Source organism: Cryptomeria japonica, chromosome 3 (genome assembly GCF_030272615.1).
Source record: "Cryptomeria japonica chromosome 3, Sugi_1.0, whole genome shotgun sequence".
Classification (NCBI taxonomy): Eukaryota; Viridiplantae; Streptophyta; class Pinopsida; order Cupressales; family Cupressaceae; genus Cryptomeria; species Cryptomeria japonica.
In genome coordinates, this window is record NC_081407.1 from 574,254,498 (window position 1) to 574,398,676 (window position 144,179).

Genomic DNA, 144,179 nt, shown 5'->3' on the forward strand with positions numbered 1-144,179 from the left:
GTTCCTACGGAGTTGTAGTTAAACTTGGCGAAGCAAAGCTTAGTTTATTTGGAATTTGTCCACCAAAGCATTAACTATTGATATCACTGCCCTTAGGAGCAGATTTAGATCCTTCGAAACCCTTTTCCCCTTTATTTTCAGTTCAATTTGGTCTGTTCGAAGCAACAGCATCACAGAATTGCCATATCCGATGATAGAGTTCTAGCCACAACAAAGTGAAAGAATGATGCAAACGTAAGTCCCCATGGATTACCAGCAATCACATCAACCAACTGAGTCACATCCATAGCATAAAGGAACCTTGGAGTCGATTGTTTGAACTTCTTGTAATCTTAGCATGCAATCGCACTTTGATCAAGAGAGAGTGAAGTGACCGTTGGCCACCTTTATTTTGTGTTTGACGTAGTCATAAAAAACACGTCAATAGGTCTATTAGAGAACCTACTTTTGAGAATTAATATTTTGGAGCCAAGTAATTGTCAAGAGAAATGGATTTGTTCTTATAATTCTCCAAATGTTCATGCACTCCCTTGCTTAGTTGCAGAACCCCAGCATTCAGTTTGATATTTTTTCAAAGCCAAAAGCATGTAGAGTTTAGTGGCGTTTGATGTCTCCATTTTCTTCACAGTTTCAAGGAGGTCATCTTTGACCTTCAATATCTTGTGGAGGGCGTGGAGTTATACAAAAACCTTTTGCACACATGTTCATTGGACCTAAAAAAATGCACCCACCCAGTGACGGCTCCCCAGAATGAAGTTTGATATTTTTTCAAACCATGGAGTTGGCAAGGTTAGATGATTTCTGACAACTGCAAGCTGCTGAAACACCCAAGTGGCCATCTTTGGTTATTAAAATTTTTTCACATCAATCATTTTCATGCAAATTCCCTAGGTGGAATGTCTTCTGTGACATAAGCAATAGAAAGCAACTCACTAATTCTATTTCCGAAGGCCCGATAACCTTTGGTGAATCAGTGGGATGACTGAGTGTTACCCATGTCAGATTGTGGAGGGCCCCGCTAGGTAAAGGTGGTGTCCCTTCATACTGGCTACCAAGAGAAGTATCGTGACTTTCCACCACGATTGTTGGGGAGGTTAAATACCCCCCTCCCTGAGCAAATCGAAGGGGGAAAAAAAGAAGAAAAGAAACACGGGAAAAGAAAAAAAAACACACGGGACATAAGAAAGTAGAAACTGGCTGGAAGGTTAAAGAGATATTCAGCGATACATCAAGAAATTCTTAAGGCTGCCAGCAGGGACAAAAGGGAGCAGCAGTGACAGGTATGCACAGACTGATTTCTGACGTAATATTAAAATGTAACCATCAGCAATTTATAAATATGTTAGAATCTATTTATATTGTGTGTAATCTGAATCAAACGAAAGACATCAATATGAAACTAATTAATTAACTGCATTAACAATCTAATACTTTCAGTCATAATATATAAATATATATATTGGCACAGGAGTTTTAAAAAATAACAGTACAACTCAGTTTTCACAAATTTTGTTAATGCTGTAAGTTTATATAATATTACTAATATAAGGAATAACAAACTGATGCTAATGGAAAATTTACAACAACTGATTTACACTGATCTAAAGTAATCAGTAACAGGAAATGCAATGATAATTCCACTCAAGGCACTATGTTAGTTAATGTAATATGATATAACTGACTGTCGTAATAAGATGAATTGAATAAATATAACTTCATGGAAATATCACAAATGGCTCATTATAAGGACTCTCTCTTAAGTATGCCACTCCACAGTGGATGCCTAACACCTGCCACATGGAGCCAGGAGGGGTGAAGCATCTGCTCTTGGGCTTGAGAGAGAAAGTGGTTGTGATGAGGGGGAACAGCGATAGAACACCTCACTGGGTACGCCACTCCATAATGGATGCCTAACACCTGCCATATGGAGCCAAGGGGGATATGGTATTCTTCCCTCGGGCCTACCCTAGTGTAATGAGGAATTGGATAGCTAAGAAAAGTAACCAGCCTATAATCTGATTTTATCTAACAAATCTGATCGTATCTGACAGATATAACAGTCTGAATTTATTTAATAAATCTCATACTAATGGTAATTAATGTGTTAAGATATGCGCATTCAATATACTTTTTAGTGTGTGTTTCAGTTGTATAAGCATCATTACATATATGTTCTCTGGTTTTTATATGCAGGAAAACAGTAAACAGAGGTACTCCCATAAACTTTATTTATTTATTTTAGACTTGGGTAAATTGGGGTTAACTTTAAAGGTATAGCTAACTAGGGGACATTACAGTGGTATCAGGGCCAACATCCTGCCAGCCTAGGGATCAATAGTTAATGCAACCAAGTCAAAGAACCTTAAGGGCCCTTGAAAGAGAAAGAAAGAGGATTATGGAGCAGGGATTAAGAAAATTTATGGAGAAAAATGAACAGACAAATCAAGCCATGCTCCTAGCCTTGCAAAACATAAATAATACCATGCATGACTTAAGACCAAACGAGGGAAACAATAGGGATGAAAATTTCAGCCAATCAGTAAGTGACAGTGGGACCACTCCCACAACCACACTGCCACCCTTCATGCCTGGGGAAAGATCCTCAAGAGGATATGAAGAGTTTAATAACCCAAATGTAGAAGCACATGCCATGGAATATGCTAGGCTTGAACCAGAATCCAAAAGGAGCATCCCCTTCCCATCCTATTGTGAGGCAAAAATGAAGACATCCAAAAGGGATAGGGACCACTGCCCAAACCGCAGTATCCAAAACAAGATAGGGACATTGAGCATTCCAAATTTTGATGGGACGGGAAAAACTACAGCACATGCATGGACCCAAAAATTGGAAACCTATTTAACCCTTAGTCCCATGACAGAAAACGATGCCATAACATTTGCCATATTGCACTTCGATGGGATTGCCCATAATTGGTGGCATCATGGGTTGGTCACACAAGATCATAAGAACATAAAAACCTACGAGTCCTTCAAAAAACGACTTATTTAGAGGTTTGATCAAACGCACCCCCAAAAATACTTTAGGGAGTTGGCCAAAATAAGGCAACAAGAGGGTCCCTTGAAGAATATATCTCCGAATTTCAAAAACTAGCAGTCATGGTTTCGGGAATATCTGAAGAGAGGCTTGCCTACCTTTTCATAGAAGGGCTGTCCGATAGCATTCGTGGCTTAGTTAGTGCCTTTGATCCTTCTACCCTACAAGAGGCAATCCAAAAAGCCACTCGCCTAGATGCTGCCCAAGCAAAGGGAAAATCTTACTCAAGTAAAACATCAGCAAAAAACAAACACTTCCATGAGAAGGACAAACACAAAAAGCAGTACCTTCCCATAAAAGATCGAGAGGAACTACGAAGGAAAGGACTATGTTTTGACTGCAGAGAAAAGTGGGAACCAGGTCATTTGTGTAAGCAGAAGGAAGGACGGGAAAGGGAGAAATGTTTCAAATGTAAAGAACCATTGGGCCCAAGACATGTCTGTAACCAAAAGGATTTTAGGAAGAAAAACCTATGCTTCAGATGCAAGGAAAAATGGGAACCAAGACACAGGTGTGGGAAAAGAAGTCAAGTTCACAATATTGAGGCCATGCTCCAAGAAATGGGAGGAGGAGTGAATCCATGCAAAAGGACAAGGGGGGATGATGATGATGAAAAGGAAGCTTGCATTTCAAAAGCATCGAAACATTATCCTTTTCGAATCCGAGGAACGATTAAAGGACAAAAGGAACGGCCTTAGTTGATAGTGGGGCAACTCATAATTTTATTGATCAAAACTTAGTTGCAAAAGGCTCTTGGAACTGAAGTTTTCAAGGGATTCAATGTGACATTGGCTGATGGATCCACCATTTCTAGCAGGAAGAAGATTCCCCAACTCAAGATTACTCTAGGAAGGCACCCAGTTGAAGACAAATTTTACATTGTCGATATGGGTGACACAAATGTAATACTAGGAACTCCATGGATACATTTCTTGGGGCATTTCATTTTTGATCACCCAAAATTAGAAATATGCTTTGTACATAAAGGAAAGAAGGTTACTTTACATGGAATATCTGACGGATCACCTAGAGTAATTTCATCAAAAAAAAATGGAGAAAGCCTTTAGACATGATCAAGTTGAATGGGTAGCTCAGTGTCTAATTTTAGATAGAACAACTCCCAAGGGGAAAGCAGCTCACATTGACATACAACCAATATTAAGAAAACACAAAAAGGTCTTTAGTGATATCCCACTTGGACTCCCTCCAAAAAGGGGCTTTGAGCATTCCATTGAACTAGAAGAAGGAACAAAGCCAATTGTTACCACTCCTTATCGTCATCCCCATGGATAAAAGGAAGAAATTGAGAAAACCATAAAAGAGTTGTTAAGAATGGGGCACATTCAACCCAGTTCCAACCCCTTTGCATCATCAGTTGTACTCTCAAAAATGAAGGATGGCACTATGATGATGTGTATTGATTACAGGGCATTAAATAAATAAACAATTAAAAACAAATATCCCATTCCTCGAGTGGATGAACTTATTGATGAACTCCATGGGGCAGTCTACTTCTCCAAAATTGATCTAAGATCAGGTTACCATCAGATCAGGCTAAGAGAAGAGGACATGCCAAAAACAGCTTTCCAGTGCCACTATGGACATTTTGAGTTCCTTGTCTTACCTTTCGAGCTAACTAATGCCCCAGCTACTTTCTAATCCTGTATGAATCACATTTTTAGAGGGCAGCTGAGAAAATTCTTGTTGGTATTTTTTGATGATATACTGATATACAGCAGAACATGGGAAGAACACTTGAAGCATATAGATGAGGTACTAAACATACTAGAGCAGCATTCCTTATTTGCTAAGCAATCTAAGTGCGAATTTGGCATGGAAAAAATTTTGTACTTAGGCCATAAAATCAGTGCTCAAGGGGTAAAAGTTGATGAGGAGAAGATTGAGGCTATCCGAAGCTAGCCAAAACCCAAAACCCTCACTCAACTCAGAGGATTCTTGGGACTATGCAGCTATTGTAAATGTTTATCAATTTTCAATTCAAGGTGCAAGTTATATTCAAGGTTATTTTTCTTATCTAGTATATGTTAATTCACATTATGATAAATCTGATTATTATCTGGTATGTTGCAGATGGAGAAGGAGCATTAATAAATTTCGATGTTCTTCTCACAATCACCGATCGATATATATATATATATGCCAATAAGGAGGATCAAGCAATACCTTGACCAGTCATGTCTATTAGACATGACCGATCAAGATATTACTTGATCGCACCTCTTCAACGATAATCGCGTTTAACCGATACCAATCGGTGTGCATATAATTAACAAGTTTAACCGATACCAATCGGTATTCTGGGCTTTACGATTTGCAACTGATATTAATCAGTAGCTAGGCATTGGTTAAGAACCCGAGTTTGATCGGAATTTGCATGCAAGGATATATATATATATATATATATATATATATATATCGAAGAATAATCATCAAATAAGGAATGATAACTGAAGCCTTATCATAGTCTATCGATGAGATAGATGATTGAATGAGAGACTTCATTTATCTCTCATTCAATCATTTATCTTACCGAGGCTATCATGAATCAACACTCCCTCTTAGCTAGGGAAGATAAATGAAAGACAACATATCTAGGATCACATTTCTCATGATGGTCAGTATTCCTTACGTAATCTTACTCTCTAGGGGATCATATCACCTAGACATGTGACATAGAGTATCATTAATCATCTGATACAAGAAATCACATCACCTAAGCACGTGACATGAAGTATCACCTAAACGCGTGATACAAACGTTCATCACATTAACTTGTGATGACAAGATATCACCTAAGCACGTGATATCAGTATTGCCTAAACACGCAATACTTTAAGAATAAGCACATGAGAATAGTTAAATTCTCAACTTATCCAAGTTGTGGTATGTGCACTAACATTTTATCCAAATGTTTTACCACAACACAATCATGGCGCATCCATGGCATACCAGAGATCCAACATGATAACTGGTTTGAACATCATAAGATCGTCACCTTATAATGTCTACATACAAGTGTTCATTATCTGAGAGATCGTCACCTCTTAGACATGAACACGAGGGGTTAAACCCATAAAAGTCCTAACATGACAAAGAAGTTTACACATAAAACATCTTAATAAGTGTAGGAGTACAAAGCAAGTTAAATTTCAATCATACCAAGACCTTTTCTAAAGTGATCAACTTTCACCCTTGAAAGTGGTTTGGTAAGAATATCTGATGTCTGATCTCATGTACAAATGTATTCCAACTGGATCACATTCCTATCTACCATGTCTCGTACATAATGATATGGAATCTCAATTTGTTTGGATCTGTCATGAAACACTGGATTCACTGAAAGTTTTATACAACTTTGGTTGTCGCAATGAATAATTGTAGGCTTCATTGGTTCACTGAATAACCCCACAAGCAGCTTCCTAAGCCATACTGCCTCTCGAGCAGCCATGGAAGCTGTAATGTATTTGGCCTCAGTGGAACTCTGTGCTATTGATGACTGTTTTCTGCTAATCCAGGATATCATGGCTGAACCTAAACTGAAACAGCATCCTGAGGTGCTTTTCCTATCAGTTACACTTCCAGCCCAATCTGAATCTGTGAATCCGTGTAAATCTAGTTCAACTCTCTCATATTTGAGACCAAGTTTTAGAGTACCTTGTAGATATCTCATGATATGTTTTACTGCTACCAGGTGTATCTCCTTTTGTTCACACATAAACTGACTCAAGGCATTAACTGCATAACAGATATCTGGTCTCGTATTTACAAGATACATCAGGGACCCAATCATTTGCTTGTATAGAGTAGAATCTGAGGGTTGTGATTCTGTTGTTGCTTCCTTAAGTTTATGAAGGTGTGTTTCCATTGGAGAGGTCATGGGTCTGCAGTTTAGCATTCCAAATCTCTTCAAAATGTCCAAGGTATATTTACCCTGGTTTAGTATAATGCCATCAGAATTCTGCCATACTTCCAAACCTAGGAAGTAATGAAGGAGTCCCAAGTCCTTCATGTCAAATTCTTTAGCAAGGTCTTTCTTACACTGATCTATGAGTTGATCTTTCCCTATAATTAACAAGTCATCAACATATAAAATCAATATCAGCATATCACCTTTGTCTTGTTTATAGTAGAGATTTGGATCTGCATCATTCTTTGAGAAGCCTAGCCCTGAGAGATAAGTGTCAATTCTTTCATACCAGGCCCTGGGAGCCTATTTAAGCCCATAAAGAGCTTTCTTGAGTTTACATACATGAAATTCTACATCATGAATCTCAAACCCTTTAGGTTGATCTAGGTATACTTCTTGTGCAATCTCTCCATTAAGAAATGTTGTCTTTACATCCATCTGATGTACTTGCCATCCTTTTGCTGCTGCAATGGCTAAGACTGTTCTTACTGAAGTATATCTGGCTACAGGTGCAAAGGTTTCTTCATAGTCAATTCCTTCCTTTTGTGAGAATCCTCTGGCTACAAATCTAGCCTTGTGTTTCTCAATGCTGCCATCTACAGCATGTTTGATTTTGAAGAGCCATTTGGAGGTGACAACAGATTTTCCAGTTGGCCTAGGAACAATCTCCCAAACATAATTTTCCATAATGGACTGGTATTCCTCAGACATGGCATTCTTCCATACTTGATATTTAAGTGCATCTGATACATTAGTAGGTTCAGCTTTTGAAAGATCATTCATGAGAGCAAGGTAGTTGGTAAATTTGTTAGGCCTTTTGCTTTCTCTGAAGGTTCCTAAAGAGGCAGCATACTTCTGAGCTTCTTCTATAGTTTTGGTGGTCCATAGTGGTCTTTACTTGAAATTTTCTCTAGGTGGGTTTTGCGTTTCAACTTCATTTTTTTCAAGATTCTCCCTCTGAAGCTCAGGAGCAGGGTCTTCTTCTATGCTAGGGGTAGGGACATAGACTTCTGGTTCTATTGAGCTTTGGACTCTTTTGAAGGCTAAGTCTTCTTCAAAGATTACATCCCTACTCAGTTCAATATTCCTCTGACCAGGTATATAGATTATGTAGGCCTTGGAGGTTTCACTATATCCTACAAGTATTCCCCTTTTTCCAGAAGGTTCTAATTTTAATCTTTTCTCCTTAAGTACATGAATATAGACAGGACACCCAAATATTCTAAGGTGGCTGATATCTGGCTTTGTTTTAGTAAAGACTTCCTTAGGGGTTTTATCTTCAAGATGGGAGCGAGGACATCTATTTTGTATATATACAGCAGTGCTGGTTGCTTTTGCCCAAAGATTGGTATTTAGATTCTGATCAAGAATCATGGCTTTGGCAGCTTCTACAATTGTCCTATTTTTCCTCTCAGCTACCCCCATTTTGTTGAGGATTATAAGGTATAGTAAGCTCCCTCTTAATCCCAGCATTTTTACAAAAATCTTTAAACAAATCTGAGGTGTATTGCCCCCCATTGTCAGTTCTTAAGGTTTTAATTTTATTTCCTGAGTAGTTTTCTGTTAGTGATTTAAATTCCTTACACCTATTAAGGATCTCTTCTGATTCTTTACATTTCAAAAAGTAGATCCAAATTTTCCTAGAATAGTCATCAACAAATATTACATAATACAAAAACACCCCTAAAGAAGGTACGGACATAGGTCCACGTACATCAGAATGAACTAACTCTAAAACTTTGTTTGTTTTCCTAGTACTATTTTGAAAAACACCCTTAGCATTTTTACCTAGGGCACATCCCTTGCATGCCCCTGAATGATATTGCTTTAACTTAGGTAGGCCTATGACAAGGTTTCCCATTGATGATAAAGCTCTAAAATTCAGGTGACCTAGTCTTCTATGCCAAACTTCATTAGCATCTGTAGTTTCATGGATTACGGCTATGTTGGGCTCTGTGCACAACTCATACAAGTAGCCTTGTCTTTGACCAATGGTTTTAGCTTTCTTAATAGATGAATTCTTTGGCCAAGCCAACACTCTGTTGTCCATGAAGGTCACTCTATACCCATTATCCTCTAGTGCTGATATGGAGACTAGATTTCTCTTGATGCCTGGGACATATAGTACTCCTTTAAGTTGCAATGATACGCCTGACTTTAGTTTGATGGTGCAGGTTCCAACTCCTCTGATTGGATGTGTGGAGTCATCTCCGATAGTCACTTCCTCATCATTCTCCTCTATCATGGAGTCTACCACTTCTCTAAACCTTGTAATGTATTTGGATGAGCCATTGTCGATCACCCATGAGTTACCCTTGATTGATGCTTGGTTTGTAAGTGTCGAGTAGAGTACATACTTCTCGGAGTCATCTTCCCCTTTAGATTTTCCTACTTTGGCAAATGTGGCTTGTTGTTTGGCTCTTTCCGGACATTTGGCAACCTAGTGTCCGAATTTGTCACATCTGTAACATTGAATCTATGAAAGATCCTTCTTGAAGGTGTTCTTGCCATGGCAACCTTTCCTCTTCCTAAATTGTTTCTGCTTGCTTTTCTTATTGGAGTTTGTATTTAGAACTTGAAGACCTTCATCTATTTTTTATTTTTTTTATCGCTTTCTTATTTAACCTTGATTCTTCTTAGAGACAGTCTGCCTTTAGCCTTTCAAACTTTGGAAATTTATCCCTTGCACTAATGCCTTGGACGAATGTTTCCCATATACTAGGCAACCCATCTAGAGCAATGAGTGTTAATTCTTTGCTTTGGATCTCATATCCAAGGGTTGCTAGCTCATCCCTTAGGGCTGATATCCGCATGAAGTAGGCATTGACTGACTCCCCTTTGATCATAGCTATATGATTTATTTCTCTCTTTAAAGCCAAGGTTCTACTTGCATTGGATATCTCAAATGCATCTTCAAGTGCTTTGAACATGTTGTAGGCCATTTCATGTTTCTTTATGATGGGCATAATATTATTCCTCACCCCATCAACTATGATTTTGATGGCCTTTTCATTTCCCTCTATCCAAGTTTCTTTGTCAGATTCAATCTCAGGTTCTGTAGTATCAGTTTTGACAAATGATTCAAATTTATTTTCTCTTAGAATCATCTTAATTCTAAACTTCCATGCTGAGAAGTCATCGCCTCCTCCGAGTCTATCTTCGAATCTGATAGTGCTAGCCATTTGAAAAATGTGACGTTGAATATATGCTTGTCTTGAATTTTCCACAAAATTGAATAGCCTCAAGTTCGAATTAACTTGGCTCTGATACCTTGTAAATGTTTATCAATTTTCAATTCAAGGTGCAAGTTATATTCAAGGTTATTTTTCTTATCATGTATATGTTAACTCACAATATGATAAATCTGATTATTATATGGTATGTTGCAGATGGAGAAGGAGCATTTATAAATTTCGATGTTCTTCTCACAATCACCGATCGATATATATATATATATATATATATATATAAGGAGGATCAAGCAATACCTTGACCGGTCATGTTAGACATGACCGATCAAGATATTACTAGATCGCACCTCTTCAACCATAATCGCGTTTAACTAATACCAATTAACAAGTTTAACCCATACCAATCGGTATTTTGGGCTTTACGATTTGCAACCGATATTAATCGGTAGTTAGGCATTGGTTAAGAACCCGAGTTTGAACGGAATTTGCATACCTTGACCGGTCATGTCTATTAGACATGACCGATCAAGATATTACTAGATCGCACCTCTTCAACCATAATCGCGTTTAACCGATACCAATCGGTGTGGTGCATATAATTAACAAGTTTAACCCATACCAATCGGTATTCTGGGCTTTACGATTTGCAACCGATATTAATCGGTAGTTAGGCATTGGTTAAGAACCCGAGTTTGAACAGAATTTGCATGCAAGGTTATATATATATATATATCTCGAAGAATAATCATCAAATAAGGAATGATAACTGAAGTTTTATCATAGTCTATCGATTAGATAGATGATTGAATGAGAGACTTCATTTATCTCTCATTCAATCATTTATCTTACCGAGCCTATCATGTATCAACAGCTATTATAGGAGGTTTGTGAAGGGATTCTCAAAACTGACCTCACCACTCACTGATCTAACCAAAAAGGGATCTTTCTCTTGCAATGAAAAGGCACAAGCATCCTTCGAAAGGTTGAAGGAAGTGATGAGCTCGTGCCCTGTATTAGCAATTCCAGATTTTAACTCACCCTTTGAGCTATATTGTGATGCCTCAAGAGAAGGTATCGAAGCAATATTGATGAAAAATAGACATCCCATAGCCTTCGAAAGCAAGAAACTCAAGGATGTAGAAAGGACATATTCAATCTATGACAAGGAAATGTTAGCTATAATGCATGCTTTGGAAAAATTTAGGCAATATCTAATCTGTGGGAGGTTCATTGTAAAGGCAGATCACAACAACCTTATATTTTTCTTAAGTCAAAAGGATTTGAATGACAGACAGCAAAAGTGGGTGAGCAAGTTGCAGGCGTATGATTTTGACATTGAATACATGAAGGGTAAGAACAATGTAGTAGTTGATGCATTATCACGAAGACCACATCTTGGTTCCATGTCAGCAATATCCATAGAATGGAAAACATCTCTGATCACTGAATATGCCAAGGATCAGTTCTCAAGTGATTTGATAGAAGGGAAAATTCAGGATGATAAATACCAAATTGTTGAAGGCCTCATCCTCTACAAGGGAAGAATTTACATCACCCCAAGGTCTCGATTAAAGCACGAAATTTTGAAAACCTACCATGACAATCCATTATCTGGGCATCAGGGGTACTTTAAAACTTACAAGCAAATCAGGGAAAGATTCACATGGAAAGGACTTAAGGGAGATGTGCTAAAGCACACTAATGAGTGTCTTGTGTGTCAGAAGAACAAAGAAGAGCACACTTTCCCAGCAGGTCTACTCCAACCTTTGCCCAGACCAAATCAAAAATGGGAGAGCATCTCTATGGATTTTATCACCGGATTGCCCAAGGTGCAAGGTAAGGATTGCATTTACGTAGTGGTAGACCATCTCACTAAGTATGCACACTTTATGGCCATATCAACAAATTTTAGAGCTCCTCAGGTGGCTGAGATATTCTTCAAGGAGGTGTTAAGGCTACATGGTCTACCTCGAAATATTGTTAGTGATCAGGACAGCCACTTAGCAATTTTGGCAAGAATTGTTCAAATTAGCAGGGGCAGAATTAACCCCAAGTACCAGTTATCATCCCCAAACAGACGGGCAGACTGAGATTGTGAACAAATGGTTGGAGGGGTATTTGAGGAATTATGTCACAGGGCAGCAGAACGGTTGGCTTAAATGGTTGCACTTGGGAGAATATTGCTATAATTCTACCCACCACATGTCTATAGGGATGAGCCCCTTCCGAGCCTTATATGGATATGAGGCCACATCCTTTGGAGATTTGGTTCAGTTAGAGAGTCGTACCCCAGGAGCCAAGGACTTCATACAGCAGAATGTGGACATCATGAACTCACTCAAGGACAACCTTCACGCCCAAAATCAGCAGAAGGTATACACTGATAGGAAAAGGACTGAGTGCACATTTGAGATAGGGGATATGGTCTTTTTGAGATTACAGCCATACAAGCAATCATCCATCAAGGTTAGTGGGGCTGAAAAACTTAAACCCCGATTTTATGGACCATACAAGGTATTGAGAAAGATAGGAGAAGTAGCTTATGAATTGGAACTCCCTACCAATAGCAGAATTCACAATATATTTCATGTATCCCGCCTCAAAAAGGTGTTGGGGCAGCACACCATCCCATGCTCCGAATTGCCACCCTTGGATGATGAAGGGAAGTTGATCTTGGAACCAGAAACTATTCTCAATGTGCGAGAAAAGATGTTAAGAAACAAAACTATTGAAGAATACCTAGTCAAATGGAAAGGTCTACTGATGGAGGATGCGACTTGGGAAGGACCTGAGATATTTGATCATCCAAAATTGAAATTGCTTGAGGACAAGCAATCTCGGGAAGGGAGGACTGTCATGTCCCCACATTTGTAGAAAATATAATTGATATATTTTTACCATAACATATGTAAAATCATAATGAAATTATTATATTGCATTTTTTATATCATATTATTAACTTACACTTTATATTGATCAATGATTATTTTAATTAGCAATGTTCAAAAATACATTAATATATATATATAAGCAATAGAAAGCAACTCACTAATTCTATTTCCTAAGGCCCGATTACCTTTGGTGAATAAGTGGGATGACTGAGTGTTACCCACGTCAGATTGTGGAGGGCCACGCTACGTAAAGGTGGTGTCCCTTCATACTGTCTACCAAGAGAAGTATCATGACTTTCCACCACAATTGTTGGGGAGTTTAAATACCCCCCTCCCTAAGCAAATCGAACGGGCAAAAAAAGAAGAAAAGAAACACGGGAAAATAAAAAAGAACACGCGGGACATAAGAAAGTAGAAACGGGCTGGAAGGTTAAAGAGATATTCAGCGATACATCAAGAAATTCTTAAGGCTGCCAGCAGGGACAAAAGGGAGCAGCAGTGACAGGTATGCACAGACTGATTTCTGACGTAATATTAAAATGTAACCATCAGCAATTTATAAATATGTTAGAATCTATTTATATTGTGTGTAATCTGAATCAAACGAAAGACATCAATATGAAATTAATTAATTAACAGCATTAACAATCTAATACTTTCAGTCATAATACATAAATATATATATATATCTGCACAGGAGTTTAAAAAAATAACAGTACAACTCAGTTTTCACAAAATATGTTAATGCTGTAAGTTTATATAATATTAATAATATAAGGAATAACAAACTGATGATAATGGAAAATTTGCAACAACTGATTTACACTGATCTAAAGTAATCACTAACAAGAAATGCAATGATAATTCCACTCAAGGCACCATGTTATTTTATGTAATATGATATAACTGACTGTCATAATAAGATGAATTGAATAAAAATAACTTCATGGAAATATCACAAATGGCTCATTATATGAAGGACTCTCTCTTAAGTAAGCCACTCCATAGTGGATGCCTAACACCTGCCACACGGAGCCAGGAGGGGTGAAGCATCTGCTCTTGGGCTTAAGAGAGAAGGCGGTTGTGATGAGGGGGAACGGCGATAGAACACCTCGCTGGGTATGCCACTCCATAATGGATGCCTAACACCTGCCATATGGAGCCAAAGGGGATATGGTATTTTTCCCTTGGGCCTAGGAGGGATGGTTTCTTGGACACCCTATCCAACTAGCCTACCCTAGTGCAATGAGGAATTGGATAGCTAAGAAAAGCAATGTTCCACGGGCGTTGGGGACGGGGGGACGGGGGGGACGTGTTTCCGAGACAGGGGGACCAAGGGCCTAAATTTGGGGACGGCGGGGGGACGGCGGCGAGGGGGTGGCAGGGTGGTGGTGCTCATATACTTATACATATACATATAGTACTTGAAAAACTAGTTTTGAAAAGATGCATGACAGTATTACAGTGTAAGAATTTCATTTCAAATGAGACTAAAAAAAATTTGAAATACTAAATCTAAATACCAAGATTTCTAAGTTGTGTTGTTATATGGAGCCTAATCAAACTCGAAGGTTAGATTTTCCCTACTTCTATCGGCGCGGTTTCCCCCTATATTTTTCAATGGGGGTTTGGGGGCAGCGCCCCCAAGTTGGGGTCAAGGGGCATTGCCCCTTGCGGGGTCAAGGGGTAGCGCCCCTTGCGCGTTCCCAGGTGTTATTTTTCTATTGGCCCACGTCCAATTAGAGTTACCCCTTAACCCTCAAAAAACTTTAAAACTCACTTTTTTTTTAAATTTTAATTTTAAACATTGCATATAAGTGGGGGCGACAAGAGACGTCTGGGCGTCTCCCCGTCCTTGGAGAGACGTCTGCACGTCTCTTGAAGGACGGGGAGACACCCAAACGTCTCCCAAGGAGACGTGGAGGCGTCTCCATGTCTCTCTGGGAGACGCCCAGACGTCTCCACGTCTCCCTGGGAGACATGGAGACGCCTCCACGTCTCCTTGGGAGACGTTTGGGTGTCTCCCCGTCCTTCAAGAGACGTGCAGACGTCTCTCCAAGGACGGGGAGACGCTGACACCTCCGCGTCCCGGCGGCGCTTGGGTGGCGGTGGCGGGATGGCGGGGGACGTCGCGTCCCCGTCCCCCCGTCCCCGAGACGTTTCTGACGGGGGGACGTGCCCAAAAGGGGGGGGGACGCGTCCCCGTGGAACACTGAAGAAAAGTAACTAGCCTATAATCTGATTTTATCTAACAAATATGACTGTATCTGACAGATATAACAATCTGAATTTATTTAATAAATCTCATACTAATGATAATTAATGCGTTAAGACATACATCATTCAATATACTTTTTAGTGTGTGTTTCAGTTGTATAAGCATCATTACATATATGTTCTCTGGTTTTTATATGCAGGAAAACAGTAAACAAAGGTATTCCCATAAACTTTATTTATTTATTTTAGACTTGGGTAAATTGGGGTTCACTTTAAAGGTATAGCTAACTAGGGAACATTACAGCGACCCATAAGCCTTGAGGGTATAGACCATGTTGAGCATTGAATTTAAATAAATAGAATTCCGTGGTTTCAATTGAAGCTACAGAAGTTTTCTTGAGAAAAAAATGAAATCAAGCATGCCCTTAAGAATTTCGATAGAACCCTTGGCACTTCCATTGACATCAGAATCCTAAAGATTATCGCTCAAACCAAGGCCATTAGATATACATGCTACTCCTTCACCGAAACGCCCAGTCTGACCGAAATGACACTATCGAAGAAGCCTACCATTATCCTATCGATAAAGTGACTTATCGAACAAATCTTGGCCGCGATGGACTTCCAAAAGGATTCACCGAAAACATTAGTTCCATCGACATAAAGTACATCGAGTAAATCAAGAGTGGTTCCCACCGATGAAATAAAGAGTTTTGATGAAACTACAGTATCGATGAGACATGTGAACAGCTCGCCGAGGGAAGAAGTTTGACCGAAAGAGTGATATCAAAGGAACCAATGGATATTTTATCGACGAAGCTATTTCGAGGAAAAGAGCGTATCGAAGAGACACAAAGGATGTTGACCGAAAATAGCTTTCTCATCGAAGGATAAAAGATCGACGAAACATGAGAAATTTCCATCGATGACTTGTTATCAGCCGAAAATAAAGAGTCTAAGGAGAGTATTCCTCTTTTACCGAAAGAGGAAATTTCATCGACGCTAGTACAAAGGCCGGATAATGAAGGACTGTTTTGATGGAATTCTAACATCGATAAAACGGTGGAGGGACTTAGCGATAAAAGCATTTTCATCGAAAAGGAAGATTTCAATGAATTGATAAAACATTATACCGACATAAACACTTATAGTGAGGCTTCGATGAAATAAAGATATCGATGAGACCAAGAGAAGTGTCGGCGATGATGTCAATTCCACCGAAATAAAGAATGATGTCGATGGAATATGGTGTTTCGGGGAGACATAAGATAAAGCCATTGAGACATATGATTTCATCGAAGTATAGCACAGGTGTAAGGTTGAATAAATGTCGGTGAAAAATTCAAAGCACTGCTAGACAAATGATTACCCGGTGCCGCAAAGAACAAAACAAATCTCAGTGAAGTCACATTATCATAAATTCAAACGAATATATGTGTGACCATTGCTTAACTGGAATTATTAACTGATGCTCAATGAATTAATGATGAAGGGACATGACTTCTCATAGAATAGGTGTTGCTCGTTTATTTATATGAGCATAGTTTGTAAAATGAAGTAATCATTAGAATATTAGAGACGAGACAGATACTATAGCCTTGGGGCATACTATTGTACCATTTTGAAGCTTTAATAGAATCAATCGTTTTCTTCTGCATATGTGTTGTGGATTATCTCATTTTCAGTAGGCAGTTGTTTGTGATATTATCTAAGGGAGATAAGATTATTCGTATTCTTACAGTGAAGTTTATGTTTCTATGTTATAAATTTCGATTAAAAAGATCTACTCGTGGATTGCAATTGTCCCTTGTAGTTCTTCCTTGAATGGTCCCTTAAGGTTAGGGTTAAATTCATTCAGGCGGTTTATAATATAAACATTTAGCAGATCTCATAAGAAACAGTAACTGACAGATTTACCAAAGGGGGTAGGTTTAAAAACTACCTCACAAATCATACATTAAGTCCTAGAGAAATATAAGACTCTGTAGCCCAAACAACAAAGGCGGCACTGGTCATCCATAAACCATAATTATCATTATATGAATGCACCTTTACATTAAAGCAATGGGGATTAGTTGAGTAAGAAGTATAGAGTTAGTTAGTAATAGTGTACATATATAGGAATTTCAAGCACAAAGATCGAATAGCTTCCATAAAAACAATCTTAAACTCATCTAAAAGAGATCTATTCCAAGAACCTTTGCCATCCTGAGATAGGGGTCAGTTAGATCAAAATAATCAATCTGCTATAAAAAGCATTAGTTATCAAAAGCCACTAGTGAATAGGTATACCCGCCTAGATCTTGCAGAGCCTAAAGTGAGAGAGTTAGTAACCAAATAGGTTCACTCTAAAAGTTGGCCAAGTCAAATTGGAGGGTTTGATCATAGGAGTTGGCATTAACTTAGAACCTATCAAATCTGTTGATTTGAGATCCAACACACCCAAGATAGGTAAGGGCTTGGATCTGTAAACTTTGAGGGAACCTATTGTATTTGGTCTCTAAGCACTTTGGTAAGATACATAGATAGACCCTTCTCCCTTAAAACTGAAGTAGTAGCAAGGTCTGATAACTATATTAAGAACTATGAATAATGAAATTAATCATCTAATGAGGAAAATAAATAAGAACTTGTTAATAACTAAAAAGTTGAAGAATATCAATGTTTGGCTTCATGATTAGTCTCTCAATCAATTTTAGTATATTGAAATAGATTAATTATGTTAATCAGGTAGGGGACATTACAAATGGTATCAGAACTTTGATCCTGCCATCCTGCAGGGTAAAGATGAATCAATGAATCATTCTAGTCAATAAGAAGAAATCTAAAAGTATGTGTATTCACGTGTATGCTATGTGTTTGCATATATCCATGTGTATGTTTTGTGTCTTTCATCTACATGCTCTGTGTTTGATTAATATTGATAGATGACTCAGTTTGAGAAAATTAAAATCAACAGTGCTTGAGGACAAGGAAATTTGGGAAGGGCGGACTATAATGTCCCCCCTTTGAAATATAATTTAATAATAAATGATAATAATAAAATTAAAATACAAAAGAATAAGAATAAAAATAAAAATAAAATGAAATATAAAAGAATATAATTAAATAAAATTAGGATTTGATTAAAGTTAATGAATGGTCAAAAGGCATGAAATGGTAAGTTGTGACTCCCCCAAGTATGAAGTATAAAAGGGAGGAGAGAATTAATGAGAAGTGCAGATCTGATTGTGAAAGGTTGTGTCCCTTTCAAAAGACAGAACTAATGAAGAGTTGCACTCTTTCAAAGGGTGCTAATGGTGAAAGGGTGTGTCTCTTGCCAAAGGTCATACATGATGAAGAGGTGTGACCTTTCCCTCACATTGAGAGATATAAATGAAAGGAATTAAAAGGATCCAGTGAGATCACCATCGATTAGATCAGATCAAATCAGATCAGAACTGTTATTAAGTTACATGCAGTAACATCCTTGCTCTTGGTGGTATGCATGAGGATGTGCTTAATATGTATGCTTAATATATGATGCCTGATAATGTTCTTATGCAGAATTTAATAGTAATATTAATATAGACTGCAATGTGTATGACAGTCATACTTAATTTTATATATATTCATAATACATGAGACGCTAGTATACTTATAGTCTAAATCATATTATTATGTCAGTATTTAACAAGATGGGAATGAGATGTTCCAAAGAGCAGCAGTCTCAATCCAAGCAATAGGTTAAGTCCCAATATAGGGTGGGGATCAGTGACCCATAAGCCTTGAGGGTATAGACCCAAGATAGGTAAGGGCTTGGATCTGTAAACTTTGAGGGAACCTATTGTATTTGGTCTCTAAGCGCTTTGGTAACATACATAGATAGACCCTTCTCCTTTAAAACTGAAGTAGTAGCAAGGTCTGATAACTATATTAAGAACTATGAAAAATGAAATTAATCATCTAATGAGGAAAATAAATAAGCACTTGTTAATAATAATAACTAATAAATTGAAGAATATCAATGTCTGGCTTCATGATTAGTCTCTCAATCAATTTTAGTATATTGAAATAGATTAATTATGTTAATCAGGTAGGGGACATTACAGTGAAAATATAAGGCTGCTATTATAAAGTTTGAGCATGGGAACTAAACCCGGGAAACCTTGTAATATTTCAGCTCCATGTTAAACACAGGCAAAACATTTTCACATGAAATAATGCATCAGTAGATCAATGGGATCTTAAAAGAGCTCAAGCGGTGGATAAAGGCTCCATCAATATGTAAAAAGGGAATGAGGCATACCATTGGATCCGTAGGAAGAACAAAAGGCTCCAACGACCCATAGTATATCCACTGATTCATTCAAACTTCAGCAATGTGAAACGATTATGCCCTACTTTGTTAAGTGCTTACCTACACATCAAAGTGTATCTGTATTTGTTGATGGCTAAGAATAAATAATGGCGCCTGTAGCTTGCTATGTCCATGTTTCTATGGCTTTTTTATGAAAATTGCAGATACACAACTCATGATTTTGACTCTCTAATTGAAATTTGAGGCAACGCTGTGATCAATGTGAAGGTATCCAACGCATTCGGGCTCTATAAACTGTAGTTTATTTGCATTTTGATCAATCCACTACTCTATGGGCAGGCTAGAATCTCTTTATTGTTGTCAGCTACCACAGGGGATCGTTTTGTTGTGCTAAAATCCAATGAAATGCAGAGACCAATATGGTGTGGGGCATATGATTTGTTGGCATTGAAGGTTCAATGAAATTCCTCTCAAAGTTTCCAGTTATTCTATGATTGCAGCGTCCAAATTTCCTTTACCAGTTTAACAGGGCAACATGTATCTCTTGTTCAAATCGAGGGTATTCTGTACACTGTTGCATTTGTGTTGCATTATTTAGATGCTGGCTTGCACAGGTGGAGGAAAGTAATATGACAAAGAATTTTTTTATGATTGCATAAAAGAAAATACACACCAAGCAATGTGGGCTAGGTCTTGAGGATCTTTGCAACCGGTAACAATATTGTGACATCTCTAGCATTCTTGACGCTCTCCACAAATATAGGGATCACAAATGATTTACAATGAAAGTCTTGTCTCAAATGTTTTTGGGGACTGGTTATACATTTGCCTGAAAAGCCTGGTGGCTTTAAATAAAATTTTGAAGGAGTTTTCAAATAAGGATGTAGTAATGTAGATTTTCATAACAATTTAAAGAAGCTGCTCTTCATCAACAGGGGCTTAATAAAATTGCAGAATATTTGTGTTTTCATCAGGGAGAAAACATTTCGATGAGAATATAAGTAAATGGAATTGACAATTAAAGGTGATTGAGTGATGTATTCACACTCAAAGGGGGCTTACTTTACCCCAAGAGGTAAAATGTAGCATAAAAGGTATTTTCACTTAGAGGTGAAACATCTTCACAACAGAGATTAAACAAGAAGTAAAATGGTAAAGACTTAATTGTAAGTGAAAGACAAATGGGGCAGATATTTTTACAACTGAGCTAATAATGCTGCAGCGATATTTTTTCACTCAGAATTGAAATATTTGCACAGAAGATGCTGAGCAGATGTAAAAGGGTAAAGGAAAAATAATTACAAATAAAGGTCACTTGGGTAATTATTTTTACCAGTGGTAGGAGTTATTTTTATTGGCAAAGAGACTGAGTGCAGCATTGAATTTTTCTATCCAGTGTAAATATATCTCACAAGTTGCGCATGTGAAAAGGTGAAGAAGGTAAAGGTTGAATTTCTTTATCAAGTGAGAATAGAGTGTTGAAATTAAATATTTTCACTTAGTGAGACTCTGATTCTCAAGAATAGATCCAACCATTTAACTCTCAATTCTATATTTCAACCATAGTTGAAAAACTCGGACTCACCACGAACTCGGCAAACCAAAAATTTGGACTCGGACTCGGACTCGTGAAAGACTCATGAAAGACTCGGCAAGGACTCGGCAAAAAAAAAACCGTAGTTTTACAAAAAAATATAAAGAAATTAATGCATTTAGAGAACATAAGAGCCATAATTGAAACATTACACATGTCATATGATCAACAAACGCGCAATATTTGAAATTTCATCATTCATACTCATAGTTTCAAACTTTCAACTCTAAAATGTATAATACCAAGATTTCTTCAATGCTAATTATGTTGTTATATGGAGCCTAATCAGACTCGGAGGTTAAATTTTCCCTACTTCCACCAGTGCAGTTTCCCCCTATATTTTTTGACAGGGGTTTGGGGGCAGCGCCCCCAAGTTGGGGTCAAGGGGTGAGGCCAAAAATACTTTTATTATTTTATAAAGGCGTCGGGTGTTATTTTTCTATTGGCCCACGTCCAATTAGGGTTATCCCTTAACCCCCAAAAAAGTCAAAAAGGGGGGGAGTTACGCCAAATGAAGGCCAAAAAAATGAAAAAAAAACTCATTTTTAAAGCTTGCCTGATGGTTTTTCTGGGTCGTGCGAGTCCATCTGAAAGACTCGCGAGTCCATGCAAAAGACTCGCGAGTCTTTCAAATGGACTCGCTAGGACTCGCCTCGCGAGTCCTTGGCGAGTCGACTCGTGGCTCCCACGGACTCGCGAGTCCGTGGTGAGTCCGTGGCGAGTCCACGAGTTTTAAAACTATGATTTCAACAGTATTCCCAATGTATTATAAATTTCGAAGTATAGTTGTCTGTATCCTCGATGCTTTAAATGCAGAACAGACTCTAATTTTAATATTCCTCTATTTCTGCTCTAAAAATGCAAAATTGCTCAAGGCAAAATGAGTCATCAAATCTAAAATATTCTTAGCTTTGTTGCTGTGATCCTCTGATAAGAATTGCAGAAAACTCCATATTTCATTTAAAGAGCAATCATTAAAAGTCCTCACTGTTTTATCTTAAAAAATTGTCATATATGAACCAAGGGTATGGCAAATCTTTCACCACCTAAAAAACAAAAATCATCTGTTTATTTATCTAGATTTGTATTGACAGGTGAAAAATGATGAACTAATCTAGGAAAGGGAACATCCTGCCTATCCCCAAAAGGATGTCAAACAATTCTAACTGCATAAAGAAGTGTAAAGCAAGAGTTGTAACCATAACTAGAAATTTAATGAGCAATTTAAAGATCCTTAAAACAATAACTTTGTGAGCAATTGAACAAGACATTAAGCTCTAGATAAATCAAATTGCATAGACACAAGACACCCCTTACGTTTTGCACAGGTCCATGAAATTCACAAACACAGTCTTTTTTGTACCCTCGCGGAGAACCTGAGGTGGCCTCATGACAGTTCTACGCCTATCTCCAGCAAGTTCTGGATTGTTCTCTCGCAAGATATTAAATACTCTTCCAAGAAGCTGTATCAGGAAGACAAAAATCAGTAAATTACTATATTAAGAACTGCTCAAGCAAATCATAGAGTCCCACAATGTTGAGAGAAATAACATCAATTGTTATATCGATAAGTACCAACAGAAAAAACAGAGAGTCATGCAGACATTTAAAGGACATGTAAATGAAAATCTCTTTAGCCATATATGCCTGGATGGGTAGAAACTAGAAAGTGGAAACAATAGATTCAGAGATTGCAAAAATTAGTATGCCACCTAAAAGAATGAAATAGAGCACAATGTAGAAAGAGTAGATGACATCATTCTCAATAGAAATATTTCATCAAAAATGAACTTATGTAAATTGTCATATATTTTTTTAATTTTTAATGTGCAAGTGCAACATATGCTAATATGATGTCCCAGAGGACCTAACAGACACGGCAACAGAAATAGTAGATGGCATCACTCTTGGTGCAAAGTTTTCCCCAAAATGAAATTATGTAAATTTTAATATATCTTTCAATGTGCTCGGACATATAATTAAAAGTATATTATAGAAAAAGTCTGAAAACCATAACTGAGCAGCAAAGACGGACTGTTATGCAAAGCTTTCCTCCAAAGAAACAATGTAAATTCCAGTATATTTTTATACGTCCGTGTAAACTTGTTATGCAGAGTTTCCATCATAAGAAACTATGCAAATTCCAGTGTATCTGTAAATATCCATGTGTATGTGAAATATATGCTTATATAATACCCCTGGGGAGCTAACAGATACATCATTGATCATACAACAATAGAAATATTAGATGACATCACTCTTAGAGAAAAGTATTCGTAAAAAAAAACTAGGTGAATTCAAATGTATCTTTAAAGGTGCTTGGACATTATTACACTCTCAAAAATGTCTGAAGGCTCAAACTGAGTAATAGAGATGTATTCTTCTACAAAGTTTTTCTTCAAAAGAAACCATGTAAATTCCAGTATAGCTTTAAATATGCTTGCATATATAGTAAGACCATACTCCAGCAAATCTCTAGAGGCCAGAGTAAGTAATAAAGGCACACTGTCACCACTATGAAGACTCGAATTCAAATCTCACTCTAGGAAGCACTGGGCTGATCCTGGTAAAATGTGCAAGCATATAAAAAGGTGCATACAGTAGTAGCACACCCAGGTAATGTAGCCCTGTTTCTATCCCATGGTTGAAGGATCATATAACCCTCATTAACCAACCCAAAAAAACACTACAAAATAGAGAACAGGTTAAAATATTGATTAAAAGACCTCTATAGTCTATATACATTAAAAGTCAGTACCTATGCTTAACTAGTAAAGATAAGTCTATAATGAATTGACTATAAAAGCTACAAGTTCAAAATAGGTCTCGACTCTTACACATGACACCTAATAAAATCTCTTTAAAACTGCTAAAAATTTCAAACACGCACATACAAACCATTATTTTTAATAGGCAGAAGTTCTTTAGTCACTTTCTATAAATGTATTTGCTCAATGTTGGATACAAACTACGAAGCTAACCAAATCCACTTACTTTCATCCTCAAACAGATGGAGAAACACAAATGGTAAATCTAATCAATGGGCAAATGGAAACCGGATGAATGTTTGTCTTTCATAAAATACAGCTACAACAAAGCTCTACACATCTCTATAGGTCATAGCCTAACTAGCTAGTTTCCCTGCTGTCACTGTACTGAACTGGTCCTGATCGGGAACAGGCACCAATCTGCAGATGGGGCTGTTGATTTTAAGGTAGTGCTCATTCACCACAGGCAAACATCAGATCTGTTGCCTTCCCAACCATAGACGATAAGCTCTTATCGTCACCCCCTAGCATGCTACATAAATTTCTCACCATCAATTGATCTGCTTGTACATGAATTTGATCTGCCTGATTATGATCGAACTTGCTGTCTGATCTCAGTTCCATAGAGGGAAGACCACATCCATATATATCCGTCAAAAGGAGATATCCAAGAGATCGTCTCTCATCAAGGAGGCACGACCTTATGAAGCATCGCATGCCTTCAAATGAGGGGTGGCGGACTTTAACCAAAAGTCAGCCCCTTTGAAACAAATCCGATAAGTCAAACTCGATAATGTATGTTTAATCATTAAACCTAATAATGTATATGTGACTTAATAAAGATATTAAATGATTAATATAAGTTGATAGATTCATCAAATGTGTAAGGCCAATAGGCCATTCACACAATTGATCTTGCTGAGTCGGCCTGTAGGATTCCTACCAACGCTATATCATCAACACTCCCTCTTAGCTAGGGAGGAATCCTTCTTAATCTCTACAAGTCACATCACCTCATCGATGACTAACATAATGACTACACTCATGTGAATGAAAGAATCTTATCACCTCATCGTGATGTTTGACCATAGTGGCTACTCCCAGAGGGTGAATACACACAAATGCTAAGTCATGGAGTCTCTCACATGACATCCTACACACCTACTCGCAGAGGGTGGAACAAGGGCTGGAACCTCAAACTTCTCTCACAGAGAAGAATGCACAACAAGGGCTGATACCTCAAACTTCTCTCACAAAGAAGAATGCATAACAAGGGCTGATACCTCAAACTTCTCTCACAAAGAAGAATGCATAACAAGGGCTGAAACCTCCAACTTGTCTCACAGAGAAGAATGCATCTCCACTATGCCTACTCGCAGAGGGTGGATCCACCATACCTACTTGCAAAGGGTGGAACAAGGGCTGGGACCTCAAATTCTCTCACAGAGAAGAATGCACAACAAGCGCTGATACCTCAAACTTCTCTCACAAAGAAGAATGCATAACAAGGGTTGATACCTCAAACTTCTCTCACAGAGAAGAATGCATAACAAGGGCTGAAACCTCAAACTTCTCTCACAAAGAAGAATGCATCTCCACCATGCCTACTCGCAGAGGGTGGATCCACCATACCTACTTGCAGAGGGTGGAACAAGGGCCTTCATCTCAAACTTCTCCCAAAGAAGAACGCATTAACAAGGGATTGCACCTCAAACTTCTCACAGGAAAAGAACTCATTAACAAAGGATTGCACCTCGAACTTCTCTCTCACAGAGAAGAACTCATTAACGAGGGATTGCACCTCAAACTTCTCTCAAAGAAGAAGAACTCATTAACAAGGGCTTTCACCTCAAATTTCTCCATCACAGAGAAAAATGCATTAAATAAATCTTCATGATGACGTGGCTCCCTCTGGAGCTGAAATGTTAGGCTCCCTCTAAAGCTGAAATGATAGGCTCCCTTTGAAGCTGAAAAAAAAGCTCCCTTTGAAGCAAACATCAACCTTCTCATCTCTTCGTCCAAGGTTACTTCTGATGATATGTCAGACTCCCTCTGAATGTTGATTCTTTCTCTGCGAAGAAATGAAAGCAATCTTCCTACCTTGAATAGAGATTCGTCAGTGCCTGAACCTTGGGTAGAGGGACCGCCAATGAAAAGCATAATTTTGGCAGCAGTGCCAGGCACACAAGCCCCAACCAACCTCGCGCCCACACTGAAAGCAATGCCAGTGCAACATGCAACTCTTGCATCCGTCTGCGCCACCCACGGATCCTTCTACAACTCTTCCAAAACCCAATTCAAAGTGAATTCACACAGGAAAGTTGGCAACAAGAATTGAGCGATGCTCTGAGCAGAGAGGTCGTCCTTGACGTTGATTACATCGTCAGCAAACTTGCCGATAGCGTCAAGCGTTCTATCAATCTGCTGCTACAAATTAGGATTGGGAGCAATACTAGACTTACTAACCCAATAATGCCCAACCATGAGGCCCTCGTCCAGATTGGCAATCGAACTAGCCTCAAGCTTTTCCAAGGCCTTAAAAGCCCTTTGAAACTTGGGTTCCATCGCCTCCACGATTTCATCTGTAAACCCGATTCGGCTGACATCAATATACAATCCGAGCTCCTTGTGCTGATAAAGCCAATCCAAGTACCGATTCCACAGGGTTGCGGACTCCGTCTCTAGCCCTTTCTTCTTCTTCAAAGAATTTGTATCGAGCACAGAAACCTCTCCAGCCACAACAGCCCGAGTTCGAGTCACAAGCCAGAATCTTTCAACGCTGACAATGTCGAGCTTTGAAATCTTGGGTAAAATCCTGTGACTGGACAACAGGCAACTTTTTGCAAAAGTTGTTGTCTGCGTTCCCTCACGGAACTTCAAACGAAAAGGATTTTGGGCCATCATACTTGTTCTAAAGGCCTGGGGAGACTCGATCCCCTGATTGCCACCTGATTTGTTTAGACACCTGACTGACGCCACTGTGAAGGGTGGAGGTCAGCGAGTGTAATCGTTGCATTATCCTCTGTAGTCACCTTTCGATCTGGAAGAGATCATAAATCTACAATTGTTTCTGATTGAATTTCCCTTGAAAGCAAAGGATCTACCTTCAAGCGGTTAGGCTCTATAGAAGGAACCTAGCTCTGATACCATGTTGATTTTAAGGTAGTGCTCGTTAACCACAAGAAAACATCAAATCTGTTGCCTTCCCAACCATAGACGATAAGCTCTTATCGTCACCCCCGAGCATGCTACATAAATTTCACACCATCAATTGATTTGCTTGTACATGAATTTGATCTGCCTGATTATGATCGAACTTGTTGTCTGATCTCAATTCCATAGAGGGAAGACCACATCCATATATATCCGTCGAAAGGAGATATCCAAGAGTCGTCTCTCATCAAGGAGGCACGACCTTCATGAAGCATCGCATGCCTTCAAATGAGGGGTGGCGGACTTTAACCAAAGTCAGCCCCTTTGAAACAAATCCGATAAGTCAAACTCGATAATGTATGTTTAATCATTAAACCTGATAATGCATATGTGACTTAATAAAGATATTAAAGGATTAATAAAAGTTGATAGATTCATCAAATGTGTAAGGCCAATAGGCCATTCACACATTTGATCTTGTTGAGTCGGCCTGTAGGATTTCTACCGACGCTATATCATCAACAGGGGCAATAGGGTGCAGCCATACCACCACAGATACCATGTGGGTACATCCCCACAAGGTAACCAAGGCAGCAAGGTCACGCTCATGGAGCTCATAAGCCAAAAGCCCCATTGAAAATAAGATGTCCAATCCACCATTTTTAAACTATACAATATGCATTTTCAACCCTTAAACATGAGCGAAAACCTAAAAGCAATACCTCAAAACAACTGTAAATGATTCATTTCACAAACAGAAGCCCACAAAAACATCCAATAGCATTGAAATCTGCCATGCTAATTTTTAGCTTGCACGAGGGACCTATCAATGAAAGGTAAGTATTTGAAAAATGAAAAGCTGACTTTTTTTAAACATTTGAATTTTTTTGTGCTTGTTTTTAATTTTTATTACATGTATACATATTGTAGGGTTGTATTTAATAAACTAAAAATACATACTCTAGGATTATATTGTCAATCTTTTTCTTCTTACAGAAATCTATTTAGAAAGGTTATTTGTTCATGTTTAGTGACCCCTAAGGTCAATAGACAATTCAAATATGATCAAGCATCTCCTCTCTAGAAATATGTTATGATGATTGAACAGCTTCTGAAAGGTGGCACTTTTCTTTCATCAATGTGGGATCCAATATAAAGGCTCGTATAATCATGTGAAAGCTAACTTATGTGCCATGACCAACCATAGAATTAGAGTTTGTCAGTTGCCAAACAAAAAGACGTTGCAAAAGGAACAAAGCATGGCATACATTAAATTACAAGAAACTAATGCAATAAGTGAGAGACAAAAAATAAAACCCTGCCCTTCACCAAAAAAACAGGATTGGGGAAGCCACTTACAAGGTCTCCTTCAATAGTACTAACCTACATCCTTTCTTGTAGACACCATCTATCAAAGATGAATATCCCACTCTTTCTTCCCACAAAAGGCCCATTGGATAAGGCATTTTAGAATGAAACATTAAACAATGCAGATGAATACATTGCATATTGCATTTACGCCAATGGTTTTCCTTTCAATCCAACAAGATCACCTTATTAGCAGATGATAGCAATTAGTCAAATGCCCTCCGGTTACTCATGTCCTAGGCATGAGAATGAGCAAACCACGCTATTGACAAAAGAAAAAAAAATTGTATACATCACTAAAACCAATCAAAGATTCATGCATTGAAGCAAGTGGCCTCAAAAGAAAGGTCAAGGGAATGATGAGGATACTTTAAAGAATCTGAAAAATACCACATCACTATTGTGGTCAACTTGTTCATATGAATAAGCAATACAAAAAGAGATTGGTTGAATGGAAATCCACAAAAGGCACGTCGCAGAGCATTTTGAGCACGAGTCGACCTTCTATGCTTTCATGGCCAAACGAGCAGCAGATCAAGCAATGATCTTCAATGTTGGTGAGTACACAATTGTTGGCAAAGGAAAAGTGCAAATCAATTCTAGAGGGAAAATCTCATTTTTCTCAATGTGTAACGTGTCAGGAATGCAACTCAATTTGTTCTCACTGAATCAGATTATGTGCCATTGTCCCAATTCGGATGTCATATTTAGCAAACACAAATGCTATATAGTTGACAAGGAATCCCAAGAAAACCATTGTTGTTGGTATCAAAGATAATGGTTTGTATTGGCTTGTTGATATTGAACAAGTTCAGAAGTGTGCATTGGCAGCCCAGAGTGCATCAAATATCAATACATTATGGCATCAACATTATGGACATCTCAATCTAACCTACCTCTCTCAATTGGCACAAGAAAATTTGGTAGAAGATTTGCCAGGCATACAAACTTCAGATACAAGGTATTTGCAGAGCTTGCTAAGCAGGGAAGCAGAACAAAACTCCCTTTTTTAAATGGGCAAGCTTGAAAAACCTTGAGAGTCCTACAACTGGTTCATGCAAACATTTGTATATGACATAAGTCACTAGTGCCAAGTACTTTCTTTTGTTTCTTGATAATTTTGGTAGGGGAAATGTGGGTGTTTTTCTTGAAATCAAAATCAGATGTGTTAATAGATTTTCAAAAGTTCAAACCATTAGTAAAAAAAGAGTAAAGATGTGACATCATAACTCCTAGATCTGATAATGTTGGTAAATTATGTTCAAATGAATTCACTAACTTTTGTGATAAACACTATCTAATATCAATAAACAACACCCTATACTCCACAACAAAATGGAGTAGTTAAGGGAAGGAAACGTACAATTATGAAGACGGCTCGATGTATGTTGGAAAACAAGTTTTCCCAAGAAATTTTGGGTTAGGGCACTTTACACTGCAATTCATCTTCTCAAAGAGAGTCTCTGATACAAGCAATGAAGGAGAATACCCCAAAGGAAGCTTGATCTTGGAGGAAATTGAAGGTGAGTCATCTTAAGGTTTTTGATTCTACTACATGTGTCTCGATTTCAAATGCAAAGAGAACCAAGTAGGGCCGAAGAGTCTGAAGTTGATGCTTACAGGGTACAATGACAATCGTAAAGCCTACAGCTAATTGATGTTGACACTAACCACTTAACTTTCAACAAGGATATTGTGTTCAATGAAGAAGTTGGGCCTTTTCGACTTTCTTCAAAGATCAAGCTTATTGAAGATCAACCTTTTAAAAATAAAGATTTAGGTGTCTAGCTTCCATTAGCTCTACCTAAAAGGGAGAACTTTGATGATCTTAAAAACTAGGAACCTCATTCGGAGCATGTGGAATCTCCCAGGCAGGTACAAGATCTAGAAGATTTTCTTGAGAACCTAGATCAGCATGCAAATGACACAAAAACATGCTGGCCAAGTCATGATGGCAACGCTAATTTGGATGAAGATGCTCCTAAAAAGAGACCAAAATAAGGGGAAAATGTCATTGGTGATGTCTAGGATGATACAATAATTAAGGGTCTATCATCCAAAGGCAAGAGTATGAACATGTTTAACTTCACTCTTATGGCCAATCTTCAGGGAGTTTATGAGCCCCAAGAACTTGCAGAGGCAAAATGAAAAACATAAATGGAAATAGGCCATGGAAACCAAACATCAAAGTCTTATGAACAAGGAAGAAACACATTGGCTACAAATGTGTAATGAACCTTTGCTGTACCTGCCTCGCCTTTCTGATAATTAGAGCCTGATCTATCCACCGAAGGTTGGATTTAGGGCCACAAAAGGAAATTACAGTTTCCTGCAACATTTAGATATTTTATTTTATATGTCAGCAGTAATATTAGATCAGTGGCATAATTATTGCAGCACAAAATACATACACGACCCATTCTAGATTTTGAGGATTTTCCAGGTTGGCTGGGCTACCCATCCAAACCCATCCCGTCTCTTCGGGCTAATAGGGCCACCTGAGGATGGGCCCAGCATACCCCTGGCTTGCACTCATTATCTTGAATGTACTAACAAACAGAGGATATCTGGAAGATTAAAAAAGAATACAGAAAACATAGATTCATGACTGTATTACTTGGTTAACATTTATCCATTATATATAAATTTGTAGGGATTAATTCATTATATTTGTGCCTAGTTGCAGAAACCTGACTATCATTAATTAGCATTCATTTTCTTTACTTATTAGTTGTGTCTGAGAATGAATGAATTATTTTAATTCTTCTATCTGTCACTAGAGTGTATTTTAATGCAGCATACTAAACCTGATATTGCAGGTTACCTATCTGGCATGAAGATTAAGTTCATTTTACCCTTTTGTACATTACAAATGTGCTTAGTTCATTTGGCAAGACATTTTTTAGGCATGGAACCGATTTAGCAATTAATCTAGGCCACTAGTTAAATTATATTCATTACTGTTATATGAGGAATGAAAGCAGATTTAATACAACTTGCACAAAGACATACTTCATCATTTCGACATTTAAGCGGATTGGCCTGGGGACATACCAGCCTGCTGGCGATGGGGAGGGATGCTTACTAGACGTTGGTCCTTCATCGCTGGGAAGAACCAGCACCTAGCCTTTTCACATCATCTGCTGACTGATGCATTCCCAAGGCAGTCCTCATGGTTATCTAGGCATCATAAATTATGAAAACTGAAATAAATATTATTACTAAGTAATGAAGTTACCTGCTGGATGCTTCTCCTTGCCCTTCTCTCCTTGTCACCTCCTCTTCCATGTTTCCTTGGGGTATGGGTTTATACCTCTTTGAAACCACGCGATTCCCCTTGAAACATGGCGTATATTCCGGAGGTGGCTTGGGAATGGACGCATCCTTTCATTACTCCCACTAGTTAAAATAAAACGTATTTTAAACGGTAAAAATAATTTATGTATTGAAAATATATATATTTATGTACATGTATTGTTTAATGTTTCTAATCATTGCCTGTTGTCTACACGGGAATATGACAAAATGGGTGTACAAAGTCCAGTACAAAGTTGATGGTACACTTGACAAATGCAAAGAACAATTGGTCACAAAAGTATTCTCACAAAGAGAAAGTAGCTATGAGTAGACTTTTGCTCTTATAGCCAAGTTGAGCACCATTCGTTTAGTTCTAGCCATCACAATTAGTTTGGTTGGAAAGTCCATCAAATGAATGTACAAAGTGCCTTCCTCAATGTTGATTTGGAAAAGTGTACATGATTTAGCCTCAAGGTTTTCAGGTTGAGAAAAAGGAGCATCGAGTATGCAAACTGATGAAAGCTATGTATGGCCTAAAACAAACACTTAGGCCATGGTCTATTAAAATTGACATGCATTTCAATGAACATGGATTTTAGAGAGGTCATTCAGGTTGCGAAAAAGGAGCATCAAGTATGCAAACTGACAAAAGCTATATATGGCCTAAAGCAAACACCTAGGGCATGGTACGTTAAAATTGGCATGTATTTCAATGAACAGGGATTTTAGAGAGGTCCTCAAGTCCAAATTTATACATTAAAAGCATTGGCAATGAGATCATTCTACTACTCATTTATGTAGATGATATCATCATTACAAGTAGTGAGGCACATTTAAATGGACAAACCAAATGTAATTTGGTCAAGGCTTTTAACGTGACCCACTTAGGCCTCCTACATTATTGCCTAGGTATAGAAGTTTGGTAGACAAGTGGTAGCATGTTTATTTTTCAATCTAAATATGCCAAAAGTTTGCTCGACAAGTTCAAAATGACAATTACAAAATCTCATCTACATCTATGGAGAAGGGCTGAAGCTTTCAGCCAAAATAGACTCAAAGGTAATAAATGAGACAAAATTTAGGCGACTAGTGGGAATCCCTCATCTATCTTACAGCCACTAAACCTGATTTGAGCTATGTTGTGAATCACATTTCCAAATTCCTGACAACATCAAAGGCAGAACATTGGGTTGCAGCAAAGCAAGTATTGAAATATGTGAAAAGGACACTCAACTTTGATATTCTAGACAACAAAAGCAAAGATCCTAGGCTGGTTGGGTTCACCGATTCAAATTGGGCAAGTTCTCTTGATGACAAAAAATCCACTTTTGGATATGTTTTCACCCTCGGCACAGGTGCAGTCACATGGACCAGCAAGAAGCAGCAACCAAAGGCAAAAAAATTGGATTGGAGGGAAGCGAACGTTGAGATATGTGAAAAGGACACTCAACTTTGGCATTCTATACAACAAAAGCAAAGATCCTAGGCTGATAGGGTTTTTAGATTGCACAAATTCTCTTGATGACAGAAAATCCACTTTTGGATATGTTTTTGCTCTTGGCACAGGTGCAGGCACATGGACCAGCAAGAAGCAGCAAGTAGTAGCTCTATCCTCTACAAAAGAAAAGTATTGGAAAAAGGTAGAGCAGCATGTGAGGCAGAATCACTCAGAAGGATGCCCTAGACATAAAACTGCCTCAAGCAAGGCCTTCACCCTTGTTTTGTGACAATCAAGGGCTGCTAAAGCTTGCCAAGAATCTAGTCTTCCAAATTAGTAGATTAACTTAAGGGATAGTATTAAAGTAATATTGTAATATTTAGTTTATAATAGTCATTTAAATCTTTAAGATAGACTTTAGAAATATTCTTTTATTCTTTTAGTAAAGTTCTTATCATGTCGCTTTATTAGTTGTCAATTTAATCCTTTACGGATAGATCCTTTGTAATTCTTATTTAAGGAAACTTTTGCTCTTTAGTTTATATCGATTACCTTGGTAATCATTCTTTGTGTTCAACTTTTGGTAATAGAATTGTCAGACAATAATTGACCAATCACTAGGCAACACGGGGCCTAAGGCCATAGCAGACCATGTAGTTTTGAATGTGCCTGCCAGCTAAGCATACAGGGAGTTCTGTCCACTCTTTTATAAGAGACAGAGTCCTAGAGTTGGTAGGTGCAAGGTCCATCCTAGTTCATAAATACCTTGGGCTTACCAAGACAAAGTCAGACATTTGAACCAGGATCCTTGTCATGCGGTGCTTTGTTGGACTTGTGAATCAGCAATATTAACATGGCACATAACTGCATATCCATAGGAACACATTATATATGACATCCTATAGTTGGGGTTTATACAGATGTGAAACAAATAATGAGTGCAACATTTTAGAATACTGCCGGTAGTATTGGTAGCCATACAAAGGTGGTGCAGTGACATTCCACAGACTTGACAAACAATTTCTCATATGGGTGGAGGTTGCCAACACATGTCTAGGTGTAGCTAAGCCATTTACTTGCTTATTTAAACTTAGTTCAGATATCACTTTCCAGTAAATGACCAGAAAAAAGTGGCAATGCCAAGAAAGAGTAGTAAATACGTGCATAGACAACAAAACAGGGGACACCTTTTTTCGATTATGAGTTAAAACGGAGGTTTCAAAAGGGCCAACCCTTTAACATCATGGGACCAAAAGATTACACAAAATGACTGAAGTGATCAAACAAGAAATAGACTAAACACATCGGAAAAAAGAACAAACAAAAGATGTCTTGTAGAACACAAAATGACCAAAATGATCAAACAGGAAATATACTAACCACAACAAAACAAAGAACAAACAAAAGACTGCCAAAGGGAAACAAAATTTCCACCAAAAGCCTAGAGCAATATATTTAAATCCTAGGCTCTGCCAAATTATTTTTAGAAATCACGGCTTCCCATTCCTCTTTCATATGCTGCAAGTGATCATTCAGAGCGTTCACTTCAAGGATTTCCACATCAATGGCCAAAATGTGGTTCCTAGTTCTTTTGCTTAGTCCTCCTTGAGTTAACCCAACAAACCCTTCTTCCATTTTATAAAGGATGTCTTTAAGCCTACCATTGCAATGCTAAGCTAAGTTTGATTGTCTTGGCAACATTGGCTTTCAAAGAGGCCATTTCATTTTCCATCTTCTGTAATCTTTCCCTTTAGCCTAAGTTGCAGGGTTCACTGGTCTGAGGGCCTGGTACTGGTCCGGTTTGGTTCGGGTATGAGTCCTGGTCCGATTTGCCTGTGGGTCCGGCCAGGATTCGTGCCCAAGTGAGCCAGTTTGTTTGGGGCAAACCCAGAGCGAACCAAGGCACCTGGGTGCCCAAAAAAAAAAATTTGCAATCTGCCACTTGAAATCTACTGGTACCACAAAATCTTAGATATATGTCTCTGACTTGACTGATAGCATTAAATTTGTGTTGAGGATTGGATTTTGAAGGATACATGCATAATCATGTTCAAGTGCAAAGTACCCATTTTCAAGTTACAAAACACACCCAATTTGATCAGGGTGTTGGGTACCACCAACATGCAACCTTAAATAAAAACAACCTTATTGCTCCTTACCATAGGGTTTACAGTTAATCTTGTATACACTCATTCCTCCAAAAGCAAATAACAGGTTGTTTTTTTTGCCTTACCATATATCAAAAAGTGACAGAGGCAACTCCAAAATGTTAAAAGAGTACTGCCAAGGGCTTCAGAATATCCTCAAGATCTCAAACTGGAGCATTATTAATCAATGTGAATGGGCATCAAATAAACTAGTAATATGATTAGAGAATAACATTGGGGTGAAGAACATTCAAATCAGAATGGTAGTGACAAATGACCATAGAAAAGGCTGTAACACAAGGCATAGAAGGTGTCAACACAAGTTAATTCTATACTTGAACTCAATATTATTATTTTGATATTGAACTTGATGTATATGATGCTATGACTACAAGTTTATGGTGGTTTGGTTGTTTATATGATGCTATGTGACATTCTAATCTAAATTCATGCTTCTAGGCTGCATATATATATATAACATTCTAATCTAAATTCATGCTTCTAGGCTGCATATATATATATAACATTCTAATCTAAATTCATGCTTCTAGGCTGCATATATATATATATATAACATTCTAAATATATATATATATATATATATGCAGCCTAGAAGCATGAATTTAGATTAGAATGTCACATAGCATCATATAAACAACCAAACCACCATAAACCGGGTTCTCAAACCCGAACCTGAACCCGTATCCGAACTGGCAATTTAGCCTTTAGCCAATGGATTCCTTTTCCAAACACTTAACACAATCAAGTAATTTGAATTCTCCCACCAAAGTTGACTTTGAATTTCAGATTTGAGTTTTTGATTGTTTATTGTTTAGTGGGCTTTTAGCATGCTTCAGGATCCCATCTTCATCAAGGCATGATTTTGTACAGCAAACTCCATTTGATGCCATTTTCAAAACATTGCAAAGGTCTGTTGAGGTCTTCAAAGTAGTTTGCTTGGTTATAACATTTGGAGAATTCGGATCAAAGCTTGTCTATGCTCGACATAGATAAACTTACTGAAGTTTTAATTATTACAAGGCAAAACTAACCAAATTGGGCTTCGATTGTACAAGAAATTTTTATGAGCACGTGCTTGGATTATTAAGACCGAAGCTTATACTCCCACAAAATGTGAGAAGTTGATTGAGGCCATGCAATCTATGGACTCAATTGGTAATATTGGCATTTATCTTCACCATCACATCTCTGATTTAAAGAGCCTTAAAGATGTAAGGGGGAGTCTCAAGTCCTTGTCAAAAATAGTGTATTTTCTTCCAATAAGGCTGATGATGTATTTGATGGTATGATGAAAGAATAAGTATCCGGTAGAATACTGAGAAGGGAGGGTGAATCAGTATATTGAAAAACTGATACAAAGTTCCCAAACTCAAACTCAGTCAAACAAAGTAAACATATCTCAGTCAAGATCATAAGAATACTTGATATCAACCGGTTTAACTGTTATGACAACTTTAACAGTAAACAACTTCAATCTTGTGAATATCAACAATGCTTAATCATAACTCAACATATTCATCTCTCAATGCTTCTACTTAACATGCCTTATCAAAAATTAACCAAATCAACAAATAAGATCACATCCACAAAAGCATTCACCACTTGACACAAATGTTTATACGTGGAAAACCCAAATAGGTAAAAACCACGGTGAGATGAGACTCACAAGGATAGTTATCTGAACTCTTTCGAAGTTCGCCCTGTTAGGAGCCAAGCCTGTTAAAGCTTTACAATAAGTCCCGTTAAGAACTAATTTTGGTTAGGAATCACCAGGTTAAGGGATTCACAAATATGCCTTGATTAAAAGCACAATACCCTGTTAGGAGTAACCTCGCTGGAGGATTTAAGAATCCAAGCTAATGGACCACCTTATTAGAGGATTTAATGAATAACCAAGCTTGTTAGAGCTTACCCGATTAAGAGATTTTACTTCTGCTGTAAATGTTAGAAAACCACAACCTCGCTGGAGAATTTAAGAATCCAAGCTAATGGACCACCTTATTAGAGGATTTAATGAGTAACCAAGCTTGTTAGAGCTTACCCGATTAAGAGATTTTACTTCTGCTGTAATTGTTAGAAAACAACAGGTTTTCTTGATCTGTCTAAGTAGCACTACATTTGCTTGATCAGATCCTTTTATGCTTCAATCTGCCTTCACTCAAAGTGCAAATCCATTCACTGGTTGGGCAACTACACACTCAACAGGTTTTCTACCAATCTTGCCAACAACCTTTACAACAACTTCATTGACCTTAAATAGAAATCAATTAGGTCGATAAAACAGCAAAAACCTAATTCTCATCATCGAGATTACAAACAAGTCGGTACAATCTTGACCATTAGAAATCATGACAATCTCTTCACATTCTTCAAGAAAATTCCGACTGCTCCATGATCACCGCTTCATAGGACTTTGTAACTCATCACACTCTGTACATTAAATGCAATCCACTTTGCTCCTTCCCTAGACAAGAACAAACGCACCAAAACAATTTGAACATCATCCTCATTCAATGATCACACGTGTCTCCATCATTACCGCTCATCAGATAATAAATCATCAAACTTGATCGGTTAGGGTTTAACAACTGATAGGTTTTTACCGGTTACAATACATAGAAAGGTTTAACCCTTTACACCGGTTCACCGGTTTATCTCACAAACTTAACATACAGGTTTACAACGCCTTCCACAAAGCTCTTCTTACCGGTTACTAGCCAATATCAAAAACAACAATATCAGCAATAACATAAATACCATTACTGGTTCAATTGACATCAATGACAACATATCATTAATGCAATCTCTATGCAAAATACCAACAAACTCAAAATACCAACAGTATTATCCATCATCAAGGATGAGGAGTTGATTGAAGCCATGCAAGCTTATAGAATTATGATTGGTCACATTGACATTCATTTCCACAATCACATTTCTATTTTCAAGAACCCTTAAGAAATGTAGGAGAAACTTCAAGTACTTTCCGAGAATAGAGTTTTGGTTTCCAATAAGAATGATGGTGTCAGGTTCATCAGAGGGATTTAATACTTGAAATCCCTTAATCGAAGGCTTTTGGATTAAATTGTTGAATTGAAAAGGAATAAAGGTAAGAACGCAAACGAAAGCCATGATGTTGATACTTCTACTTCTATTAGTGATAATTCTAATGTTGTTGATAATTCTAAAGAGTTTGATATTGATAATGATACTCATGATGTTGTCAGAAGTGTTTCTCATATTGATGTTACTTCTCATGTTATTGATGATGCAGCCAATGAGGGTAATCATATTATTGATTAATACCTCTAGTGATATTAATCATATACCTCATGGTAATACCTTCGCTATCTCTACTACTATTGGAGTATTTGAGAAACATACTTGAGGCATTGGTTCCAAGTTGCTTTGACAAATGGGTTATACAAGTTGTAGACTTGTCAATAATGCATTTGGCTCTCATGTTGACAATTTTCTATTACATTTAATGGGCAAGTGGACTTACCAACATGATTCAATCCATGAAGCCAAAATTTACCATATGGATTCATTTGTGCTTCCTCTTTAAGGAAGGATATCAGGAGGTCCTGTCTGTTGCAAGGCCAAGGACCCATTAGAAGGGTGTTTGCGACAAATTCAATGGCATTTTAATGTTTGGCTCAAAGAAACGGGACTCGGACTCGGCTCAGACTTGGCAAGGCCGACTCGGACTCAGACTCGGGACTTGGCGTCAGACTCGGCTCCAGACTCGGCTGGACTCGGGAAAGTGAAAAACTCAAGAAAATTAGAGATTTTTAAAGATTTAAAACTTGTTTCAGGCACCCTTTATTGAATACACCTTAAAGACACAATAACATCATCAAATTCAACTCATTTGATTACATACACAAGTATACATCAATCACATGAGCATAAACGCAAATTGTAGCTGAAGGAAATAACAAACATAGATATATAAATATTGTCAAATGTATACAATATTACAAAACTCATGGAATAAAAAATCCATGTCATCATATGATCATCATCAAATGTTTCATACAAATACCAAAGGTAAATACAACTACAAGCCTATGGCTCAGAGGAGCCTGCACCCTCCGGCCCCGGCCCCCTACGAAGGCGTCTAAGGTAGGTCCTGGATGATTCGACAACCATAGCCGCTCCCCGTGACACCATGCCATGCTCACCAACATCAAGAACATCCGTGTCACTATCTGCCTCTGAATCTCTTGTCTGTGCTCGTGCTCTCCGCTCCTCCTCTGCCATGGCTACAGTCTCAGCCTCTATATCTACCTAGTCAATCCAATCAGTGTCAGACTCGGAGCTTAAATTTTCCCTACTTCTATCGACGCAATTTCCCCCTGTATATGGTGAAAATGGATAACAATAATAACAATATTGAAAGACTAAATGGATTCAACCACAAAACCCTAGCCTAAAAATCAACAAAGATCCACCATAACATATGAAGATTACCTAAGACAATGCAAATCAAATGAAATCACAAAGATTATACCATCACATGTCCAATAGGGTTTTGATCTCCATTCTTCCTATCTCCATTGATCTTGCTTGATATATTTGCTCTCAGATTTTATATGCACAAGAGCTCAACAAAGAACGGAATGTGGTTGCAAGTAGGATCGTAGTGTAGTCAAGTCCTCCAAATTGTCGATTAGGGTTTGATAATGAAGAAGGCATCTCCTTAAATAGAAGATACAATATGAAATGGAGGGATAAGATTGAGAGGTGTAAAAGGAGGTCGGCTAGGATTAGAGGGTAGGTATAAGAAATAGTAAAATAATGAAAGAGATAGGTAGTGTATGAGTTAAGAGATGAATGACATGTGTCATGTGTAGAAAAGGTTAATGAATTAATTAAATAAATAAAGATTTATTTAATTAATAGAAGAAGTGGGATCAATTAAATAAATAAAATATTTATTTAATTTAGAAAAAGGATAATTTAAATAAATAAATGTATTTATTTAAATGAGAAATAAGGCTAGAAGAGGATAAATGAATTAATTAAATAAATAAAGATTTATTTAATTAATAGAAGAATTAGGCTTGGATAATTAAATAAATAAAATATTTATTTAATTAGACTGGACAATTTTAGGTGTCTACACCCCCCATATTTTTTGACGGGGGTTTGGGGGCAGCGCCCCCAAGGTGGGGTCAAGGGGCATCATAAAGGTGTCGGGTGTTATTTTTCTATTGGCTGACATGTTGTAACCCTAATTATTCTCATTCTCAAGCGAAGGTTGTAGTGAACAAAGACGATACCATTCATTTAAAAATAACTTTTTAAAATGTTTTTTTTTGTCATTTTACCAACCCAGCCAGTAGCCGAGTTTGGGGCTCGGGACTCACCGAGTTTGGCAAGTTTGAGCCAAACTCGCCAGACTCGGACGAGTCTGAGTCCGAGTCCCAGAGACTCGGCGAGCATGACTCGGAGGCGAGTCCGGGCGAGCCCCGTTTCTATGGTTTGGCTTCAATTTTTGAGCTTATTCGTAACAGATTTGGTTTTACTATCACAACTGGACTCTGTATTTTAATTATCAGTGCCATATTCTTGGTGCTATAGTTCCAAAAATGGGCCAATATGTCTATATTGTTAGGTTTGGGAGCTTATGCACATAGCTAGGGATATTCCATAAATGACTATTGGGCCGAACATACAAGGATTCAGAATGTTTGAAAGCGTCTGGCAATTGTCTACTGATCAAAACAGAATCATAGCAAGACTGTTGATTTCAACATGGCTAGGAACATTTGGTGATTAACTATTGTTGGACTCGTTTTTGGCTTCAGAATGCCTGAGAGCATTTGGTGATAATTCATTCATTGGACTGTACTTATTTTCAACATGCTTGGGAAGGTTTGATGATTTACCATTGGTCAAACCATGGTTGGCCTCAAGAAAACTAGGAAATTTTGGCTATTGACAATAAATAGGATCATAGTTTTTCGGTATCTTTTGCCATCACTCATTTGGAGATCTATTTGAACAGTTCCTTAATAGAGTATAATGCTGCAAACTGGTTCTTCATGTAGTTCAAGCATTTCCTAGCATTGAGCATCTGACCAACATGTTAAGGTCATCTTTGGCTTCTGCATTTCAACCCCCATGCTCTTGGAAGCTTGCTTTGATAAGCAATTCAAGGATTGTGACGTTGATGACCCATTGTTGGAGTTGTTTGACTTCAGTTCACTCTTGACATCAACACTTTCACTCATCACTCTCTCAGAAACTGCCTTGAGTGCACAGTTCATAAATTGTAACATTGACAAGTAATTGTTGGAGTAATTCAAGAATTTCCTGTTGTGGAAAACCTAACCAACATCCATTCAGGTCATGGTTATATTGAGCACTTAACTCCTCATTCTCTTGGACACTTGCTTGGATGGGAAGTACACATGCCTGAATGGGAAGTTTGACGATTGAAAGGTCGTTTATCCATTATTAGAATGGTGCAAGGATGTGTGGTGTCTAATCAACATGTGTTCAGAATTATGTTTGACTCAATCATTTTTTTGCTAGTCATAATTTGAATTAAGTTGTCATTTAGGAAGAATATGTTGATCTTACACCACTTTTCTGTTATGGCAAACTCTTAATATAATGCCTCCTTTTGGGATAAGTATTAACTAATGTGAATGCTATCTTCCTAATCCCCCTCTGATATAGGGAGCATTTGCCTATCCATTTTTCGTAACATTCATATTCTGTTATTTTCCACCCCAATGTTTTTTCACTTTGTGTATGATAATGTAATGTCCCCATTTGGGATTTGCCTTAATTTTAGTCCTGAGACAACCATTCAGACATAAAGTGAGAACTAGAATATAAAATTTACCCAAACTGATCACATTTTATTATTAATTTAAATTTTAAGAATAATTCGAAGGATAGAACTTATCTTGATAAGTTTCTCTGATCTGTATACTTGAGATATATATATCTCAATTGTTATAGTGCTGCTTAACTGAAACTTCAGATGAGTGTCATAATAAGATAGATTCTCCACCTTCCAGGCCCCTTTTCATATACCTTCTATTTCTTAGAGACATGCTCTTTAGAGAAACATCCTCCTATTAATCGTTTCTTGTGCCCTCTTCCTAACTGAAGATTACTCAAACTACTCTTCCTTTTCTGATTGCTGCATCTGATATATGAAAACCTTTTCTATTGCTACCTTTTAGTTATACATTCCTTAATGTCTCCCAATATCGATATGAAGGGCTGCTGTCTCCAATATGCCTTTATAAATATTCAGATGTGTACACTGATATCACTTACAGTGATACATGGCTGTCCTTGATCTGAAGTTATGTTCTTGCAACAATAGGTGATGGTGCTGTTTTCTGATATGTCTGTAGGAGCCTGCCACAGTGTGGTGCTCTCTCTGATTTAGATCTTATTCGATACGCAACTGCTTATTGATATTTGGTCAATTCCTCAGCTAGAGCGATCCAAAAGGATAAGAATAATAAAATGAGACTGATTTCCCCCTTATTGCTGGCAACACTACTTGTTGTATCTGATATATCTGATGGTGATATGTTACTGGCTCTGACCCGATAGAGCAGATCTGAGTGAATACAAGACTGATAATGTACCAATCTGATTCTAGACTGGAAGTCGCTTGATTAGTCTAAGTAATCCCACGTGATATACCTAAAGAGATTAATACACACCATGATGCCCAATGGAATGATATCAAGTGCCTCTTTATGCCTTACCATAGGATGCATTGTCTCCAAGAAACGTGTCCACTGTCTACCTAGTTCCAATTTGTTATGCCAAACAGTCACCTTGTTAACACAGTTATGAATTCCATCTATAGAATATTTCTCATGCCTTTCCACAAATTATACAATAGTATTATAGTTGGTGCCATAATAATATCAACTCACAAATTAGTTTATCATCGATACTCTTTCTTCTATATGATGGCTGACGTAACACATTATATTGTCCCTTGCAAATTTAAGGGAACCAAATCTGACACTTCTCTGACATCCTCTGTGGGTTGTCTGCTGAAGATTTGGTCTTCTAATCGTATCACCTAAGGAGAAATGGAATTAGTTTTAAGATTTTCATTAAATATTTCATTGGTGAACAATTTCTTACAAGCTGAAGCAACCTGGTGGGTCCCAGATGCTGTCTCAGAAAAAATACAGAATTTTATTACCGATTTTCTATTTAAAAAAAAAAGAACCTTCTAATCAAACAGGTAAGGCCCCCGACCTGCAGTTTGACGGGGCATGACAATTCTGCATAAGAACATTATTAGGCTTAATATATTAAGCATACATATTGAGCACATTCCCCAATTGTTCTTTGTTATCTTTCTGGGTCAAAGATGGGGACATGACAAGATTATCTGCTATGTGACAAGGTTCGAGTTCAAATTCACATTCGGCAACAATGAAATTCGGATGAAATTAGGCCAAGTAAAAAAATCGTAAATTCATCTTATATAAATTTAAAAATATTAAAATATAAATAAGTTAAATTTTTTAATTTAAATATTATAAATATTATATATATTCAATTTGATATATTGATAATTAATCATCTAAATTAAATATTTTAAATATTAAATTATAGTGATGATTAATACAATAATCAAATATAATAAAGACTGTTAATTTCAAGTAGTCATAAAATATTACATTATATTACAATTTAACAATGTTCCACAGGCATTGGGGATGTGGGGGCACGGGGACGTGGGGATGGGCTTTGGGGACAGGGGGCAAAGGGCTTAATCTTCAGGGATCGGTTTTGGGTACAGGGGGGCGTGGGCCTGAGGGGTGGGGGGGACATGTCCCCGTGGAACACTACAATTTAATGATAGTCATACAATCATCAAAAGATTATTATTAATAATCACAATTTATTCAAACACTAAATATGTTCAATTTAGTATATTGATAATTAATAATTTAAATTAAATATTCCAAGATATTAAATGTTCATATACTATTAAATATTTTAAGATATTAAACTTTAACATACTAAAAAATTTAACAATATTGATCATTTTAATTAAAAAATAAAAAATAAAACAAATAGTTACAAACAAATGAAAAATAAAAAGAAACCAAGTCATGCATCCCCTGCCGTCCCACAATAGGCAGATATTGAGTTCTTTAACCTGTTGGGAATAGAAAACCTGAAAAACCCATCAGCAAACAGGAAGACCCATAGAAAAGAGTTGATTAGCGTTTTTCTGCAGGAAAGCTTCGCAGAAATGAAGCTCGTGTTTTTTACTGGGAATAATCTCGTTAATAATGTGTTTTCAAAATATATTTTTTATTAAAAAAATGCTAATACATATTACCATATGAATTTTATGTCGAACAAAAACAATTTTTTTGGATCTTTTAAAAGTTCGACAGATTTCAAATTTCATGGATCAAATTTGCCAAATCTTTTGACATAGATTATCTGCAAGTTTATGGATGATTCACTTTGTTCATTAAGAAATGTTGCATTTAAACAATTATAAATCCAACCAAGCAAATGTTTAGCTGAAATGTGTCAGAATAATGAGATGAACATAATCATTCACACCCATACAAGTAAATAACCCTAAGTCAAGCAAAATAGTGAACTAATAAATTTTCCAAAGCACCTCTTCATATTTGTAATCACGATCACTTCCCTCCCACGGATATCGAATTTGAAAACAAGTTTCTTCCCCTCCTTCATCCTCATCCTCATGGTTACCTGTGTAAACATAAGAAGCACAAAGATGGCAGTCAAAAAAAATACAACTCAAAAGTCAGATGTCCTGATTTTATATTCTAATAAAGAAACCAAATGAAAAAACTAAAATGATCATCCAATTAGAGTTTCATTGAAAGTCCAAGTTAGTATTCATTCCTTTCCAAAGAGACAACTAGATAATCTTAGCACTTCTCACCATTAGCATCCTCTATGGGCTCTATATTCTCCTCTTCTTGAAAACTGCCTTCCACCTGGAGAAACGTCAACACACATAATACAAGTTTTAGATGTAATGCCGAAAAGTTCCATAAATCACTTAAAATCATAGCAAATCCAAAATACCGCAGAGAAGAGAATATGTTACATACAGGTTTCTTTTTCTTTTTCTTCAGTCCCGTCAATGTATCAGAAACTGTAGATGCATATGAGAACTTGAACTGTTAATGTCCCTTAGACACATTATGTATTATGTTGCAGATTACATTCTTTTCACATTGAAATGTAGGATGGATTTCAAACAAAAACTATATTATCATACTAATTTTCTTTAATAGTTGTATATTCATCGTACCTGAAAGACTTTCCATTTTCTCAGTCGCCTTCTCTGCTCCTTCATCTGTTGCATCTTGTAGCACAACCTTCTTCTTCTTTTTCTTCTTGGTAGGATCAAATGGAGCAAGCTGCAAGCATAACATACCATAAAATATATAAGCAATATGAAGAAACGGCAATCCAACTTGGTTTAAATAAAATAATATTGTATCGCAAAATCATGAGGCAAGTGGCAACCATCTTGTAGATACATATAATGCATCTCTATGAGTCTAGACTATATTATTTTCATTATACTTCTTTAATCCTAGTGGGACCTATGTTTTTTACTAAACTAGGTTCGATTAAAACACTTTTATACTTCGAGGGATGTAGACGCATGCCAAATCCAACTTAGACATATTTGTACATTTATTTGGATCCCAATTTAATTATTTATCGCATTTATCAGATGAAAATGGCTTGACCATTTGAAGATGTAGTATACATCAAATTACTTGAGTTATCATGTGAGCAATTAAGATTTACTGTATTGAATCATAGTCTTGTTGGTATGTGGAGACTTATCATGCTGCTGGGGTTAAATTTTGGCAACTTTGTCAGCCATGTTTTCCCCTCAAATCAATTAACAAGGGAATGCAGGGGGGGATATTCTTTTAAAATGTAAACTGACCTTTGTAAACCGCCAAAAAGGCTTGATAAATAAGTGGCTGTGTAATGTGAAAGATCATCAAATTGTAACTTGCTCTTCGCTGGATAATAATAGAAAGAGGGCAGCTGTTTCTCCGTGGATGTAGCCCACATCAAGTGAACCACATTAAATTTGTGTTACTGTGAATTGTTATTTTTGCTACTTTTATTCTGGCATTATATTTAGTATTGTTTATTTCTCCAGTCTGCCTAAACACTAACAAGTCTGAGTAAAACGGTGCCATCCAGTTTGTGTGCAGTTGACATGATCTATAGCAAGACTAGAGAATTAGAGGGGGTGCCAGTTCCAAAAGGGCATAATTGAATCCACCCAATAGTGAGATAGCTCCAGAGACAAAGACAAAGGTGCTTTGGGACATAAACAACTTCAGAAACATATTCTTTACAGAAAATGCTCTCTTGACTAGACACTCACTAGATTCAGGGACACTGAGTTTTGGTCATTGTTGGTTGTCCAGTTAACTTGGCATCACGATATAGCACCATTGGAGACTTGACATGGCAAGTAAATTGCAATAGTAGTATGGATTATCAGAAGAGATTAGGCCATATTTAAATATTTAAAAGATGGTCATGAAGCCATAATACCAAAGGAAGATTTATTAAAGAATGAAAAGCTTGGAGAAAAAGATGTGAATGCAATTGTTGGCGAAAGCTTTCAAATAATGGTCAGGCTTCCAGCAACAAGTACAGACTTCTGCATATAAAGTCAATAAAAGCTGTAAAATCATATTAGATGGCCATAACTACCAGATAAGGGCATACAAGGCTTTAATTATGCTCAACTACTTTCAAAAAAAAATAGCCCATCCTCAAATTTGTGACAAAGAACTGGGTACCCTGCACAGATTAAAGAATAAGAAATACTATAAGAAGTCCAAAGAAATATGAGTTGGGTTTGCCAATATTATTTGCTTTTCTGTTGGTATTGAAGAGCACTTGTATGATGAGCTAGAAACAGGAAGGAAAATTTCAGTGCAGAGAGAGTAGCATTAGGTGTTTAATCTTGCTTAAGGGTTGAAGGACCATTGTCACTAGCTTAAACTTGTTTAATTGAAGCATTTCTAGAGCACATGTAGTTATGAACATGTTATCTCCTTTTATGGATGTATTATATATAGAAATCGGTCATAGAGCTGCAGTACCATCATAATTATCATTTGTTGCCTATTATGTGGTTCAATTGTGCATTGTACTTGGGAGCAACAAGGTGTTGACTGAAAGGAGTGATAGATACTGCAATGAAACATCAATGCTGATTACAGATCAAAGTCATTGTAAGTTGACTAAAGCATGGTTTGCCAACTCACCAAGTACTCGCTAGTTTTTTGCACCCACTAATTTTTGCCCCAATCTTTTTTCTGATCAAAAGTGAAAAGTGCAGCATATCCTTTGATGATTGATCAACTCATTACAGCTTCTGAGCACTGAGCAGGATCATTTGAAAATCATATCAAGTACTTACAATTGTCATATGGATTATTCGATCAATTGAATGTTACTGCAAATTCAGCAAATTGTATATACATTTTGAACTTTCAACTTCTTTTACTTTAAGCTATTAATATTTTTATTTATTTGGTTGTATTTAAAAATTTAAAATACGCATTTTCTATTATTTTCATAGCCATCCCCAAAATCCAGAAACAGCTTTTGTCATCCACTAAAGGCTAAAACCCATCCCAAGTCCACCAACCCCATCCTAGAACTAGAAAAAACACTGATGGTATATCCAGAAACAATTTTGCCATGCCCTAAAACTCATCCCACATGCACCACCCCCCATCCATAAAACTCAATAAACTGCTGATGGTATTACAGCAGTTCATCCAGATAGTATATGTCCTATTGAATGAGAGAAAATATTCTAAAGTTTAGTGTCTGCCCAAGAGACCACTCAAATTGTTCTTCCGAGCAAGTTCAGATGTCAAACAATGTATAGTCACATGACGTAGTCTGCAACTTGATCAATAATGTGAATAAGGATGCACTTTATGAGCCAAAAAAAACTTGTTCAATCGATTTACTGTACTGAGCGGATGATTATATCAATTCAATCTCCTACATCAAGTGAATTGTTTTGGAGGGTGGATTTATGCTAGTTTCAGGTGAATTTAGATGTCCTTCCATTTGATGGTAATATTAATGACAATGCAGTAGATAACTAGCTAGATCAATTAAAATTATATTTCTCCATGAAAATAAATTTCTTATGTAAATAACTTAACCCATTAAAAAATGATAAGTTTCCTCCAGTCTTTATGGTAACGAAAGAGAAGAAGAGCCTTAAGTGACTTGGCAGCAGTGTATGGATGCTTTCAATGATGAAAAGTATCATAAATGTGTCCATGACAACCAACATATCCAATGGCAACCAATGGACTAAGAACATGACCAATCAGTCCAGTATTATACTGATATCTTTCATAAATTGCACGTGAAGCTGAGATCATAAATTTCTCTAGTAATGCAGATGATTAAAACCAACCAACATTTGATTAGTGCAGAAGAGTCAAAGATGAAGGCAAAGAAAAAAACACATTTCATACCTAAATAAATTGCACAAAAAAGCATAATACAAATAGTCCCTCATATGACAATTGACACACTAAAAATGTAATACTGACACAGACAAAAGCTTTAACAATACTCCAATGTCAAGCTCTCTACAAAAACCATCAATGTGGAGCTGCAAACTGCATTTGCCTCTAGACATGCTACATCATTGGCACACAAACCTAACAAAGATACAAAATATATTTTTCTATTGTAAATCTGGATGCAAGGACTGCCTTTGAACTTTTTGATATATGGCCATAAAGACTAGGATAGTTAAGCTCTTAAAATAGAAAAAGGCATACACGTCATCCACTAATGTCATATATATCATGTGTCCTACAACATTTTAAAAGATGAGAGAATTGTGCCACCATAAGATGTTCATAATGTTATTTTTGACCACTCATGCTGCGTAATAGTCACAAAGTGCAAATATATCCAATCCTCAAAAATATCAGTTAATGCTCAATAATTGATATGAGTTACCAGAAGTGATCCAGCTCTCAGATCAAAGCACAGCAACTCAAGAAAGCTTATTCCATACAGCTACAAATTCTCTTCATTTAAAATTCCTCTTCTACATCAAAACAACCTTAGGCCATAAAATCAAACATGATTCAAGGAAAATGGCACACCCAAAATCAGACTGTCACCATATGGGTTTGCCAAACCTAGACAACTTGCTCACCAAGGGAAAAAGTACATCAAGGCTCACCTGTAAGACAAGCTCCTCTGCTTTGCTTCCTAGATTAAACACAGCGGCGACTATGGCTTTCTGATGAGCAGCAAATGATATGGACTTGCCAAACCTAGAAAACTTCCTCTCAAAAGGAAACAGTCCATCAAGGCTCATCTGTAAGACAAACTCCTCTGCTTTACTTCCTAGATTAAACACTGAGAGGCAAATGATCCAAGTGGCATCTCCAAAACTATCATTCATGATATTCTCAAACTGATTCGGGAGTATCCTTGGGGTCAAGTAATCTTGCATCACCCAAAAAGAGTATTCTTTCTTATGTGTTTGCGAAGTGTGCATAAGTGTTCTGGTTTGCAGTTTTATGTACATGTGTCTGAAAGCCCAAAGAAATAACACAAAGGCAAACTCTTGGCCTTCTGATGAAAAAATATGAACCTTCAACCACATAGAGGAGTGGGCGTCACCTAGGTGACACATGTTGTCATGTAAGCTTGGTGAAGCCATGTCGTATCCAGAACATATCTTGAAGCATGGATATACAATGAAACCACTTGGAGAGCAACAAATGGATAACCTTCTTGTCAGTTATGTCAGACTATGTAGATTACAAAGGCATTCCAAAAACAGCCAGGGCATCAGCAAACACACAGTGGAAGATGAAGCATAATGGGATCTTGGAGCTTTAGTTACAAACAAGAGGTGACAAGAGAAACTTCAATTTCTGCAGTTGTGTAAGATTAAAAATCTGTGTCAGCATCAAAGGGTATGAAAGCCTTTTGTAAAGGTTGTTGAAGTCTTGGTTCAAGTTTGTGTTGAATCGTTCCAACTTCCAAGTATGTCAATGGGTTGTGTTGATGTGTTGCTTAGGCACATGCGAACACAGAATAAAATACAATAAGTATCTTATCCTCTCTTGAACAAAATCTCTTGGATGCTGAAGATTTAGCTTAAAGATCACCCCAAAAGACTCCAAGGTTCATATATGTAGGATCACTACGTGTGGATAAGCTTAGTTGGTCATTGTGATTGCTGTTTCATCGAGGGCCATTTATGGTTCGAAAAGATCTCATGAAGTGATTGGCAAGATGGTATGCAATGGGATTTTCTTCCTAAATCTACTAAATGATTATCAAAGAAATGGCAAAAGATGAGGGTTTAGAGGAATTCTAAGCTATTCTAAAATGAATGAATGAAGAAATGACACAAGTGAAACCCAACTAGTTATAGCTTTGCCATACACAAACAACTGCACTAGAACTAGTGCAATCTTCTAAGGATGTTTGAAGATTTTCAAATCACTACTAACCATAGACACCATCAATTGAATGCATATCAATGATTGAGCAATAAACGAACTTAAAAACTTTCAAATGTTCCAGTTGACCACACAAGGCTTGCTTACAATCAGCAAGAAAGCTAGAAGTATGGATAACGAGCTTCACAATATATCAAATGCAACATTCCATCATTTAATCTAAACGCTAAAACTAACATAAAAGATTGACTTGAGATGACAAAAGAACCATGCAATAAGCTTTCTCTTGAACAAAATCTCTTGGATGCTGAAGATTTAGCTTAAAGATCACCCCAAAAGACTCCAAGGTTCATATATGTAGGATCACTACGTGTGGATAAGCTTAGTTGGTCATTGTGATTGCTGTTTCATCAAGGGGCATTTATGGTTCGAAAAGATCTCATGAAGTGACTGGCAAGATGGTATGCAATGGGATTTTCTTCCTCAAACTACTAAATGATTATCAAAGAAATGGCAAAAGATGAGGGTTTAGAGGAATTCTAAGCTCTTCTAAAATGAATGAATGAAGAAATGACACAAGTGAAACCCAACTAGTTGTAGCTTTGCCATACACAAACAACTGCACTAGAACTAGTGCAATCTTCTAAGGATGTTTGAAGATTTTCAAATCACTACTAACCATAGACGCCATCAATTGAATGAATATCAATGATTGAGCAATAATCGAACTTAAACACTTTCAAATGTTCCAGTTGACCACACAAGGCTTGCTTACAATCAGCAAGAAAGCTAGTAGTATGGATAACGAGCTTCACAATATATCAAATGCAAAATTCCATCATTTAATCTAAACGCTAAAACTAAAATAAAAGATTGACTTGAGATGACAAAAGAACCATGCAATAAGCTTCAAGGATTAAGCAAAAACACCATAACTTCAATGTTTCATTGATCCAAAAGCCAAATAACAACAATTCTTTGAGTCTTTCTCTTGCCAATATTCTAGCACTATTACTCTCTCTTCTACTCTATTGCTATTACTAACATCATCAACATTGATATTAACCTTTTCAAATGAAATGAGTGGGAGCTTATATAGGACTCCCAAATACAATGAAGGGCCAAGATCGAATGAAGATCAAGGGCCACGATCTTTCCACCTAAACCCTAATCAAGGTTTAATACAAATGATAACCCTATCAAGATAATCATCATCATGAATCAACCAATAAGAAGACAATATGTGCTGACACGAAATCGAGGAAGCATCCTCAAATAGGGAAATGAAATGCCAAGTGATCTCATAACAAACTTTCTTCTAGAATTTTGTTTCCTTTCTCCTTCTCCCTTCTAGCATATTCAATGAATCTGGACGTCATGCTTTCAATTTCAGAAATTGGAATCTCAAGTAGATTCTTCATACGTTCTTCTAGGTGGATTAATTCATCAAAGGTTGTAAGAAGTGTGAACTCCCATCCATGCTCAAGTTCTTTTGTCTTAACAATAAGAAACATAGTGGCATGCACAAGATCTAACTGTTTTTCTGCGATCGGTCCACCTTCTCCCTGAAAGATAACTTTTATCTTGACCTCCAATTCATGAATGTCCACATTTGTTTCAATTTCCGCCCTCTTGTCAAGAACGATGCACATCACTTCAATTATTTTGTCGTAAATAGGATCAATGGTATCTTCGACTTTACTACATCTGTTACTCACATCTTCAAAAAGGAGTTTCTTCATTTGAAGCAAGGTCGACCACTGTAACAGATTAGGAATTGATTCTTTTCTAATTACCCCTTCTTGTGTCAGTATTTGTCTAGGTGCTTTCCTTATTGTTTGCAGTACTGGAATGGTGACGTCCTTAGCATGAGTGAAGGCATCAACTGTCACCATGAGGTTATGACCTATCTCAAGAACTCGAATGGCTCTACCAAGTATTTTCATCATATTTCTTACAAACTCATTGGCCATTGTGAAGGATTTGTTGATCCATGCCTCTAGAAGTTGTGTTGAATTCCTCATTTTCTCCATGTGATCAGTTGACTCTGCGGGAAGTAAGGGAGGTGGTGTGGCTGCTGGACTTTGATGTGTCAATGGTTGCTCAAATTGTTGAACATAGTTCCAAGGAAAACTTTAAGAAACCCACCCCCTTTGACAAGGTGTAAAAACCTGGCGAAAGCTGTATAATTCCCGAGGAAAATTTTAATTTTACTGATGAATTTTTGCGGTTTACAGAGAAAAATTAATAATCTCCATTGGCGAATTAGCCATGATCGCTCAAAGTTTGTGAAAAATCCTGGCGAATTGTAATGTTTTTAAAACCAAAAAAATATTTGCATGGGCGAATTGTAATGTTTTTAAAACCAGAAAAATATTTGCATTGGCGATTTTAACCTATTTTCAAACCATTAAAAAAAAATATTGGCGATTTCAACCTATTTTCAAACCATAAAAATAAAATATTGGCGATTTCAAGCTATTTTCAAACCATAAAAAAAAATATTGGTGATTTCAAGATATTAAGTCTTTAAAACACGTGGCACACAGTTGTCAACTCTCTGCCTGAAAGACTGCCCATTAGAAAGTCTCGCGACCTAGTGACAAGCCCTTACAACTATATCCAACTCGCAAGCTGAAAATGCTAAGCCTTCATAATCTCGAGATCTAGTGACTGAGGGAAACTGAACTGCCACTCACCAATTCTCGACCACAAAATGTTAAGTCCTCGTCACCGCAGCGACTTGGAGATAGTGGTAACTTTAACCCTTGTCGCGTACTCGCCAACATAAAATTGTTTATCTCTTAACCGCTAGCACTTCACTCGCAAGCTCGCGGCTTGATCAGGTCTTCAGACATTTAACTTTGCGAGCTGGCGATAACCATAAAACTTAACCACAAATTATCTAGTCGCTAGCTCACGACCTAAAAATGCTAACATTAAACAAACATGAGAGCTAGCGACAACTGTATGAAATGAGTTACTCGCTAACTCTCGAGACCTCGCGACCAAAGCAATTTCATTAACAATCTCCAGCTCGGTAACATAAAACGCTAACACCCAAAAAGCTAGAGACCTCGCGATGTAAACCCAAACCAACTTGTCGCCAGCTCACGGCTTGATCACGTCTTCAGACATTTTACCTCGCGAGCTAGCAATAACCATAAAACTTAACCACAAACTATCTGGTCGCTAGCTCGCAACCTAAAAATGCTAACATCAAACAAACATGAGAGCTAGCGACAACTATGGTAGCAAGCTAATATGTACGAGGAATTTTTAAGGCTTGGATGCCAACTCATTCCTGAGCGACTAGTTTGAAGGTTTCTCCTGAGTCGAGGTTGATTAGACAAGCGAGGACGACAGTTTCAAAGGCATAAAAGGATTGGATAGCTTCTAAGTTAGAGATGGGAGATCACGGATTTCTGTGAGAAATCAGAGCTCAGGTTGCTTGTTGTCAAGGATTCTGAAGCAGAATTTGTCCAATCAAGGAGGAATAAAATCAGAACAAAATCGTTCACAATAGATGAGCCTTAGCAGGATGCAGTGGATTTGATAGGCATGACTTCTAGAGTCTACAGTCATGTTGAAAAACACCAAAATAATGATTTTTCACGTGAATGAGCATCACCAAATGAAGTGTTAAAAAGTTATAAATACAATGGAGTGGTGACTTAATTGGTAGAAGAGAAAAGAAACCTTTTTCATTTTCTGAGAGTGGTTTTTTCCTCAAAAAGGAAGATGATGTTTGAGCAGGATCGTGCATGGAGTTGTTGTGTACTCTATGATACCGGATGGGTGTTTTTTTGTTTTCTCCTGTGTGAGTTTGTTTATTGTCAGAGGGGTTGTGAAAGTGAGAAAGATTGCCAGAGGGGGTGTAAAAGCCTTTTCTTATCAAGAGAGGCCAAGCATGGCACATCCTTTGCTTCTACTCTGCCACAGGATGGCAAGGGGTTTGAAGGAGCCCGCAGAGGAATGAAAGAAGGATTTGTTTGGGTGGGGAGTGGCAGCCAGTCATCTTTGTGCCGACATGGAAGTTGCAACCCCTCCCCAACATATTACATTTACCCTAAAGCTCCTCTTTCCACTTTCCCTGATCGTGGGCATGAAGGATCGACCTCCTCTTTCCATTTTCTCTGTTCCTGGGCATGAAGGCTTCCTCCTCTATTTTAATTTTTAGTGGTGACTTTACTAAGTTACTTCTTGCTAGGTCCCAGTATCCCTTCCGAGAAGGGAAACGATCTGTTGGACAGAACGTAACATCTCATATTCCATCTGAAGGCATCAGAGTGATAATGGCATGGCTCGAGCAGTTTTGCAGGTTGTATAGTCATTGGGGTTCCTTTTCTGGTTCCAGTAGTGATTCTAGACTCTAGGTGAAGGGAGCAAATTGTATAGTCATTTACAAAGCAAATGACAAGCATTTAGTGTCAAGCTTTGCGCAGGTTCTTGAAGGAGTTATATATAAATTTATTTTGTGACGGTCGACGGAAGTAGTAATTTTATTCAACAGAGATTAAATTTTGATCTATTTCTCTCCGATGTATAATTCTATCTCTTTCAAATTATCAGAATCATGAGTTCTAACTTTTTTCATTTGTTGCATTGTTATGGTGTATGTAATTTTTCATTTAATGCTTCTTATTATGCCCAGGAATACAAAATTTATGTTAGTCTGGAATCATATTAAGGATTCACCTCATTGTAATTGGTGGGCGGATTATAGGTATGAGTAAATGCCAACTTTATGGAGGAGGGAAAACATGTACATGATAGTCATAGAACACCTCCGTATATATTACATAAACATCTATAGCATATAAAATCATAAGAGTATTAAGAATGAAAGTATCAAACACCACAATAGATAGGAATACAACATAATTAGTAAAACATGCATGCAACTCAATTAAAGGGAATATCTTTTTAGGATCCAATTCCATGATAGATGTTATAGACAAATCACAATTTCATAATCAAAGGCAAACAAGACAACATATTCACCCACAATGAATCAACTATTATAATTAGAAGGTCACTTCACCAAGTCAACATCAAGACAACAGACCAGTGCCTTGTCTTAGGGCATAGAGTCACTTACAATTCAAAGACAACCTGATAATAAACTTCAATAAGATTCATTTGCAGATAAATAGGAATGAATATGCCATTACATACACAACCCAAATTCATACGTAAACTGAAAAACCCTTGACCCTTCAATTCACAATGAAAACATAAATTCAACACAAAGACAATTATGTGAAGATCTCAAACTACAAATGATATTGATATTATATTCATAATGATATCAAAAACTAAATTCAAAATGTGATTCAACTATGCACTTATCAAATTCTTGAACAGTTGAAGTATTATAACTATATCAAAGTTTTCAACATCAATAAAAGTGGCCAACTGGCCATCCCTCTCTATCGATCAAAAAAAAAAAGTGGCCATCCCTCTCAAATTAATCTTGGAATCCTTTTATAAGATGAGGATTCAACAAGCTTAGAATTACTGTGAGGAATCTTGGGTAGCAACCTGACATTTCTTCTTTTTCTTTAGCATGGCTAGCCACCCGTCCACCTCTTTGTCTGTTGGCCAACTGAATGCCTTTACCTCTTCCAACTTTGCAACTGAATCTGTCCATCTGGCATTTGTAACTGCCCTGGCCTCAACAATAAACTTTGCATGGTCAACCTCAACCTTGAACAGTGAATCAAGCATACCGTTAGGAAATCAGCATCAATTTGTTCATCTATATGCTTGATTATTTCTTCTTCCTCCAGAATCAAATCAAATTCACTGGTCTAATCAGAAACTGATTTCAAACCTCCATTACTACCATAAATTGAAGGCACCAATTTACTATAACCTTCCCCAAATGTCTGCAATTTTTCATTTATAAGCACATCCTTCCCTGTGAAAAATGCATAAGCTGCATTCATTACCTCCACCATTTCTTTAGTGTCACTTGTCTTGGGAGGGAACTCGTCACTATACATCATTGCAGTATCTAGCTTATCCATTAATCTACTTCTTCCTGACCAAACATTGAACAAAGGTCCAAGAAAAGCGACAGCCTCAGAGGATGTTTTACTGGCCTCTTTCAAAGAAATGTGCAAATCATGCACTACCATCAATTTTCCTTTCAATACATTAATCCTATGTTTCAGAATTCCTGACACAACAGAGATAGCCTTGACATTTTGTTCCTTTTCAAGCTTTTCAATTTTCTCTATGTATTCCTCCATTTTTGCTGTCACATCAGCTGGTATTTCTTGTACTTATTCTGTAATCTGTATTGGAGGGGGCTCATTTGCAATTTTTTCTTTCAACTCCACCAACTCTTCTTCCAAAGCACCCTTCTTCATCAGTGTCTCTTCATATTTTTTAGATAATGCAATCAATTGGCTATATGTTTTTGTGTATCTTCTTGACAAATCCTCTGTTTTTGATAAATTCATGAAAGAAACTTGAGTCAAAAATGAGGCAATCTCCATGTCAGTTGTGTTCTGCAAATTCCATATCATTCTATCAGCTTTCATTTCTACTTGGATATTTAGAAGGTGGGGCTTTTGAGTGGAAGGGGCCAAAGACCAAGCAGCAAGTGTCTTTGACTTAGGATTAAATCCTGAACCTCTTGTTACATCTCCAATTTCAAATTCAATTTTAAACATTGGGTCCTCTTGCTTCCTAATCTGATCAATAATAAAAATAGACTGGGTATCCCAGTCAAGCATCATAATCATACCAATACTCTTAATCAATTGTCTTGCCTGTTCCACAAATATTTGCTCCTTGTCAGGATCATATTCCTGCAGTGCCTTGATGATCTCCTCTTTCTTTTCTACATTTCCTTCCTCTATGATCAGATTTTGTCTTAATTGATTTTGTTTCAACCTTGTCAAAAAACTTTTAAATTCATCCGACTTAATAAAGTCATCATCTTTCATGAACTCATTTGACAACATCACACACTCATCAAAGCCTTGAGCAAGGGCTTCGTTTGTTTCTCCCTGTTCTTCATTCTGCCCTGCTTCTCTAAGATGTGTCCTTATTTGATGAAAGTAGTGTCCTTTTTCTGTAACAATTGCTCTAGCAGGGTCTCTCCTCACAATTGTACCAACCTCTTTGGTTTTTTGTTTCTTTGCAGGTGGTACTCGAGTAGATTGAACTTCATCCCCACTCCCTACATCTTCAGCAGACACACTAAGTGGCCTCTTGCCATGTGAAGAATGTCCATCTTGGGGGTCTTGTTGCTGAGCAGCCACTTCTGGAATTTGAGGCATTTGTTCCATCAGAGTTTCATATAAACTCAGCATTCTGTTAATCCTCTCCAGGTACAGGTTATCAGGGCAAAAATCTGAGAAACTAGGATCAACAACCTTCAATTCTGCTTCAACTCTCATCAAATTTTTCCATTTTTTTCTCCTTTCTTGTACTTCCTCTTTTCTAAGCAAATTTCTAACCACATCTTCATCATCCAATGGTTCATGGTCCTTATTGTAGCCCAAGGTGTCATTTTTGGCAATGCATGTTTAATAAATTGTTCAGGATCACAAAATCTAGACACAGCATTTACCAACCTATACTGTTTAAGGAAATTGTTTACTTCATCAAAGGAACTCCTACCAATGGTAAAATCAGACACAACCCAAAGCCTAGGAAGAAGAGAACCCTTCCTGTGTTGGTCAAGGTATTCTTTTTCAACTAGGGTCAATTGCCAAATAAACTCCATAAAAGCAATCCTAATTGGAACAAATTTTGGTAAAATATGGGGAGGTTGAGGACACCCATTGACTCTGATCACAGTAAAGTTATCAAAAAAGAAAAAGTCCCCCCAGTTATGTGATATAGACTAGTTTGGAACATACTGGTAAGGTCTCAAAACTCTCCTAACATTAATTGACAATCGTTCCCTATTTATTCCTAGCATTTCCATAATTGGCAAAACAATCCAATTTTCGAAGAAAAGGAAAGAAGAATGGGGAGAACTATTGTCCCAAACCTGGGTCCATCTTTGTATTGGCATTAAGACACCCAATTCTTCTTTGAAAAGCTCCAATTCTTTATCCATGAACTCAACATTATAGAACAATATTAAATGCATCAGCAATGAATAATGCTTGAATGTAGGGCTAGGTGCACCACTCTGAATTTCAACTAGAGCATTATGAATGTGTTCAACCACATAGCCCACATAATCCTAATCTTTGTTAACATCTGGGTGTTGAATGTCCATAGCCATCACCAGTAATTCAGCTGACGTTGTTGAATCTCCATCAAAACCCAACACTCTGCATAATCCATAGATTGTACAATGCATATAATGGTGGAAAGGTGTGATGTCAAATGGTGGTTCAATGCTATCTGGAATTATAATCGGGTTCCTATTCACCCTAGGAATGTATCTGGGCATTGCATGCTTCTTGATAACACCTTTGTATTTGTCATAATCCTCTGCAATCCGCTCCAAATCTATATTTGTACATGCAACACCAATAATCTGAAAAGCTTCAACAAAGCTAGCTCTGTTAATTGAAACTAGGGCAGATTGGTTCTTTCTTCTGATTACCCTAGATACTGGGCAATAGCGTTTGGCCAACTCTTTGATCAAATCCACATCAACATACACATCTGGCACAATTAACTTTGCCATATTTAAATCCCAAGGGTTTGACATCGGGACACCCTTGACCCTATTATTCCATAAATAAAGAAACAGAGCAAAACCAGTCATATGAAGCGTGGTCGGGTTTCTGCATTGGCTCGATAAATCTTTTCACGACAAATCATTTGTATTCAAAGCAACGGAAGTCCCTGGCAGCAAATCTACAAATTCTTCTTTGTATTTCTTATCCTTCTTTTCCTCAGTGGCCTTGGGCTTGGAACCTCCAGGTCCTCCACTTGTCGTGGCCTTGGGCTTGGAACCTCCAATTCCACTCGTCGCCTTGCTCATTTTAGCTGCAGGAGAAAACCTTAACCAATTTTCTGAAATTTTCCCACACCAACACTCTGAATTCTCCAACGTTGTTGCAGAGCTCAATTCACTAGATTACCTCGAAGATAGAATGCATTAATGCAATTATACAAAATCTCGACTCGATCATGCAATTTATGGTAATTGGGCGCCGTCACTTCTCTCAAGTCTCATTAATTGCCACACTTGCATGAACTAGCTACTGTGGCATTAATTCAAAGCTGAAGTACTCGAGCGAAATTTGAATTCATGCCCTTCTATTTGATTGACGATTGCCATTCAAAACTTTTACAGAACCCGACAAACAAGTCCACATGTCAATCCCCATCTTTAATCGCACACTCGCAACCGGTTATAACAATTTGGAAAGTAACCGGCGAGTTAGCGACAATGCTACCAAATCCTCTTAATCACAAGCTTGCAACCCCTTTTACGAATCCTCAAAGAATCTCGCGAGTGAGCGATAGCCATTGATCTTCATCAAGCCCTTCAGTCGCAGCCTCGCAACAACATTTGTAATATTCTTTCTTTACTTGCGAGCTGGCGACCACTGCAAATCTAACAAAACAACTTATTTCATCGCAAGCTTGCAACTCGAAACTTGACTTGAACCCTTGCGATCCCGTGACAACAAGACACTTAAACACCATCGCATGCTCGCAACACTTTTTGACTTAAGACTTACAAACCCACGAGCATGTGATGACCACAAAATCAGACCAAAACTTACCTGTCGCCAGATCACAACATAAAATGCTAAACAACTTCAAAACCTGCGAGCAAGCGACGAAACCAACTAAGCTGCGATACCAACCACATTGCATGATCGCAAATTAAAATGACTTAACCGCGAACACCTCACGACCTTGTGATAACATAAAATCACACTCAATCGCAACCTCACAACATAAAATGGTCAAGTGCAAAACATCTTGCGAGGTAGCGACAACTAAAATCTCCCAATACTCGCAAGCTCATGACTTAAACTGACTTGATGATAAAGGACCTATGAGCTAGCGATAACCATAAAATCTCAAAACTATTTATCTCTTGACCGCAGCGACCCAGTGAGTACCAACAAAAATCAATGTTTTATGTTAATTACCTTCATAAACAGGCGCGAGCAGTGGCACACAAACCATTAATCACTTACTCACTAACTCTCGCGGCTATAATGCATGGCATCAAACCAATTTGAGACCTCGCGACCAAAGCAATTTCATTAACATACTCCAGCTCACTAACATAAAATGCTAACACCCAAAAAACTAGAGACCTCGCGATTTAAACCCAAACCAACACTCACTAACTCGCCACTTAAATTGTTAAACATGAAATTTATCTGCGAGTTAGAGATGAAACATTAAACATGTCTCATTGTCTGACCAACCGTTTGACCACGCTTGACGTTGACATGGACAAATAAAGAGAGGACAACTTAGGTTTTCAACGCACAACAACTTCGGTTTACTAGCCAACTAAGACAAAAAACAAACACAAAACCCTAATCGCCATGAACATCATGTTAAGCATTTAATGTAGAACAGTAGAAAGGTTCTAACAGTTATGCAATATGAATAATTTTATGGATCTTGTGACACAAATTGTTGCATTTCATGTTCAACATAATGTGGAACCAATTTACTAATAATTCAATTTTTACTAATAATTCAGAAAATAAATTCTAATTGTTTACTAATAATTCAAATTCACAATTAAAAATATGAAATAAGTATCCGTTCTGATTGATAAATTCAAGGAATACAATATCAAAAATCATCAATGACAACTATAGTATTGCAAATTGAAATTGTAAAATGACTCAAGAACTATAGTATAATTATAAATACCTATAAACTGACTGCTAATTCACTTCAGTGACTCAGTCTGAGGCTTCTATATCCCAAATGGACTCAAGATCCGGAAACTGACTAGTACTAACACGTTCATCTTCATTCTTAGTCGGGTATTCAAAAATTTCTTCATCTTCATGCTGACTCTGAGTCTGCGATCCATCATTTGTCTCAGCACTAGCACTAGCAGTAGCACCACCAACTTTTAAAGTGTTGCACAGTCCTCGTCTTTCACACATGGAATTCCAGATTGTCAGTGCCCTATCATATGGAAAATCTCTAACATTATACTAAGTTACAAACAACCTCAAGCAAGTTTCCAAATTTTTGTCTAATTTGTTTCTGATCTTTGATTTCAAAAGCCCTAATGCACTGAAAACTCTCTCATCTTCCACCAACCCCAATATCATTGTTTGACATAAATCAGCAAGTTTCAAATATTCTTGTATTGCAATACACAATACTTCACTTTGATCTATCCTTTTCCAAAGCCTTGTGATTGATCCAGGTTCAAATGGATTCTCCAAGTCAACCAACTACTGTGTCATAGTCAATGCAAAGCGTTTACACTGTTTTTTAAGATGATCTGAATTGAAAATTCCTTGTAGTGGTTGTCCATTGCAATATGCATCTTTTGTAAATGTCAATATCAATTCCTCTAGTTTTTTATGAAACACCTTTGCGTCATTTGGATTATCTCCAATTGAATGCCAGAATTGAGGATACACACAACCCATGGCTTCAAGTATTTCTTCTCGAGGGAATCTTTCACGAATCTCAGTTGAAAGTTCATATGCATTAGACTTCAAATTATCACTAACAAATTTAACAATCATGTCAAAATCTTCCTTTTTAACTGGTAGTGCTCTGCCTCGCTTGCTCGTCTTATAGATTGGTGCATTGGTATCTGAAATCCTTTTACAAAGACACAACTCATTTTTTGTATTAATGTAAAAAATTCTCTGCATGATTCAAATCTGTAATTATCTGCCACCTAAAAAAAATTGGGATTCGCCCTGTTAGATGTGAATATAGACCATCCAGGCCCAAGCATGTCATTTTACGTAGAGTGCTATACTCATTGATATACATAGTTTTGTCTTGGGCTTTCTTAACATGTTTGTTCATTAAATCCAGCATGGGGAGAAGACTAGCTAAAGTTAACAGAGTCTCTATATCACTTTACTTATGTAAGAGATCAAGAGCTTTGTCTACTGTGAGGCGTTGCTCATACATTAGTCCGATCAAGGATTGATATTTTGTTAGAACTCGTTCCACTGGTCTATGCAAGGAGATCCATCTGGTCTCAACATCCCTGAGAAGCTTGTTTCCTGTTGTTACTCCCTCATTAAAAATCTGAAATTCTGCAAAATGTTTAGGACTTCGGCAGAAGTATGAGTGGAGCTCGTGGACCAGATCTTCAACTTTTGACACTGTAAGGAAATTGCTTACAACTCTATATGCTAAATTCATTCAATGGGCCATGCAGTGAATGCCAACCATGTATGGTGCAATACTAGTTTGTAATCTTGCGCAAAGACCGGTCCTTTGACCTTGCATTACTGCAGCTCCATCAGCTCCAACACACACCAACTTCTTGGCAATTGTCAAGTCATCCATACTAGCAATTTCATTCAAAGCTTTCTTAACTTCCAAATATAAAATTTTTGTTGTTGAATTGCCCCTCATTTTACAAACACAGAGTAGATGAGCTCAACGAACGTGTTCTTTTACAATATACACATGCATACAAACCCAAGCAGTGTTATCTACCGTAGTAACTTCATCTATGGATAATGAAATGAAATTTGACTCTTTTACACTCTTGTAAATTTTGCTTTTCCACCTTAGCAAGATAGTTTGCCATTTCCCATCCAGCATTTATTGACCAATGTGACATAGGATACTGAGGAACATTCAAAAAGATAATAAATTACTATATTCTGGGAAATATTTCATAGGACGCCCTCTCGACAAAATATGAAAAATAACACTCATCGGAACAGTCTTTGCTAGGTTTGCATCTTTCGTTACATGTTCAAGCCCAGCCCTCATTGTATTTTCAAATCCACTATTACCAATCAGTGTCATTTTGTGCTTATGCTCTTCGTATTCCGCGGCATGCTTAACATGAAGACATTCTTCCTTTGATTTCCATCTTACTACTGGTGTTTCCTTTCCGTCTATGATCTGTTTTTCATAAACCTTACCAATATGCTTTTCTATGGTGTCAAGCTTTAGCTGCATCTTCTTCTCTCTTTTAGTTTTCCAGCTACAAATTTTACACCTACATTCTGTTGGTTGTTCATCATTGTTTGGGACTGGTTCAATGAATGGGTACTTTGCTACCCAATCAATCTTAAAACTCCTTGTCATCTCCCACCCTCGCCCCAATTTTACTTTCCTTTTTCTTTTCTTCCTACCAACATCATCTTCAGTACTAGCATTTGCATCCGAGTGAATTATCTCGTTGTGTGTATCCCTTAGAACATCTTCTGTCGTGTCGGTATTGTCATCCTCATTTGATGCATTTAACTCAAATGACAATCCCAACTTGTGGTGGTGGTGAGCTACTATGAATGGCTTCTGCAACTGCAAAAGTTGATGGACCAGAAACTTTGCCAATTCCAAAGTAAGACTTTATGGTAGTATCTTTAAGTTTAAGTTTTGGGCGTTTTGATAGCCTCCCAATCCCTTCAATTTCACCGCCCTCAGGAGTCTTACCCTTGTCTGACATCCCAATCCCTTCACCACCCTGAGGAGTCTCAATCTCACCCTTGTCTGAGACCTGAATCCCTTCACCACCCTGAGGAGTATCACCCATGCCTGACTGTGACATCTTGAGTCTTGACCTCTCACTACGAATTAAAAGATAAAACTAATACTATCAAGTATGAAGAAATGATTACTCACCTTTATGCCTTCTCAATTCTTTGAATCAAGAATCAGGAATGCCTGGGCCTGTGTTGCAGGATTGTAACTTTGGCCCTCCACCCTACAATGAACTTCGACGTTCCAACTCAAATTGCGGAATGCGAATCGAGAGCTCCCAAATTTACTAATCAGACACGAACAAATTGTAAGAAAGCGTGTATTTATATCAATCCATGATTGCATTTTTGGCGAATTGCGCGGGCGTTTCAAAATGCATCTTGATTTAAGCGGGGCGAAATGGGTCCTCGAATGCTCATAATGTTTTAATTGATATTGGCGAATTTGGCCGACACGTGCAATGAACATTTAATTTTCCGTTGGCGAATTAGGTCCTGGGTATGTGGCCATTTTACTATTTTTGGCAAATAATGGAGGTGATCTAATACCCACGTCCAAGTGATTCCAGGCGAATATTATGGGCATGCACGTGAAACGGTGTGTGGTCAATGGAGAAGCCAAAATACAGTGTACTGTTAATCCCGAAATTCCAAGCGATTTGACCACTATGTTGCCCCAGACTATTCGCCATTTCCTCAAAAAAAAAATCGCAGAATTCGCCAATCGGTGAAGATTTGCCACTAAAAAACACTCTGCATATTTCCTCCCTGCATTCACCTCCTTTTCTAACCTTTTGTTCATCTCTATTTCAGCCTTTAGTTTCTCATTGACCGCCTTCACTGAGTCGGTTGCTTGCACCATGGCTTGCTCAGAAGTGAGGGGACCCAAGTCAAATGTCTCCAAATCATATTCTTTTGTCATAATCTCATCTTCATATTTATCTACCGTTGGAGTGGCAATCTGTATCTTTTTGGAGCCTACATCATCTCTTATTATTTTAGACATCTTTGGAGCTTTCTTTCTCTCAATGACTTCTTGAGGTCCGTTTGAAGACTTTCTAAATCAAATGCTTGTTCTTCTTCATCCTCTATTACTTCTCTGGTAAGCCTCTCTTTGAGCCATTCGGTGTTGTGAAATATGGATCGAAGAATAATGACAACGATTCTGGAAGACTGATTGCCGTGAGTTATTGATCGTCTCCATCATTGAATCAGGTTTAAATACAAGAGGAAAGGTTGCCTACGTAGGGACAGAGGCAACCGTTCATAACAATTAGTTTGTTTATGTTTAATTTCCAAACTGTATGCTCTGTTAATATATCACTCTCCAGATAATAACCGATTTACCATTAGTTAGATTCATGAGGGCTATATCTTAACACTCCCTCTTAGCAGGAGTGGATCTAAGTAATTTTCTTGGGAGCATATTCTGTCATGACTTCTGACACAATTCGGGACAACATTTAATATAGTCTTGTCATGACAATAAACTCAATATCATGATATCCGGCTCAGTCCGGGACAATCACTTAAGAAGTCAATCATGAGATGATCACATACTTTAGGATCAAGATATCCGGCATAGTCCGGGACAACAACTTAATGTAGTCAATCTTGACACTTGGTCAACTATTGTCAAGATCATCACCTTGAAATAGTAACCTTAAACATAAGAAGATCGTCATCTTCTTGAACACAGTTAGAATATTGCAATATACATTTTATTTATTTATTCATGAACAAATTAAACATGGTAGGAATTTCATCCTAATAATCTCAATTATAATCTAGTCATACCAAGTTTACTTCTGAAGTATTCTATCTTCAATCTTGCAAGTGTCTTGGTGAAGATATCAGTATTTTGTTCTTCAGTACTGATGTACACTAGTTTTATGACGTTTCGATCTACCATATCTCTTATGTAGTGATAAGGGATCTCAATATGTTTGGATCGATTGTGAAAAACTAGATTTACTGAGAGCTTGATACAGCTCTGATTATCACAGTGAATTATTGTTGAATTCAGAGTTTTTCCAAATAATCCAAATAATAACTTTCTTAGCCATACCGCTTCACAAGCTCCCATGGAGGCTGCCATATATTCTGCTTCGGTGGAGCTTTGTGCAACTACTGACTATTTTCTGCTGAACCAAGATATCATAGCAGAACCAAGACTGAAGCAACACCCTGTAGTACTTTTACGGTCAATGGTACTTCTGGCCCAATCAGAATCAGAATATCCTTCAAGTTGAATCTCAACATTTTCATACTTTAAGCCAAGTCCGATTGTGCCTCGTAAATATCTTAGAATGTGTTTAGCAGCCATTAGATGTATCTTCTTAGGTTCACACATGAAGTGACTTAATACATTTGTAGCATAGCAGATATCAGGACAAGTATTTACCAAATACATGAGTGAACCGACGATTTGTCTGTAGAGTGTGGGATCTGTAGGTTCTGAATCTTCAGCCTCAATTTTCAGCTTGTGCAAATTAGTTTCCATTGGTGTAGCTAATGGCTTACACTCCATCATCCCAAATCTAGTTAGAATATCTGTGGTGTACTTTCCTTGATTTAGGAAGATGTAGTTTTTCTTCTGCCATACTTCTAATCCCAGAAAATAATGTAGAAGCCCTAGATCCTTCATATCGAATTTTGCTGCCAGATCTTGCTTACATTTCTCAATGAGATTATCCTCTCCTGTTATCAAAAGATCATCCACATAAAGGACCAATATAATCATATTGCCATTTGAAGCCTTGAAGTAGATGTTGGGATCTGCTAGGTTCTTGTAGTACCCTAGTTTGGAGAGATAGTTGTCTATCCTTGCATACCAGGCCCTAGGTGCTTGTTTTAACCCATAGAAAACTTTCTTTAGTTTACAAACATAGCAATTTTTATCACGTATGGTGAATCCTTCTGGTTGTTCTATATATACTTCTTCTTCAATTGAACCATTTAGGAAGGCAGTCTTTACGTCCATTTGGTGAATTTTCCATCCTTTGGATGCTGCAATTGCAATGATTGTTCTTACTAACGTATACCAGGCAACTAGGGCAAATGTCTCTTCATAATCAATTCCCGCTTTCTGAGAGAATCCCCTGGCCACAAAGCGAGCTTTATGTTTTTTAATGCTACCATCAGATGCATATTTGATCTTGAATAACCACTTGGATGAGACAACTGATTTGTCTTTTGGTCTAGGCACTATATCCCAAACATCATTCTTTAGTATAGATTGATATTCTTCAACCATAGCACCTTTCCAACCTGTTTTGATAAGGCTTCTCTGACATTTGTTGGTTCAGAATTTGTGAGTTCGGTTAGAAGTGCAGCATAACATTTTAGAGTTCTTGTTCTCTTATTTTCTTTGGAAATTTCATTTTGTTCTACATTATTCTCTTCAATCATTTTCCTTGCCCATAGAGGTCTTTTCTTGTTATTGAGTGTTTCAATATTTTCATCAACAAGAGGTTCAGAAGCTCTTATGATGTCCTCCCTCTCAGTGTCTGAAGGTTTGGAATTTTCTATGATATTCTCCCTCTCAATCTCAGTTATGTGATCTTCTTCTTCTTTAGTAATGTTATCATCCTCAGGTTCTTTGAGTGTAGTGTTTTCTTCAAACTTTACATCTCTACTTATCTCAACAGATTTTTTTCCTGGAATGTAAATGTGATATCCTTTAGTATTTTCACTATAGCCAATGAAGATACCTCTTTTTTCGGATGGTTCTAGTTTTGTCCTCTTTTCTTTAGGAACATGTATATATACGAGACAGCCAAATATCCTTAAATGACTTAAGTCTGGTTTGTTCCCTATAAAAGCTTCTTCAGGAGTTATGTTTTCTAGAACTGAGTGCGGACATCTGTTTTGAATGTAGACTATTGTATTTCAAGCTTCTGCCCAGAATGAAGTGTGTAAGTTTTGGTCATGCATCATGGCTTTTGCTGCTTCAATTATGGTTCTGTTCTTTCTTTCTGCTACTCCACTCTGTTGTGGATTATATGGTACAGTATATCCCTCTTAATCCCAACAGAATTACAAAAGTCTTTGAAGTTGTCAGATGTATATTCTCCCCCATTGTCGGATCTTAACACCTTAATTTTCTTCCCTGACTGGTTTTCTACTAGTGCCTTGAATTCTTTGAACTTAGATAGTACTTCATTTGAGTCTTTGCACTTTAGAAAATATATCCATGTTTTTCGAGAGTAGTCGTCAACAAAGATTATGTAGTATAAGGATCCAGTTAGGGATGGTGTTGACATGGGACCGCATAGGTCTGAGTGAATTAGTTCTAAAATAACTTTTGATTTGTGCTCGCTTGAGGGAAAAGAAACTTTCACATTCTTTCCCAAGGCACATCCTTTGCAAATGCCTGTGTGTTCAGATTTTAGTTGGGGCAATGTTGTGACGTTTTCACACATCGCCCCATTGCAAATGGGGACCCATGTTTTTTGCTTTTTAGGGTTTGTTTTCTAAGTCTTTTAGGGTTTTGTCCGTTAGCCTTTGCCTTTTTGAGTGCTGTCGGGGAGATCAATAGGATAGCAGGTCCTGCTTGAGTGAAGTCCTGATCCTGAAAATTGGCTAAGTCTGGAATGCCCTGATCCTGAAATTTGACTAAGTCTGGAATGTCCTAATCCTGAAATTTGACTAAGTCTGGAAACTGAAAAACCTCAAAAAACTAGATTTTGCAATATAACTCCTAGAGGTCTGAAACCACTCTCAAACATCCTGAAAGTATATATGGAATATAACTTAAAGTATAAGTGACATATACTTAAATGTTATATTCCATAAAAATTATCCTGTCGGAGAGTTCAAAAAGTCAAATTTTGCTCCTGTCCTTCACTGAGGATCCAGAGCGAAAAGCGCTCCTGTCCCTCTCAGGAGGACCAAGGCAAAAGCGCTCCTGTCCCTCTCCAAGGGACCAGGGCGAAAAGACTTATTTGAGCCATTCCTGGCCTTGTTTGGTCAAATTGAAACATCAAAGGCATAGTGAAGGACGAAATGAACATGATAAAGCATCCAAACTTGATCAAAAACGATGAAATGACGAAGTTTTTGCCTAGAAGGTAAAAAGTGCTCCTGTCCCTCACTGAAGGACCAGAGCGCTTTTCTTTATATGCACAATTTTAGACCTCTTTTGGACATTAACTTTTATTCATAGCGTGAAGTAAGATGAAATCTTCCCTAGCAAAGGAATTTCGAGGTGAAAAGTGAGACATTTTGGCTTAGAAGGCAAAAAGTGCTCTCGTCCCTCACTGAAGGACCGGAGCTTGAATTTCAAATTTGCACTATCTTTGCAAGGTTAAAGTGATTTTATGATTTGAAGAGGTCAAGGGAGGCATGTTTTGTCCATTGAATATAATTTAAGCGGTTCATAAAGGAGTAAATCAACCCAAATGACAAAAAGTGCTCCTGTCCCTCACTGAAGGACCATGCCACTTTTTCAAGTTTCTCCTCTTTGTTTGATATTTTATGGCAAAACTTGACTTGGATGGGAAGGACGAATGATGTTTTATGCCTTAGACGCAATTGAGGGTTTTAAAGAACAAAGAAATACACCAAGATGCAAAAAGTGTTCCCGTCCCTCTCCAAGGGACCAGAGCGATTTTCCAAAAAGTGCTCCCGTCCCTCTCCAAGGGACCAGAGCGATTTTCCAAAAAGTGCTCCCGTCCCTCTCCAAGGGTCCAGAGCGATTTTCCAAGAAAGTGTAAATTTCTTGCAAAGACAAGGCAAGTTTGTGATTGAAATGAATGGAAGAGGACATGATTAGCCCATTGAAGATAATTTGGGAAGCTAGCAAAGGACGGATAAGCTTGAAGTTGAAAAAGTGCTCTTGTCCCTCACTGAAGGACCAGAGCGCTTAACATGTTATCTAGCCTTTCTCACCAATTTTGGACAAATTGAGGCCAAGGCGCAAGTTTGAAAAAGTGTTTAAAATGCCTTGAAGTGGAATTGAGATGCGAGAGTTGCAAATTTTGACGACAACTGGCAAAAGTGCTCCTGTCCCTCACCAAGGGACCAGGGCGAAATCTCCAAATATGCCCATTTACCTTACATTTTGAAATGCTATTTTTGTTTCCAGGACTCAAGAAGGAGTGGGGAATGATGTTCTACGCCTTGAGGGTAATTTGAAGTTGATGTGATCAAGAATTTGTGCAATGGACTCAAAAGTGCTCCTGTCCCTCACTGAAGGACCAGGGCGCTTTTTATGAAACAACAAATTCCCTCCGAGATTATGCTAAGGCAAAGTTGTGTGAGATGGGAAAGATCTTCTAAAGCATGGTGAACAAAGGTTTGACTTCAAAAAATTGAGAATCCTAGCCTAAAAATGAAAAAGTGCTCCTGTCCCTCTCCAAGGGACCAGAGCGAAGTTAATGGCATTCATTATTTTTTACCATATTTGGGCGTTAATATCCTCCAAATCGCATTAGATGCCAAATTGCTAACTTTGGAATATTTGAAAAAATTAATTAAATTGGCATTTAATAAATTGATTTTAGGCCTTAAAAAATCGAACTTTTATTGTGAAGACATTTAAAATTAATTTTTTTTAATTAAAAAATTAAATGTGGAGCGCACAAGGCATTATTTTGCCTTTATTTGACAAGTCGGCCTACTCCTTTTGAGGTTTTATTTATTATTTCACCTTTTATTTGCAAGGTCGGCCTCATGGGTAAGTGGAAGGTGAGCACTCTCTATATTGGAGGTGTTGTTTCACAATTCAAATCATTCAATCATCCTTTCAAGTGCGAAATTGGAGAGCAATTTGAGGAGCGAAATCCAGAGGAGTGGAGCGAATTTCTACTAAGTGTGGAGAAGCTAGTGGAGGGCGAAATTCATCTTGAAAGCTATTGGAGAGGAGAATTTCTTGCTAGATTGGAGGATAAATTCCAGATGTTTTGAAGGTATTTGAAGGCGAATTTCCAGATTTTTGAAGAGGAAGGTGGAGTTCTTTTCCAAGCTAAAGGAGGTGCATTTTATCCAAGGGAGAGCTTTGATCTACACTTTGCCTAGCAAAATTCATCTATTTTTACATCATTTCTTAGAGTTAATTCTCAAGAGGAGGTATGGCAAAATCATCTTGACACCCTTATTCAAGGTTTGATTTTTTTAGACATTTTTTAGAAAAGTCTAAGTATTGCATGGTTAATTAGGAAATGATAACTCAAGATTTATCATGTTTCCTAATTAAAATCTTGAATCTTCCTTTTAAAGTTTAATTTTTAGATTTCAAGATATATTACTAAATTTGAAATGTTGTGTAGGTATCAAGATGGCGACACAAAAGCCCGGAGGATCTACAAGTCGACAGGTTCTCATCAAGGACGTTCAAGCAAGGACAAGGGCGACCTCCTTCAGTCTAGCATTGACAAGGACGGCCTTCTTCAGTCAAGCGTCATCAAGAGCGACTTCTCCAATCCAACATTACAAGGCGAGGTACATCATCATCCTGCAAATAAAGGACACAAGAAGTCAGAGCAAAGGGTTCGTTGAAGAAGCAGATAGTTCCGGATGAATTAATTAAAGCTAACTTCTCAACATTACCAAATTGAGTATCAACCAAGTGTCAAATGAGGTGGCATCCCAGTCATCACTTCTACAGTCGGATAGGTCCACCTCAGCATGTCCAGATTCAATGTACCTAACTCATGGGAGATGGCACAAACTTTGATGTACCTACCCCGGCTATCCATTGGTTGATTTTTCCAGAGAAGACATGTGTCCAATTAATACAATTATTTCATTGGTCGAGCATTAAATGTTATGTAATGGTTGTAACAAACCCTAATTAGGGTTTTCATTATTGAATCTTGGCCATTGATCTCAAATTGATCTAAGCCATCAAATTGTATTGAGGGCACTATATAAGCCCTGGCATTTCATTTGTAAAGGCAATAGATAGAAAATAGATAGAAAGCAATAGAATAGAGTTAGTGAATAGAGAGTAGTTAGAAGGTGATTAGCAGTTGATAGAATAGCAATTAGAGTAGAGTAGAGAGAGAAGGCAAAGATTGTTGCCAAGATGTTGTTGTAAAAGACTTGTAACTTCATTGAAGAAATGGTGAAATTTATGGGTCGATTCGACAATTTGCATGGTCTCTATACTTCTCGTATTTGATTTCGTGTTATTAGATGAGTGGAAGAAATGTGTTTGATTTATGGTGAAATTCGTATATCCATACTACTAGCAGTTTGTTGATTGCAGACTTGCCTTGTGTAGTCAACTGGAATCATTCAGCTTAAGCTTAACTCCAATTGTCGCTTCTTCATTGATATGCATCAACCTGATGGTGTCTATGCCTACAGTGATGATTTGAACATCATAAAGCTTTCCTTCGAAGATCGCACTAACCTTGTGGAGATGGTCCTATGATGTCAAAGCAAGACTTAGTTAGAATTTCATCAAAGATCATTCATTGCTCCTACATTCTTAGTGTTAGGATTAGATCCTTTCCTCGCCCTCATCTTTTTTCCTTTTTTCAAGTCAAAGGTAGTAAAATCCTGTGTTCCAGCAATATCCAAAGCAAATCAGAAGTTCAGTCATCAAATGTAAGTCCCCTTGTGACTCCAGCAAATCACATCATACCACAGAGAGCTTATCCACACGTAGAGATCCTACAACGAAGAACCTTGGAGTCATCATGATTGATCCTTTTCCGCGATATCTTCAGCAATCAGAGGCTTTACTCAAGAGAGGATAAGGTACCCTTGGGTATTTTATTCTGTGTTTGATAGTGTACAAAATACACGTCAACAGGCAGTCCTGAAGTAATCTTCTTTATGTTGGATAGAGCACTATATCTTAGGTGTCCTAATATTTTGTGCCATAATTCATTATTATTTGAAACTTCAAGATTTAGTGCTTCCTTTTGATCACTGCATAGTTTGTATAGGTTACCATCTCTTGAACCTACTGTTATGGCATTTTTGATATTTGTATTTTTAGGCCAGAGTAGAACTTTCTCTTCATTGAAGGTAACCCGATATCCTTGATCAGCTAGGCCTGAGATTGAGACTAGATTTCTTTTTATTCCAAGTACAAACAGAACATCCTTTAATTGTAGAGATACTCCATTTCTTAGTTTGATAGTACAGGTCCCAATTCCTTTCACAGGATATGTGGAGTTATCTCCAATAGTAACCTCTTCACTTGAGTGCCCGTTAAGTGTTTCAAACTGATTTCTAAATCCAGTTATATGCCTTGATGCTCCACTGTCTACGATCCAAGTGTTTTTATTTGTATTTATTTCGCTTGATAGGGCTAAGAAGAAAAGTGAGTTTTCTCCTTTAACTTCAGCTAGAGTAGCTTGTGTTTTCTTCCTTTCTGGACAATTCCTGTGAGTGTGCCCATATTTGTCGCATTTGTAACACTGAATTTTAGACATATCTCTGTTCTGATGGTTTTTATTTCCTCTCTTCCATTTGGAGAACTTTTTCTTTTTGTTGAAGGTATTTGTATTAAGTGCTTGGATTTCGCCTTCTTTATTTGTCCCTAATCCTCTTGAGATTAGTCCAGATTCCTCTTGAATGCACTCATTCTTAAGTTGTTCAAATTTGGGTAAGGGGGGTGTTCTGGTAATACATTGAATGTAGGATTCCCATGAAATTGGTAATCCTCTTAGGGCTATGAGAGAGATTTCTTGATCATCTACCTCATTTCCAATAGTTTGTAATTGATCTTTTACTTCAGATATCCTTGAAAAGTATGTAGATATTGTATCATCTTTATTCATCTTTATGTTTAAAAGTTGTTGTTTCAAGGTTAACATTCTACTCGCATTGTTAACTTCATATGTATTTTTAATGGTTTTAAATACTTCATATGCTTTAGGCAGTCTGGCTATAGATGGAAGAATATGATCTTTGACTGAGTAAATAATTATTTTCTTTGCTTTATTATTACGCCTTTTCCAGGTAGATTTCTCTGGTTCATCATTTGGCATGTCTAGATTTTCTTCTATGTAAGACTCTAATTCTAGTTCTTCAAGAATGGCAATGATTCGTATCTTCCAGGAAACGAAGTTGGAGGCTCCTTTGAGTCTATCTTCCACTCTCATATTACTTGACATTTTGAATATTTTCTTAGTCGGATATATCCTCTACGTATATAGCCTCTGCGTTGATTTGTTATTTACTTCCGATAAATGCTTATGAGTAATATGGCTGTCTAATTTATTCTCTTAATAACCTGGCTCTGATACCATGTTGTGAAATATGGATCGAAGAATAATGACAGCGATTCTGGAAGGCTGATTGCCGTGAGTTATTGATCGTCTCCATCATTGAATCCGGTTTAAATACAAGAGGAAAGGTTGCCTACATAGGGACATGTCCATACGTGGCAGTTGCCACGTATGGACATGTCCCTACAGAGGCAACCGTTCATAACAATTAGTTTGTTTATGTTTAATTTCCAAACTGTATGCTCTGTTAATGTATCACTCTCCAGATAATTACCGATTTACCATTAGTTAGATTCATGAGGGCTATATCTTAACATTTGGGAATAGAAGATCTTCCTTCTTTTACTTGCACTTCTTTGAGCAATAGTTCATTCCTAGGAGGGGAAGTTACTTCATTATTGTCTCCTTGTTCTTCATCACAAATCTTGATATGAAGGGCTGGATTTGATGATTCTTGTGGCATTTTTCCTTGATCTTGCCTATCAGTCTTGTCATTTTGTATTGTAGACTCTATTGATTCATCTACTTCATGGACCATGCCTTCATCAATTCTTTGATCTTTGCCTTGATTTTCTTTCTCGTGTCTAGAAGAAGCACTAGGAGGCTAATCAAAATTTGTCTATTGCTTCTTCTTGGAAGTCTCCTTCTTTCCTTGTTCATTCTTTCTCTTTGAACCTTTAGAGTGAGAAGTCTTCTCACTGACACTTGCCCTTTCTTTTTCTTCTATCCTTGTTTCCAAATTGAATGTCATTGTCACATCTTGCTCCTTCAATTTCTAATTTTGAATATCTACCCATCTTTGTGTGCAAGTTAAAACTTGAGTCATTAATTCCCTCATATCTGTGACTTCCTTTTCATCCCAATCAATCTTTATTTCTTTATCTTCCTTCTCATAGGTAGATTGGATATATCAACCACTATCATGTGCTTGATTGGCCACTCTATAGATTTTACATTTCCTGATGAGATCAATAGGCAACCAGGAGTGCATCTTCTTCTTTATCTCAAAGTCATCTTGTGCGTTCATCCAAAAATCTTCTACTTGAAACACATGCCCATGCTTCCTTCCAGCCATTTCTTCTACATTACCATAGGGATCAAAGTTATCTCTAGAAGCAAATGGTGTAAACAAATAGAGAGATAACTCTGGCTCGGCACCTTCAGCTATTTGAAGGGAAGGGCAAATTTCTATTGAATTCCCAAGTGAATTGGAATTAGTGATGACAGTTCCATGTTTGTATCTCAAGGATCGGGTACATGCTACCAATTGTCTTGTCACTTCGAGAAGTACTATCCTATCTGTGGGGTAACATGGCAACATATAAGGAGGACATCCTTGGATCCTTATATATGTGAATTTGGGAAATTGAATATGTTAATTCTCTTACAATACTAGGAACACAAGAAGATGACCATGCACAGTAACCATAGGCTGTGCTCGATTAACCACGAGCAATGATGGCAATGATTCAGATTATTGTTGCCCTCCCAACCATAGACGATATATTGTTACCGTCTCCCCCGAGCACGCAAATTATATCTCCAATATATATATATATCCAATATGAACAGTGCATACAGCACAATAGTGTTGTAGATAATATCGAGTCTTTTACAAATCCGCAGTGCAAAGGCCGACACCATTGTAGCTTCCTTGTCCACAATATGCATCTATCATATTCACAAATCCGTATGCTGCAAGATCACTGAACAAGCCCATGTTCATTGAGTAGTTGTTGGAGAAGGTGAAAACCTAAGCAGAAGATAATATCCACGATGCTGAAGATAATATTGATATGCTTATGTGTCTTGTTGTAGTGAAGACCCAATCTGCATGTATGTCTTCTGATCTGTGTATATCTCGCTTCCATCTGATATTTGTGAGAGGAAAGGCGCACTATTTGTATCCATTCGTGGGATACATCAAATGACACGTCTTCACAACAATGTCGGTTGTGATCCTTCATCGTGACCTTTCCAAGGAGTGGCGGGTTTATGAAATAATTGTTTTGTATTAACCACTTAATACAATTCGTTGACCAATAACAAATAGTTAGAACAAACAACATAAATACAATTCCTTGTAAATCGTTATATAAATGTGTAAAACCAAAGACCATTCAAACATTTGTAATTTGCTATGTCGGCTTGAAGGATCTGACCATAGCTATTATTTCAACACTCCCTCTTAGCTAGGGAGGAATCCTTCTTGAAAAAACTGAGTCACATTTCCTCATCGTGATGACTATACTCATGTGAGTAAAGGCAGCTAATCACCTCATCATGATGTTTTACCACAATGGCTACACCCATATGTGGAAGGGAAAGATATCACCTCTTTGTGATATCAACCATCATGGCTTCTCCATGGATGGTGTAAGAATAGATATCACCTCACCGTGATATCAACCATCATGGCTTATCCATAGATATTACTACATGGCATGTCCACGGATTTCACGTCACATGAAATCCACCATGAATATCTCTTTATGTAATATCCACCATTATGGCTTGTCCACGGATATCACGTCTCATGATATCCACCATTATGGCATATTCAAGGATATTACTTCATGGCATGTCCATGGATATTATGTCACATAATATCCACCATGAATATCTCTTTATGTAACATCCACCATCATCGCTTATCCACGGATATTACTTCTAGAGATATAAACCACTATGACATATTCAAAGATATCAAGTCCCATGATATCCATCATAATGGTATGATCAATCAATATCATAAGATCGTCACCTTACGATAATGATCAAATGTACAAGTGTTCACTATTGAGAGATCGTCACCTCACAATAATGTTCACAGGTGCTCATCAAGCACTGAACCAATGTTGTCATGGAGTCACAAACATGAAACTAATCATGAACCATATCAGATTAATAAGATTGCATAATAAGAGTTTACACTTTAAACATCTTAGAGAATACATTAGTACTATTTAAAACAGATCAATGTTGTTGAGACTCGATCTCAACTAAGGCTGCATTTTCTACCATACCAAGCTTACCTCGAAAGTACACAAACTTTATTCTGGAGAGAGGCTTGGTGAGAATGTTTGTCATTTGCTCATCAGTACTAATGTATCTTAACTGAATAGCATTCCTTTCCACCACGTCTCTAACATAGTGATACTTGATCTTCACATGCTTCATTTTGTCATGACACACAGGATTGACAGAAGGCTTTCACACAACTCTGGTTATCACAATGAATAATTGTAGGCTCCAATGATTGTACAAACAATCCAGCAAGGAGCTTTTGAAGCCACACTGCTTCACGAGCTGCCACACATGCTACAACACAATGAATCTATCTTGGTTCACGCATGAACTGACTAGGAGAACTCACTGCAAAGCAGATATATGTTCTCATGTTGACCAAATACATCAATGATCTAATCAACTGACAATACATAGAGGAATCTATTAGATCTGAATTGCAAGCTGAATCGCTCAACTTCTCCAAAATTATATCCATCATCGTAGACATGGACTTACAGTCCATCATGCCAAATCTCTTCAGGATGTTTATAGTGTACTTCCCTTGACTCAAGAAGATCTCATGCGGCCTTCTGCCAAACTTTCAGTCCAGGAAGTAGTACATAAGGCCAAGATCCTTCATCTCAAATTCAAAGGCTAACTCCCTCTGACACTGAATGATGAGCTTCTCTGCACAGTGAGAAATAAGTCATCAACATAAAGGACCAAAATCAATGCCTCACCATTAACAACCTTTATGTAACGATTGGAGTCTGCATTACTCTTGGTGAATCCCAAGTTCACCAAGTATCCATTTATCCAAGAATATCACGACCTAGGTGACAGCATAAAACCTTCCAGCCTACACACACGAGACTCCATCCATGAATCATAGAGTCCTCTGACTGTCGATCACCAGAGAAACCATCTCGACATGGTCCACTCCCTCTTAACAAATATGACCAAGATCCTTGAAAGTCAATTGAAGAAGAACCTCTAGCTGCTCCCTCTGTCACAGAAGCATACCCTTAGAAGTTTACTCCCTCTTACTAGGAGAGCCCTCTTGTCTCGACTTTGCTTTGTAATCTCCTTGATGCTGCCATTACCTGCACAAATGCCTCAGCAACATTCCTTATGTATCGTTCTTCTTTTTCTGCAAAACCCATCCCCGAGGGCCAAAGAAAAGAACAAGAGCAGCTTTTATAGTACATATAGGAATACTAATAAGAGGCTGACTACGACAAGCAAATAAAAGTAATACTCAAGAGATAATAACCAAGAAATACTTATCTCATTATCCAATCTCCATCTGGCTTTGGATAAACTTGCAACCCTTGCAAGTAGTATAACAGCAGTCAAGCCTTAACTACTAAGGTCTTCAAGTGTCCCCTGCAATCACACATGCACTTGCAAATTTACTTGTAATAATATGTTGTTAAACATAGCTCAAAAATTGATAATGATAAATTAGATGTCTTAAATTGTATGTAATCATAGCTAAGGGCTACAGAACTCAACCTTACACATGGGCAGTTCTAGTCTCATGAACAGGGAAGCAACCATTAGTCCAATACATACAATAGACAAATAAAATGAGCATAAGCAATGCACCATATACTATCAAATAAATGTGGTAGTAGGGAGAAGACTTATCTGATCAATTTGGTCCTTTCATCCAATGAAGGTCCTGAACTCATACCTTAGTTGCCCTAGACAGATACAAATCTGCAAAGTTTCCAAGGCTGAAGATAGAAATGTCACTTCTATGAAGAGAATCATCAAAGTCTAGCTCGAAGGAAGTGGCCCCAACTTCCTTCTCATTATTCTTGGCATTGTCCTCAATTATAACCTGTAACCAAGAATCTCTCTCTACTTAATCTAAAAATGATCTCTATCCCCTATCATATCTTTTTACTCTTAAGCTCAAGTTCCTCCTCAAGATAGAGGGGATGCACTAACTGTGGCAATGGCTCTTCAAGAACCTGCTCTGATACCATGTTGATTTTCTTACAATACTAGGAACACAAGAAGATGACCATGCACAATAACCATAGGGTGTGCTCGATTAACCATGGGCAATGATTCACATTATTGTTGCCCTCCCAACCATAGACGATATACTGTTATCGTCTCCCCCAAGCACCCAAATTATAACTCCAATATATATATATATCCAATATGAACAGTGCATACAGCACGATAGTGTTGTAGATAATAGTCTTTACAAATCCGCAGTGCAAAGGCCCACACCATTGTAGCTTCCTTGTCCGCAACATGCATCCGCCGTATTCACAAATCCGTATGCTGCAGGATCACACAACAAGCCCATGTTCATTAAGTAGTTGTCGGAGAAGGTGAAAACTTGAGCAAAAGATAATATCCACGATGTTGAAGATAATATTGATATGCTTATGTGTCTTGCTGTAGTGAAGACCTGATCAGCATGTGTGTCTTCTGATCTGTGTATATCTCGCTTCCATCTAATATTTGTGAGAGGAAAGGTGCACTATTTGTATCTATTTGTGGGATACATCAAATGACACGTCTTCATGACAATGTCGGTTGTCATCCTTCATCGTGACCTTTCCAAGGGGTGGTGGGTTTATGAAATAATTGTTTTGTATTAACAACTTAATACAATTTGTTAACCAATAACAAATAGTTTGAAAAAATAACATAAATACAATTCCTTATAAATCGTTATATAAATGTGTAAAACCAAAGGCCATTCACACATTTGTAATTTGCTATGTCGGCCTGAAGGATCCGACCATAGCTATTATTTCAACAGAATAAACCATGCACCATATTGTTTGACAAGTTCTTGTGCCTCCGGAAACAATCTTTGATGGATCCCACCTTGTAGAGTCCTGGTGATGTGCATCGTGAAAGTATCGTTGATTGTTCTACAGTGTTGTTTAGGTGGCTAGTACAATATTTCATAAGAATCACAAACCCTTATCTCTTCGAGCCCTCTTCCAACTCGGCCTCTATGTGGTAGCCCAACATATTTATAACTCCTTGCTAGAGAATATATGATATATGAGCTCATGTGGAATGACTTGGCAGCAATCAATCTTCTCAATTGTACATCTAGGCAATTACTAGTGATTCTAGCCCAATTAATCATTCATTTCCCTTGAATAATTATTTGAATGAAGAACATCCACTTGTCAAAACAAAAGGCTTGAGGAGCACCAACTCGGCCAAGCAAGGTGATTAAATCCCTAAACTCCTCTTGCAAGTCAATTCGGTGTAGCCCATTAGGTATTTTGTTCGCCCATTACGTATTTTGTTCAGGCGAGATCTACTCTTTTGCAACCAATCCCTATTGATGATTGATAGGCATGCATCAAGATCGTCTTCATAAATCGATTTGGCTCCTTCTAAACTTCTATAGATCATGTCCCTTTGTTCTGGTAAATGGAAGGCTTCACTTATGGCTCTTTCTGATAGGTAGGCAAGAACGGTTCCAGCTTCAGCCACAATTGACCTTGCATGTGAATTATAGTGCTTGGCGCATTCAATCATTAATCCATGACATCTAACTGTAGGAGGGAAGCCGTCTGGCTTGATGATGCCGCTCTCTATTATCCTCTTGGCTACAGGTGATGATTTGCCAATGTATGGTGCCTCACGAAACTTCTTCACATTGAAATTCACAAGATTTGTATCTCCAATGTTGCTCCATCGGGACATAACTTGGTTTCCAAGTCATCACTCTTCTGATCTTCTTTGATGAGAGCTCGCCTTGAGGATGATCCGCTTGTCTTAGGCACTGCCATGGTTTACCTATGAGAGATGGTCAAGTTAGGGTCTTGACAAGGTTATAAAAATTAACAACTTTGAGCTTGCAAAACCTTATAAATGAAAATGAAGTACTGATTTAGACCAGTCCTACATTATAATGATTCTAATTGAATGCTTCATAAGACTGTCCTAATCCTATACATGCATCCTAATTTGAATGAATTATGATTTTTCCTGCTTTTAATCAGACCTGATTTTAATCTTAGAATGCAGTCCTTACCTCTGATTTTGATGATTTCCTATCAATTGAATGACTGACACTACTTAATGAGATCACTATTTGAAATGCAAGTCTGATGCCTAATAGAAATCTGGCCTCTCCAAGGTGAATTCGCTGATGATAGGCTTCTTGCTAGAGCAAATTTGCTTCTTCTGATCTTCAAATGACAAAATTCGCCTTCTCCAAAAGACTAGCCCTGCAATTAATGATGAAGTTTGCCTTGTGTACTAATTGAAATTTGCTAATGTTTGATGAAGTTTGCTGTCTTGCTGTAGAAATTCGCTGACCTGCTGTTAAATTTCGCTGATAGAGAGGAACTAAGTTTTGATTTGATGTAAAAATGATCTTTTGACCTCCCTTATATATGCGACTTAGGGTAGAGATGTGTCCGTTGGGATACAAGTCCGACTTGATTTAATGTAAACGAAATGTAAATTATCTTCCTTGATGCTGGCCGACTTGATAGATCATAGTTTCCCTTCTTAGCAATTCAAATACAAGGGTAGAGATGTGTCCGTTGGGATACAAGGGTTTTCAGCAGAAGATTATTCTGCAGGTGATCGGAGGTATCGGTGCAAGGAAACGTTGAATTCTTGTCCAACAACATTAGAGTCTGTGAAATATCAGATGATTTTGTTACTGTTGGTTTCATTCAGAGACCAAGTTTGAGCAGATTGGATAAAGAGGCATTGTTCTTTGAAGAGGGTTTGATAACTACAGCTAGAGAAGAAATAAAGAAATTCTGAAGTGATTGGTTGCTGATTTGACCTGCTTTGGAAGTCGTGCCCTAGATAGCTGGAAGACTGTGATTTTGACAAGGGGGCTTCTAAAAATCATGGAACAATTACTGAAGGTGGCGCCTAGTCTTCCTTGACACTTTGAGCTATTGCATGGGCGATTCTGGTTAGTATTGAATAAACAGTAAGCTGCTGTCATAAATTTGCTTGCATGAACAGCAAGGGTTTGATGAATTTCCAATCGAAAAATCAGTAATTTACCTATGAAATTATTCTATTAGCATTCCATGGAATATTAGTGTTGTTTGAATGTTATAAGAGACCTCAGGCTGAAATTAATAAATTTCCAGATTATAGCACTGTTGCTTTATAACTTCATATCTTGTCAAAACTTGTTTTATCTGTCAAAAACAATTGCTATTGCAACACAAACGCACCAGGTTCAACTAAACGGACAGAGACAATAAACACAGCCAGTGAAAGGTTCTTACAAACTGACTCATACAGCTATTTTATTTTAAAAATTAAAGAATAGTAGACACAAGCATTAAAAAAAAAAAGGAGATTATGGAAAAGATTTTAGTGAATATCTTCCTCCTCGGCTCTGACTGAAAGACAAAATAAAGCAGGAGAAAGCTGTAGTAGGAGGACACAAGTAGAGGGGGTAAAAGTTACAAGTAACAGGGCTGCCAGGCCAAATTGTTGAGGAAAATCGACATCATTGTAATCCCCTTGCTGTAGGCTGTATGCCTAGAACAAATTGTAATGTAGTTTCTGATTTATAATTCTTCAATTGATCACTACTTCCATTCCAAATTCCGTAGCTGGCTATTGAGTTGTAAAGACCTGTGGCTGGCTGTGTACCTGAAAGTACCTGAAAGGCAGTAGGTGATCTGATTTTGAAAATAAAGATAGCAGTTATTACTGTTGCTTCTATAATACATATTTGAACTGGGTATGAGTTCTTTTTATGTCTTATGTCTAAAGACTGTATGTGACAGTGTGCATGGCTGCTAGGACTGGCTCCCCTTCACTGAGTGCCAGATCCTGGACTGCAATAGATATCAACTCATTTCATTCAAAGGAATGTCATGCATAGAATGGATAAAATCTCAATTGAATTTCTATATCTTTCCTCTGTGTCATATCAAAACATTTTCATGGTTTTTAAAACTTTTTTTATATTTAATTCTACATATAACACATTCGGTTCTAGAATTAGATTGCCGTCCACCAAAAACCTCCTAGGATCCTAGACCAAAAGGACCTTGCCTTAGACCATATGAAGACTTCTGCAATCTACAAACAAGATACCCTTCATTGTGACTTTATAAAACAAAGTGGTGGTCATATATATATCTCCTCATGCAAATTATATTAAGAAAATTGATCTCAACACTCATTTGATTTTCTTCATATCTGATCTAGCAGGAATGGCAAGCATAATGTGAGCAACATACATCTTGGAACTAGAGCAAAATTTTGATATATTGATTGTCTTCTCTTTGTGAGAACCCTTACCAACAAGCCATGCGTAATTCTTTGTAATCATATGCAAGTTTCATCTTGCTAACACACCCAAATTTTAACCTTTTGAGCAGGTGGTCAACTTCTGAATCTTAATTATGGTTTTCCATAAGCATTGTTATAAGCTAAGTCACAAGGTTCGAGTTCGTGTTAATGTTCAGGAACAATAAAATTCAGCAAGGGGGAAAATTTTGGAAAAAAAAAAATTGTGATGAATTTGGCTTTATATAAATTTAATTTTCTAAAAATAAATAAATAATATATCCACAAAAATTATCAAAATAGTTTAACATTGCTAAATAACTAAGTTTGGGTAAATGGATAGGACATTCCCCGGGTAACAGTAAGAGTTTGTGTGTATACATATATAAAATTATTTTATTTAATTAAAATATGTAATTTTATAATATTATATTCATTTTTATTATATAAATTTATTCATATAATTTAATCATTAAAACAAACCATATGATATAAAATAATATTAAAAACATATGAAACATAATATAATAAATATTATATATATTAAAAATATGTACACAGATTATATTTTTATACAATATAAATAATGTAATTTTATTTATATATATTTATATTAATATTAGAAAATAATAACTAACATATATAAAATAAATATATTATATTTATATTATAAATAACTCAAACAATAAATAAAAAAATAACATATCAATGGATTATTCAACAAGGGCTTATCTCTTTATCCCCATGCCTACCTCTACAATGGTCGATTAACCAATGGTGGTGGAACTCTCATAAGCAACGCCTTATAATTATGAATATCCCCTAGCCACCCCTCTTTATACAGTCAAAGAGAAACGATCAAAGCAAAAGGTGCGGCATTATCGACAATGGGTTCTTGTCACAAATAGGATGTCACAATGCGCTTGAGGGATATGAAATTGCTACCTCACAAGAGATGATGCAATAACATAATAAACAATAACAATAAAAATAATAAATTTGAGGGCCTTGAGGTTGAAGGAGTTGTTTGTGTTGAAGCAAAAGAGGAGGAAGTGAAAGAAGGAGATGATGGAGCAGATGGAAAAGATGAATCCAGATTGTACCCATTCCCTCCACTCTGTGCTTTGCCCATGAAACTGTACAAGAGCTTCTTCCTAAAAATGAAACATACATAGTCAGAAGAAAACATGGACACAGATGAAAAAAGCCAAATAAAGACCTAAAAAATGTTATTAAATCTATTTTTATTATAAAATTTGACAAATTTCAGCGATTTTTTTGGCAATGTTTTGAAGTTTGCGGAAGTTTGAACTTCATTGCTGAAATTTGACGAACCTTGTGACATAGGTTATAAGCATAAGGATTGCCAATCTCCAAAAGGCCAAAGTTATGAGTGTTTGCCCTCTCGGGTAAACGGTTAAATGTAGAAAGTAAATGCACAGAACATAATGGAAATACATTAAATAACCAGTCTCTATATTAATTCCACAGTCCATGTACAATAAGTGCTTATAACATTACATCTGACACGACTAACATTATGATGCTTCGAAGAAAAGGTACACAATATATAATACCTGAAGGGGCGCGACACAACCGTCGCGACTCCAACTAACTGACCGCCGTAACTCATTATTACCGACGACAACATAAACATAATATGACAACATAACATAATGATTATTCCCGTCAACATCATCCCCCCCAAGAAAAGAAGTCGACTCCGACGACTTAATACAAACTAGAGATGAACGACAGGAACTACTGACGCCAATCGGGCCCGGATCTTATACACTTGCTGCATCCTCGCTTGAAAACCCTTTTCTGCTACCATTCGATGCTCAAGTGCGGATTTCACCAATATTGCTTCCTTTGCCATCACAGTCCTCCTGTGCCTAACCCAAACTTGTCTGCAAAACACGTTTTCCAGTCTCAGCTTCCACCAACTGCTACTCAAATGATACTGTCTCCCTAGCCAATTTGTCCTCAATAGCCATCCGTGCTGCTCTCCTGGCATCCAACTCCTGGGTACGCTGAACTAAGTCTCACGCGACTATTGCCTCCAACTTGGTGGTCAGCTCCTCCCGAGCCCTCTATGCATCCACCAAGGCAACCTCACGTCCAGTCGAGACATACTCCGAGTTCCTCAAAGCGCACCAGTCATGCCTGGAGGTGGCCACAATCCGCTGGCACAAATGCTAGGAGACACCTCAAATCCTCCATCACACTCCCCAAAGGCTAAAAACTGAACTGAATAACTCCCTGGTGTCATACAACTGCGCAGACCTGCAATGCCTTCCCTCGAACTCTGTTTGTTCCCAACCTCCAAATCCGTCTCCCTCTACGACTTATGGCTTCCCCGCCAATACTTAGCTGCAGGCTTCTTTCTCACAATACGGACAACCACAACACTTCCCGTGGTCTTCTGTGGCTCAAATTAAACTGGGGGTTTGGGGGCAACGCCCCCAGCGGGGTCGAGGGGCAGCGCCCCTCGCGGGGTCCTGGTGCAGCGCCCCAGGTGCGCTCCCTGTTGCAGTACAGGGCGGGGTCGAGGGGCAGCGCCCCCGCCACCAACACCAATTTACAACCTTCAAAACCCCACGAAAGTCCATGGCGCGCATCATTTCTGTGATATTTTATGATGTCAAAACCCTTCTTCTACACTCCAATATTTTCAGTGTCTAGGCTCCAGACTCCAGCAAATCATTTTAAATCTGGCCGTCGTCCTTTTTTTTTTTTTTTTTTAAGGCACTGTAATGTCCCCAATGGCACCCCGGCCATACAACCTCCCTGTACGGTCAACAACAGCACTAGCACCTCCAATCGTGCGGTCGACACCCTTCTTATTGTACAGACACACCTCCGGTCAACAACACCACTCCAATCGTGCGGCTGCTTGGTCTACCTGTGGCGATCGGCCCGTGCTTTACCCTTCGCATCACGTGGTGGCGTGGTGGTGCGGTGTTCGGCGTCTTATTCCCTTTACCCCTTGCTATGTGGTGATGGCGGTGTGCGGGGTTGTTTTGTTCTTCGTCGCGGTGGTGTTGTGCGGCGTCTTTGATGTTTGGCGGCGTTTTATTCTTCCGCGGGCTGCTTGGTGACCGCCTTCGGTGGCTCCCACCGCACGGTGTGACCACCGCACGATGGTGCCACCGTCGGTGGTTCCACCGCACGGTGGTGTCACCGTCGGTGGTTCCACAGCACGGTGGTGCCACCGTCGGTGCTTCCACCGCACGGTGGTGCCACCGTCGGTGCTTCCACCGCACGGTGGTGCCACCGTCGGTGCTTCCACCGCACGGTGGTGCACCGTCCACCGCACGGTGGTGTCACCTTGTCACCTTGGTCCCACCGTACGGTGGCCATTTTCCCCTTCTTCTTTTTTGACCGTACGGTCGCTGTCGTACGACCGTGCGATTTTTTTTTTTTCAATTTTTTTTTTTTTTTTAAAAGTTTTCTAGAGAGTCTTCGGCTCGGGTCCCCTGTCTCTGGGATCGCCCTTCATCCTTCTCGATTGTCCTTGCCCGAGAGTCGCCTGTTGTGGTCCTGTGCCTCTTGAGTCGCCTGCCTGGCCTCTCGAGTCCCCCTCCATCCTCTCGGGTCGCCCTCCGGGCTCTCGGGTGTCTATCCGGCCTCTCAGGTCCCCTGTGCGCTTCACGTGGTAGGGTTTCAATTTGTACCCGTTGGTGGCCAATCTATTTTCAATGGCCATCGGAAGACCTGGAACCACAAATTCTACAGGGACCACGATCTCCTTCCCGTACATAAGAAGAAGAAGAATAATAAAGATTTTGAGGGCTACGGCCTTCCACACAGGGTTCCAATCGTTGCCGACACTCTTCGGATTATCTGCGTCGCCAGGGTTTGGGGCGTCTCCCTTCCAATATTCTTTGTATTCCGGCAGGTACACCTCTGTTGGTTGCTCTGGTTCCTCTACTTCGAGCCTGTAGCTTTGGAACATTTCATAATCCTCCATTTGCCAGTGGAAGAGCCCGTTAGTCGAGCATACCTCATCTTCAGAACATCCCTCCAATTCTAGCACCCCTTCACTGTTCGGCTCCATCGCGTTCTTGCCCTTGCTTTCATCGGGACCCCCTTCCCTTTTATTAGAGTCCTCTGAGTCTGAGTCTGAAGAGGCGAGCTCTTCGCCGACATCTTGGGTGTGTAGGTCAATGGTATATTTCCGCCCTCCCTTCTCCATGGAAAGTGTATTTTTCTTCCAGTTGTGGTTTACCCTCGCGTTGATCAACCACGCTCTCCCCAGGATGGCGTCATAGCCTTTCTTCTTCGAGGGAATAACCACGAAATCTAACAAGAATGGTTGTGTACCAATTGTCACTTGCTGGGCCATCAACAGGCCGAGTGGCTTAATGCCGTGTTGGTCCGCTCCCACCAGGTTGAATGTGGGTGGCCACAGGGTGAGCTTCCCCAGCCGCTTCCATGTTTCTTCTGGTAGTACATTCACCCCAGATCCACCATCCACAATGGTGTCCTTCAGAATGGTCCCACGGATACCCATTTCTACCACAGCTGGGTGTCTACCACTGCTCAAGGCTAGTAACATCGGGTCAGTCGAAGGGCTGACGGAAACCTCCACCTGTGGTGTACTCTTCAAAGCGGTGGCAGGAACCCCTACTTGTGGTGCACTCGACGATGCGGTGGCGGGAACCCCTACCTGTGGTGCACTCGACGATGCGGTGGCGGGAACCCCTACCTGTGGTGCACTCGACGCTGTGGTGCTTTGCACATTGGTGAGGATGGCAGTCCTCAATTGTGGCATAGAGTCTAGAAGGTCTTTTACCTTTATCGGCACCTCCATCTGCAAGATTTGCCCAATGATGTTATTTTCCGCTTCCGTACGGGATGATGTACTCGCCACCTCGTTGTCCCGTCGTTCGGTCGTCATCTCACGTTCAATATTGGCCTTTGCCTCCCGTAATCTCTCCTTCTCCGTACGGAGGTCGGGATAAGTGGCTTTTTTCGTCTGGGCGCGGGTGATCGCCAGTACTTCTATCTCACGAGTCTTCTCAGCCTTCTCAATGTTGAGGAGATTAACCCCTGCTTGCGGGCAATTTGCGTCCTCATGGTCGCCTGGCCCACACCAACAGCAGAGGTGCTGAGGGGTGGCTTCCTTCGTGCAATCACGGGCGAAGTGCCCCCACTGATTACAGGCCCTACATTGGATAATTGGCCGGCCCTTGGCGTCATACTGGATACGGCTTCCATTATTGTTATTGTTGCTATTCCTTCCGCCGCCGCGTCTGTTGTCCCGGTATCCTCCAGATGATGCCGTTGTGTTAGTATGTTGGCCGGTACCCGCTGGTGCGGATGTTGTGGCCTGCTCCGTGAGCAACACCTGGTTCGTGCTTCGGGTTTTCATATTGTATGGGCACTCCTTGGTGGAGTGTCCCATCACTTGGCAAATCTCACAGAATGCCTTCTTCGGGCAAGTACCCCTTGTGTGTCCGTCACTCCTGCAGTCTGTACACCACACTTCATTTTCTTCCGTCTTACTTGTACTCCCTTTCATGGCTTTGAATTCTTTCAACATTCGTTCCATGTCCTTCTGGAGCGCGTGTACCTTTTTACCCGATTCGCCACCGCTACTGCTCTCCCCGTCAGAATCTTCATCATCGTCAGATGAATATCTATTACTTTTCTTCTTCCTTGATGTTTTATATTCGCTTTCTAGATCCATCGCCCTGTTATAGGCGTCATCATATGACGTCGGGGGTACAATCTTCATTTTTTTTCGTAGGGAGGATTTCAATCCTTCCACAAACCATCGTTTTTTTAAGCCGTCAGCCGGCTGGCTCTCCATTTTACCCAAGAGTTCTTTCAGCCTCCGACTGTATGCCCGTACTGTCTCCTTAGTACCTTGCTTGGTACTGTATATCTCTGTCACAATTTCGTTGTCATCACGAAGCAACCGGAACTCCTCCGTGAATTCCTTCTGTAGGGTAGCCCATGTGGCCACTTTTTGCTTATCTACATCGGAGTACCAATCTATGGCGACTCCTCGTAACGTGGCTGGAAACTGCTGTACCCAGTCGTCGTGGTCTGTTACTCCGTTGGCAGACCAAATGGTCTCACATGTACAGCAGTGCCGTAAGGGGTCTTCCTTGCCGTCCCCTGTGAACTTTGGTAACTTTTGTTTGCTCGCCATCCCTTGTCATCTTCCTGGAGGCGGTTGCGTCTGTGTCTGTGTCTGTGTCCCTGCGCTGCTACCTCCAGTAGTGTTGGTGGTGTGTCCTGGAGGTACGGTGTTTTGCCTGTCGCCTGTGGCACCTACACCCGTACTGTTGCCCTCCCCTTCGTTTTGACACACTCCTACTCCTGCTTCCCGTTGGTGATCTTCACTCCGTGGCGTGAGGGATAAGTTCCTAAACTGATCCCGAGTCTCCTCGACTAGATTTCGCCGTAACCTTGTTTCTTCTAAAAATTCCTCGTGGCTCCGCGTCCTACGATGATCTGGCGACGCGTAGAAATTTTCGTCGGCCTCTGCACCTTCCGTGACACCTCCTTGGTTCCCCTCGGGCCCCCCTTCGGCAGGTCGTCCTTCGGCAAGTTGCCTTAGCCTCCGTCTTCGTTCTACTTGATGCTCCAGAATCAAAGCCCTCTGCGTGGCCTCCCACTCGTTCGTTCCCGGTTTTCTATTCCTATCTTTATTCAATAGGTTTGGCATTAATTGTCACACATCTCCATAACTTCTCAATTCTTAAATCAAAACATATCTTTATTAATTCATCTGCTCAAGTACAACTCGTGTCAATGACACTTTTATTTGAAAATAAGAAGTTCACAGTTCAATTCCCTCCTGGCCTGGCGCCATCTCTCTCCGTGTCCCGTCAGCTGTTCTCCTCGTAGCGTTGCAGGATTTGTTGTCGTCGCTCCTCCTGGCAATCTCCTCCAGGTGGGCTTGTTGTGCCAGTGATGCCTCTGCAAGCAACCGGGGGAGGTGGTTCATCAACCGGTTTACTGTCGGGCTAACCTCCAGCGCTGTCCACACGGCACTTGGTGGGATTTCTACCCTACCTGGAGCAAAATTGAAAATTCTCGCGTTGTCGTGTCTTCTCCTGTATAAAGTTCTGTCCGCGCGTCGTCGGCATCCGGGTTTACTTCACCAACGGGTAGGCCCATTGTGTCTGTGCGCCATCCGTGTCTTCCGTTCCCGAGTTCGTCTAGGCAACGGCGCCAACTGTTTGCCCTCTCGGGTAAACGGTTAAATGCAGAAAGTAAATGCACAGAACATAATGGAAATACATTAAATAACCAGTCTCTATATTAATTCCACAGTCCATGTACAATAAGTGCTTATAACATTACATCTGACACGACTAACATTATGATGCTTCGAAGAAAAGGTACACAATATATAATACCCGAAGGGGCGCGACACAACCGTCGCGACTCCAACTAACTGACCGCCATAACTCATTATTACCGACGACAACATAAACATAATATTACAACATAACATAATGATTATTCCCGTCAACAATGAGAGTATAAAAAGCATGCTTGAATCCAATTATTCTAAGTCTCTAAACCACCAATATCAACACCAACAAATTCAATGGCCTGCCAAGATTACATAGGCATCTTAACTTCATCACTAACAACAGGACCCACACAAATTACGAAGGTTTTGAATATATAGCAAAAATTGTGTGCACCACCACTAATGCCAACTAAACACCCATTTGACATAGTCACTTCATCCTAAAATACAATATTGTGCCAATATTTAGTAGTCTTCTATCAAATCATGAATTATGCAGCCTTATAGTTGTCATTGTATCCAATAATACACATTTGTGACTATTGTGCTCAAGTTTCTTCCTCAATCATCAAAGATATGATAAATGTAGAACAAAGCAAAATTTAAAGGGACGGAATAAGTTTTCTACCAATCCAAGCTTCTAAATGGGCAACATTTCCAAATAATCTTACAAAAGAGCATTCACAAGCTCAACTCAACTTTTGAAATGCATACATCTATGCATGTCTCCACCATATAACATACATCTGCATAGAAAATTTATTCTTCCTCACAAAAAGGGGTGAATAAACAATTTTGTCTATCAATCCAATGTGGAAATAACAAATGCATAATTTAACAATCATCCTAACGAATTTATAATGTTATAACTATGTGTTTATCAAAAAAGGCCTTACATTCTTTAAAGTAATCAAACAATACCATATTTATGCAGCACAAAAAAAGTCAAAACATAGAGCAGATCATTGAATGATGACTAGTCCAAAGGCTTATTTAATCACTAGAGACCAACAAAAGAAGATACTCAATGGTTAACCCTTCATGCTTTTTTCTTCGAAGACTTTCTCATATGCTTCTTAGCCTACTCATAATATTTAATACCACCTCAATTTTAGAAATAGTGGAGGATAATGAACCCTATTCAACTTAAATATCAAGCTCAAACTTTTGTAGTTTAGATGGCCACAGTGGGATTTAGGAATACACGCATAATCAAATAAAAAAATCCACAAGCATTATAAAGAACATCAATATGTAGAGGAGTCAAGAAACACTAAAAAGAAAAATTACTTTACAAAATAGAATCACAATTGAATGAAATCTTTGATAAGGCAAGAGGCATTGCATCAATTTATGCATGTTAGGCCAACCCATTAAGGCACCAGCTCCAATACAACTATAACTGCAAGTTAAACATGCAAGACAAATTGTATGTGCAATTTTCGCCAACACCCTATACATAACCCGATGGTATTCCACAAGTATTAGTAAATCATATGGGTTCTTCATGATGGGCTTTCCATATTGTGACATCTCTCTTGAAACACAACATGTAGGGCCAAAAGAAGAAGTCATTCACAAGACAAACCTCTTGAAAGAAAAAAGGCCTTAACATCCCCTTTAATGATGACATCGAACAACTTGAGCAGCTCACCTAAGCTAGTAAACTTCACTCCATCAAGGACATTCATGAAGATATCCACAATCTAATCATCAATATTCAAAAAACCAAAATCTAACATATCTAAGATGTATTTTAAATTAAGGTGTTGATGGTCCTCATTGTGCTTCAACCCACACTGTCAACAATATTTTTAACAATTAAACAATGCATTTGTTATCCTCAAAGAAAAATGGATTTCTCACGAAATACCAAATTCGCATTGTGGTCATGGATGCATGCCATCTCTTTTGTGTCAATCAACTCCTTAAAACTCTACCTCAATATTTGATTGATGAAAAGCCTTTAATTTTCGCTTATCCCTAATCCTAGAGTATACATGTGATTATGAGTACTCAACTTGTGGCTACCTTAACTCCTAATTAAGTCATATTATCATTATTATATTGCTATTTAGTTATTTAGTTGGCCTTGGGCCTATATAGTCATATTCAAATGGTCTTGGATGATAGCCTAGGCATAAGTATGGTAAATATAGGAGATAGTGAGTCTTATTTTGACATCAAATTGTGAAGTGTGTTCTCATTGGAGATATTTGGAGGTTTGCCATCTCGAAGTGGTCTGTTATTCTCAACTATTATAAATCATTTGCAGCATATTTCATACTATCTTCCTCTTTGTGCAACTTATTTCGTAACAATTTCTTATGAAATCATGAAACATGTCAAAAAAAGATGGACCACACATCCAAATGCAAAACTTTGCTCATCTAGGTCTCTTGCCCAGTCTTCGTTAGTACAGCATATTAAGCACTCGTCACCATCTTATGTATACATGATCACCCACTAAGTAGCACCTTAAAATGCCTCAAAATCCTCATAGCAGCTTCTTAATGGCTCTTCTTGAGATCCTACAATAAGATTAAATAGAACAATCTCGCCAATATAAATCAAGTAGAATAGGCTGCCAATGAGTTGCCTATACAAAGTAGCACCAAAGTGCAATGTAGAGCATTGTGTAAACAAATTAACTCCAAAGTGATATTCAATAAAGGGGAATGAGCAATAAAAGTTAAATTTTTTCAATAAATAAAATGTCTAATTCATTTGGAGATAAAGATTCCCTTATCCAATTGCATAACCTATTTCCCAAAAAAAATGCAATAACCCAAGTTCAATCATCTCGAACATTTTCTTCAACTCAATTCTTCAAACCATAGATCAAAGAAGTACATTCCATTTCATGATTAAATCAACATTTAGGATCACAATCAAAATATGCTTATCTACATTCTCCAAAATAAAATTGTGAAGATCTAAATCTACCAAAATAAAATTGTGAAGATCTAAAATCCCGCAGATAACCAATGGGAGTTGTGCTTTATCTACGGATGATAAAGTCTTGGATCATATACCTGAGGTTTTTGGAGAGTCTAAGGAGGAAGATGGGGATGACGAAATTGATATCGCAGAGATAAGCAATATTGAACAATCGGTGCCGATGGAAGGACGGCAAGGGAAGGACAACAAAGGTAGGAAAACAAACAAACAGAAAAGGGAGGAGGAGGCAGTCGGAAAGGGATTGATGAGTGTGTCGGAGTTTCTCAAATGGAAGAGTACCAAGGGAGCTCAAGGCTCCCTTGGGAATCAATGAGGATCCTTAGCTGGAATTTCAGGGGTCTAGGGGCACCTGACAAGCGTAGGATGGTGAAACACCATCTTGGCAATGCAATCTGCGACATAGTCTTGCTTCAAGAAACAAAATGCGGAATCACGAATGGTGAAAAGTTCATCAAGTATTGTAGAAACTGGACTAGTTCTTTTCAGGCTCCAGAGGGGTCATCGGGAGGTTTGGGACTTCTATGGAATCCAAACACAGTCAATATAACTAATATAGGTAAAAGTAAACATTGGATCTCAGCACATGTACAATGCAAATTCTCATCCACATTTTTCGCAATTTGGAACATATACGGGCCGATTTATTCACAGGAGAAACGTTTATTATGGGAGGAGCTAAGCGAACAGATCAGAAATTTGGGAACTAACAATTATATTCTAGGGGGCGATTTCAATGCTATTTTGGACCCATCTGAAGAGAAAGGAGGCACAAATAAAATCAGCAGGGATATGGTGGAATTCAGAGACTTCATTCAAGGGATTGATGCTGTGGATTGTATTCCATTAGAAGAATGGTTCACTTGGACAAACAAAAGGATGGGCTTCACCAATATTGCGGAGCGTTTGGATAGATTCTTGACCCGAACAAAATGGATCACGGAGGGAATACCAATCAGTGCAAACACTCTTCCTTATTGTCTGTCGGATCATTTTCCCATTATGTTGGAAATGGGCTCGGAAGTTGATCGAGGGGGTGGCTATTTCAAATTCCAGAACATGTGGTGGAGAGAAAATTCTCTCAAGGAAAAAACCATCAACGGATGGTGGAAGGAATGCTCGCACATAAAAGGTACGCCAAGCTTCTATTTAGTTAGAAAACTTAATTTCATAAAAAATAGAATTAAGGTGTGGAACAAGGAAACATTCAAAAACATCTTTGATGAGAAGGACCGAGTTGAAAGGGAATTAGATGATTTAAGCAGGAAAATCATGGATAAAGGGATGAGTAAGGTGGATTTTATTAATGAGAAAAATCTAAAGGAAAGATTTACGGAATTACTCATTAGGGAGGAAATATACTGGAGGGGTAAGGCGAGGGAATTATGGATAAAAGATGGTGATAAAAATACAAAATATTTCCACTCCTTTGTTAAAGCAAGACAAGCATTTAATCAGATTAGCGAGATTACCTTGGAGGATGGGCACAGGCTGCAAAATAGGAATGAAATTGGACAAGCTGCGGTTGAATACTTTTATGATATTTTCAATGATAAACTCAGAGATCCTGCAGTTGGGAGTGAGGAGATACTGGAGGCTATTCCTAGACTAGTCTTGATAGAAGACAACGCTATGATGATGGCTCCCTTCACACTAGAGGAAGTTAAGATGGTTGTTTTCGGTCTGGACCCGAACAAAGCCCCGAGACCGGATGGTTTCCCTACGCGTTTTTATCAAAATTGTTGGGACTTTATTAAGGAGGATATTTGGAAAGTATTGGAGGATGTGAGAAAGAAGGAGAGATTTGTAAGAGAAATAAATAACACAGTCTTGGTAGTAATTCCAAAGAAGGCTGATGCTAATTCACTAGAAGCTTTTAGGCCAATTGCGTTGTGCAACACAATATACAAGATAATCACCAAAGCCTTTGCTAACAGACTCAAACTTCTCCTACCCAAGCTCATCTCTGAAGAACAAAATGGTTTCACTCCTGGCCGGGAAATCGTGGATAGCATCATACTCACGGCTGAAATCCTGCACTCGATAATCACAGAGAAAATGAAAGCCATGGTAATCAAGCTTGATATATCAAAAGCCTACGACAAGGTACGGTGGAAATTTCTTGATGAGGTATTGGAGAGGTTTGGGTTTGATGTGAAATGGAGACAAATGATTAGTTTTTGTCTTAGTTTTGTGCACTTCTCTGTTGCGGTCAATGGAGGGGTGTTTGATTTTTTTGAAAGCACTAATGGTTTGAGGCAAGGGGACCCCATCTCCCTGGCGTTGTTTGTACTAATGGCTGAAGCTTTGAGTCAACTCATTCACAAGAAGAGGGAATCAGGTTGTTGGAAGGGGTTGGGAATCCAGGAAGGACTTACCCCAATCACACACTCCCAATTTGCGGATGACACAAGCTTGATCGGAGAAGCCTCACTAAGGGAAGCAGAGGTAATAAAGGAGACATTAAGGTTGTATGCTAATGCCACAGGACAGAGAATTAATGATGAGAAAACAAAGATTTCTCTTTAATACAAAAAGACCGTTACAAAACAAAATTGTGCAAAAATTGGGTTGGAAATTGGGAACGCTTCCATCAAAATACCTTGGTGTCCCTATGTTCTCAGGAGCCTCCAGGCCTAAGTTGTGGGAAGAACTCATTACCAAGTGTAGAGTTAAAACGGAGATATGGAAGAACAAGTGGCTTGCTCTACCGGGTAGGATCCATTTAATCAAGTCCATTTTATCAGCAATGCCAATTTATGCAATGTCGTGCTTTAAACTTTCGATCAAAGCTATCAGAGCTTTGGAGAGCTTTTTGAAAAAAATTCTATGGGAAGGGGTAAAAGATAAAAAAAAGATTCCACTACTAAACTGGGAGATTGCATGCAAATCAAAAGAAGGTGGTGGTGCTAGACTGAGAAAGATGGAATTACAAAATTTAACCTTGGGGGCTAAGCTGGTGTGGAAAATGTATAGATATCCGAATAAGGTATGGTGTCAAATTATGCAAAAAAAGTACTTGGATAATGATGACCTTGCGAGGATTTTGACAATTAGCACTAACAGAAACGGGTCAGCTGTATGGAAGTTCATTAAAGAGTGTAGGCATCTAATCACTGACCACTTGTCCTGTAAAGTTGGTAATGGCTGCAAAGCCAAATTTTGGCATGATTAATGGAATGGATATGAGACTGTAAAGAGTTGTTTTGATGATCAGAATTGGATCGATGAGGTGGAAAGATGTTATGGTAAATTTGTTGTCGATTATGTTGTGGAGAATCCACGAGGGAGTGGCATCTATGGGTGGAAAGAAATCAAAACGGATGGTATGACAATGGATAATCAGGTAAGAATAGCTGAAATCATGAAACAAAGGAGAATATCAATCAACAAGGAGGAAGATGAAATAATCTGGTGTGCAGCCCGGTCGGGGGAATATAAGGTTAAGTTAGGATACCAAATTCAAACTATAGATCAAGAGAAATGTGAATGGCCTGCAAGCTTATGCTGGGATAAATTGGTGGCTCCACGAGCGGGGCCTTTCTATGGACTACTATGCATTGTAGAATACTCACTGGAGAAAGGCTGAAGAAATATGGAATAAATGGACCCACTAGATGTGTGCTATGCAAAGCTGATGAGGAGACAACGGGGCATTTGTTCTACGACTGCAAGTTCGCAAAAGACTATTGGGATTAGACTCAGGAAAACCTCGAATGGCAGACAGCGTCTAATGAGGACTTCAAGAGCCATATCATTAGGTGGCCTGCCTCAAAGAATAATTCACTCTGGGGCTCGCTTTGGGTAATCATCCCTTCAGCGGTGGTATGGCAAATCTAGAAAGAGTGTAATAGAAGGATATTTGAGGATAAAGAATTGACTGTGTCCACTATTATTGAAAAAATAAGAGGAATGGTTACAGAATTGGCGTCCGTTAAGGCTTATGGTAGGAAAATTGAATACATCACAAGATGGGATAAAGATGTGCAGATGAGATGGGGATCTTTAATACCACCTAATATTATTGTCAACCCCAAACACAATAAGAGGCTGAATGCCAGATGGGAAGTCCCAGAGCCTGGGCGATACAAATTGAATTTCGATGGGGCTGCCAAAGGGAATCCGGGTGAGGCTGGGTATGGATGCATAATTAGAAATAGTAGGGGTGAGATGGTAGTAGGTATCTCAGGATACTTGGGTATTGCGAGTAATAACGTTGCAGAGTTCATTGCGTTGGAGAGAGGTTTGAAATATTGTGTGGAAAACCGGATTCTCCCTCTGGAAATTGAAGGAGACTCACAGATAGCAGTCAGCACAACCAAGAGCGGTATCACACAGAATTGGAAATTGGGAAGATGTTTAAAGTCCATTGTGGAATTATTGAAAAAAATCCCGGAATATATAGTGACTCATGTGTACCGCGAGGCAAACTCAAGTGCGGATCATCTGGCGAATATGGGTGTAGAGTCTAAAGGGGAAAGAGAAGAAATCATCATCGAAGGACACAGTGCAGAGCTCTCAAGGATTGTAAGGGACGATATGGTACGTGCATTGTAGAACACTAGAGAGGGTATAGGCTAAAAACAAGGGACTTTGTATGTCGAGAAGAGCGACTACGGGGGTGCAAACTCTCCTTTATCATTCTCGATAAGTGAAACATGGATAGATTCAGCTATTACTGTTGATTCAAAACAATGGTACAAAGCTCGAGCTTCGGAAAAGATAAGGCCTCGCTGGATAAAGATTTTGAGGACTAGCAGACTGTTTGATGCAAATGGGGCCTTATTGAGGGCATACGATACTCAGGGCTCCATGAGTTGTTTATGATATAAGGGACAATGTAACGAAGAAAGGATGCATTCGAGTCTTGAGGTGCAGAGATAGTTCATCATTTCGGATTAAGTTGCATGTGTAGGGACGAAAACTTCCAAGAGCAGTGCAGGAGGCTATTTCCCACGAATGATAGAGCCCACGATGCAGTGTGGAGATTGGTGGCATCCATCCTTGGCGGTGGAAGACACTAGTGTGACGGGTTTGTGCATGAGGCAATGATCTGCCCAATGATAGATATCTTGGGATCGAAGGAAGTATGCATTCAGAGGATAGATGGCTTCGTCCGTGCGATGGATGGGCAGGTCGTTGCTAACGAGATATTGAGTCTGGATTCGGACAAATGGGTTAGCCTGTTGGGTATCTACTTCAACACGGTCAACTATGTCTCCTCAGATTCGAATAACGACTCAGACCATGAGGATGAAGAAAGAGATTGTGCCAAGAAGGAGAAGAAAAAGAAGAAGTCCCTGATAGAAGATGCATGGGAGGTCTACCGGATTGGGGTCATCAACAAGAATTTTGCCCCCTTCCAACGGCTACTGAACAGAGATGATCGTTGGCTCTCGACGGCCTCTGTGGGCAAGGTAATGGAGGTTGGAGCACACCTAGCCATCATCCTACAGGCACTGTAAACTTGCTTGAAATTGTTTTCTTTTTGTTGTTTCCTTTAGGTATAACCCTAGGATTGGATGTAGGGATCTGAATCTGGGTGGGTCTAATCTATGATGTAAGGGAGCTAGCCCCCTTTTGGCTAGTACTTATCTATTAAAAAAAATTTAAAAAAAACCTTGTGAAATGAAAAACTTGTCATAGTGGCTTATGAAGCCTACACACTGGTGTTGGAATCAGCATGCTAATCAGCAATTTAGGTTGTTCAATATAGATTTGCCCCAAAAAATCCCAATTAATAAATGTACTCTTCACATCCATTCAGTCCACTTCACAAGCATTTTCGTATTGTGAGAGATAGAAGTATACATACAAACTCAATCTTGGCCACCAAAGCATTTATCTCCCAATACTCAATAGAATACCTCCTCCTATGAGTATCCCTCTTCAATAATCAATAGAATACCCTCTTCCAATAGTCAACAAAGTACCATGTTATCTTCACATCTATTTGGTGCACTTCCTAGCCATATTGCATTGCAAGAGAAGAAGTATATGCACAAGCTCAATCTTGTCCATATGAGCATTTGTCTCCTAATAGTCAATAGAATACTCTCCTCCTATGAACATCCCTTTACCTTATACATCTCAATGGACCTATCCAAATTGACCTTGATCTAGTAAGTACACTTGCACTTCACAATGTTCTTTCCATTGGATTAGGTCAATTTTGTTCTCCATCAAGAAATTGAACTCCTTCAATTATTGCAACAAAATACTTTGTAAGGTATTATCCCTTTTCCACACCCTTGATGTAACAAAGGACCACAACCTAGAGAATTTTAATCCCTACTCTCCAACACCATGTTGATTTAAAAATCATTGGCCCATGATCAAACATTAAAGGAACTCCACAAGTATTAATAACTCAAAGTGTGTTTGTAAAAGTTTTCTATTTTCCTTTACATTCAAGTATATTTCTTTTTCCTACACATATTCAAGCTTGCTTAGTTTATACTAAGTGGTAGTAATGTGAGTACATGCCATCTTCTATAAAAGACATACGTGTAACTCCCACCTATTCTTGATAGTTGGCATTACTATTCTCTTTGATATATATGCCACCTCTCTAAAAAAGTTGTTCATCTTTTATCAAGTATGTGTAACTATTTGTTCAACATCTTCCTAGCAGACGTGACTCCAACATATTTCCGGTAGTTGGGGTTACTCCTATTGGTTGTATTTGCCACACTTATGTCCATATATACTCCACTCATCACTCATTTCTAGCGATGTAGAGTGATTTTTATGTTGTTTGTGTATCTCTTGTATTGTTAGCAACTAGCTTTATTTTGCTATTTCAATTCTAGGATCATTTCTTATAATAGTTCTTTTATCTTATCTTGCAATACATCTTGAATAGTTGTTTGCTTAAAATCTAACAAAGGGTACCAACAAGATGGTTTTTCACATTGAAACAACCAAATCCATAATGTTGTAGACTACGAGCATTAATTATGTGACAAAAACATGCATGCTACGAGAGCAATTACTAGCTAATTGGTAGAAGTTGTCTTCATTAACACCAAAGGAAACAACTTGGAAATTGTCATTCGTGCCTTTATTCAAAAACATAACCTCGTGAAAGTCTGACTTCTTGCTTTAGTATATGAAATGGACATGCTAAGGAGGTTGGATTACAAATCCTATAATAGAGCAACTAACAAGAGTTCCACATTTTTCATTACTAGGATTTGTGTAGTGTACAAATATATCAATGCATTGTACAACACATTGAATGAAGTAATTAAATTTGAAAGAGTGTGCCCAGCTTACAATTGTGTCCTATTTGTTGTATCTAAGAATAAAATGAATCTACAAATCGAACATTTAAAGTAATCTATTATGTTTCAATGGTTTACTCCCCAGCTAGTGATGTCAACAAAATATTTTTTGCCCTAGATAAAAGCATATCCACTTGCATTCCACCATTATGTACTTCGTTGATTTGTTTTGATTCAATAGCATATTGAACTAGTTTCGTTTGTGGATCTGCAGTAATACTTATTGTTTGGGTTGGAAATCAAATCCCTTCAATTTTTGCTTCCATCAAAATGATTAAATTACTCATCAAAACTAGAAGAATTGCTAGTTTGTTTTTACTTCTGTTCATGTCGAAGATGGCCCAAATAATGCCATGAGGGAACGCCTTCTAGTGCCTAGGGGTGAATATTCTTGTGCGTCTCCCTCCTTTGACAAAAGAGAGCATACACGCACTAAAGGACCTCATGTTGACTTCAGATCATTTATGCACTCAACAATTAGTATCTTTAAGTCGAGGAGGGATCCTAGTAAAAGAAAAGAATTAGAAGAAAAAACCAAAGGCCTATAGAGAAAATGGCATCGAAGGAAAGTCACAAAGTCTTTCAAATAAAAACGTCTTCCCAATTCTCCTCTTCTGAAATCTCTCTGAGCTGGCTTCTCTTGGGGCTTGTGATTTGTTTATCCAAAATGTAAGGTTCCCCGTCTCTTTACTCATGAGATTTACTTTTACACCGTTTTCTAAAGAAAGGTGTCGTTTATTTTTAGAACTATTCATAGTCTGGTTTGTGCATATTTGTCACAATAAAAAACTTAAAAAGAGAAAGCTAGAATTTATTTGCTGTATATTTATTCTGCGTTCTACAAAGATACATTTGTGTAGCCTATCCGTGCCGTGCTATTTAATATCGTTACCGGATGGTATACCCTTAGGGTTATGGAACTACTTTTACAGCTTAGAGCCTTGGCATTCCCACATCCATCAAACTTGTGTAAACGAATCATCTACTTTTACAGCTTAGAGCCTTGACATTCCTTTTTCAAAAAATTTATAACAATACATTATGATGGAATTTCCTGCGATTCCAGCATAAAATCACATCATGTATAAAGCCATTCAAAATAGCTAGCTAGCAAGATGGAAAGAGAAGACTCGCCTCAGAGACTTCTTCTTTCATTTCAGGAGGAGCTTCGTCGTCTGCCATCTTCCTTCAATACAACCCAACTGACCAAGGATTAGAAAAAACATTCTGCGGCGATAAAAATTAGTCAAAAATATTTTGAAGTTGTAGCTCCAAATCGATTTACCTCTGTTCCACCAAAGGCCACTGCAAAATCGTTAAAGATTCTTCACAACCCAAAAGAAAACCCTCGTTATTAAATAAACAGTCGGGAAAAATCAACCAACTTTCCTTACTCTCAATCTCAAAATAAATGGCGCCTCGGTTGTATTTAAGGATGATTAAAAACAGAGAAGTAACTTGGGTAATATGGCTGAATGGCGTATGCAGTTGTAATGCTGCCATGTATTCGGTATAAGCTTTTTTCCTTTGCGATTTTACTTTTGCGTGGGTATTATTTTTTTGACGTTTAAGATTTTAATAATTATTAATATTCGATATTATTAAGAATAAAATTATAAAATTTTAATTTTTTAAAATAAATTTATTAATATTGATATTTAGAAAGAATTTTCTTTTAGAAAAAAAAAAATTAAAATTAAAATTTTAATTTCAAATAATATATCGTTTAGAAATTATTAGGTAAATCGATTTTACATAACAGTTTTAATTAAAATTATAAATTTAAATATTAAAATTAATATTGGTGAATAAATGATTTTCACAATGATCTTAGTTTTTTTTATTTTTAAGATTTAGTGATTATTATAATAAATAAGTAATAATTGTGTAATCACAGTTCTCCTTGCCAACATTATTCGAAATGCAGGTGTCACAGCATTTCCATTACTAAACCATTTTGGTTGGTTCTCAATGAGCTCATTCACAAACTGATCTATTTTCTCAATGGTTACATTGGGCATCACAACAACATGAGCAATACTTCCATGTTAGGCAAGTTGCCACTTGTCCACAAGGGCTTCATCTTCTGGTCTTTCAAAAACAACAATGTTGCTCAGTTCATTTACCATTACACTAATTCCACGAATCATAGGCAACCTTTTAGGTAATGTGCATTCTTGAGGCATTTTTGCACTTCTTTCTAGAAACCCTTATAACCTTTACGATTCAAGGTGTACCACAAAAAAATTGGAGCATGCCCATTGCGACTTCCCATTTTCATTGCATCTATAGATGCAAGATATTCAACATTTCTTGAGTTTGAATAAATATGTGCTCAATCCTTGTTATTTGAACACCACATGGCATAGAATATCCAACAAACTTATGCCGAGATATACTAACACTTCCAATTGGTTTCTTAAAATTAAGCTTTGGTGCCTAAAAGAGAACCAAAAAGTGGAATTAAGAATGATAACATTATCTGTAAAGAAGGAGCCTAGAACATAAAAACAAAAAGCACATACATAAAGCCTACACCATAACTTTATTGAAATATAATCATAATTTGGAGTTTTACCCGCTTGACAAAAGGCATCATTAACCCAAATAGATCTCCATCGCAATAAATATAGAATCTATCCTCGGTAAACCCTGTTTCTTCAAGTGCCTATACCAAGAGCAGATGTATCAATTGTAACTGTCGTGAGTGTGAAGTAGGGTACCTGCAGCTGCAACACAAACACTCGATAGATCATTACAAGCATGGTTAGCAAATTGAAATCGAACGAAAGATAAACCATGACAAAGCGACCTATCACCTCCTAAGAGATGCGAGTGTGGGTTTGCTCTCAGATTTGGATAATCAATCCCAATGACTTGACTACACCTAGACGGAGGATTTAAAAGGATATGATATGCAAGCTAGATGAGATTGATTATGTTAGATTGATCTAAGAGGCTAATTAAGCTAATGATATGCATGATTAAGCTACGATGATGATGATGATTATGATGCAATTAAGCTGTAATAGATATTGATTATGCTATATGATTCAACAATTATGCTAGAAAATGATCAAATTAAGCTAGATCTGAGATGCAATTTCCTATAATAATAATGCTTAAATGATATGCTATAATGGATATGCCTATAATAATAATGCCTAAAATAATACGAGATGGGATCCTTTGTGCTCCAAAATGGGGGATATTTATAAGATTTCCAATGCCAGGGATGAGGTGGCGGGAAGCAATGGTCAAGATTGAGTCTGAAGATATCAAGGATGAAATTGGAGGAGGTTGGAGAAGAGGTTGGAGGGAGGGACATTTGTCATCTATGTGGTGACAAGTGTCAAGGAGCCTTTCTCATAAGAGGGAAAGTGTCCAAGGAAGGAGACATGTGGCATAAGTGCCATGTGTCTCAAGGGGAGAATATCCACCCCATAGGAGGTTAGGATAAGAAGATTAGGATGCATGTGGGGATTTTGAATTTAAAAATTCAAATAATAGGAAAAGGCTAATTAACTTTCAACAAACTCATAAATTGATTTGTTTTAATTAATTAAGGGATTAGAAGAAATGAATTTAATGGGGGATTAATCAATTTAGTCAAAGGGGACTATTTAAATGAACTCAATGAATAAATCCTTATATTTATTGATAAGTAGATGAATGGGGAATTAATCAAATTGCTAGTGAATTCAATTAAATTGGGAAGGGGGATTAATTAAATAATTGATTATTTAATTAGTTATCTTCAAACCATTTTTAGGTGTATATGGTAACATCTGCGTAAAACTTGTCATGTGCGATTTTGTATTGTAGTGCTTTGTATACATGCTCCCTATTTACTGTAAAATTATAACTTGTGGCACACTAATCTTTCCTTTGTACTATAAATATTACCAAGTTTGTAATAGATTGTGGCAATTTATTTGCTACTTGTTCGATGTGTTGCGGAAAGCTAATTGTGTGTCCTTTATATTTAAACTAAACACTTGTCACATGTGTAACTTGTAATATTGGATTTACGTTTGTGATGAGCATTTCTTCTACTTGCGTCAAAGATGCTACTTCCGTTGTTTGGGTTCCTAGACCCATATTATTCACAGCTATAAATATGTTCATTCCTCTTTCTTGCTTACATCTATTACAGATAGGCTCTTCTGGATTTCAAAAAACTTGCATTCCAATATATGATTCTTGGCAAATATGACACATTGATGAGGACTTGTAGGCATCTAAGTGATTACAAAATGCCATTTGCACTTTTTTAAATTATGTGGCAAGTAATCCATTTAGTTTTACTATGTTATGTGTATTGAAATGTATCGGAGGTTGGGATTCCTGGTCTCGTAGAATTTCCAAATTTTGTGTATTATTTTTAACCTGTGTTGTTTGGAGGGGTTCCTCTTGAAAACTAATTTGTTGTGCATCTATATTTCTAAATTCATGGAATGTGATTGAGGTTCTTGTGTGTTTTGGACTGTATGGTTAACCTCGTCTTTGAGTGCTTGTTGACATCTATTGAATTCTGAAATTTCAGATTCTCTATGTTGTGGTTGTAACTATTATATTGAAAGTTGTAAGTTGTAATCTTCTTCGTGCATATCTTGCTCAATCTGTTTCATTCCTTTGCCTCTTTTGCTCTTCCTTTTTTGTGTCTATCATCCGTTCATTTTTTTGTTTCCTATATTGTCTCTGATATTCTTTCCTCTATTCATCGGAATCAAAAAAATTCTTCAGTCAACCCATTCCTAAAAAATTGGAAAAAAGCTAACAAATAAATTAGTTGTATCCCTTGATATAATTAAAATAAGAAAATTATTTTATTTTAATAAAGTTATCAAATTATTAATAATAGTGTTTAACATTTTAAATTTAGCATTTTATTAATTAATTAATCTATTAAATAATGGTTCCTTGATTAAATAATTCTGAAGCGTTAAAAAATTATTTTATTATTGGGGATGACCCTTTGGTGAAATGGTGGGGCTTCTTGCCTATAGTGCCTACAACCTAGGTTCAAACCCCCATGGGTTCGTCTCTACTGTGTTAAAAATGGAGTAACCTTACCTTGGGGAGAACCTTGGAGAAATAGTGGGGCTTCTTGCCTGTAGTGCTTACATCCTTGGTTCAAACCATTATTTACCTCAAATGTTTAAACTAATACTATCAAACACATAAAACAAATAATAAATATATGGGGAGTGAAATGGTGGCATTGGTTGGCAGCAGGAGCGGCGTTGGCGAACAAAACTGGGATACCGATCTAAGGTATTTTGGCTCCCAGTCCATGAAGGTTGGTTCTTGGAGCGATGAAGCGGACATTGTTTTTCCCATTAAGACTGGTAGAATACAAGCGGTCCAAGCACCAGACAAAGCTTGGGTTACAAATAGGTTCCAGGGCTCCAAATATTCCAGTCTGTGGCCAAATCATGGAAATCCCTATTCAAGTGGTAATTTGTGCCCTATTGACCCACACAAGTGGAAGGTGAATGGTCTCAGTTGGAACAACAAAGGTTGGTTCTACAAAGCTAACCATCCCGTATCTGAGGGCCCCAGAAACTAGTATCCAAAACCTAACACCTCTGATGCGTAGCTCGAGAGAGACATCCCTTATACCGACCTTTTTTTGGCTCCCTCGACTGATCATGGTAATTTCCAAAAATGGAATGGGTGCTTCAGGCAAGAAAACTCAAAGCAGATCAAGCCAAGTTTTGGAGATCTAACTTTCGTCCGATTAATCGGAACCCTCGACCTAATCTTGAAAGACGCCCAGATTTTCGGAGAGCATGCTCTCTCTCTCTCTCTCAGCGGCCCCGTTTTCATAAACCGGTAAGAAAAACCTCAAGACCCACTATCTTTTTGGATGAGAATAAAATTAATTTTGCTCGGTCACATTTTCTTGAGTCTTGCCTTTTTATCAAGTGGGGTGGTGGAAAGCGGGTTAAGGACAACTTTGAATCCTGGTGTAGACCGCAGTGGGGAAAGGATATTAATATTAATATTCTCTCGAAAGATTTCTATATGATTGAATTTATGAGCAATAAGGAGAAATGGCAAGCGAAAAATAGAGGTCCATATATCCTAGATGGCATTGAAGTTCACATCATCGATTGGCAGCCCAATTTCAATCCTCAGACATATGTCTTGCCGGATAGCAAGGTATGGATAAGATTGTATAATTGTCCCTCAAATTATTGGCACATTGATGTCATTAAGGACATATGCAAAAACTTTGGTGCCTTTGTATTGGTAGATGACATCTTGGAAGATAAACTATGGGGAAGCTTTCTTGGAATTTGTATTAGCACAAATCAAATCAACAAGATCCCCGACGAAGTCAGAATTATTGGGGCTGGAAAGATCTGGATTCAAAAGATTAACAGGGAAGATCAGATGCATATTTGTCCTAAATTCTTCTCCTTGGATCATACCGGTATTAGTTGTGATGTCTCGGCTACGATACAACAAAATTATTCATGTATGCAATCTCCTATTGAGGATAAACTGCAACTGAAACCTCTCATTGCTGATGAAACCGAGGATGCCCTTTGCAACGATACTCTTGAGAAGGAGAATGTTACGCTAACGGAGGTAACCCCTTTGATCATAGTCCCCCCTCCTCTGGTCAAAGTGAGAGCCAACAAGATCTTCTCACACTATTGGAGAAGACCAAATCCCTACAGGCAGACATTGAATCCAAGATAGCGGACTCTCTTCCACCCTCCCCCTTTATGCCTAGGAATCAATTGGCAATTGAAGATAGAAATCTATTCTCTCAGTGTTTGGAGAATGACACTATAGGGGTGTTGGGAGGGCAGACTCGCTCTCCGATAGGCATTGAAGTAGAAGATGGCGAAATTGAAACCTCCTCCTCAGAGGGGGAGGAGGACTTTGAACCTGACTCGAAGCTTATAATGGAGGTTCCCTAAAAGGTTTTGGAAAATCAAATTCGACTATTGATAAACCAAATTTTAAACCAAAAGGTGTGCGGGGGCGCGAGTCCAAAAACGTCATGCTAGCAGTAGCTGGCACTGCTTGTGGTCAAACCAAACTTAATTTAGGGAAGGGAAATGCCCTTCCCTAGGAGTCATGAGACTCCTATCTTGGAACATCAGGGGCATTAATGCCCCTGACATATGGTGCTTGATTAAGCGCCAGATTGATGATACCAAAGGAGATATTTGGCTACTACGGGAAACAAAATGGAGCAAGGCTAAGATTGAGGCCAAAATGAGAGTTTGGAAACAGTGGAATGGGTTTTTTAGGCAATTGGATGGAGCTTCCGGTGGCTTGGGAATTATTTGGAACCCCATAATGTGAAGATCTCACTTGTGGGAGAAGATAAGCATTGGCAACATTGCTTGGTCACTATTCTTGGACAAGATGAGAGCTTCAATCTCTTCAATGTGTACGGACCTTCTTCTGTTGGTGATAAGCGGGCTCCCTAGGATCTCCTATCCATTAAGCTAAACAGTATTACTGATGATAGTTGTGTGGTAGCTGGGGATTTTAATGCAATCCTTTCTGGTACTGAGAAAAGTGGGGGTATTCAGAGGACTGGTACGTCCCAAAAAGACTTCTTGGACTTTGTTGAAAAGAATCACCTCTTAGGCATTGTTCTAAAAAATGGAGTTTTCACATGGTCAAATCGGAGATTGGGCTTCACTAATATTGTTGAACGGCTTGACCGGTTCCTTGTTTCTGGTGAGTGGCTAGGCCAAAATCTAGCCTTAGAATCATCGATTCTATCACTCACCGTATCAGATCACTACCCGATCTATCTTGAGGTCGCCTTGGCTCAAGCGGAGGGAGGTACTTCGTTCCGGTTTGAGAAAATGTGGCTCAAAGTGGTTGAACTATGTGATCTTATAGCGGCTTGGTGGAATGAGCCGGTTTTTAGGAATCATTTGAGACTTCTCATTCTCAATAAAAAAACTCAAGTACATTAAGGTTAAGATCAAAGAATAAAATAATAACCACTTCAAGAATATTCATATGGAGAAATTAAGAATTAAGGCTGAAGTGGCAGATTTAACCAACTCTGTTACGTCTTCAGGAATGACTGAGGATCTATTCATCAACGAAAATTCTCTCAAATATGACCTAAATGAAATTCTTAGATGTGAGGAAATCCATTGGCGGAAAAAATTAAGGGAGTTATGGTTAAAGGAAGGAGATAAAAACACCAAATTCTTCCATCGATCGGTCATTGCCAATCTAAATAGAAACAAAATATCAAAGATTATGAGATCAGATGCAGTCACTGTCAGGAATTACAAGGATATTGCGCAGGAAGTTGTAAGTTTCTTTGATTCTCTACCGAATGGTGACCATCAGATTGATCATGAAGCAAGAGTCAAAATTCTGAACTCAATCCCATCCATCATTTCTGCTAATCAAAATACAGCTCTCTGTACGCCCATTTCTATTGAGGAAGTAAGGAAAACCACCCTCCAGTTGAAACCAGATAAGACTCCTGGCCCGGATGGCTTCCCTGTCGCGTTCTTCCACCATTACTAGGATATCATTGCTTGAGATTTACACCTTGTTGTAGAAGAATGAAGAAAGAAGATGACTATGTTAGGGGCCATCAACCACACCTTTTTGACTCTAATTCTGAAGAAGCAGAATCCACAAAAGATGAGTGATTTCAGGCCTATCGCTCTATGCAATACTGTATATAAGATTGTAACAAAGATCATAGCTAATAGATTGAAGCCCCTCCTCAAGCACATCATATCAAAGGAACAAAGTGGGTTTGCCCCTAGAAGATCCATTGTAGAAGGTATCATTATTGTTCATGAAATACTCCACACAACCAGGAAAACCAAGGAGTCCTGTATGATTTTAAAACTGGACATTTTGAAAGATTATGACATGGTGGATAGGGATTTCTTATTTTATGTTCTCAATAAATTTGGCTTCTGCAAGGAATGGCTCACTTGGGTCACGAGTTGTCTCTCTTCCCCCAAATTCTCCGTCCTGGTCAACGGTTCATCCCATGGTTTCTTCTCTTCGACAAGAGATATTAGACAAGGTGATCCATTATCACCCTTTCTATTTATCATAATGGCTGAAGCTTTGGGTCGATCCATAAGAGCTCTCCACCAAGATGGTCATTGGGTTGGAGTTAATGTGGCAACATGGGTTGAAAAATGACTCATCTTCAGTTTGCTGACGTCACCATTCTATTTGGATCAGCCTGTAGGTGGGAAGCCAAATCAATCAAAACTTGCCTTAATGATTACTGTTTGGCTTCTGGTCACAAAATCAATTGGCAAAAATCTTAAGTGTTTTTTGTCAACACCCCGCTCAACTTACAAACGGTATTATCAAGGATTCTCAATCTCAGAGTTCCTAATTTCCCAGGGAAATTTCTTGGTACCCCGCTCTTCATTGGTAGTAACAGAGCTCACTACTAGAAGCACCTCATTGATAAGTGCAAATCCAAGCTTGCAACTTGGAAAGGCAAGTGGTTATCTTTTGCTGAGAAACTCACTATGATAAAGTCGGTCCTTTCAGCGCTACCGGTTTTTTCCATGGCTTGCCTACGATTACCGGTGGCAGTTGAAGATGAATTGACTTCTCTAATGAGAAATTTCCTTTGGAATGGGTCGGATGATAAAGGTAAATTTCCCTTGATAGCTTGGAAAAAGATCTGTCAACCAAAAATGGCAGGTGGTGTTGGTATTTGCAAATATCAATTATGAATTTACCAATGGGTTCTAAACTGGTTTGGGAAATCTGTAGCAGCGGGAAGCAAAAATGGGCAAGGCTCCTGAAACATAAATATCTGGAATCCCTAGAACCTAAGAGGATTCTAACTATCAACAACCCTCCCAGGGGTTCGGCTATCTAGAAGTTTATTTTGGATAGTCGGGAAATCATAAGTGATCAGGTTACTTGGGAGGTCAGGAAAGGCAGGGATGCCTCCTTTTGGTTTGATTCCTGGTCGGGTGAAGCTGCCCTTTGTCGCAACCCCTCTCTACAACCTGTTATGGAGGATACCTGTCGCCTTTGGGGGCATAATATCTGTGATTATGGTTATTTGATCCTAGATAATGGTATTTGCAAATGGAAATGGAACTCCTTGGACGAGCTGGACTTGGATCAGTTTCAGAAGGACTTATTTATTGACATTATCAACAAAAGGATTATTTTCCCTTCCCCTAATAAGGATATTATTAGGTGGTGTGACTCCTCTGATGGAAAATACAAGGTATGCTTTGGCTACAAGCTGAAAGAAGCGGCTATAGACAAAAAAGACTGGCATGTTAATCTTCTTTAGCATCAACACCTCCTTCCCAAAGCAGGTTCCTTTGCCTAGTTGGCCTGCCAGAGGAAACTATTAACTCAAGAAAGGCTTTATTCAATGGGTATCAATGGACCCAGCAGATGTCCTTTATGTCTAGATCAGGAAGAGATTGTAGATCATCTTCTCCTCCATTGCAAATTCTTCAGTCACTATTGGTGGTATTTCATGGGAAAACTGAGAATATTCGGCCCCTTCCCAGCAGGGCTGGACAAATGGTTTTTGCAATGGCCTAAACCTGTAGGAAAGGCAGTTTTTTCTGATTTTCTCTTCATCCTCCCATCACTTTTGATTTGGGAAATTTGGAAAGAAAGGAACCACATAATCTTCCAGGGTAAAGATATGCGTCCTCAGTCTCTTTGTGCGAAAATTGAGAATCACCTGACTGAGCTCCTGAATGTGGCAACCCAATCCAAAACACTTAAGAAAAATTTATTCACGGATTGGGATTGTAAGATTAAGATGGTTCTTCCAAACCTACTCACCCCTCCAATTTCCGGCCTCGGTACTCTAGTGGATCAGACCAATCCAAGAGCGGGGGTGATCTGGGACGCACCAACGGTTGGGTGGAGTAAGGTAAACTTTGACGGTGCCTCTGCAGGAAATCTGGGCCAAAGTGGTATTGGTTGCATTCTGAGGGACTTTGATAGTCTCTGTATAAAAGAAATCTCCGAAAAGATTGGAGTGGCTACTAATAATGAAGCAGAATTTAGAGCGGCATTAAGAGGTCTACAGCTAGGGAAGGAGCTTGGGGTGCAGAAAATTCATTTGGAGGGTGACTCATTAAACGTCATTAATGCGATCCGCTACAATAGCACCCCTTGCTGGTGCCTTAACCAGTGGCTCCAACCGATCTTGGTGCTGCTATCTACCTTTGATGAATTTTGGGTTCATCATATCTACAAAGAAGGCAATGGTGAAGCCGATAGACTTTCTAAATTGGCTATAACCGCTAGTGACCCCCCTAAAGGTCCATCGATGATGTTTTTTTGTTGAGCCGATTGACATTCTCTCCTCACTCAGGTAGGGTCCTTTGGAATATGGTGGGTGCCTGTGTGTCTCATGATAGTTGTGCGCTCTCTGTTTCTTTTTGGCTCTTCCGGTTGTGGAGAAAACCGGTGCTCTGCTTCCCGGTAGCCGCGATTCCCCCTCTCCACCTTTTGGTCTTTTTTTTCGTAGAAAGATCGATCGGTTGCCTTGTCAACCGGTTAAGGTCTCCTCTTATCATCGTGATGTGACACATTGCCAACATTATTGATTAGTGCCAGCTTTTGGCTCGTGGTTGTTAAATTCAAGTGTACTTGAGTATCTAGTTACGACCGTATCCTTTCAAGATTTGTTTTTGATCTCTTAATGCTTAAAATCGATCGAAAACAAGTTAAGGAGTTTTGGAGCATATGGTTAGTCGGATATCGGCAGCTCACGCGTGTGGGCATTTATTGGAGTTGCAATTGCAGGGTGTCATATTCTTTGGTTCGATTCCTTGCTATTTAATAATGGAATACCCCTTCTTTCCACCATATTTTGCTTTCCTCTCTTGGCAACTCGGTATGGAGACCCCAATCCTCCTTGAAGCTACTTGTCGACAGATGGCTTTCCTGGGCAAAATCACGGATAGGCGTCTGCAAGAGGTCCTTTTTTCTCGACATCCTCTCATTCTTCATAGCTTAAAGAGGATTCTGGGAAAGGAATTTCTTATGGCTTACCACAGGTACAAACCCAATGCTGATATTTTGACCTTTTTTCTTGCAATGTTAATCTACATGAGGACTAGTAAGCAGGAAGCAAAACTGCTAACCTAGATGATGTTCAAGCACCGCCTGTTGGGGGAAATAGACATTGTACTGGACAATATTGATGCCAATCTCCAAAATTACTATATGTCACTTAGCAGCATAGTGGAGGTGAAGAAGCTTGTGATTGTTAATTCTCTGGATTTTGAATCCTTTGAAGCAACGTGGCCTATCATCTCCAGGAACATTGAGTTCCTTCTGAAAGCGGTTGGTATATAAAGCAGCTTCACATCGAATTGGAGGGCAATATTTCTCTGTGGTGAAGATCTAGCGGTGACTAATGACCTCAGGATCCTTGAGAATGGTGATCTGGTGGATGGAAACAACTGGAGGTTTAGGCTGGGTGAAGAATGGTATCCAAACGACTACCGACTCCCTAAGGAGAAGGCAGAATCAACAACTCACTTGAATTGTGGCCTTGAATGTCCCATTGTCCTAGATGCGGCTAATGCACTCATGGATGTTGCTTCTGATGGCTCTCTGTGACTCCAGTCGACTCTACGCCCTCCAGTCTCTCTGCTTTTTGAGATTGTCTGTTTTTGTCTTATGACCTTTGCATCCTTAAGAGGTTGATTTATTGTTGTTCTCATCCAATCCCGTGTTGATTTCTCTTTTTCAAGGATTAGAGTTATCGTAGGGGGTTTTCTTCCTGGTTCTTTCCCCCTACCGCTCTTATTGAATCAGGCCTTGTATTCTCCTTCTTGTTTAATACAAGGGTGCTGCCCCTCTGCAGCTATTTACTTATTAAATAAAATAAAATAATTTTATTATTAAAGAATTGAAATATTAATTGCTTATTACATTTGATTTAATTTATTAAATTTTTAGAGTTCAAAAAAATTAATTATATTTTATAATAATATAGTATATTATATTATAACATATTGTAATATAATATTATATAATATTATAATATTTTATAAATAGTTAGATAAGTTGTAAGGTTTAATTGTAGGGTTAGAGTTGAGTTTAGACTCAGATTTCAATTACATTAAGATTACGTTTATGCTTTAAACAATTAGTCTTGTAAGATTATACATTCATAAGAGTTATTTAATTGATTTTATTTCATTATTAATAATAATAATATGCAATGTTATACTATATTATATTACAAAATATTATACTGTAATATTATATGATTATGAAAAATTTATAATATTAGATATAATGTTATAAAATATTAGAATATGATAAATATACCTAGCTTAACATTTTAAATTGTCTAATTTATTAATTATTTAACATATTAAATATAAATTATATAAATAATGTTTAAAGTTACTAAATTAAGTATGATAATTGAATATTTTCTAATATAAGGGGTCATTGTGTTAGGAAGTGTGGCTTTGTCTCTGTATATGGTGAAAATGGATAACAATAATAACAATATTGAAAGGCTAAATGAATTCAACCACAAAACCCTAGCCTAACAATCAACAAAGATCCACCATAACATATAAAGATTACCTAAGACAATGCAAATCACATGAAATCACAAAGATTATACCATCATATGTCCAATAGGGTTTTGATCTCCATTCTTCCTATCTCCATTGATCTTGCTTGATATATTTGCTCTCAGATTTTATATGCACAAGAGCTCAACAAAGAACGGAATGTAGTTGCAAGTAGGATCATAGTGTAGTCAAGATAATCATTAGGGTTTGATAATGAAGAAGACATCTCCTTAAATAGAAGACACAATATGAAATGGAGGGATAAGATTGAGAGGTGTAAAAATGAGGTTGGCTAGGATTAGAGGGTAGGTAGAAGAAATAATAAAATAATGAAAGGGGTAGGTAGTGTAGGAATTAAGAGATGAGTGACATGTGTCATGTGTAAAAAAAGCTAATGAATTAATTAAATAAATAAAGATTTATTTAATTAATAGAAGAAATAGGATAATTAAATAAATAAGAATATTTATTTAATTTAGGAAAATGATAATTTAAATAAATAAATGTATTTATTTAAATGAGAAATAAGGCTAGAAGAGGATAAATGAATTAATTAAATAAATAAAGATTTATTTAATTAATAGAAGAATTAAGCTTAGATAATTAAATAAATAAAATATTTATTTAATTAGACATGACAATTTTAGGTGTCTACATTTTGCCCCTCTTTGAGACAATGCGGCTTGTCGCGTTGTTTCAAAGAAGATAAGATGAACTGATACAGAGTTGCCCCAGTATGGGAATGATATGCCCCCTCGAGAGATTGGATGAAAATGTCTGAAAAGATTGCAGACAATCTCTCGATAAGAAAGAAAGGCTAGAATGGACTGACCGAATAAAGTGACAGAGTCACGGGATAATGAAGACTGACTCAGGGAACGAGGGCTAGGGTAGTCTATAAGATAGACCACGGGGGAAAATACATCCTCATTGTCATCTACACCCTCACGAGATCAAAGTGCAGAGCGAGAAAAGAGCAGGAGCAGTCAGCAGCGATGGCTTTCACTCACAGATTCGACCGCGTTCGTCGATTTCAGAGGCCAGCAGAGGCACGAGAGCCGGTAAGTACCACCAAACCTCCTCGTACTTTGACGCATTTAATTTTGTCATTAATGCATGCTAGTTAGAGCAATAAATGTGCTTAGGAATAGGGTACAAAAAAGTCTAAAATCGTGTAACCGCGTCTGCGTCGGTGCCAGGCGTGTCTGTGTCGGTGCCAGGCACGTCTGTGTCTGGAACCGCGTCTATGTCAAATGCGAGCGTGTTTATGTCATGCAGAGGCGTTTGTGTTTCAAAGTCGCGTTTATGAAAAGTATAGGCACGTTTATGTCATACAGGCGCGTCTGTGTTGTTTAGGCGCACTTGTGAAGTCTATAGGCGCGTTTGTGAGTTAAAAGCGCGTTTATGTCCGAAAATGCAAGGTTGTGTCTTCTAGGTCAAATCGGCAGTTCTGTGATGAACATACACTGTCGATTGGATAAGCTGCTGAGAGGATACACTCAAGCAAGTCCTCTAGGAAGACTAGGATAGATCAAGGCACTTTGTGATGAACAGTGAGCACCAAGATAGAGTACTTTGTGATGAACAGGGAGTACCCAAAGTATGAGCAACACTTTGTGATGAACATGGAGTGCAAATGTGAGTAACACTTTGTGATGAACAGTGAGTGTCACACACGTAGTACTTTGTGATGAACATGGAGTACTACTAGGATAGAAGCAACACTTTGTGATGAACAGTGAGTGTCACTAGGATAGATAACCATATGCATTTAGATAAAAAAGTAGCATTTTGTGATGAACAGTGAATGCCACCATGACTGACATGATTGATTTGCTTGACTGCAGGAGTACTTGCCTATGTTGGAGTCACGGGAGAGATTCCCGTCGACTCAGAGATTGCGACCTGAGCTGACAGCTGAGGAGCGAGCTGCCATCGAGGAGATGGGCTTGAGACATGTACTATATGTGCCTGAGTTTTGGGCAAACATGGGACTGTTGACTGCACTTGCCGAGAGATGGCATTCTGAGACATGCACTTTCCATTTGTCGATGGGTGAGATGACAGTCACCCTTGAGGATGTCTACAGGATTCTGCATATACCGATTGATGGAGATTTGATTCCATATGATCGTGACGGAGACAGGGAGGCATTGAGACGGGTGTTTCAAGATCCCGACCTAGAGATGAGGGCAAGACATGTGGCATGGGACACCATGACAGCCACAGGGTTAGCATTGCCGGTGGTGATCGGAGGAGCTATCAGTGGGTTCTTGTGTCCGAATAGGGCGACACGGGGATTGGTAGTGGGCTGGGGCGGAGCACTGGAGACACTGGTGACGCAGCACACCAGATATGCTTGGGGACCATGTGTGTTGGCCCACTTATATTATGAGCTTCACCAGTTTGTATACCATGGGTCAGTTGGATTGGGCTGCGGGGTGACACTACTGCAGGTTTGGGCTTACGAGCATCTGCCAATTACCCGACCGATACACTTCAGGGGTAGAGGTCATGGACGCAGCTTTGTTCATTTATATGACATGATCACCTCGCAGCCGCAGATTGGCAAGTTAGAGCATTGGCGGCGAGTGATAAATGACATTGATGAGGTCATATGGCGACCTTATCTGGGCTGCGAGCAATGGGAGGATGACGCAGTGGAGCTGCCCTACACCTTTCGGAGCAGGTACCTGATTGGGCGGACGCCCTATGTGCTGGAGAGGCAACTGGTGGATAGGATTGGCCGACAGTTTGGCCGGATTCAGAGGATGCCCTGGGGATCAGGCATGTATGCTCGCACTATCAAAGATCAGGCACAGTTTGGGCCACTACTGTTGTATGATCAGGCAATGACTCAGCTGGTGGAGATGATACCTCTTCCTTGGGACATGTGGCCTGAGATTGAGGATGCTGGGATGGATGCAGAGTATACAACGTATTGGGCAGCGCATCCATTCCCCCGATTGACAGATACAGGAGAGCTACTAGATGGAGATGGAGGAGGAGATGATGATGATGATGTTGGGGGTGATGGGGATAGAGGCCGATGAAGGCGGAGGGGAGTAGTGGGAGAGAGGCGAGTTGCACCTCGGAGGGAGGGTGGGGAGGAGAGGCAGGCTCGGGTGGTGAGGGGTCGCGGTGGATTGCCCTTACAGGTACCAGCAGCACAGGGTCCCAGGCAGGTACAGAGACAGGGACAGGTACAGGGACAGGTGCCAGCACAGGCACAGGAGCAGGGACGGAGACAGGTACAGGCACAGAGGCATGTATAGAGACAGGTACCCGTACAGGCACCAGTACAGGTACAGGGGCAGGCACCCGCAAAGGGAGAGCCACAGGCAGAGGCAGAGGGGGCTGACCCAGAGGAGGATGAGCTGATTGAGCTCAGGGAGATCTGCCACGGCCAGGCAGATGAGATACAGGAGTTGGAGAGGGAGAGGGATCGGCTCAGGACGAGGCTCAGAGATACTGAGCGGGAGAGAGATCAGGCTATCCAGCGCTATACAGAGGCTGAGACAGCACTGAGGGCAGGGAGACAGGCGGCCGAGGACACAGGGGCAGGATATGCATATGTCCTGCGGGCCGGAGAGGAGATAGGGTACTGGAGGGACCTCTACTACGGTGTAGTGCCAGCAGATCAGCGGGCGAGGAGCTTCCATAGACCGTCGCGTACAGCTACGGGAGGGAGTCGGAGGAGACAGGCATCGAGTGGTGGGGTTATGGGTCCTCCACCACCACCAGATAAAGGGGACAGGAGGGATGATCCTGGGGTGGGTCCTTCAGGGGCTCAGATTCCATCGAGGCCAGGCGGCTCCGAGGGAGGGAGTTCATCATAGCCTTAGAGGGATCCCATTGTATCAGTGTTGTACCATTCTTTTGTATTGTAGACACCTGCGGGTGATTGTAGCCATATGATTTTTTGACATCATTGTATCATGACACTTTTGATTATATATATGAGATGATTCATTTTTGCGGTAGCTATATGCATGTGTACCTATGTGATGAGATGTTTCATGGTGTATGTTTATGATATGGATGCAAATATGTATACGATGCAAATCAATATTTTTTTAATTTTAATTTTTGTTTTAAAATGTTATGCCAATGCAAATGTAAATGTATGTAATGCATATGAATATGATAATGCAAATGTAAATTGTGCTAACAGGTGTTGTGTGCAGGATGTGATGCGATTGTGATATCTATATGTATGTATGAAATGCTTATATGTAGTAATGCAGGTGCAACTACATGAAATGCAAATGTTTTTGGTGTGTCATTATACTCAGTCATGTGATAGCAGGCTACACAGACTCGAGAAGGACAATGGAAGTCAATCAAGAAAGGGGGATGGAAGACAGAAGATATGAAAGTGAAAGAGCTTCTTGTACGTTATCATCATTGAGCTTTATTATGGCAAAATAGGTTATGACAATCGAGGCATATGTTCGACCCAGAAAGTCATTGTACCTATTTGCATGGAGATAAGACAGTCACAAACAAGGAATGCCCCAGTTCACACTAGACTCACAGTGTCCTCATATTCTTGGACAAGTCATAGCATTACTAAGAGACAATCCACAGACAGCAAATACAAATAGGCGACGATACCCCATCCTCGCCTTTCTAGTCAAAGACATCCTGGAGATAGAATCTCTAGTCAAAGACATCCCGGAGAAGCTAAAAGATATGTCACTGAAAAAGATGAAATCAAAAGAAAACCAAGACTCGACACCAACATCCACTGTAGTCCTCAAGTTTAGTGTCTCTTGTCACTTGTATAAGTCTTATTTGATTGTGGTCACAATGTTTACTTTCACAGAAAGAATAGATAGCACTGAACCATATGTTGTCTGAGTCTGTTGAAATATTTGATTTGTTGAAGCCCATTGTTGTTGCTGTGTCTCATCTGAAACTGACTGAATCCATGAAACTGATACTTTATTGTGGAGAAGATGAAACTTTATTGCGGATCTGTGATGCAAATGTTGCTTTATTGCGGATTGTGCGCGGATAGACTGAAGGAAGCTGGAAGAAACTTTACTCCTTGAAACATGTGATGTTCTCAGTTCCACACCCATCACTAGACGTAGGATTTGCCTTAGCCACAGATAGGATATGATTTATTATGGATGGAAAGGGAGGCGAAAAAGGGAGGTTTATTATCAATGGCTAACCAATCTTGGGTAGATCAATAACAAGCCAAGATGAGAATGTGTAAGTTTATTATGGATATGTAGGCTGTGAGTGTGTGCAAAGTGAAATGATGAAAGAGAATCCTGAAGGAGGGAGGAGCAATGTCTCTACATATGGCACTGGTGACCCAGTTTTCACCATGGTACTTGCCCAGGGCGCCACCGAAGTGGTTTTCACCGTTGGACGAAATTATTTCTTTTTACTTTTTTTGATTTTTTCAATGTTTTTGTGTCACAAGGCGCCTGTTTGCCAGGTTTTCACCAAGTAACGATTTTTTTTGTTTTATAATTTTTTTGCATTTTTGAATTAGGATATTCCGACGAGCTATGTGTAGAACCTACGAAGGTGCATGTTGTTGATAGGATCCTCCAAAGGTTCACCTTCTGTAGTTGAGAGCTGATATGCCCCAGATCCATATGCTGCTGTAATAATGTAAGGACCAAGCCAGTTTGGTTCAAACTTGCCCTTCTTCTCTCTGTCTTGCTGATTCTTGGGGTTTTCTCTGAGAACCAAGTCACCTACCTCAAATGTGCAAGGCTTGACCTTGTGATTGTAGCTGTGACTCATTCGTTGTTGGTAAGCCTTGAGATGATTAAAAGCAGTTTGTCTCCATTCATCCAGCAGTTCTAGTTCTTGTAAGCGAGAGACTCTGTAATCTTCATCAGTGATGATGTTTTGCAAAGAGACCTGTAAAGAAGGTAACTCGACCTCAATAGGCAAGATGGCTTCAGAAGCATAAACAAGTGAATAGGGTGTAGCTCCTGTAGGTGTACGGACACTTGTGCGGTAGGCCCAAAGTGCAGGATTGAGTTGGATATGCCAATTACAGCCAGCGTCGTCAACTGTCTTTTTGAGGATTTTAAGGATTGTTTTATTAGACGCCTCAGCTTGGCCATTACCTTGGGGGTAGTACGGTGTGGAGAAACGATGGGAAATATGGAAGCGGTCACAGAGTTCTCGAACATCGTGGTTTTTGAAGGGACGCCCGTTATCAGTGATAATGGAAACCGGAATACCGTATCGGCAAATGATATAGTTAAGGATGAATGTAGCAATTTGTTTTCCCGTAACTTGTGTGAGAGGCACGACTTCAATCCATTTTGTAAAATACTCTGTGGCAGTGATAATGAATTTATGACCATTGAAAGAAGGAGGGTGAATCTTGCCTATGAGATCGAGTCCCCACTGACAAAAGGGCCAAGGAGACGCAAGTGGTTGAAGTTCTTGTGCTGGCGCATGTATGAGATCTCCATGAATTTGACATTGCTTACATTTCTTGACAAACTGATATGAGTCTTTCTCCATATTGGGCCAGTAATATCCAGTCCTGATAAGTTTCTTGGCCAAGGTAGGACCACTAGCATGTGGACCACATATCCCTTCATGCACTTCCTGTAACGCAATCTGAGCTTCGTCGCTTTCTAAACATCTAAGAAGAGTGCCATCTAGACCTCGCCGGTATAGGATATCAGCTAAAATGACATATCGAGAGGATTGGCGAATGAAAGTGCGACGTTGGTTATTTGATAGATCAGGAGGTAGGATATTGTCGCGAAGGTATGTGAAGATGGAACCATATAACTGGGATTCGGGACCGACAACACATATCATCTCAGTAGGGATTATCTCATATGAAGGAACCAAAAGGTTATCCACCAAGAACTCATAGCGGGTCTCGTTTGGAGGTAAATCAATCAATGAAGCAATTGTAGCCATGGCATCTGCGGCTCGATTCTAATCTCTTGGTATCTACTCAAAATCTATCTTTGTGAAGTGTTGTTTCAAATCATCCACCATTTGCTTGTAAGGCAGTAATTTTTCATCTTTTGTTTGGTAATCATCAGTTGCTTGACGGATGACAAGTTGGGAATCCCCAAAAACACGAAGTTCCTGGATCTTCCACTGAACTGCAATTCGTAATCCTGTTGTTAATGCCTCATATTCCGCTATATTGTTAGTGCAAGGAAACGATAAGCGGTATGATTTTGGTATAGAATCCCCTTGAGGAGTTATAAAGAGGATGCCAGCTCCTACCCCATGCTGTGTGTATGAGCCATCGAAGTACAGTTGCCATGGCTTTGCATGTGACACTGTTAAAATGGATTCATTTGGAAAGTCTGAACTTAGAGGAACATCATCTATCATGGGAGCATCTGCTAATTGATCCGTGATGGCTTGTCCTTTTATTGCTTTTCTGTCCACATACTCGATGTCGAATTCACTCAGTATCATTACCCATTTGGCCAGTCGCCCAGTAAGTGTTGCCTTATTGAGAAGGTATTTCAACGGATCTATCCTTGCAACCAACTTAGTCTTATGAGTGAGCATGTAATGTCATAATTTCTGTGAAGCAAAGACCACGGCGAGACATGCGCGCTCAATTGGTGTGTAGTTTAGCTTGTATCCCACCAATGTGCGACTGATATAGTATACTGCTTTTTCCTTGCCCCCAGCAATTTGTTGTGCTAAGAGTGCCCCCAGTGCTGTTGGAGTAGCTGATATGTATAGTAACAGTGGTTGATCTGGAACTGGTGGCATCAGAACTGGCGGATTTAGGAGATAGTCTTTGAGCGTCTGGAAAGCCTGTTGACAGTTGTCATCCCATTTGAATTTGATGTTTTTATGTAGCAGGTGCTGAAAAGGATTACACTTATCTGCCAGTTGTGCTATGAATCTTCGTATGGACTGGAGTCGCCCTTGTAAGGATCGAAGTTGACTGATATTTCTGGGTGGCGGCATGTCCAAGATAGCCTTGACTTTTGCTGGATCCGCTTCAATTCCTCTTTTGGACACAATGAATCCTAGGAGCTTCCCGGAGGTTACTCCAAAGACACATTTCTTGGGATTTAATCTTACTTTGTATTTTTCCAACCGATCAAAGGCAACTGAAAGTATGTCCAAATGTGTATTTCTGTCTATTGATTTGACCAGGAGGTTGTCAACATAATCTTCCACAGTTACATGCATGAGATCATGAAAGATAGTAGTCATAGCTCTTTGATATGTAGCACCTGCATTCTTTAACCCAAAAGGCATGACATTCCAGCAGAAAGTTCCCCACGGACAAGTAAATGCTGTTTTATGTTGATCATCGGGTGCAATTCTTATCTGATTATAGCCAGAGAATCCATCCATTAATGATAGAATTTCATGACCTGCTGTGAGATCAACAATCAAGTCAATGTTTGGTAATGGGAAGTCATCCTTTGGACAAGCTTTGTTGATGTCTCTGAAATCTGTGCAAATTCTGATGCTGCGATCTGGTTTACTGACAGGTACCAAGTCAGAGATCCATTCAGGATAATCAATTGGACGTATGAATCCGACATCGAGTAATTTCTCAAGTTCTGCTTTGACTAGTAATGCCACTTGTGGATGCATTTTTCTCAATTTCTGTTTTACTGGTTTTGCCCCCGGTTTGACCGTCAGATGATGCATTACCAAATCCGAATCTAATCCAGGCATATCAGCGTATGACCAGGCGAAGTTGATTTGTCGCTCTTTGAAGAAACTTATGAATTTTGACCTTTCAGACTCTGTCAGTGATTGAGCTAGGAATATGTTGTGTGGAACCTCTTCTGTACCGATGTTTGTTTTGATAGTCTCCTCTACCAACATGGATGATTTTTCCTCATATGATGCTGGGAGAATGTCGAGCCTTCCATCTTCGGGCGCCTCAGAGAGGTTTTCACCCTCAGATATGTCCTTTCTTTTTACTTTTTTGGAATCGGATAGCGCCACAGTGTGGTTTTCGCCATAAGACCCTTGATTTGTTCTTATTTTCACATTTTTGCGACTGGAAGGTCCGACACCCTCACCAAAATATGCCACGCTATTGAGTTCTATGGTGTATCCTGCTTTATAGTCTCCAGGGGAAAGATCATCTCATATGCCTAGATAATCAATAAAAGCTTCATCGTTTTGAAATGTATCCAACTGTGCAGGTCCTTCATTATCCCAGTCAATGAGTGGGTGATGAACAAGGGGAAGGTCGTTAATGTCTTCGAAGTTAGCGGGGCTAAGAGTGGAGATGTGGTTATATTCGGGTATGTCAAGGTAATTATCGAGGTCATCGATGGCACTCTCCTCATCAGTCTCGATCGCGAATGAATCCAAATTATCATCACTAGTAGCGCATTCCGGAACAGGGGTTCTCATCATTTCAACCTAGAACCTTGAGACAAGGACTGTATAGACTCCTCATGGGTTGTTTCTTGACCAACTCTGAATTTGTTATAAAATTCCTCCTCTTTTGTGGGTTCATCTGGCTCTCTGAATGTCTCGGTGAGCTCATAGTCACTGGAGGATTTGTCTGAACCCCATTCCCATTCGTTGGAGTCTGTGGAATAGCGATCCTCTTGTTGAATTTTGGCAATTTTGATTTGTGATGCCTCTTTTGTCCTTTTAGTGTGGATTTTGGAAGTCAGAAAACCAAGTCCCTTCTAGCGTTCCCTTTTTACAGTCAATTCAGGTTGGAAGGGCTCCATAACGCCTTCTTTGCGTAACCCAAGAGGGCTTTTTCCATCATACCCAAATTTTTGTAGAATCTTGAAGCCTTTGCCATATTTCTCACAGGGTATATTGATCTGATCTTGTGTGTCATCTTCAATGTCTTTGTAGAGCATTTTGTATAAACCTTCCTCTTCTAGTTCGCCCCATCTTTGAAAGGTAGTAGGGTCCCATTTGAGCGTCATGATGGATGTTTGCTTGTTAGGATGTGGCCTTCCATATTCTTTTGGAGAGCTCATGACTTGTCGTAAATACATGGTCTGATTTAAAGTGTATTCTCCCATGCCTTTGTCCTGAAATCTGCCTTTAAGTTCACCCTGTTTTGATGTCGAAGGTTTCAATGACTCAGGGTCAATGTATGCCGAAGAAGGAACAGCTTCACGATTACTGGGAATGATGATCTCAGTATGTGATCTCAAGTTATTGCAATATATGAACGGATTAGGATCGCCGTTAACTGTTACCTCGACTCCATTGTGAGGAAACTTAATGCATTGGTGATATGTCGATGGGACTGCCCTCATTTCATGAATCCAAGGACGTCCTAGCAATATATTATAAGTGAGATCTAAATCCAGGACTTGGCAAACCACATCCTTTGTAACTGGCCCAATTCTTAGAGGTAAGGTGACCGTGCCCTTGGATGAGCGTTCTTCATCATCATATGCCTTGATGGTGATTTGATTTTTTGAATTCACAACTTTATCGGGATATCCCAATTGTTTAATGGTGCTCAATGTACAAATGTTTAGACCAGCTCCTCCATCTATCAGGACTCGCTTTATTCGATGTTTGTGTATGAAGGCTTCAATGTGTAATGGTGCATTATGTGGCTGACTTACGGAGGCGTCATCGGCTTCTATGAATGTAAGGGAATGTGGAATGGAAAGGTATCCCACCATGGCTTGAAACTGGTCCACGTTCAGATCAGTAGGAACGGCGGTGTCTCTCAAGATTTTGTCAAGAATAGCTTTATGAGCGGGGGATATGCGTAAGAGCTCAAGGATGGAGATGAGCGCGAGCGTCTTCCCTAACTGTTCTACAAGGTCATACTCAGGTTTGGTAGACGAAGAAGCAGTGTTTTTAGTTGAAGCACCTGGCAAAGTAATTTTACCTCGACGAGTTGTAACATGACACTCAGAGGTAGGTTCGGAAGAAGATCCAACACCTCTTAGGACAATCTTGGGTCGCTGAGGAGGATTCTCAGGGTTTTTGTTCTTGATGGTAATAGTAGAGATATGATTGTCCATCGAGATATGATTGATAGTTGAATCATAGTTGTAAGGTGCTCTAGTATAGTTGGCTTGATCATCTGTGACTTTAGCTTTTCCCTTGTCATGTTTTGGGAATGGTTCCTTAAACATCTCATGTTCTTGATTGGATGAGTGTCCCTCAATCTCAATGTCACCTCTATCAATGAGATCTTGCACAACATTCTTCAGTCGATGACAATTACCTATTTTATGACCCTTGCTCTTATGAAATTCACAATACTCATCATCATTCCACCAATTTGGTTTAACCTTTGGTTCATATGGCGGGAAATCTGGAATTGTGATCACCTTGTTTGCCACTAACTTCTTGAAAACTGACTCAAGTGGTTCTCCCAATGGGGTGTACTTCCTTCATGACCTGGAAGTTGTTTGAGTATTCACTTGATTGTTTGTAGAACTTGATCCCGAAAAGATGAATTTGGGTCGCACCGTGTTGGCATCAACAACACCATCATTGACTGTGTTCTTGTTTTTATTCCAAAATCTTGGCTTGTCTTTTCCCTTAAAGTCATCTTTGTTTTCCTTAAATATCTTAATGACTCCTTGTTCAATTAGGACCTTCTCTGTTGCTAAGCCTTTTTCAATGACGTCCTTGAAGGTGGACAAACAAGCTTTCCTTAGATCATAGCCAATGTCTTTATTAACATTCTGGGTGAACATTTCTACCATTTGTTTTTGTGGGATTTCGCAAGAGCATCTGCTGGCTAGATTTCTCCATCTTTGTAAAAATGATGCAAAAGATTCTCCCTCTTTTTGCTTGGTGTTGCACAAAGTAGTGACTGATATGTCTGTCTCTATATTGTAGGAGAAATGTTGAATAAATGCCTCTGCTAAGTCACCCCATGACTTAATACCAGGTGGAAGTTGGGAGAACCATTCCATAGCTTGATCACCTAAGCTTTGTGGGAATAATCTCATCAAATATGTCTCTTCTGCTGCTACCTCAATGCAAGCTGTGAAAAATTGTCTTATGTGTGCCTTAGGATCCCCTTTTCCTCTATACTTGTCAAATTTAGGCATCACAAAGTGTGTAGGAAATGGAGGCATTGGAATGCTCTTGTCAAATGGATAAGGACATATGTCTCTCATTGTGTATGTTGGCTTTGGTGCATTTATGTCCTCCATTTTCTTTTGTAAGTCCCTGATTTGTTGTTCCAAACTGCTCTTAGGTGGAGATCGACTTCTTGGACCATACCCCATGTTTGAGGCACCAATTGGAGGAAGAGCATGTTGCATATATGGATGATATTGATCATACACATGTTCATATGGAGGAGGTCTGTAATGATGATGTGTATATGGACCACTTGGTATAGATTCATGTTGAGGAACCCCATATCTATTTTGTGCATGTATACCATATTCTACAGGCATGTCATGTTCCATTGTGTTGCCCCCAAATTTGACATGAGGTTTCCTTGTGTCCAAATTTTGAGCATGCCTTGGAATATCCCATTGCTTTGGTGGTTGATCCTTAGCATTGATATGTGATTGAGCATATTTTTCTCCATAAGACTTCCATAATGGTCTGCGAAGGTGAGTATCATATGTTTGACCATGTGTATGTGGGACCTTTGGTTTTTGAAGCAAAGCTGATGGTGATTCAGGTACCATGTGTGGTCCTCTATTTCCTCCACTATTAGGTCTCCTTTGATCCATGTTGGAGTGAGGTTGTTGCAAAGGTCTATGTTCCATTATTTGAGACATGTCAAAATCGTGAGGTATCTTGGCTCCACTTTGTGCCATCATGTGTAAGAAGTATTGTCTATCCCTCCTCATTATTTCCTCAACCAATCGATTGAAATGCGGATTCATAATAGATTCTTCCACATCTGCTGAATGTACTGAAAAGTTGTCCACATTGTCATTTTGTGTAGCATTGTTGTTTAGAGTGTCCATGTTCTCAACATTTGGAATGTTTCTATAAGCCTCCATGTTAGGTAATGTAGTGTGATCAGTATTGAAAAATAAATCATTGTCATACTCATAAGAACTCATGTTTGCGGACTCTTGAGCTTCTTTAGTTTCTCTCCTAGATTTTTGAAGACGGGTTTCAACCACGAACTAGGTATTAACCAAGATGTGTGAGACTAGATGAAAATGGAAAAAGTATGGAAGACCAAGAGTTGGATGAAATGTAAATGAATCTGAGGTGTATTTGCAATGTCCAAAGTGTAAGACCAAGTATGTATGTAGTAGAGTAGGTGTGACTTCCAAAGAGAGGATAGTTTCTCTTGATGAGGTAAGCTGACCTTGACCCTAAGTAAGACCAAATGAGACCCAAAGGTAAGAAACCTTGATGAGGGACCACTTAGCAAAGTGTTGTTGTATGTAGTGTGTTGACAAAGTATGATGAGGACAAGCAAGTGACCTTTTGACTCAAGTTTAGACAAATGTGAATGTAATGTAAGGTGTAAAGCAATGATGGACTTTGTGAGACCCAAGGACAGGTTGAATGCTAAATGAAACCTGAAGAAACAACCTAGGAAGCTCAAGTATTCCGAAACTGATTTCTTTTGTTTGCTGGACTGTGAAATTTTCTTGCAATTTTGAACACAGACGCGACTGTATACTTCACAGACGCGGTTTCCGGACACAGACGCTACTCTGTTTAACCCAGACGCGCTTCTGCGATTTTCTTGTTTATGTTTGCTGGACTGTAAAGATTTTTGCAATTCTGGACACAGATGCGACTGTATACTGCACAGACGCTGTTATCCGACACAGACGGGTTTATATTCAACACAGACGCTGTTATAAACACAGACGCTATTCTGCCCTTCACAGACGCGCTTATATGACTCAGACGCGGTTAAAACAGACACAGACGCGTTTCTGTAAAATTTGTGCAATTTTTTCCAATCTGTGAAGTCGTTTTGTTGTGACCAAATCTGACTATTTGACTATTTTTCGTGACAAGAGGACACAATGCTGATGAGGACTCAATGTTTGCAAGTGTTTAGACTCCAAAATGACTCCAAGAAAAGTGTGTTGTTTGATGTAAAATTGTTTTGCATACACTTGAAGACACAAAAGACACAATGTTTTTTTGTTTGGTCTTGATTGTTTGAATGTTTAACATAAGTCAAGCACAATTCTTATGGCTGGCCAAGACAATAGTTGTTGATCCCACATAGGGTTTTACCCCCGAGGCTATGCTATTCAGAGCGGATACTTAGATGCTTGACCTCACTGGCTCCACCCTCGGCACTCACTTCTCGGGTCAGCCAAGCATCAGTCCCCATGAAAACTCCCCATGGCGAACTTTGTATCTCTACTAAGAACCATATGTGTGTGGGCGGCTACCAGAGGTCCGACCTCCTGCCCCGACAACTAGAAGGATTTGGGCTTCTAAAACAAAATGGTGCTAGTAAGGGCATCCGCTCGTGTGGCCATACATGCGGCACTTTCAGCTCTGTAAATACAGAAGGCTCCCAGCCGGTAGGGGTTACGCCCTACAAATGATCAAATAAATTTGATCAAACGGGTTTATGGGGAGACATAGTGTCGGTATGAACTAATCAGCACACGTTATTCATAGTTTTCACCATGAATACATTTGATTATAGTGGTTCGGATGAGGTGGGTTTTCCTCGCTACCACTTGGGTTGTTCTCTTCTCACTAGTAGTCCTAATGACCACACGGGAAGATAGGCCCTCTAAAGATTAAACAAAAAGAGCCTATTGCTCAAGACACAAAAAACAATGATTCAATTTTAGTGCACCAATGGAAGTGTTTGCTAGTCTATGAAAATAAGGCACACAATAAAAATTCAAAACCCTAGCCAAGGACCTGCAACAAAAGTTGTTAGTAGTTTGGGTTGTTTGACATAATCACCCCTTCCTGCAAACACACAAGTTAGGTACATTTTAAAAACCCAAAAGACTTTGTGACATAGGGGCCTTCAACCAAACGATTTAGCTTCCAAGGCAAGCTGCACCAATTGTGTTAGCTAGATCTGAAAATGTTAGTCCAAAAATAAACCAGATCTGAAACCCTAAGTACAAAATCCGAAAATTGAATCAATGAAAACTTCAAAATTCCGAAACAGTAAATACACAGACGCTGTCACCCTCAACATAGACGCGTCTGGATAACACAGACGCGCTTCTGTGATGCACAGACGTGCCTAAAAATCACAGACGCTCCTTTTCGACACAGACGCGGGTAGAAATAACACAGACGCGTTTTTGAAACACAGACGCTCCTTTTTGAAACCTGCAAAATAAAATTTGTCGAAAACACAGACGCGATTCCAGATCCCGCAAACGCGCCAGAAAATCAAAGACACGATCCGAAAGTTCACAGACGCGAAAAAAAAACTAAAATGCTGTCGAAAAATGTCCGATCTGCAACTTCAAAAACGCAAAATCTGCAACCAAAGGTTAAATGCAAAAGGGACAAGAGTCCCACCGGGCGTGCCAAAATGTATATGGTGAAAATAGATAACAATAATAACAATATTGAAAGGCTAAATGAATTCAACCACAAAACCCTAGCCTAACAATCAACAAAGATCCACCATAACATATGAAGATTACCTAAGACAATGCAAATCACATGAAATCACAAAGATTATACCATCACATGTCCAATAGGGTTTTGATCTCCATTCTTCCTATCTCCATTGATCTTGCTTGATATATTTGCTCTCAGATTTTATATGCACAAGAGCTCAACAAAGAACAGAATGTGGTTGCAAGTAGGATCGTAGTGTAGTCAAGATGATCATTAGGGTTTGATAATGAAGAAGGCATCTCCTTAAATAGAAGACACAATATGAAATGGAGGGATAAGATTGAGAGGTGTAAAAAGGAGGTCGGCTAGGATTAGAGGGTAGGTAGAAGAAATAATAAAATAATGAAAGGGGTAGGTAGTGTAGGAATTAAGAGATGAGTGACATGTGTCATGTGTAGAAAAAGCTAATGAATTAATTAAATAAATAAAGATTTATTTAATTAATAGAAGAAGTAGGATAATTAAATAAATAAGAATATTTATTTAATTTAGGAAAATGATAATTTAAATAAATAAATGTATTTATTTAAATGAGAAATAAGGCTAGAAGAGGATAAATGGATTAATTAAATAAATAAAGATTTATTTAATTAATAGAAGAATTAAGCTTAGATAATTAAATAAACAAAATATTTATTTAATTAGACATGACAATTTTAGGTGTCTACAGTCTCTAATATCATGTGAATGGGAAAATAATCTTAAGTGTGTTAGTGTCGATGTGAAATTAGTTTATAACTTGGGATACAAGTTTATAATATTTAAAGATTATTATATATAAGAGTAAAAGTTGGGTATATGATTTTAAGATTATCGTATTTACCTTCATAATCAGTCAAAACCTTTTTCTCCCTATATTTCAAAAAAATTATGAAATATATCTTGAGAGTTAGAGAGTATGTCTCACTTGCACATATTTTATGAGATTATATTTTTGAAATTATTTTTTATATTCAATTTATCAAACTTTGTTTTGAATGTATAATAAAATATAAATTATATAAGTAATGCTTAAAGTTATTAAAGTAAATATGATAATTGAATATTTATCAACCAATTAACTCATTAATATTAAATATGAGTTATATAATGTATTGTTCATATTAAAATATGAAATTATTGTGTTATATAACATTTATAAGTTTTTTCATGATGGGGAGAACCCTGTGAAGAGGGCGGGCGGTTTCAACCGAGAAGAGCTTTCGCCGCCTTGGGATGAGGACTGCTACATCATAATGAAATATTTCACCCTTGAAGGACGGTATGGGGTCTTCTACTATTATCACCTTCCTTTCCTTAACCATCTTAGGAATAAAGATCTTATCTCCATTCCTTTTTTTCTACTACACTCTATAGACTCTAATGTTAAAGATATTGCGGAAGACAAAAAGAAAGGCAAGGACTTTCCTATTCTGCACCAAGGCCTTATCCTCCGCCTCTACAATTTTCACCTAGCCCTTTGCCCCCCTCGCATGATTTTTGTCTAGAATGTGCATGAAAACCAACCCCCAGCCACTGTTGTTGATAAACCTAACATAAGCCCTCCTCGACTACATGAACTTGGCTTCTGTAGTAAGAAGAATAAAAATCGTCATTCAGAGGATGCAAAACTGCTTAATAAAGTTAGAATCCATGAAATTGATTTTGACGTGGAGATTACGGAGGAGGCTAACACTCCCCGCTTCTCTGTGAGATTGGCCTCCAAACCCCCTGAGAAATCCTTAAGGGACCCCTCCTCATCCCATGAAATTGGGAATTCCATCCCTTCTAACAATTTGGCCATGTTTCAATCCACTTTACCCCCCACTCTGTCAGCTCCACCCATGCTTCTGAGAGTCCTAAAAATTCCACGAGTCTGGATGCCGACCCCAAATCCCAGACCAACTCTTTGTCCCGCACTCTTAGGTTTAATAAGATGATGGTGGTGGAGGAAGTGATCAGCATAAAGGAGGAAGAGGACGACAAACTAGCAGACTTGGGAAAGAAAGTGGAGGGTATGTTTGAAAACTTACAAGAGATCACTAGCAGAATGAAGGCCATTGAGAACAAGTTGCAGGACATCTCCAGGTTTGCTCTGAATATTATGCACTTCTTGATGACCACTCTGTGTCTCCTGCAAGAAAGCGCTATCAAAGGTAAAGGAAAGGAGGACGAAGACTACATGGACCTCTTCAAATTCCTCACCAAGGAATGGGCTAGGAAGCTCCTCCCAAGAGGAGCCATGGAAAAAATAAATAGTTGTTTTTCTATGGTTTGGGTTTCTGGTTTTTTTATTGGCCCTAATGACCTTTCGGCTTATAGTTTTAGTTTCTGGTTATGCTTGAACTTAACTATCTTTTGCCCTGCGTGGCATACTTTAATTAAGACTTTTATTTATCTAGTTAATATGTGTAGAATGATTAAAGTTTTTGATAGACGAAAGTTTAGGGGGTTGTAATTTTGCTGCTTCTCTGCTGACAGTTGGCTTGCCATTGTTTTTCTTTTTTTTGTATCTGTGTCGCCCCCCTTGTTTTGGCTTCTTTTAATATAAAAAACATTTATTTAAAAAACTTAATTCAATTTATTTTATTATTTAATATAATATTCTATATTGTATATTACATTTTTTTATTATATTATATCATTTTTTTATTATCAGTAAATAGCTATTCATGGGGAAACACCCTTTATATTAATATTTAAAAAAGTTTGCATATTTGTATATTATGTCCTAGGGAGATATCTTCAAAATTCTCCCCTGTAACCATCTACCATATCCCATACTATACAGCCATTCTTACTAGATCCCTATACTATATATTATGCAAAGAAAGGAAATATATCCCAACCCCAAATATACAAAATTGGACTTAAAACTACAACTAACAGACACCATATAGATGACATATAAAGCCCATTAATACAAAATTAAGCCCAATTAACTACATCTGCATATACTATTTATAATTTCGTACCCAAACCAAAATAGAATGTCAATTGGCTTTCTCAAAAGCTGTGTATTCATCCTTTGCAAGCTCCATGGTTTCCATCCTCCTTGTTGCAATGACTTTGGCAATGACAAGGCAGTTTGGTCTGCAATCCACATGTGCCCCTATATCCGCCAATTCCTCCATATTTCTAAAATCCTCTGCCCTCCATTCCTCACCCCTATCTAGGCCCCATTCATCTCCCTACTCAAGTTCTTGCAGCCTTTCTATCATCGTTTCCTTTGGCAAAACATTTTCTGCCTTCATGAAGTGCTTCACCCAGCCCTTGAGAGTCCTTAGACTCATATTAGTCACCTTTGTGAGGAACTTTATGCTCCTCATTTTCTCATTCTAACTATCTTCCAACAATTCAAGCTCTAGAGTTGTAACAGTAAGCTCCTTTTTAAACTCCAACTCATCCCCTTGATCATGTAGTAGATTTTAGGCCTAGGAATTAGCATATTCTCATCAATATTATCCAATGTAGCATTAATTTCCCCCAAATAAGTATACAAGAAAATCATTTGGCACAATTTCTTGGTACTTGCCTTGCTAACCCCCATACAAATGATCATGGCCCAGAACATGGCCGCTACATTTGAGTTTACTCTGTGGCAATGATAGGCCTTCAGAAATTCCTCCCCCAACACTTTCTTTACTGCATGCAGGATTAATGGTTGTTTGGAGTGCATTATCAACACACGCTTGTCTATTAAAATCCCCAAGTAAGTCATCCGTCTCTTTATGGACTCCAAAAGGATTGTCATGTCCATACTTCCTCTCACTTTCTATTCTCTTTCTTCTCAACTACAACAATATGAAGAATTTTACCAACCATTGCCTATCTTTTAAAGCCTAACACCACCTAAAGTAAAGAACGCTATCATCATTATCAAGTAGAGTCATTTTAGGAAATGACAACTAATTGTTATTATTGAGGCTTCTCATGCTTCAAGTTATTAATATCTTGAGCTTCTGGCAGATCCGAATCAAATAATAATCTTTTTAAATCATGAAAATATTGTCCTTCCACCTTCCACACATGCCACCTTGAGTAACATCGGATTTAATAATCTTTCTCCATTTGTCACTTAGGTTTCCAGACACTAAGTATATGATTTTCAGCCAAGTTTAATAATTATAATTTTGCTGACATCATACCTCTTATTACCAATTTTTTCGAAGTGCCAATAGTGCCAAGTCATCCAAATGTCACCATCTCGATAGAAATTTTAGTCCATATGTCCATCCACAACTTTTTTGGCTAATTCATCCACTCGCCCATTACCTTCTTTGTAGGTATGACTTGTAGTACCCCTACCCTAATCAGATTTTAAAACCCGATTTGACCTTGGTTGACTTATTAAGTGGCTTTCTTGGATGGTTGATTTACTATGTTGTAATGTTATAGTCAGGTATTATGCTTAATGCGTGTACCATAAATGTTCATTTCGCATAAATTCTTATGTAAGATTAGTTGTTCTTCTGATTCATGTTATTAACCCCAGGCTAACACTTTCATTGAATATATATATGTATGCATGTGTGGTTCATTGTTGCAAGAGATTGCAGGTACAATACTGCGTAGATACGAGGTTTCGTCTCCACCTGGCTTCGCAGGTTGGAGTGTACCTTATTGGTCCAATGGAATTGGATTAGGTAGTCTTAAGACCCTACATTTTATCCTAGTCATGCTTTAGTGAGCATCATCAATCATCCATCAAGTTTCTCCTTTGGTTGGGTATGCGGGTCATGTATTGGTTTGGTTTCTTAAGTTGCATGTTATGCGTTTGGTAAAAATTGATTATTAAATCCTAAGTATTTAATTAGAATAAATGTGTTTTTACGCATTCATAAATTAAAGAGACTAAATTAAATAGGACCCCTTTGTGTGACTAGTCAATAATTAGATTGCTAAATTCATATTTGTAGCAAGTTTGGTTAAATGGTTATTTTTAAATGATGAATTAATTAAGTATATGTATTTTGAAAGAAAGGTTAATTAGAATTTGGAAAATAGAAATATCTTACCCTCTTTGGCATTTTGAAATAAAATGTTAGTTATAATTTAATTGAGAAAATTAATTTTGGAAGAAAAGCAATTTTTGCATATTAAATTGTTGGGAAATGATTTTCATTTGGTCGAAAATAATTTAAACCTAAAAATAGATTTTTGGTCAAAAAAATTTCCTCTAACCTAGGTTTTCAAAAATTATTGGGGGAGTTGTTTTTGGAATGGATTTTTTTGGGGGATTTTTGGTTGGAAGAAATTCTTGAGCTTGTGGGTTGGGCTCTTCATCAAATCACTTCCAAGATTGCACATAGAGGTAGGATTCTGGTTAATTTCCTTTGTTGTCAAGAAATTTACTGATTTGTTTTGGAAGAAATTTGCATGTGGTTTTGTTTGAAAATCTCATAAATTTGTGGAATAAGAAAGAGTTGTAGTTAAATCTCAAATTTGAATCATCCTTCCTTTCATTCCCAACCATCATATCAAATTCTTGTTTGTTCAAATTGATTTTTATACTGAAAATGGGTGTGGTTGTTCTCAGTGGGTTTTGTTAAGAAATTTCATTTTGAATCTCTTAATTTAGTTAATATATTGTGAAATTAGTTTGTGTTTGACAAAATTGGCTGGATGAATGTGTGTAATTTGTTCCATTTGCCCAAATATGGAATTTTGTTGGTGAAATTTTCTTAGTTTTAGCTTTCTGGGACTGGTTATTCAAATCAAAAAAATAAAAATAATATATGAAAATCATTGTTATTCTGGAAATTTATTTCTATTTTGTTTCAGTCTGAGACTGTGTAGTATTTGGGGTTTCCTTTTAAATAATAAAAAAAGGAAAAATAAAACAAACAAAAAAATATGAAATATTAAATATACTGAAGGGAGGGGTTGTTTGGAAACCATGGCCCTCGACCCATGGTTGGGAAGAGTCGTGGCTTCCACTCAGTTGTGGCTGGGTGGAGATCACAACATGGTCTCCCCAGCCCTTCCCTTGGGGAAAGGGAGGCCCACATGGGTCTACCCTTATATTTTTGCTTTTTTTTGTTATTAAACAAAAAAAATATATTACAAATAAAGTTTTCAATATTATTTAATTTAAAAAGTTTTTTTAAATAGTTTTTTTTATGGTAATTGTTAATTAATGTATATATAATTGATTGGCAATATATATATATATATATATATATATATATATATATGTTTAATTTGTATTTTTTTCTAATACATGCAAGGAAATATTATATTATTTGTTATTCTTGGAAATTAATCAATATATTAGTTGGAAATTTTTGAAATTAAATAATATGTTATTTTTGAAATTTGAAGGCGGATTGATATAGTTAGGAATTTGATGACATTTTCTTTTAATAAAACATGGATCTTAGATGAGAAAATACATTTATTAATGTTTGTTTGTATGTATTGGTAAATAGGCAGGATCATATAATTGCAATTTTGGTATTGAAATTATTATGTGATGGTGATTTTGTTGAAAGATTGTATTTGGAAATTTAGATCAATTAGAAAACTTGATCAATTTGTATTTTTAAGCGATATGGAAAAATGATTGTCATTACAGATCTATGTCAATGCGTGTTTAATTTTTTGTATTTGCATTTGATTAAAGAATGACAAGTCCTTGATTGTGGGTGTTGGATATTGTCATATCTGGTCATCTCCTTGATCTCGAGTTTTGACTGTTTTCATGTGATTGTTTTGTATCTGGTCATGTCCTTATATGCAAGTGTTGGATGTGTTATGGGGTTGACTGTAGCTGGTCATGTCTCTAGTTAGAGAATTGTCAGTTAGTATACCTTGTGTGAGGACATGTTTGGCCAAGTGAGTATTCCTACCGTATTGAACTCCATATGCTAGTCCTTGTGTATACCTTGGTTTTAAGAGTTTCGTTTGATTGTGGTTTAGTGCCATACGGGAGAGTGGCTTTTGAGTGGGGGTCACGCCCAAAGTGGTAGCAGGGTAACCCATCGAAAGTGTGTCTAAATAAGTGATAACCTAATAGCATATTAGAGAGTTAGTAGATGAAAATGCTAAGTAAGATAATTGTGCCTCACGCATGGGATGAGTGCTAGTACAGACTCAAAATGCAGTGAGAAGGCCTGAAATGGCAAACCAACAACCTTGTCTTCACGAGAGGATGTTTTGGGTCCACATGAGACTTGGATGGGTCGAAGGTTCGGGAAAGGTTGCCAGGGTAACCCAGTGGATGGGGTCGGGACCTATGGAGACCTGTCAGGGTAACCATACCAAGCTATGTGATGACACTCGTCCCTTATGTTCACTAGTGTGCAATTTGTATTGTCTTTGATAGGAGCACTATTGTGGAGTCATATCTAATTGCTTATGCATTTGAGAGTACCTGATATTCATGTTAGACCATGGGTTTCTTATGATGGATTGCGAGGACTTAGTTTCACAGGTGCTCCAATTGTTTTTTTGTATTTGCTTCTTATCATGTTTCAGATGGATCCTTTCCTTCTTCTGGGATCATTCATGTATCTTTTGATCGGTGTGGTCATATGTATTATTTGTTTATATACACCTTATTGGCAGGTTGTAATGGATGTGAACCTTATGTATTCTTCACCCTATTATTTATTAGAGGGATCTTGTAGTTGAGCAGACCCGAAGATGTAGCCCGTTAGGGGTGAACTCCGATATCAATTTGGTGTTTTGTGGTGTTTGTGTTTGTTTGTTTCCTTTTTATTTTGCATGTATGAATGTCATTGTGGTTTAAATATATAATGTAGATTGGATGATATTAATCTTAAATGCATGCATGAAGTTATTAAATGCAGTATTATGGATCATGAAGATTGTAGGTTTAGTGAAGTGCAAAGTATTCATTAGCTTTTAATGCAATTAAAGTATGTATGGAAATTAGATGCATGACATGTTTTAATTTAAGATTGGATGTAATGTATGGTTAAATTGCAATGGATGAACTTAATCATGTTATCTATATTTTTAACCTATCGAATAAATTTTTCTTTTGCTTAAGTATTATCATGTCATTAAGTTAATCAACTTAAATAGATTAATTAGCGTGAGTTGAGTTAGTGTTGATTCAAGTAATCACGTTGGGAAACCCTTTAGGTGCTAGTTAAGTCTTCCATTGTGTAATCTGAACTGAATGTTATCTCAATGTATCATTATTCTGTTTTAACTTCCAAAAAAAATAAATTTTACTCTATTCTGGTGTTTTAGTGTAATCCCTTCGAGGTTTCCTGGTGGGGCATTACATTTGGTATCAGAGCCAGGTTGCAAACACTAGGATCTCTGGTGTCACTTGTGCCCTTAGTTGGTGTGAGGTGTATAGACCTTATGTTGTATGCTTGTTCTCCTATTGTATGCATGTGATTGAGGCATAGGATCTTGAAGATCTTAAGGACTCGTGTTTTGTTATTTTTGCGTATTCTTTCAAGCAAAACTTAATTGTGTGTAACATGTGTGTTCACACCTTTCTTTCACCTTCTTGATGTTGGTGATTTTGAGTGATTATATGTTCTTTGTTTTCTTATTATATATCTTGGTCTCTGATTACTCTTATTGTAGAGAGAGTCATATGTACCTCCCTTATCGATTGTTGTACTCTTTTGACTAACCCATTGGGTTGGTCAGTGCTTGTCTTGAATATGGAAGTATGAAATGTGCTTGTATTAAGATTGTGATCTAGCTTGGTGTGGTTAACTTGAAGGACTTGTATGATAGATGTTGAGTGCTCATGATGTAGCGAATTGAATGTTTATCATCCTTCCTCCTCTTTTTCTATATAAATTAAAATGTTTGTTATATGTGTATTTATCACTTGTGTAAGTTTTCTAATTGCGAGAAAATTGTTGTGACTTCTTGAACCCTTGTTTGAGCCTAATGATTCTACAGTGTATTTAGATAATAAGGGGGCTTTGGGTTTAAAAGATCTTGATGGTCATTGGGAGGAAATCGTATGTTTTCATAAAAGAATTTACCATTTGTATTGTAGGAGTAACATAATGAATTTCTATCTTAGGTAATGTGCGAATAGCTGATATGTGAAAACTGTCTTGTTTGTAATAAGATGTGTAAAAAGGGATCATGTTATAGTGCCTAGGAGTGTAATGATGTGTTTTCATGAAGGATTTCATTATGTGTTTCATTATACCGACTCAATTGAGGACCTATTTGTACAATGCTATATTGAACTTGCTTTTAGATATATATAATTGACTTAGTATGAATAGAAAGTGCAAATGAAAAGCTTGGTTGATGTGTATGCATAAATATGTATTATTTAGTTGATAGCTCCTCTTTTACCTTCTTATCATACTTTGATTTTCGATGAAAAGTTGCAGATTATGATATATGTCGTATTAATTAAGAGTAGTAAGTGTTCACAAGAGCTCTTGCATTAACGAAAAGATTGGTTGTCTTGATTTTTTTTTTGAAATTTAGGACATTTAGTTGCAACCATAGTATTTGGAAATGTCATGTTAGGCCAATTGGCATTCTTCTTAGATGGTAGTGAAATGAAAATCGTACAATAAAGATGATAGGCATATATAGAGAAAATTTAAGCATGTTTGTGTGATCTTGTTTATTTTGTGCATATGTGTGAAATGGGTTGACTATCAAACTCTCTTTCCCTTCTCCCTACCTAGTTATAAGATTTTTAGAAATGCTACTAAAGAATGCATTGATTTAAATAGAATGTGGATAAAGTATACGAAATTGTATTTTTGCATTTTGGCTTCATATTGAAAGATGGAAGTCTTAAGTTTCGGAAAGAAAATTTGCATGGTTAGTAATGTGAATATGAATGTTGAGTAGAATTTGTGAAAGATATAGGAATGACGTTACTTCCTTATTTAATTTGAATTGTAAAAATTTCAGTACTTGTATCTGGAATAAATTCTATTCAGTTATTCAATGTGGGCAGCATAATTAAGACCTTCCTTGAGTAGATGATAGTGTTACAGAAGAGTACTCTCGTAAATGTGAATAAACCAGTACTGGTGCTTTCGTTGTGTATTGTGAGAAACCAGTGCTCGTTATATGTGCCCATGGGATGGTGAAGTAATCAACCATGGAGGGTATACTTACTTATGAGTATGGGGAAACCATACTATTTATGTGATGTTGCTTATTTGTTACCCTACTAAGTGCCAACCCGCGGGTTGTTGGTAATTCAGTATGTAGAGGGGTAGTGTCAGAAGTCACCGTTCCTCTAATAGTATGCATCGACATATGAGTAATGTCAGCGCGAAGTGACTTTAGCTTCTCTATTTTGAGGAAAAATATAGTTATATAATGACACTATATTAAAGGTGTAAATAATTTCCCTTTTTTATGAACCAATTTATAAGGTTTATGTGTGCCAGCCTTTTCCCCCTCTTTTATTTGAGCATATTGATGGCAGTTCTTGAGCATAGTGATCATGTATCTTGGAGGATCTTTTGCCTTGTCTTCATAAAAGGTATGTTATTTCCACATGAGCTGCCAGTTGGCAGGCGTTGGTAGACATGTGGGTGGACCCTAGCCATGTATACCTCTAGCTTACGACGAGTATCCTGAGAGGTACATCACTATGCAGGATGTGACCTATGTGTGCCTCTTTTTCGCGAGGTACACTACCATGCGGGATACGTCCATTGTGTGCCTTCTCTGCTTGGAGTATTGTCATGTCGTGTTGAGACATGATGCAAGATGTAGTAGGCATTATCATGCAGCCTACCGACTTGTTTAGGGTAGAGACATGTCGCGTGACGACATGATGCGAAGTGATGTTGAGGTGCACACTGCCATGCCATGTGGATGTGTGACTAGGCCGCACCAAATGATGAGCTATGATGATAGCTAGATGATTGTTCTCTCCTTCCTCGTTGGTGGCTAGATTCTAGTCATATAGTGATGTTATGTGTAATTATGATATTCTTATTTATTTCTTATGTGGACTGACAATTTATTCTATTTTGACTTTGAAGGTTTAGCCACGATCTTGTGATCTTTTTCTTACTTGATTTGGTGTTGCAATTCCAGATTTTTCTTGCCTTACTATTGGAATTGATGATTTATTATCTTTATTCATTTGTATTTTGGTGGCTAAACTAGTTTATCCTTATTGTTTTTGTATGGTGGTCTTGTGTTGAAATGTGAATTCCTCTCCAAGGACGTCTGAGACAATCTTGGTTGAGTGTATAGGAGGAAGTAGACATAGGAAACCTTGAGGATGGGGGTATGTGAGGCTATGATGCAACTAGGATCCACTACCTACCTATGTGTGGTGACTATCTCTTGGAGGCTAACCACCTTAATCAACAAGGGATGGTCACGAGGGTCTTGTATGGAAGGTATCATCACTATGTGTGTGCCCTAGCACCATCAAGCCCTTGAGTGAGATGTTGGATATTTATGATCATGTTATTTTTGTTATGAGATTAGGCATAGAGATGTTGATCGTGCATGCTATCTATGACCAAGCATTAGACATGCTCACATGTGGCCTTATGAGTTGTACATTCTAGTTACGTGGATGGATATTATGTGTAAACATGGAGTAAAATGTGTTATTTTGTCACTATGTTATAGGACATAGTCATTAGAAAGGTTTTTTTATATGCCTGGAAAGTGGAAGTAATTGTGTTATATATGTTGCTCTTATTTCATGAAAGTTAACTTGATTATAGAAGTTGGAATTTGAAGCTATTTCTATGCGATAATATGTTAGGAAGAGGATGGAATGGTAAAAGAAATTGATCATGATGGCATGTTTTCTTGTTGTATTTGGTAGATGAGTGTTGTAATTGTTGTTTACCTCAATTAATGCATTAATTTGGTGTGATGAAAGGAAGAAAATTCTTGTTTCACTGCTATAATTATAGATAGTTCCTAGAATGTTATAAGAAACGTATGATGCATGTGTGGTTCACTGTTGCAGTAGATTGCAGGTACAGTACCGCGTAGGTAAGAGGTTTCGTCTCCACCTAGCTTCGCAGGTTGGAGTGTACCTTATTGGTCCAATGGAATTGGATTAGGTAGTCATAAGACCCTACGTTTTACCCTAGTCATGCTCTAGTGAGCATCGTCAGTCGTCCGTCAAGTTCCCCCTTTGGTTGGGTATGCAGGGCGTGTATTGGTTTGGTTTCTTAAGTTGCGTGTTGTGCATTTGGTAAAAAATGATTATTAAATCCTAAGTATTTAATTAGATTAAATGTGTTTTTATGCATTTGTAAATTAAAGGGACTAAATTAAGTAGGACACCTTTGTGTGATTAATCAATAATTAGATTGCTAAATTCATATTTGTAGCAAGTTTGGTTAAATGGTTATTTTAAATGATGAATTAATTAAGTATATGTATTTTGAAAGAAAGGTTAATTAGAAATTGGAAAATAGAAATATTTTACCCTCTTTGGCATTTTGAAATAGAAATGTTAATTTTAATTTAATTGAGAAAATTAATTTTGGAAGAAAAGCAATTTTTGCATATTAAATTGTTGGGAAATGATTTTCATTTGGTTGAAAATAATTTAAACCTAAAAATAGATTTTTGGTCAAAAATATTTCCTTTAACCTAGGTTTTCAAAATTATTGGAGGAGTTGTTTTTGGAATGGAAATTTTTTTGGGATTCTTGGTTGGAAGAAATTCTTGAGCTTGGAGGTTGGGCTCTTCATCAAATCACCTCCAGGATTGCACATAGAGGTAGGATTCTGGTTAATTTCCTTTGTTTTCAGGAAATTTACTTATTTGTTTTGGAAGAAATTTGTATGTGATTTTGTTTGAAAATCTCATAAATTTGTGGAATAAGGAAGAGTTATAGTTAAATCTCGAATTTGAATCCTCCTTGCTTTCATTCCCAACCTCCAAATCAAATTCTTGTTTGTTCAAATTGATTTTTATACTCAAAATGGGTGTGACTGTTCTCAGTGGGTTTTGTTAAGAAATTTCATTTTGAATCTCTTATTTTAGTTCATATATTGTGAAATTAGTTTGTGTTTGCCAAAATTGGTTAGATGAATGTGTGTAATTTGTTCCATTTGCCCAAATATGGAATTTTGTTGGTGAAATTTTCCCAGTTTTAGCTTTCTGGGATTGGTTATTCAAATAAATAATAATAATAATAATATATGGAAATCATTGTTATTTTGGAAATTTATTTCTATTTTGTCTTAGTCTGAGACTATGCAGTATTGGGGTTTCCTTTTAAATTAAAAAAAAAAGGAAAAATTAAACCAATTTTTTTTTAAAAAAAAAAATAAAAAAAAATAAAATAAAAATAAAAATAAAAAAATAAAAAAATATATATATAATATTAAATATACTGCGGGGAGAGGGGCGGGGGGGGGGGGGGGGCTATGGAGAGTCCATGGCTGTGAGGCCATGTCGTGGCCTCCACTCAGTCGTGGCTGGGTGGAGACCACGACATGGTCTTCCCAACCCTTCCCTTGGGGAAAGGGAGGCCCACGTGGGTCTACCCTTATATTTATGCTTTTTTTTGTTATTAAACAAAAAATATATATTATAAATAAAGTTTTCAATATTATTTAATTTAAATTTTTTTTTTAATGGTAATTTTATTAGTAATTGTTAATTAATGTATATATAATTGATTCATTGGCAATATATATATATATTAATAT

At 38.2% G+C, this 144,179-nt stretch overlaps 1 protein-coding gene across 2 annotated transcripts; it reads right to left on the minus strand.

The window, feature by feature from the left end:
* Window positions 1-22,489: 22,489 nt before the first annotated feature.
* On the minus strand, window positions 22,490-103,029 carry LOC131075682 (eukaryotic translation initiation factor 2 subunit beta). Of its 2 annotated transcripts, none has more exons than XM_059218450.1 (7): window positions 102,777-103,029; window positions 102,626-102,677; window positions 45,684-45,792; window positions 45,481-45,524; window positions 45,309-45,363; window positions 45,018-45,112; window positions 22,490-22,639 (listed from the first exon to the last, which is right to left on the minus strand). In XM_059218450.1, the coding sequence occupies exons 1-7, from the start codon at window positions 102,992-102,994 to the stop codon at window positions 22,490-22,492; spliced, it is 723 nt and encodes a 240-aa protein (XP_059074433.1). In that variant the 5' UTR covers window positions 102,995-103,029. The 2 variants fall into 2 exon arrangements, with proteins under 2 accessions (XP_059074433.1, XP_059074434.1); XM_059218451.1 differs by having other exon boundaries at window positions 102,626-102,673; window positions 102,777-102,916.
* Window positions 103,030-144,179: the final 41,150 nt, after the last annotated feature.

What these genes read in the sequence shown, in the direction of transcription:
- LOC131075682 (XM_059218450.1), bottom strand. Translation starts at nt 102,994, where the DNA reads ATGGCAGCATTACAACTGCATACGCCATTCAGCCATATTACCCAAGTT. An exon ending in GAAAATGGAAAGTCTTTCAG is followed by an intron (nt 45,525 to 45,683) that starts GTACGATGAATA and finishes ATGCATCTACAG; the next exon opens with TTTCTGATACATTGACGGGA. An exon ending in GCCCATAGAGGATGCTAATG is followed by an intron (nt 45,113 to 45,308) that starts GTGAGAAGTGCT and finishes ATGTTTACACAG; the next exon opens with GTAACCATGAGGATGAGGAT.